At 39.5% G+C, this 109,515-nt stretch overlaps 2 protein-coding genes across 4 annotated transcripts; both read right to left on the reverse strand.

Annotated features, from left to right (window-relative positions):
* Positions 1 to 23,065: 23,065 nt before the first annotated feature.
* On the reverse strand, positions 23,066 to 31,315 carry C3H5orf24 (chromosome 3 C5orf24 homolog). Of its 2 annotated transcripts, none has more exons than XM_046000737.1 (2): positions 30,994 to 31,315; positions 23,066 to 24,325 (listed from the first exon to the last, which is right to left on the reverse strand). In XM_046000737.1, exon 2 carries the CDS (start codon positions 24,320 to 24,322, stop codon positions 23,756 to 23,758), a length of 567 nt encoding a protein of 188 aa, XP_045856693.1. In that variant the 5' UTR covers positions 24,323 to 24,325; positions 30,994 to 31,315; the 3' UTR covers positions 23,066 to 23,755. The 2 variants fall into 2 exon arrangements, with proteins under 2 accessions (XP_045856693.1, XP_045856692.1); XM_046000736.1 differs by lacking the exon at positions 30,994 to 31,315 and adding an exon at positions 30,576 to 30,715.
* Positions 31,316 to 37,267: 5,952 nt separating this feature from the next.
* DDX46 (DEAD-box helicase 46) lies at positions 37,268 to 104,654 on the reverse strand. Of its 2 annotated transcripts, XM_045999733.1 has the most exons (23): positions 104,494 to 104,654; positions 100,959 to 101,147; positions 98,852 to 98,995; positions 93,513 to 93,609; positions 90,122 to 90,287; positions 86,676 to 86,827; positions 85,644 to 85,757; positions 84,250 to 84,415; positions 83,408 to 83,528; positions 82,654 to 82,829; positions 81,598 to 81,719; positions 78,900 to 78,978; positions 77,068 to 77,150; positions 65,547 to 65,711; positions 64,672 to 64,834; positions 56,816 to 57,009; positions 54,318 to 54,455; positions 53,872 to 54,021; positions 49,707 to 49,880; positions 47,672 to 47,890; positions 47,218 to 47,362; positions 40,701 to 40,774; positions 37,268 to 38,678 (listed from the first exon to the last, which is right to left on the reverse strand). In XM_045999733.1, the coding sequence occupies exons 1-23, from the start codon at positions 104,508 to 104,510 to the stop codon at positions 38,631 to 38,633; spliced, it is 3,096 nt and encodes a 1,031-aa protein (XP_045855689.1). In that variant the 5' UTR covers positions 104,511 to 104,654; the 3' UTR covers positions 37,268 to 38,630. The 2 variants fall into 2 exon arrangements, with proteins under 2 accessions (XP_045855689.1, XP_045855690.1); XM_045999734.1 differs by lacking the exons at positions 93,513 to 93,609; positions 100,959 to 101,147; positions 104,494 to 104,654 and having other exon boundaries at positions 49,704 to 49,880; positions 98,852 to 98,984.
* Positions 104,655 to 109,515: the final 4,861 nt, after the last annotated feature.

Consider the following 109,515-nt stretch of genomic DNA (forward strand, 5'->3'; position numbering starts at 1 on the left):
AGCGGGCAGGGGCTACATCAGTGCGGAGTGCTGCTGTCAAACTTATTTGAAGAGGTTGCTAACACAAATAGATCTCAAAGGCCTTTACATCAAATCGCTGGTAGTTAAAGCAACGTGAAGAGGAATCTAGGGATTTTTTGGCCATATGGTGAATACCAACTCCAACATTTATGGGGATATATGGTCAGTCAGCAAATTATGTAACCTTTCTTAAATTCAGTTTCTTCATCTATATAACGAGATGAATTTATGTGAGTTTAAATGAGATGTAAAGTGATGAGCACAGTGCATAATGCCCAGTAAACACATCAGAGCGTTACCCATTATTTGGATCGTACAATTCTAGTGCAGTAACCACAGTCCCCTGGTGCCCATCAAAGAGAGTTAAACCAGAAAGATGTATCATCAATCTGACCTCACTGATTATTCTTCTATTCTAAATAAACCGCCAGGGTTTTGCTATGGTAAATTCTCAGATGCCTGTGGGTCCAGGAGACAAGGAACAAAATGGAGGAAACAGCCTACATTTCTAGGGCTGATCACTACAGTCATCATTTGGCTGAACTACCTCCCTTGCCCCTTACCCAGTAATAGCAAACCTTTCCTTTCTTTTTCTTTTTCTTTCTTTCTTCCTTCCTTTCTTTCTTTCTTTTTTAAGTAAAGTCTATGGAGCTCAAACTCACCACCCTGAAATTGAGCTTCATGCTCTACCAAGTGAGCCAGCCAGGCGCCCCAAACCTTGTCTGTTCTAACTTATTCTTTCTCATACCCTTCATACCTAATTTGAAGGTGCATAAAAGCCAACAGGACAGAGGATTAAGGGGTTTAGGATTTATAAAAAGGAGAGTTATTTGATTTGTCTGGACACTCTGGAGCGGATGCTGTTACTACTACTTTTTTATTATGTCCTTTCCCTCCCTGTGTTTGTGCTTTGGCTGTTTGTTTGGACAATACCCTTGCAGATGTTAGAATTGTTGTCTTTCCTTAAATACTGTGTATACACTCTCAAATGACAACTCGGAAAATGCTGTCAACAAGACAAAATTCACATTTGACTGTCTCACCACCAGATGGCACCTGGACTTATTTTCTTTTTTTTTTTTTTTTAGGATTGTATTTATTTATTTGACAGACAGAGATCACAAGTAGGCAGAGAAGCAGGCAGAGAGAGGAGGAAGCAGGCTCCCTGCTGAGCTGAGAGCCCAATGTGGGGCTCAATCCCAGGACCCTGAGATCATGACCCGAGCCAAAAGCAGAGGCTTTAACCCACTGAGTCACCCAGGCGCCCCTGGACTTATTTTCAACAAGAAAATTGCCTTCAGGTTTGTCTTGAAACTTTATTTTTGTTTCTGAGGGGGAAAACATTGATATCATCATCTTTAGCTGAAATGAACTCTGTGTACCACCATTTGGCCCAGGATTGTTCATTCGTATGAATGATAATTTGATAATAATTGGAATTGTTATGCATAACTACACACCCGCATGTTAGGTGTTTAGTTTGTCCCCTTGATGGATTTGCCTAATTTGTTTTGAATCTGATGAGTCATGAGAGCTTCTCTTTAATGGTGTCTCTGTCTGTCTCTCTCTCATGGGAAAAAAAAAAAAAAAAAACCACACACAACAGTATTTCCATTCCCTTAGATCACTGCAGTGGAGTATATTTTCCAAAGACTGCCACAATAATATCCTTCCTCCCACATGCTGTTCTACAAAGTAATTTTGCCCCTGCCCCATCGATAGATAGAATCAAATTCCTCTTCCCTTGAATCTGGATGGGCCTGTGATTCATAAGGAACCAAGAGGATGTAATAGTGCATGACGCCATTCTGTATAACTTCTGAGGCTATACAGCTTTACACTGCTTTGCTGGAAGATTTGCACTGAAGCTCCGAGCCACAAAGTAGGTGGTTGGACTGTCTAAAGCTGCCATGTTCTGCGGAAGTTCAAACCAGCTTGCTGAGAGAAGCCTAGACACTATGAAGAGAAATGCCCACCATCACTCACTGATCCCAGGCCCACTCGGTTCCACCTTTGGCTATCACTGGACTACTACTGCCTGAGAGATCACAGCCAGAAATTTTCTGACCCACAGATCAAGATCAAAGTATTGACCCACAAGATCCACAAGATCAAAATATTATTGTTATTATAAGTCATTAAGCTTGGGGTAATTTTTTTTTTAGAATAGATGACTGGATCATTTTATTTTGTAATTTAATAACTTTTAACCTGAAGATACCATGTGAATTAATTTAATAAATCAGTATGTTGGGCATATATTCATATACTTATTCTGCCAAGTTTCTTTCTCTTCTTTATGATTTTAATGTTATATTTTGATGGACTTCAGTTAACCCACTGTACTCATTATTATATAATCAATACTGAATATTCTGTGCAGTTATAACAAACTGATTAAACTGAGGTCCTTCAATAATTCAGTATCTTCCCAAGGACAGTTCATCCTCACAGGGCAGTCAGAGTAATGTATAGTAGTTAAGAAAACTGTAACAAAAACCCACAAGCTCTCTTTCCTAACTTTATCTATTCAGGATATATATCCTAAATTTCATTCCTAATCGAAATCATGCTTTAGTTTGATATATATGAGGTGCTCCCTAGTGTACTCACAAGTATGAACCATCATAGGAGCCCTCTGCATTTCAAACCTGAGTTCTAAGCCCTTGGCATTTGTGTTTTCACTCAGATGGTTTTCTCCCAAAGATACCATTCCAATTTGACTTAGGAGGAAACTAAAGCACAGGAAAAAAAAAATGGTTTGGGGTCACAGAGGGAGTTTCTGACAGAGCTAAGACTAGAATAACAATCTGAATTCAAGACCTTATACACTCTGGTATACAACCAGTAACTCATTTCAAATGCTAGCACACTGTTAATCAATACCTCTGTAATGGCTCATGTAAATAAATACTAGATTTAAATGAATTCATTGTATTCAACTAATGAGAAGGATCCTGTGGCGAAAGGTTGAAGATCTAGGAGAGAGGAAAAATTCTAAGAAAATAGAGAAGGGGATCTGGCGAGGGATAAACCTGAAACAGTAAGAGGAATACGACCTCCATTGTAATAGGAGGAAAGGGTGAAGGCAAATAAGCTATATTCTCTGTCAAGAAGGTGGTAGGCTGAGAGAGAGCCTGTGGTGGTATCTAAGTATCTTAAGAGCAGAGAATGGGAAACCAAAATAACCTAAATGAAGAGTGCCATGAGAGCTGACTAAGGATACAAAAGAACGTCCTGGTAGCACTGGGGATCAAGCTGTGGTTGGAAAGCAAGAATTTATAGTGGCAAATGGCACACGTGTTTTCTCCATTTAGCATTTAGCAGCCCAGGAGTAAATGGTAGCCAAAATTAGCCCAGAGTTAGTGTTCTGTCAAGCTTGAGTGATATACAGACCAGGAGCAAGTTAACTGAAGATAATGATAGTTGCTAATATCTTTTTTTTAAAGATTTTATTTATTTGTTTGACAGACAGAGATCACAAGTAGGCAGAGAGGCAGGCAGAGAGGAGGAAGCAGGCTCCCCGCTGAGCAGAGAGCCTGATGCAGGGCTCAATCCTAGGACCACGGGATCATGACCTGAGCCGAAGGCAAAGGCTTTAACCCACTGAGCCACCCAGGTGCCCCTAGTTGCTAATATGTTTATGAGCCTAGTTGAGTCCTGTTTTTACCGTTTTTTAAGTTATACTTTTTTTTAACTCCAGTATAGTTAACACACAGTGTTATATTAGTTTCTGGTGTACAATACAGTGATTCATGAGCATAGATGAGTCTTAACATTATCTTGAAAGGGAAATTTCAAGAGTTGGCCATTCCTTAGGTAGAAGAATACTTCATATAACCTAATAATTATTTATAATCAGTATATTAGTTACCGGGGCACCTGGGTGGCTCAGTGGGTTAAAGGCTCTGCCTTTGGCTCAGGTCATGATCCCAGGGTCCTGGAATCAAGCCCCACATCGGGCTCTCTGCTCAGCAGGGAACCTGCTTCCTCCTCTCTCTCTGCCTACTTGTGATCTCTGTCTGTCAAATAAATAAATAAAATCTTTAAAAAAAAATTTTTTTAAGTAAATTAGTTATCTATTGCTACATAACAAATTACATAAAACTGGGCTCTTAAAACAGTAATAATCAGGGGTGCCTGGGTGGCTCAGTTGGTTGGGCGACTGCCTTCCGCTTCAGTCATGATCCTAGTGTCCTGGGATCGAGTCCCACATAGGGCTCCTTGCTAAGTGGGGAGCCTGCTTCTCCCTCTCCCTCTACCTACTACTCTGCCTGCTTGTGTGTTCTCTGTCAAACAAATAAATAAAAATTTTTTTTAAAAAAAGTAATAGGAGCACCTGGGTATCTGAGTCGTTGTCTGTGTTCGGCTCAGGTCATGATCTGGGGGTCCTGGGATTGAGCCCCACATCGGGCTCCCTGCTCAGTGGGAAACCTGCTTCTCCCTCTCCTACTCCCCCTGCTTGTGTTCCCTCTTTTGCTGTGTCTCCCTCCATCAAATAAATAAAATCTTTTTAAAAAACTACCAATAGGGGCGCCTGGGTGGCTCAGTGGGTTAAAGCCTCTGCCTTCAGCTCAGGTCATGATCCCAGGATCCTGGGTTTGAGCCCCGCATCAGGCTCTCTGCTTGGCAGGGAGCCTGCTTCCTCCTCTCTCTCTGTCTGCCTCTCTGTCTGCCTCTCTGCCTGCCTCTCTGCCTGCTTGTGATCTCTGTCTGTCAAATAAATAAATAAAATCTTTAAAAAATAAATTAAAACAAAAAACTAACAGGGCGCCTGGGTGGCTCAGTGGTTTAAGCTGCTGCCTTCGGCTCAAGTCATGATCTCGGGATCCTGGGATCGAGTCCCGCATCGGGCTCTCTGCTTGGCAGGGAGCCTGCTTCCTTCTCACTCTCTCTGCCTACTTGTGATTTCTCTCTGTCAAATAAATAAATAAAATCTTTTTTAAAAAAATAAATAAATAAAACAAAAAACTACCAATAATCGGGGCTCCTGGGTGGCTCAGTGGGTTAAAGCCTCTGCCTTCGGCTCAGGTCATGATCCCAGGGTCCTGGGATCGAGTCCCGCATCGGGCTCTCTGCTCAGGAGGAAGCCTGCTTCCTCCTCTCTCTCTGCCTGCCTCTCTACTTATGATCTCTGTCTGTCAAATAAATAAATAAAATCTTTTTTTTTTAAGATGTTATTTATTTATCAGAGAGAGAGACACAGCAAGAGAGGGAACACAAGCAGGGGGAGTGAGAGAGGGAGAAGCAGGCTTCCCGCTGAGCAAGGAGCCTGATGTGGGGCTCCACCCCGGGACCCGGGGATCATGACCTGAGCCGAAGACAGACACTTAACGACTGAGCCACCCAGGTGCCCCAATAAATAAAATCTTTTTTAAAAAAAAGCATAAAAATCTATCCAAACCATTACCTAATGTTCAATTACCTGCTTACCTAATATGTTCTCCCTTCTCTTCTCAACTCATTGAATCTGATTTTGAGAAGTACTTGGGTTTACAGCATATTTGTGAAGATCTATTTAGAAAATACCAAATCCTCGTGGCTCAGGTGGTTGAGGGTTGAGGTTAAGACCTGCTTTCAGCTCAGGTCTTAATACCAGGGCCCTGGGGTTGAGTCCCACAGCAGACTCCCTGCTCTTCACGGAGCCTGCTTCTCCCTTTGCTTCTGCTTCCGCCTCTCTCTCTCTCATGAATAATTAAATAAAACTTTTAAAAAAAGAAAAAAGAAAAAAATACCAAATCCTCAAGCAATAAAGAAATCCTTAAACTGTGATTCACCTTATTGTGTTTGATAGTGTATCCAACATAGTATTTGGAGAAACTGGTTGACAAATCCTGCCTTCACAATATTAAAATTGACATCAAAATGATGACTATAAAAGAAAGGCCAACAGGCCATATATCTTCTGGTTTTTTGGTTTTTTTTTAATATTTTATTTATTTGACAGAGAGAGAGATCACAAGTAGGCAGAGAGGCAGGCAGAGAGAGGGGGAAGCAGGCTCCCCGCTGAGCAGAGAGCCCGATGTGGGGCTCGATGTGGGGCTCGAAGTGGGGCTCGATGTGGGGCTCGATGTGGGGCTCGATCCCAGGACCCTCAGATCATGACCTGAGCCAAAGGCAGAGGCTTAACCCACTGAGCCATCCAGGCACCCATATATATCTTTGGTTTTAAAAGCAGTCCATGGGGCGCCTGGGTGGCTCAGTGGTTTAAGCTGCTGCCTTTGGCTCAGGTCATGATTTCAGGGTCCTGGGATCGAGTCCTGCATCGGGCTCTCTGCTCGGCAGGGAGCCTGCTTCCCTCTCACTCTTTCTGCCTGCCTCTCTGCCTGCTTGTGATCTCTGTCAAATGAATAAATGAAATCTTAAAAAAAAAAAAAAAAAAGCAGTCCATGCAGGGGCACCTGGGTGACTAAGTTGTTTAAGCAACCAACTCTTGGTTTTGGCTCAGGTCATGATCTCAGGGTCCTGGGACCGAGCTCCATGTCAGGATCTGTGCTAAGTGTGGAGTCTGCTGGAGATTATCTCCTTCTGTTCTTCCCCTGCTCATGCTCTCATTCTCTAAAATAAAAATAAATAAAATCTTAAATTTAAAAAAAAAGCAGCCCATGCAAGTAAATAAAAATAAACAAGAGGGGCGCCTGGGTGGCTCAGTGGTTTAAGCCGCTGCCTTCGGCTCGGGTCATGATCTCAGGGTCCTGGAATCGAGTCCCACGTCCGGCTCTCTGCTCTGAAGGGAGCCTGCTTTCCTCTCGCTCTCTCTGCCTGCCTATCTGCCTACTTGTGATCTCTCTCTGTCAAATAAATAAATAAAAATCTTTAAAAAAATAAAAATAAACAAGAAATAAAATTAAATAAATAAAAACAGCACAGGCTATTTTTTTGTTTAAAGTAATCCCTACATCCAGTGTGGGGTTCAAACTCACAACCTGGAGATCAAGAGTATCACAGTTTCCCAAATGAGCTAGTCAGGCATCCCTGCAACTCTTGAGAAGAAAGATAAAATCATTTAAGGTTTGGAAATACCTTTTCAGCCAAGCCTCCCGAGTAAAAATAACTGTGCATCAGCGGATGCCCCTCTTCTTTCTCTGCTTCATCCCCACTCCAGATAACCTTCAAATAACCTGAAGTTGAAAGGATACCTCATGATATTGTTTGGTGTTCTGCTGATACAGATACCCACATGCCCAAAGGAATGGGCAAACTTTGCAGATCGAAAAATCCAGCATCTAGGGGCTCCTGGGTGGCTCCAGTCGGTTTAGTGTCTACTTTTGGCTCAGGTCATGATCTCAGGGTCCTGGGATTCAGCCCATGTGCCACCCCCCACCCCCACACAGCAGGTAGTCTGCTTCTCCCTCTCCCTCTGCTCCTACCCCCCCTTGCTAAATCTAATAAATAAACAAAATCTTTTTTAAAAATTCAGTATCTATCATCTATCAGCTATCATTTTATTAAGACACTTGCATATTAAAAGATGTTTGGGGATTTATAAAAACAAAAATTAAAATTATTGTATTAAAATATGCCAAGTGCTGGGGTTCCTGGCTGGCTCAGTTGGCTCTCGATCTCAGGGTTATGAGTTTGAGGCCCACATTGGGCATAGAGTTTAATTAAAAAATAAAATAAAAACAGGGGCGCCTGGGTGGCTCAGTGGATTAAGCCGCTGCCTTCGGCTCAGGTCATGATCTCAGGGTCCTGGGATAGAGCCCCGCATCCGGCTCTCTGCTCCGCAGGGAGCCTGCTTCCCTTCCTCTCTCTCTGCCTGCCTCTCTGCCTACTTGTGATCTCTCTGTCAAATAAATAAATAAAATCTTTAATAAATAAATAAATAAAATAAAATAAAAACAGATTCAATAAACAAATAAATAATTTAAAATGCCAAGTTCTGGATTAACTATTTTAGTTTGCTTAGATATCCCATCTAATTCATGTAATATTCCTGACATAGATACTATGCACATTTTTTGAATGAAAAAAATAAGAGTAGGGGCGCCTGGGTGGCTCAATGGGTTAAAGCCTCTGCCTTCAGCTCAGGTCATGATCCCAGGGTCCTGGGATCGAGTCCCGCGTTGGGCTCTCTGCTCAGCAGGGAGCCTGCTTCCACCTCTCTCTCTGCCTGCCTCTCTGCCTACTTGTGATCTCTGTCTGTCGAATAAATAAATGAAATCTTTAAAAAAAGAAAAAAGAGTAAATAATTTGCTTAAGGTCCCACATTAAATGGCAGAGTTTGAATTTGAACCCAAAGCCAGACTCTGTCAGTCTGCCAAATTGCCCAGATGCATTATTCTCATTTACTTCTCAGGACAGCCCCATTTCTGAGGCTTGGAAAGATGAGCAACAACTTGAGAATGGTCGGACACCAGTGAGAGACTGTGCAGGTCCTTCTCTAAATCCCACATGTCTTGCTACCAATATAGAAAGGAGCACGTAGTATAAATATTAAATTACGAAGAAGAACCAAATAGACAACTGAAATAGGTGGCGAGTGCCCAGGACACTTGACCAGGGCCCAACAGAACTATAGGAAACCAGGGTTTAAACATGTCACAAAGGCTGAATCAACAATATCTAGTTTCATGCAAGCACAATGTAACAAAAGTGCTACTTTGTCAAATGCCAAGAAAAGAACCAGTCTTGATCCAAATGTCTCTGCTTCCATTGGAAGGCTGCAAAGCTGCTGTGGGGGGAACAAATCTCAGGCCGGATGTAGCATTTCAAACTAGGGCTATTTTGAATCATTTGCTTTCTTTCCTTATCCCATCTTTCTTTAAATATTCTTTGTTTCAAAAAAAAATTAACATCATAAAGTCATTGTAAGGATTCTTTCAAGCAGTTAAATATTTTGTAAAATAGCAATTTCAGAAAATACACCCTAAAATTCAAAACAGAGCACTGAGCTTCCCCAAAGTGCCTCAAAAGAGCTTTTGCTGAGTGTGGAACATCCTGTAATACCAAAACACAAGGAAGCTGGCAAAGAACACTAGGGTTATGTCAAAATGAATAAAGAGCCAAACTAGCTTCCACCAGCCAAAGATGGAACAGTTTGAGTATGAGACTGGATAACTGCAATAGAAAGAGAGACATCACATATGTTAAAATCAAGTAATTTCAATAGATAGAGATATAGCACATACATTAAAAATTTTTAATTAATTGCCTTTGAAAGATGCTAGAGAACCCAACTCATTCTGAAAACTGGTAGGAAAAGGAAAGAATCGGGCATTTATGTGCCTTTCCTGCACAAAGATTTTATCAGGGTCACTAATTATTTGATGAAGGAAAGTTTTTCTGTATAGAATTATGTGAGCTAGTGGATAAACAAGAGAATTAAAAATTGCCATTTTGCAGCCCTTAATGAAGTAATTAAGCTAGATTAAGATCAGCAAAAGCTACCATCATGGTTAATTTTATGTGTCATCTTGACTGGGCTAAAGGATGCCTAGAGAACTGGTAAAATATTATCTCTGGGCATGTCTGTAAGGGTGTTTCTGGAAGAGACTGGCACTGGAATTAGCAGACAGAGTAAAGAAGATCGCCCTCACCAATGCAAGTGGGCATCATCCAATCTGTTGAGGGTCTTCATAAAACAAAAATGTGCAGGTACAGCAAATCTGCTTTTTCACTCGAGGTGGGACATTCGTCTTCTCTTGTCCTCAGACGTTGGTGCTTTTAGTGCTCAAACTTTCAGGCTTGAACTGGGACTTAAATCATTGGTCACCTATTCTTGGGCATTTCAACTGGGACTTACACCATTGGCTCCCCTGGTTCTCAGGCTTTGGACTCATTTTTATTATTTTTATTTGGACTCAAATTTTATCACCAATTTTTTCTGGTTCTCTGGCTTGCAGATGGCAGATCATGGGATTTCTAGGCCTCCTGGATCTCATGAGCCATTCCTATAAAAATCACCCACTGTCCTTCCTTCCTTTCTTTCTTGCTTGCTTTTTTCTTTCTCTCTCTCCCTTTCCCCTTCCTTCCTTCCTTCCTTTTCTTCCTGTCTTTCTTCGGTTCTATTTCTCTGGAGAACCTTGACTGATATAGCTACCAAAACCATTCACTAAATGAAAAGCTGAAGAGGAATTTTAAACTGGATGAATCAGGCAAAGAACACCTGAACTCATAGAACAATTTTAACATCACAGTAAAAGACAAGTAATTATTATGGGAAAACTAATATGATGCAATAGGAAATACAAAACACCACCTAAACTGACCAAAACATCAAAATGGAATCTCATCACACCTCTAGATCTCATTACCAGTTTACAGAAAATACAGAGGTTAGAGAATTTAAAATAATACCATGTGGATACAATCAACAATAACCAAAAGTTAGGAGAAAGTGACCTAGCTTCAACAAATAAATTACAAGGGGGAAAAAGAGAAGTGGAATCCATAAGAGAAACTTAAGAGACATATCAATTGAATGCAGGTGGGGGCCTTGTTTTGATGTTGATTCAAACATTTATGTGGGGGTCCCTGGGTGGCTCAGATGGTTAAGCATCTGCCTTTAGCTCAGGTCATGATCTGGGGTCCTGGGATCAAGCCCTGCACCCAACTCCCTGCTGAGCAAGGAGCCTGTTTCTTCCTCTCCTCTACCCCTCTCCCTTTCTCTTTCTGTGATTTCTCTCTGTCCTGTCTCCTCAAATAAATAAATAAAATATTTTTTAAAAATTTATGTGGTGAAAATTCTTAAGAAAATATTAGCAAACAAATTCAGCAAAATATAAAGGGAGTTATACACTATGACCAACTGGAGTTTTTCTCAGAAATGCAAGACTAGTTTAATATTAAAAAAATCTATTAATGTGGGGCACCTGGGTAGCTCAGTGGGTTAAGCCTCTGCCTTCGGCTCAGGTCATGATCCCAGGGTCCTGGGATTGAGTGCATCATCGGGCTCTCTGCTCAGCAGGGAGCCTGCTTCCCGCCCCCACTCCCTCGCCCCTGCCTGCCTCTCTGCCTACTTGTGATCTGTCAAATAAATAAATAAAATCTTTTTTAAAAAATCTACTAATGTAATCCACACCACATTTGTAGAATAAAGTAGGATAAACCAGTTATAGGGTAATGGAGAATAAATCAGATGATCAATAAATGCAGAAAAAGCATTTTACAAAATCAATAGCCCATTCATGATTTTTTTTTCTTAATTCTCAAAAAACTAAGAACAAAAGGGAACTTCCTCAACCTATAAAAGGCCAAATGTTTTATGTACCATAAACACAGAGCTGACATATACTTAATGATGAAGACTGAATGTTTTTTCCCCCAACATCAAGAACAAGGCAAAAATGTCCTTTTAGACTATTTCTATTTAGTAATATATCGAAGGTTCTAGCCAGTGCGGCCAGCAATAAAAAGAAATTCAAAGTGTATAGTTTGGAAGAAAAGAACAACTATCTTTTTTCACAGATAACATGATCTCATATGCAGAAAATCCTATGGAAGCTACCCAAAAAACTATCAGAAATAAGTGAGTTTAGCAAGGTTATAAGATAAAGATCAATATACAAAAATGGATTTTATTTCTATATACTAGCAAGGGAAACTAAGTGAAATAAAGAAAACAATACCGTTTACAATATCATCAAGAACAATAATACAGGTGACTCCATTGGTTGAGCATCTACCTTCAGCTCAGATCTCCGAGTCCTGGGATTGAGCCCTGCATCTGGGTCCCTGTGCATAGGGGAGTTTGCTCCTTCCTCTCCCTCTGCCCCTTCCCGAGCTTTTACTCACTCTTTCTCTCTCTCTCAAATAGTCTTAAAAAAAAAATAACATTGCCAGGAATAAATTCAACACAAGTAGGTTAAGTTCTGTACACTGTTGGTGAGTGTGTAAATTGATGGAGACACAATGGAAAATAGTACAGGGGTTCCTCAAAAAATTAAAATTAGAATTAGAATCACTAATATTTTTATTTTTGTTTAATTTTTTAAGATTTTTTTTAAGATTATTTATTTATTTATTTATTTGACAGACAGAGATCACAAGCAGGCAGAGAGAGAGGAGGAAGCAGGCTCCCTGCTGAGCAGAGAGCCCGATGTGGGGTTCGATCCCAGGACCCTGGGATCATGACCCAAGCTGAAGGCAGAGGCTTTAACCCACCGAGCCACCCAGGTGCCCCAATATTTTTATTTTTGTAAGTGATGGTCTGTGGAGAACATGGGGGTGCATATATCTTTCTGTATATAGTGGTTCTAAGGATCCAATGATTCTATTTTTACGTAATTACCAAAAGAAAATGGTAACACTAATACAGAAAGATAAATGCATCCCCATAGCCCATTACTTATAAAAGTAAAAATATGGAAGCAACCCAAGTAGGTTGAACAGTGGATGAACAGATTAAGAAAATGTGGTGCATGCATAAACACACACACACACACGAGTATTATTCAACCACAAAAAAGGAAATCTTGCCATTTGTGACAAGATGGATGGATCCTGAGGGCATCACGCTACGTGAACCAAGTCAGACAGGGGAATCCAAATACTGTATGATTTCACTTATATATGGGATCTGAAACAAAAAAACAAAACAAATGTACAGATACAGAGACTTGTTGGTTGTCAGAGACAGGCAGAAGGTGGGCAAAATGGGTGAAAAGGACCAGCTACAAAATATATAAATCATAGGCATATAATATACAACATGACCACTATAGTTAATACCATACTGCATATTTGAAACTTGCTAAGAGAGATCTTAAAAGTTCTCACCACAAGGCGCACCAGGGCGGCTCAGTCGGTTAAGCTTCTGCCTTCAGCTCAGGTTGTTATCTCAGGGTACTGGGATTAAGCCCTCTGTTGGGCTCTCTGCTCAGCGGGGAGTAGGCTTCTCCCTCTACTGCTCCCCCTGCTTGTGCTGTCAGGTAAATAAATAAAATCTTAAAAAAAAAGTTTTCACCATAAGGAAAACAGTACAGCTATGTACGGTGATGGATGTTAACAGATTTATTGTAGAGATCATTTTGCAATATATACAAATATTGAATCATATTGTACACCTGAAACTAATATAAGGTATTATGTATATCAATTACACCTCAGTTTAAAAAGAAAAAAGGGAGGCCTCAGTGGCTCAGTCAGTTGAGCATCTGCCTTCAGCTCAGGTAGTGATCCCAGCGTGCTGGGATCGAGTCCCACATCAGGCTCCTTGCTCAGCAGCGAGCCTGCTTCTCCCTCTGCCTACTTGTGCTCTCTCTCTCTCTGACAAATGAATAAAGTCTTTTAAAAACAAAAAATAACATAAAAACAATGAGAAAAAGTAGTTCCTTTATGCCTCGCACCTTCCATCAGCTATAAAAACCAGTATTTGCTATCATCCACAAAGGGCTAGATCCTGAGCTGTTTTAGAAAAAAACGTTTTGATGTAGGCAGAGGCCATCTTAGTTGTCACATGTGGATTGGATATGCTCCATCTAACCACTTCCCTCATGCAAACACTCACACGTTCCTTTAAAGATTTTATTTATTTATTTGACAGAGAGAGATCACAAGTAGGCAGAGAGGCAGGCAGAGAGAGGAGGAAGCAGGCTCCCTGCTGAGCAGAGAGCCCAATGTGGGACTCGATCCCAGGACCCTGAGATCATGACCTGAGCTGAAGGCAGAGGCTTAACCCACTGAGCCACCCAGGCGCTCTCACACGTTCCTTTAGTCACAACTATGTCAAAACTCATTTTAATTTTTCTTAAAATTTTAGTTTGTTTTGTTTTTTTAATTTATTTGATAGACAGATAAATTTCTTTATTGGATAGACAGATTTATTTATTTGATAGGCAGAGAAGGAGGCAGATAGAGAGAGGAGGAAGCAGGTTCCCCACTGAACAGGGAGCCCGATGTGGGACTTGATCCCAGGACTCCCGGATCATGACCCGAGTTGAAGGTAGAGGCTTTAACCCACTGAGCCACCCAGGCGCCCCAAGATTTTAGTTTTAAGTAACTCTACACCCTCTACACCCAGCATGGGGTTTGAACCTACAAGCCGGAGATCGAGTCACATGATCTACAAAGTAAGCCAACCAAGTGCCCCCCACTACTTGTCATTTTTGATTTCTCTTTTCCCCTCAATACTGACACCAGGTTTTAACAACTACGTGTCTCAGATCACAATCTCTCCCCTCTCCCTTCCCCACTGCCCAAATCTAATCTTAGTATCTCACCCAAGTGAGACTTGACCACTGTGCCTGCCTCTAATCTCTCCTCCCTCCAAGCCAACCTAAACTACAAATGTAAGTTATTCCCTTACTTAAAACCTTCCAATGGCTCACCATTGTCCTCAAAATAGAAACTCTTTAAATTGATTTTCTGGGCCTTCTATAATCAAGTCCATTTCATCTCTCCTTCTCAACCCTTATTCACCACTACTACTCACCATACAGCTATTCGTTATTGAAGAATATATGCTCTCCAGGCTTTGTGTGTTTTCATCCTGTTGTCTCAATACTCTCCCCTCTTCCTTATATCAATCTGTCTCATCTTTCAGTGCTTAGCTTAAATGTCATTTCAAGTATTCTTATAGCCTTCTCCTCCATTTACTCCAGAAATAGCACTAATTATATTGTATAATTGTCTGTTTACTTGGCTGATCCTTTCATTAGACTACAAACCATTAGTCTAGTGCACTCTATTAAAGTGTTTGACCCAAAGATGGCACTCAAATCTTTAATGAATAACGTTTGTTTAAAAAAATGACATCTAATAATGATTTAAATTAGCTTCAAAAAACCTCAGGTTGGTTTCACGTAATCTGTAGCATTTTGCTTCCTCATTCTACTCCAACTTTAGCTCCCAAGACTTACCTATAGGGCTGTGGTAAAGATAGCCACTAAAATCCATTCTCTCCCTCCATAACTGATAGTGGCTGGCCAAGAATGAACTAAATTTCCCAATGCCTCTTGCAGCCATAAGCAGTCATGTGACCAGTCTTTAGTCAAAGAACTGTAAGAAATGACACAACTTACTTAAAGGGCCTGAACTTCCAAAGCCCCTTCCTTTAGGCCAACCACAAGAAAAACAGAATAATCTTGGAAACATGTTTTGAAAATGGCAAAAGTCACTTGGAGACCAGGTCTTTGAAAAACTGCACAAGACATTTATATGGTGAGAAAAACTCTACTTCTATCAGAGCCATTGCATTTCAGGGTCTCTGTTACAACTATCATTACTGTAGGGGCACCTGGCTGGCTCAGTTGGAAGAACACATGACTCCTGATCTTAGGGTTGTTAGTCCAAGCCCTATGACGGGTATAGAGATTACCTTAAAAAAAAAAATCTTTAAAAAAGTAAATAAAATCTTAAAAAAAAAAACAACCCTATCATTACTGTAAATCCTAATACATGGGATATACAGATGGGCAGAAGAAATGAGAAACTTCAGATATTCAGAAATACATTAACCTAATAAAGAGATTAAAATTTCCAGTATCAAAAGCAGCATTATTATGAACCAAGGGTCATGTAAATATAGAAACTAGGATTCTTTCAAAACTAATTAAAAGTATATCCCTGGAAGAGATTGATAGGTTATTTAGAGTATATATATCGAGTATATATCGAGTATTGAGGCAAATTAACACGTAAATTTTAGCAAGTAAAACCAATACAAAAATGACAAAGGGGGGGTGCACCTGAGTGGCTCAGTGGGTTGAGACTCTGCCTTTGGCTCAGGTCATAATCTCGGGGTCCTGAGATTGAGCCTCGCATTGGGTTCTCTTCTCAATGGGGAGCCTGCTTCCCCCTCTCTCTCTGCCTGCCTCTCTGCCTACTTGTGATCTGTCAAATAAATAAAATCTAAAAAAAAAAAAAAAACCAAAAAACTGACAAGGGGAAAGAAAGAACTGTTGTGAGGGCTGGCCCAAGGATAAAGGGATAGATGATAGACAATATATATCATGTACCAACTTCTTAGCAGTCACTAACCAGTACCAAGCAGCTCAAAGACAAAATGGGCTAGCTGTACAAAAACATGCCTCGCTCATATGGCAATAAACACCTAACAGAAAGGACTAAAGATTCTAAGAGTAATGAAAAAGATAAATTACTCGGGCACCTGGGTGGCTCAGTTGATTAAGCAACCACCTTCAGCTCAGGTCATGATCCCAGGGTCCTGGGATCAAGCCCTGGATCGGGCTCCCTGCTCCCCCAGAAGCTTGCTTCTCTCTCTCCTTCTGCCTGCCACTCCCCCTGATTGGCTGTCAGATAAAGAAATAAAATCTTTTTCTTTTTTTTTTTAATGCCTTTTTTTTCTTTCAAACAGCATTCTTTTTTTTAAGATTTTATTTATTTAGGGGCGCCTGCATGGCGCAGTGGGTTAAAGCCTCTGCCTTCGGCTCAGGTCATGATCCCAGGGTCCTGGAATGGAGCCAGCATCGGGCTCTCTGCTCAGCAGGGGTGCTGCTTCCTCCTCTCTCTCCGCCTGCCTCTCTACTTCTGATCTTTCTATCAAATAAATAAATAAAATCTTTAAAAAAAAAAGATTTTACTTATTTATTTGACAGACAGAGATCACAAGCAGAGAAAGAGGAAGGAAAGCAGGCTCCCTGCCGAGCAGAGAGCCCAACGCGGGGCTCGATCCCACGACCCCAGGATCATGACCTGAGCCACCCAGGTGTCCCAAGAAATAAAACCTTAAAAAGATAAAAGAAAAAAAAACAAATTCAAGAAAAACAAAAGTATAATTTTTCTGTCACTCTCTTTGCTAAGAAGCTACTTTGGAGCATCTGAGATCTCAGAAGAGAAGAGCTACTGGCATGAAGACAAAATGAATATATTAGTTTTTCAAAGCAACATTTATTTTATCTCAGGGTCAGTACAAAAATACCTACTACTAAAAGAAGAACCATTTAAAAAATTTTCCAATGGTGGGTAGAAGATTGTGGTTAAGAGCCCCCGCTGGCTACTATTTACTGGGTGTATAATTCTGGGTAAATTATTTAACTTCCATGGGATTCAAGTTTTCTTACCACTAACAGGGGTGTCCCAATTCCTTTGACACCATTCAACAAAACAGCAGTAATTTGACAGAAGCATGCAAAGTGTTTTATTACTTATACCAAGTAAGTAATAAAAGCCATTATCACTGTACCCTATTACACTTTGACTCCAATGGGGGTTTTGTGCTTTGATTTTTAGAAAGGAGTTAAGTTTGACATTAATTCTGAAGCCACCAGAAGTTCCTTTAAGGGTGACTTTTTTTTTTTAAGATTTATTTATTTATTTGACACAGAGAGATCACAAGTAGGCAGAGAAGCAGGCAGATAGAGAAGGGGAAGCAGGCTCCCCACTGAGCAGAGAGCCCAATGCGGGGCTCAGTCCCAGGACCCTGAGATTGTGACCTGAGCCGAAGGCAGAGACTTAACCCACTGAGCCACCCAGGCACCCCAAGGGTGACTCTTTAAAATGGTATCACCAAAGAGGCCACATTGTAGTGTATTCTGTTTGCCAACAGCTTACCCCATTTCACCTCTGTCTCTTTACCTCTGCTACTCTAATGCTTTTATAGAAATCAGGCATTAAAATTCCCATACACTTCACGAGATACTTGTGAGGCACATCTTTAATTTTTTTTAAAGAATTTATTTGTCAGAGAGAGAACAAGCAGGGGGAGAGGCAGGCAGAGGCAGCAGCAGACTCCTGGCCGAGCAGAAGCCTGACACGGGACTCAATCCCAGGACCCTGGCATCATGACCTGAGCTGAAGGGAGATGTTTAACGGAATGAGCCACCCAGGCATGACACAATCTTGAAATAGGACTGTCCGATATTAAGGATGAAACCTTCATAAGCTCAGAACAAAGAAATCTGAGTGCTAAGAAAGGAAAGGGTATGGTGGCAGTAGACCAACTTTCATTCTCGTAGGACATCGTTAGCAAAAGTGTAACATTCTATGTGTTCGTCCAAAATTCATGCTTCTATATTGTTTTAAAATTTATTAAATTCCAATTGATGTACATTTTCCCAAAGGTTGATTCGTGACTGACTCTCACACACCATTGGTGACTAGTGGGATCAAAACACAAGTTTGTTAGTTTAATATTCAAGGCATAAATTCTACATGGTAAATGGAGACTGCCTTCTCTTCAAACCATAAATCTTCAACTGGCTGGCTGTCAAACCAAAGGGGACACTGATTTGCTTTCTGACAATTGTCAGAGAATGAGAATTTTGGAAACTGTAATTACAGTGAACAAATACGTTTTTCCTATAAATCTCTATATAAAGACCTACAGAAAATGTGGTAAAGACATTGTAAATAATCCTTTGAGCCACAGCGAATGATCCAGTACCATTATGGTGTAGATCTCTTCCCAGATTAGGAACAGTTTCCCTAACCAACAGCACATTCTCATGGAGAAGTCCAAGTGCTTCAACAATTTGAGGAAAGCACACATAAAAATGTTTTTAAGCATAATTTGAAGAATATTTAAAACAATTCAAAAGCAAGAAAAAGCCATTTACTCAGGTTTTGAAATTCAACATCAAATTTCATGTTTTCTACTCCAATTTATCTTTCTAAATGAGGGATCAACAAACTTTCCCATAAAGGAATAATTAGTAAATAATTTATGCCTTGCTGGTCTTATGCCAAAACTTCTCAGCTCTGCCACTGTATTACAAAAGCAGCCATATACAACCTTTGTCTGAGAATGGCTATTCTGTAAAACTATATTTACAAGAACAGGCAGTGGGCCTTAGTTTGCAACCTCTCATCTAGGTGATCTGCAGGTTTTGGAGAAAAAAAAAGTAATTGTATGTTCAAAAAATTAGGAGAAAGTGTTTTCTTTTTATAGCTCCAATATTTAACAAAGTATGCACTTACAGTTCTCCCTAGGGTTAACATCAAAACAGAGGTGCCTGGATGGTGCCTCAGTCAGTTAAGTGACCGACTCTTGATAATGGCTTAGGTCATGATCTCATAGTCATGAAATGAGCCCCACACTGGGCATGGAGCTACCTGAGATTCTCTTTCTCCCTCTTCCTCTGCCCTTCCCTGCCACACCCCCTCCCTCCTCCTGCAAGCTCTTTGTACCAAAAAACAAAAACAAATCCACATTAAAACAATAAATGAGCCATGTTTAACACCTGAAAATTTTTGGAAATATTTTATTTGAGAGAGAGAAAAAGCACAAATTGGGGGTGGGGGTCGGCAGGAGAGAAAGAACAGAGGGAGAGGGAAAAATGGACTCTAGGCCAAGCGCAGAGGCTGACAGGGCGCTCAACCCATGACCCTGAGATCATGACCTGAACCAAAACCATGCGTCTGACACTTAATTGACTAAGCCACCCAGGTACCCCACATTCGAAAACTTTTTTAAAGATTTATTTATTTGAGAGAGATAGAAAGAGCGCACACACACAAGCAGGGGGAGGAGCAATAGGAGAGAAGAGAAAGAAAATCTTGAGCTGACTCCATGTGGAGAGTGGAGCTGGACACAGGGCTCGATCCCAGGACCAAGATCATGACCTGAGCAGAAACCAAGAGTCGGACACTCAACCAAGTGAGTTGCCGAGGCATCCCACTATCTGAATTTTTTAAACTAAGAAGATCAAACACACTTAAAATTTAAATATAACCCTATGGCAGAACTAGTAGCCTGCTGCATCTTAATAATGCGAAGAAAAAGCAAACAACATGAGATCTGTTTATAAGTTGGGATTTTAAATTTCAGATATATAAATATTACTATTTGAGAAAAACAAAAGTATAGAGGGACAGATTTCAGAAAGCACAGCCAAGAAAATATGAGATCCTGTCATGATAAGAGTTTACTTACCATCCGTCCACTTCACAAATATTGTGCTAAGAAAATAAAGCAGTAAACATAATTGGTTTTAAAGTAATGACTTTATTAATAAATATACATCCATATGATGATGTAGATACAAATCATGAACACTACTCCATTCCCATACACATAATTGCACACGAGTAGCTCAAGTTCATGGACATAAAAACATACACAGTATCTATTTGGACTTTTTACAGCAGAGGACAGCGTGCTTATATCAGTTAATTGGTAATTATTTTCTCTGTAATTATCTGTGGAAAAAGGAAACTGTGAAACTTAAAGAATCAAAGTGGTCTGATTACTATAAATCACACACTTGATTTACTATAGCATTAAATTTTCCAAAAATTAAATACATTGTATGTAAGAGTACAGGTTTACCTACTTTGGAGGAGGGGGAGGGAAAAGCAAAGGAAAGATTCAGATACATCCTAGAGTTTAATAGCATATAGCTAAGCCATAATAAAAACAAAAATATAATAGCATCTCAATACTTTAGGTCCAAGGAAAAGTTCTGAACTGTTGTGAATTTTTATATTATGAAGGGATAAAATTTTACTGCATATAGAGACAATGACTGACAGAGCAGCAGGAATTGCCAACATCCCCTGAATTATTTTTTAAAGCTTCTTAGAATATAAAGGAGAAGGTTTTTTTTTTTTTTACTTTAGCTCATACACTGGTTTTTCTTACACTGGCTGGATCACCTTTAACCTAATAAACAGATCCAGATAATTGTTTTTTTCCTCCTTAACTCAAAGAAACTCTATTACATCATGAAAATATACATGTAAATTCACACAAACATCAGTTTGGAATGAAGATTACTTTTATTACTTTAACAGATATTTTCTTTTAAAAAGTAAATAAAAAATATAAAGAATATTTTAGTCTAATTGAACACTGATTTTAAAAATGTCCCCAAATATTAAAAATTAATCAGATACTTTTCTTCCAATACATTGTGCCAGTATTTTTTTAATATCCAGTGCAAAACTCCAAAGATAGTATCAAAATCATCCCATACTAAAGATTAGTTATGCAAGGTTATATCTGTCAAAAAATGAAAATTTCATCTGTATTAGCTGCTTATTCGTTAATATGATAATAAATAAGGCATGTTAAAATAGTTTTCAAAGAAAATAGTAAAGCAAACTTACTTGGATAGCAGATCATTTTCTGACCAACAGTTTTAATATAGAATAGTGAAACCTATTTTGTGAAGAACAGAATTATACAATATAAAATTAGCAATTTACCTTTCAAGGAATAATCACACAGTTAGAGGAAAAGGCCAGTTTTCCCCAACTGATTATATTAAAGTATAGGCAACTGTTTAACATGCTATTTCAGTGTTTATCATGACAAGAGACAGTGTTACAAAAGATGCACAATGTAGTCTTTATAGAGAAGTAAAAATATTTTATATTTTAAGACTTCATGTTATCACTTAGATGTCTTTCTCTTCAGCATGGCACCAATAAACTGTTCACAAGGAGAAAAGGAAGTGGAATCAGGAGATGCTCACCACCATACAGATCTAATACTCCAGGTAAATGCTTATATGAACAGAAAATTCAGCTTTCTAAACAATGTTAACCATTCACAACTGTAGCCATTTGCCCCCTTTTTTTCCTGGGACATAGCTCCTGATATTAATAAACACTGTTATGAACAGAATTCCTTTAGCTGATTTCACCATTTCATTAACATGTATACAAAATTCATTATACAATAATACACCTGCTTTATCTTCTGACACACAGCACAGCACCACTGAGTAGATGTGCTGGAGGATGGGGAAAGAGGAAGGGCAATGAATGAATGAAGCAAAGGCAAGAGAAAAAGAAGGGTATGTACAACAAAATCAGGAATGAAAATAAACTGAAAGGGAATTGTCAAACAGACATAGTATAAAACAAAAGTCAACCAAATCCTTGACAGTGATCTATATTACCCTACCATAGAACATTTAATGAAACAACTGTTTTCAGGAACTCAAAAGAGGATTTTTAGTCACCATGTGCTGAACAACTTGAGAAACAGCTAAATGACAGATATATATCAAAAGTGGATAAACATATGAATAAAGATGTAAGCATTTGCGTGTGTCAGAAGTTATACTGTTCTGAGTAAATTATTCAAAGTTTTATATTTTAAGCTTCTGCAAAGAGAAACCCTTGTAGCAATTTAGCTGCCAGAATGTTACAACCGATTATATAGTCATCCAATATTGTTCTCTATGGTTTGTGCAAAGCTAAAATTGTTGAGGTCACTGTCTTAGATGCCAGTGGAAACACAGTCCCCACATACAATGTAACACCTCTTACTGTAAAGAGCAGCGTAAGTCCAGCTCATTGTGTCAGGTATCACTGGAACACCTGAAGGCTTGCTGCTTTTTTCCTGATGAAAAGGTACGAAACATGACATCCATTTGCAATTAGAGTTTGCATTAACTGAGAGCAAGCCCAAGTAACACAATGTGCGCCCTTTTAAAATTTTAATTATTTAAAAAGTTTTTGGGTCCTGCAAATCTACACTAGAATCTCAAAGGCATTTAAAATTCCACAATTTGAGTGGAATTTTCTTGTTTTCAAATCCAAAGTTTGTAATAGTTTATTTAGAAAAAACTCAGAATAAATAAAATGTGTATTAACAAAGACTATCACTTTCAGAAAGGGGAGAAGAGTGATTTCTCTCTGTCCCTATCATACACACCTACGCAATACTTTTTCTTTTCTACCTTCTAAAGCAAACATTGCTGGAAAAGATTTTCTTTTGGATGAAGTGGTCCCACTGGAGCCACAATTAGATTTTTAATTAAACTAATCAACATATTTCTACATGATTCATGCATAGATGGATTCCTATATATTTCTAAATATTTGGGTTCTGACAGACAATTGCATTTTGTTTGTAAGTTTTAGACTCTACCATTCAACTTGTGTCCTTTGGTAGATATAAACCTGAAACCACAGTAAGTGCTAATGCAATGGGACAATTTCTCAGGAAAAAACTAAAAAATTTTTGAATAAATGAACAACATTAATAGATGTTTTAAGTATAATGCTTTAAAACTAAATATTTAAAGGCAAAATGTAGTGACTACAGCTACATGCAGACCTTAAGAATGTTTCTTTTTCTATTATATTAAGTATGCTATTCTCAGAATGCATATTTCACCAGAAATGTAATGTGCAGTTTTTCTTAAAAAGTTTAATTTTTCTGTAAATATGAATTGTTTGTAGTGTTTGGTATATATGCTCTCAGACAATTAAAAGATACACAACGTATCAATGTTGAAAGGCAAACACAAGAATTCTTTTAGGAATAATGGTTAAATCAATTAATACCATGTAAATCAATAAAATAAAATAAATAAGCTTCTGCTGCTTAAACCTAGAACATTAAAAGATTGTTAACATCTGAAGTCTATGGAAATGCCAAAGCATACAAATATGTGTCCTGTCTCATGAAAATAAATGTTACAAAAACTCACAGCCATTACCTCAAGTAATCCTGAATCATTAGTTTGCTTTGTTCCATCAGTTAAAAATACCTTGGATATTATCTTTATTATATTGTAGGCTTACTTCACAAACTAATAGGTATAATGGTTTCAGTTGTTTAGCACATAAAGCATCTACTTAGAATGGCCCAAAAGGAGTTAATGAAATATGAGACACAACCAGAACTCTAAAGGAAAAGCAAAAATGACTTAGGTATTACACTTGAACCTATATACAAATACAATGCCACTGCTCATGCCCTGAGTGCATCTGTCAGCATATGGCAGTTTCTGAGCAAAAGCAGGAAAACAAATCAAACAGGAAAACAAATTTGGAAAGCCCAGGCCATAAAATCATCTATGTCAAAATAAAACCAAGAAGCTTTGGGATTATTCACAATATTCCTTCTCAACCTGGCCCTCCTTTCCTGCCTCATTCACTCATTGGGTGGCTTGACTTCGCTGCTGGTTTCCTCTACCCCATGAACTGCTCTGCCATGTATCATAGGGTAAGGAAAAGCAGCAGTGCCACAGCCATAACCAAGATCAGCAAGACGGGATAGAGCTTTAATGCTACCTGGAGGTCTCCCTGGGCTGACTTTGTATCCCGCAGCTTTAGTTGTACCCAGAGGTCTGCCTGGACTTGTTTTAAATCCAGCTGCTTTGGTGGTTCCCAGGGGTCGGCCTGTGCTGGTACGGTATCCTGCGGATTTGGTGGTTCCTGAAGGTCGGCCACGTTTACCAGATCGGTTGAGATTTTTCTTTTTCTTTAGTTCATCTTTTATCTCTAGACTTCTGCCACTTGTAGTCTGCAAGTGTGTTTCATTTAATGGGTCTTGCCTCTGACAAGCCATTGGTTTGTGGCTGACTGTGTGGCTATATTTGCTTTGCTGGGAGGAATATATGTCAAACTGATCAGCAGCTCTCATGGCATCTTCATTGAGGCAGGAAGGCTTGCCAGGCCCACAGAAAGCCGGATTACTGCTGGCAACAGGATGCATCATTTTCTACCAAAAATAAAATACAGATATGCATAAATACACATATACAAATATATACCTGTATGACAGTATTCAGTGGGAAAATAGTCTGTCTTCCAAAACGGATGCAGGCTACCTAAAATTAGACTGACAGGCAGGGCTCCAGACCACTTATAAACAAACACACATTAGCAGATTCAAAGATACTTGTTTTCCTCAACTTAATCAAGTGTATGGACATAAGTCACACAAGATAACTCAACTATATTACGCATTAGTAGCCATAATGTTCTCTGCTTAGGAACTGGAAAAGTGGCTAACTAGGGAATAAATCTGTTACATTTTATAGGTTCTTTTTTCCTAGATTATGAAACCCTGAAACAGTAACAACAAAAACAAGAACTCTTATTAACTGTATTTTTTTTAAATTTGCCCAACATTCTTAGAATATCTTTTTTTGGCCCTTTATTTCTCACATATACACTTCTGATCTAGCCACAGTTGCCACAAGGTGGACACTTCTTCCTTATAATTTATTATTGATATAGAACCCTCAGTGTAGGGGCGCTTGAGTAGCTCCGTCAGTTAAGCAACTTACTCTTAGGCGGAGGTCATAATCTCATGGGTCTAGAGACAGAGGGCCTGCTTCAGGCACCGCGCTCAGCAGGGAGTCGGTCTTAAGATTCTTTCCCTCTACCCTCCCCTCCCCCACTCGCGCATGCGCTCTCGATCTCTTGCTTGCTCAAATAAACAAACCTTAAAAAAAAAAGGATCCTCAGTGTATGCTACACTTTACAAATCACGGAATGTGCCAAGCAAAGAACACAATCTCTCAAGATACTCCCTTTAAATTAACTAATCTATTAAAAAAAAAAACACCTAATCCCAAAAAACAAAAAACAAACTTTTAACCCAAACTATCCAAACAGAGGAAGTATGAATAGGAATGGTGAACAAAGGTTTCCATTAGCTAAAATGAATCAACACTTATACAACTGAGAATTACACTACAAAACTATGGGTAACAATCAACAAAAATACTTCCTATTTTAAAGGTGTGAATATCAAGACAAAAAGCTGCTTGCGCAATTTCTTCCTGATAATATGTGTGGATCTTCTTCCCTTAAAAGAGCCCTGTGACTAATTAACAACTAGTCCAGTCTCTGTCTAGTCTGTGAAAACATCCCTGTGATTTTTTTCTCTTTATATAAAGTATATATTATGACCGGTACTGTAACAGGCCAGCCCTAAACAGCCATATCATTTAGACGCACAGAAAAAAAAATTTTTTTTTTTAAGGTTTTATTTATTTATCTGACAGAGAGAGAGAGAGCATGAGCTGGGGGAGAGGCAGAGAAGGGGAAGGAAAGGCAGACTCCGCACTGAGTAGGGAGACCAACGAGGGGCTCAATCCCAGGACCCTGATTCCGGACTTGATCCCAGGATCCCGGGATCATGACCCAAACCAAGGGGAGACATTTAACGGACAGCCACCCAGGCGCCCCAGAAAATGGGTGGAGTGAACTAAAATATTATATTCCAATAAGGTAAAAAAAAAAAAAATAAGGGTTCCAATTCAGATTTAGAAAAGAGTCACAGGTGTACAGTAAGATCTAGCCCATTGGGCACCTGGGTGGCTCAGCTGGTTAAGGGACTACCTTCAAGGCTCAGGTCATGATCCCAGAGTCACAGGATCAAGTCCTGCAACAGGCTCCTAGCTCCACAGGAAATCTGCTTCTCTCTGACCTTCTCCCCTCTCATGCTTTCTCTCTCTCTCTCAAATGGATAAATAAAAAATAAAAATTAAAAAAAAAAAAAAAAGATCTAGCCCATAAGCTGTTAATGTTTGCCTATACCATACATGTAAAAATCGCACCAAAACCTCAGTTATAAAGGCAAAAGGAAATGGGAATCAAGTCACAGAACTGAAAATCAACAGATACAGAGCTACTCACCAGCTGGCTTAAAGTCCTTTTTTTTTTTTTTTTAAAGATTTTATTTATTTGACAGAGAGAGAGATCACAAGTAGGCAGTAGGCAGAGAGGCAGGCAGAGAGGGGGAAGCAGGCACCCTGCTGAGCAGAGAGCCAGATGTGGGGCTTGATCCCAGCACCCTGAGATCATGACCTGGGCTGAAGGCAGAGGTTTAACCCTCTGAGTCACCCACGCGCCCCAGAGCTGGCTTAAAGTCTTAACTATAAAAGAAGAATATCCACAATGAGAAGCCATTTGTTTACAGCAGAAGCCTTATAGACTTGAGAACACAAAACAAATTAAATGAATTACACAAATATTAAAAGGAGTAATTCTTTGCTTAATCCCAAAGATACAATTAGAAATAGGTTATTATCACTTCACCAGCTCAAATTCTAATTTCAGCTCAGAAATAAAAACAGATCAAGATGTGTTCCAAATGTAGTAATATTAGCTGAAAATTGAGTTTTTGAACATTTCCTATGTGTCACGTAATAAGGTTGGCATTTTGCACAGTATCTGATTTAATCCACACAACTCTATGAGGAACATACTATTATTAGCCCTATTTTACAGAAATGGGAGGGATTTTTATCAATTTGCCAAGGTCACACATTAGGAAATGGTAAAGCCAAACAGGAATTCAGGTAATCTGACATCAGTACCAACAATTCCAGCATAATATGACTACATCAGGGTTTCTCAATAATAGCACTATCATTTGAGTCAGATAATTCTTGGGGGGGGGGGGTGTCCTGTGTATTTTAAGATGCTTAGGAGCACCCCTAGCCTCTACCCACTAGATGTCAGTAGCTACACTTTCTTCTTCTCCCTCCCAATTTGACAACCTAAAGTTTCTCCATACATTGCCAAATATTCTGGGGCTGGGGGGGGGGGGGGGGTGGAGTAAAAATTCATCCCTCACCATGCTCACCATGAGAATGACCCAGCTATACGAAAATGAAAACCCAAGACCCACTTTAAAATATTCCTGTTTTGGGGCACGTGGGTGACTCAGTGGGTTAAGTGTCTGCCTTAGCTCAAGTCATGATGCTTGACTCCCAGATGGAGTCCCACATAGGGCTCCCAGCTCAGCAGGGAGTGTGCTTCTCCCTCTGCTTCTCACCTCACTCTCACGCTCTTTCTGTCTCAAATAAAAATAAAATCTTTAAAAATAAAATAAAATAGGGGCACCTGGGTGGCTCAGTCATTAAGCATCTGCCTTTGGCTTGGGTCATGATCCCGGAGTGGGGATCATGATCGCTGCATCAGGCTCCCTGCTTGGTGGGAGGCCTGCTCCTCCGTCTCCCACTCCTTGTATTCCCTCTCTGTGTTATCTCTCTGTCAAATAAAATCTTTAAAAAATAAATTAATTAAACAAAATATTTTTTTTTTAAGATTTTACTTATTTATTTTGACAGAGATCACAAGTAGGCAGAGAGGCAGGCAGAGAGACAGGGGGAAACAGGCTTCCTGCTGAGCAGAGCCGGATGTTGGGCTTGATCCCAGGACCCTGAGATCACCACCCCAGCCGAAGGCAGAGGCTTACCCCACTGAGCCACCCAGGCGCCCCATATTCTTGTTTTTTATTCACCTCTTTCGCTCATACTTCTCCAAATATCCACAAAATCTTTCTGTTGATAACATCTACAGTCAAACAGATTTATTTTCCAAACTGAAGAAAAGCTAACGTTGGAATTTGTGAAGGGACCAACCACATTCCTTTCCCCTTGAAGTTATAAACTAATTGAGACATATAAACAGGAATTTCACAGGAATCAAAATACTAGTTTATTGCCAATAAAGTTGGACTAGAGACCACATGCAAAAACAAAGATAAACACAGACCTCTGAGAAGATTTTAAGAGAAAAAGTGACCCCCTTTTCAATTTTATCATTCAGAAATCACCCTGCTGAACGGAAAGCTCTAGCAAAAAGAGGTAGAAAGGTACAAGTTCCCTTCTATAACCAGCACTGACAGTAAAGGAAGAAAATGTTTCTTCCTACAGTCTATTTCAGTGCTTTACATTTTATGCCTTTTAAGTTCCTATCATTAATTTACCAAAACCTTTCCTCTGGATCTTACTTCCCTTAACTTTACTTCCTCTGAATTTAGCAGAACACTCACCACATATTAGCACTCAGGATACAGAGCCAGCTTAGAAAGATGTGGCCATGTATCTTCTACTCAGATACCAACAAACACTGAAAAAAAAAAAAAAACACAAAAAAACCCCAAACAACAAAAAAACGCCCACACTATTTAAAAAGTAGACCTGTAATTAAAAAAAAAGAAAAGAAAAGCACCCCTCACCAATTCCTTTAATCTTCTCCAGGAATTCAGGCATTTGGTTTGTATTATGTTAATTTAGTTCTGACATGGCTCACATTTATTGAGAGCCAAGTCCATGCAAAACACTGTTCTTAGCACTAGAACACAAAACAGGAGTACAGTTGTTTATTCCAATGGAAAAACAGTGAGGCACTGACTTAAGGAACACTTCTTTTTTTTTTTTTTTTAAGATTTTATTTATTTATTTGACAGAGAGCGAGATCACAAGTAGGCAGAGAGGCAGGCAGAGAGAGAGGAGGAAGCAGGCTCCCTGCGGAGCAGAGAACCCGACGTGGGGCTCGATCCCAGGACCCTGAGATCATGACCTGAGCCGAAGGCGGCGGCTCAATCCACTGAGCCACCCAGGTGCCCCTTAAGGAACACTTCTAAGGGCAAGTCTTCTACATGTTCTATGTTTTCCTTCCCCACTACAGTAAAAAAAATCAGTACAGTATTGCGCTTACTCAATAACTGATTAAGACGCTAGAAAAGAGGGGCACCTGGGTAGCTCATTTCACTAGGGTCCAGATCTCAGGATCTTGAGATAAAACCAGGTGTGGGGCTTCAAGCTGGGTGTGGGGCCTGCTTTTAAGTTTCTTTCTCCCTCTGCCCCTCCCCATTCTGCTCACCCACACCCCGAGCTCTCCATTTCTCTTAAAAAAAAAAAAAGTTGGAAAAGAAATTAATCTACTATGACAGTTACTGATGTAGTTAACTAAAAAGGAAACAGAGTTAAAACCCACCCTTTCTCCTTTGAAGTTCACCTTTTCAGATGGGAATCAACAGCATTAGATCCTTTTGTGCATCATCATCTACACACACATACACAAGATATATATGTTTGTAAGCAGTATTTATATATACAAGCATTAATTAATCCTACACTTATTATAACGTCTCCTACTTCAGGGCTTGGCGGCATACTGTTCTTTCTTCTAAGAGTCTTCCCATAACACAGTACAGAGTTCAATGAAAGTATGCAGGCCACATTTTAGAGAGAATGAATTCATTTCTATAAAGTTTGGACTGAACGAAAGCCAAGAGTTACATAACTGAACGTGTAGCCTATCAAAGGTTAATTACCTTTAAAAATAGTTCACTGAATATAAGGGAGTCAACTAAGAACTTCTATCTATTTCAACTATGACTAAATTAGAATTTTTAAAGCACACACTGGAACGGCTGGGAGGCTGAGTCGGTTGAGAAACTGCTGATTTCCGCTTGGGTCGTGGGACTGAGCCCCAGCGTCCGGCTCCAAACTCAGCGGGGAGTCCGCTTCTGATTCTCGCTCCCTCTGCCCCTCCCCCGCCCCCTAAAATAAATAAATCTTTAAGGGGGGGAAAAAAAGCACACATTAAAACTTGCTATCTTTGATGCTGTTTTGTGTTTAAACTCGGAAGTCTCTGGGTGAGCCATTCTTTACGAAATAATTATTTTCCCTTTTCTTGAATGTGGTACTCATTACTGCCAACATAAAGAACTATGGCTATTTTTATTAACTTCACAAAGCACTCCTGAAGCTTTCTAAACACGGAGAAAATCTTCCTTTCAAGATATCCAAGTTGTGGTCTCTTCCAAAGATCAAACAATTCTCAGATTTATTTCAGGTCATTTGGGTTGTAACGATAATATAGAATCATATGTGTTTTTATAATTCTAAATAAAAGTCCATTTGTGACCCACGTTACTCAGAAAATCTATTCAGCAACAGCCAAAATAAATGCCAAAAGCCATGCAGCCTGTCCCACCACACAAAGTTTTGATACGACAGATCATAAATAACGGCCTTCTTTGTCTTCTCTCTACCCCTTAATTGTGCCCCCACGGCGCAGTTTCCCCCGTACCAGAATCCTTTTTTAACAAGAGGCGTTTGAAAATGTATTAGCTGTTATAACCAAAAGCAATTATTAATGCATTAACATTAACAACTTTGCAGAAGATACACGCCCACACCAGAGAAAGAGTCGCGTACCCTCCAACAACCAAAATTCATAGCCCGCTATCCTTGCACTTGGGAGTTCTACAAACGGCAAAAGTCCACAGGCCACTCCATCGAGACGTCCATCTCAAAGCCGGCAGGCTTTAATTTAACGACGGACAGGGAAGACTGCTAATTTTGACCTCTCAAAGAAAGAAAGGGTGACCCCTCCCCCCCGCCGGAGGCAGTTCCCCCCAATAATGGCTCCACGCCGAGGGACGAGCAGGCTACGTCCGGGGCCCCTCCTCTCGCTGCGGGCTGGGCCAGAGCCCCTCCTCAGACGAGGGTCGGAGACCTCTTCGCACCCGCAGGCTGGGCGCCGGTTCTCGCTGCCTCTTCACCTTCTCCACGAGCTCCCGCCGCCCCAACTCTGCTCTGAGCCAGACTGACAAACCCCCGCGCACCCACCTACCTCAGCTGCTGGTAGCCCGGCCCCTCAGCGAGCCCAAGGGTTGCCCATCAGCTGGGAACCTGACGCCGAGGCCGCTCCCTTCCCAGACCGTCGCCTCTGCACTGCACGAAGAGCACAAGTCAGAGAGGCAGGCAGCGAGGGTGGTGGCGGCGAAGTGGACGCTGGCTCCCAGCTCTCGCCGCGGCCACCGCTCAGGGTCCTGCCCCCAACGCAAGAGGAAGAGGCCGCCACAGCCCAGAACTGCGAGGAGAGGCGTGCGCGAGCTCGCAAGGGCCGCGCACGCACACGCACACGCACATCGCGAGACCCAATCTCCCGCCGACGGCCAGCACGCAAGCCTAGGGAGGGTAGCCGGCAGAGCCAGGCTGCGCTTGCGCGTCGTGGAGACGGCTCGGGGGCGGGGCTTAGGCCCGCGAGGCTCAGGCTGTGATGCAGATAGTGCGGGTCGAGGGGTTATAACTTGCTTACAGGATTGATGTTTCACCCCAATTTTGTGATGTTGGAATTCCTACTTGACCCCATTACTTAGATTACAGGAGTCAGGATTTGAATCCAGCTGTGTGATTCCAGAAAGTGTGCTTTTAATCGCTGTTGGCAAAGATTAATGCCTAATGTGTCAGATGCTTTCCAAAACATGTTGAAAGGACTTAGCTTCTGCCCTTTACTGGTTATGGATAGGTGGAGTGAGACCTCCACCTGCTAACAAAATGGGTAAAATTCAAATAATAATAATGCTACTGGACCCTCAACTCTAGGATCATGTAATAATGAAAAGCTGCATTTTGTGGGACATGTTATAATTTTTTACAGTTTTTACACTCATGACCTCAGAACTGCCATATTCTTCATTACACCATCACAAGGACTGGGACTAGAAGTAGTTTGCTTACAAAATCACCCCCTTTATATAGTTATTGTGAAATTTCTAGCCTATCAGTCATCACATACAAGCCACTTAAAGGGGCTGGTTTCCCCAGTTCTTCACGCTGTGAATTCGAATATGCTAGAAAGGATAGGATCCAGAATTAGGAAGACTACCAAGGAGAAGACCCTTTACTAGGTAGTGCTAAGAGGCTAGGGGTGGTGTTTCTCCTTTTTGCCTTTGCAGTGAAGACTGTTTGAGGAGGTAATTCTGAGCACTGAGTTCTGCTTTGAGCACAGCACTTGTTCAGGCACTGCTGCCTGTAGAAAAGACAGGAGCAACAGGAAAACCAAATACAGTACATTAAACAAGCGAGTCCATTCATTTTCTGGCAGGCATAGTTCCCTAACTACAATTCTAAATATTCTGACTCATTACTTCTATGAAATAATACAAAAGAGAACTGATTAGACCAGTACTATTCATACATAAAAGGAAAATACCAATGTAGAAGACAGCTAAAATACGTACAGATTGGAGGACATATTAAGTACTCTTCCAAAAAAAACATTAAAACAGGTTTTCTCAAGTCCTCTTTTTTATTCTTGAACTGGCATTTGAAAATGCACTCTAGCACTCCCATACCATGACTATTCCAGATCCGTAACTGTATTTTGGTCTGAAATGGCATTTGTACATAAAACCACTTAAGAAACAGAAACTTTTGTCCTAATGAGGTCCGATGATTTGCAAGTCCAATGGAGAGGTAGCCAGAATAACAGATGAAGTCAGACATTGCTTGGTTTGAATGCCTCTCTGCCATTTGTCTCCTATGGTACCTTGGGCAAGTCACTGTTCTTTCCAGAAGTTCCCTGTGTGAAATGAAGACAATGTCCTCCTTGCAGGGATAAGAAATTAAACGAGCTAATGGGTAAAGATAGAGACAGATTTAAATCTAGGTCTACTACTTATTAGCTATATGATTTTGGACAAGCAACTACTCAATTCAACATATATTTACTGAATGCAAAGTCCTGGGGATACAGGACTAACAGGGTCCCTGACCTCAGGGAGTTTAGAGTCTGGTGAGGTAGACAAAAATGCAAGCTGATAGTCAGAATATAATGTTAAATGCAGTAATTTGTTGTTTTCTCATAATCATCTCAGGTTGGCCTTAATGAGGTGCTACAGTACACACAGATAAAATGTAACAACTAGTCCTGAATGTAGAGGCTTTTTCAAGAGCAAAGCCATTTATCATCACTTAAGGAGCAACAAGAGCATACTTTGAAATGTCACACTCGGACTTATCAACCAATGTTTCTTCTTCAAAAGTATATACCCTTGAAATACAATATAAACTTGATCCAACATTCTTCATTCCTTTTCCAACAGCTTCAGCCTGGCTCTGGGCAGGCCAGATCAGATAGACAGATGACCAGCTTATAAGATTTTTGAATGATAAATGGTGGCTGTACACATGCAAAAGGAAGGCCATAACAGGAAATATTTGTCTAGAGCCAGGAGCTGGCTGTCTCCAGAGACCTTTGAACTGTGGCAATAAATGTTCCTAAATACTTTCACTTGAACTGAAAGATACACGAAGAAAAAATGAATGTTACTTTCTTGACGTTAGTTTATCAGTAGCCATGGACTGTCCTCACTAGGTATACAGCTTATAGCAAAATTGAAAGTAAGAGCAATAAGGAAAGAGAGCATGAAAAAACCCATACTCATTGTAATGGTAATAGTACTGATACTTACTGGATGCTTACCATAAGCCAGGCACTATCTTTATGTGTTTTAAATGTTCTATTTCACCTCATCCTCACAACAACCTGAAGAAAGATATTATCACACCTATTTACATATAAAAAAGCAAACATTTTAAAGCATTTAAGGAACCTGCCTCAAGTTGTTCAGGTACCCCAATATAGTAAATGTATTTATAATTATGTGTGTGAACTGTTTTACCAATGTTGTAACCAATATATTTAAACACAACATGTCGTGAAACAACATATTATAAAAGCTACTAAAAAATTTTTTAAAGGATGGGGCGCCTGGGTGGCTCAGTCAGATGGGTGTCTGGCTCTTGATCTCAGGATCCTGGGATTGGCTCTGTGCTCAGCGGGGAGTCAGCTTGAGGATTCTCCCCCTCTCTCTTTGTCCCTCCCCCAGCTCACAAGCACTCTCTCTGAAATAAATATATTTAAAAAAACAACTTAAAGGATGAGATTTTAAAAGTAACACAAATAGCTCTAGTATTTTCTTCTTGCTTTCCAAATGGCTTACTATACATGTGCCCCACTTTGGAGACCACCACGTTAGATCACAGGCAGTCAAAATCCAAGAACAAAAGTGAAGATTTTATCAGTAGTTTTCAAACTTGAACATGTATCACAGAATCATTACCACCCCAGACACACTTAAATATCAGCACTAGACCCCTAAAATTTTAGAGGAACTTGTGTTCTCCTTGAAACTCCCAGGCGTTCATTCCCCTGCTCTTTCCATCAAGCTTTCCAAATCGGTGATGTGGGCCCTGGGCTGGCTTGGAAGATAAAAAAAGACTCTTTTTGCAAAGTCAAAATACAGTTCTAGGGGTCTCAGCTTTCAAAAGACTTCCACAGGCAAAAGCACAGAGTAAATAATGCCTTCAAGAATACTTGAACTGCGGGGGTGGGGGGGAGGAATACTTGAACTGCAGGACCCAGGCACCTGAGCACCCACTAGGAATTCAGAAATAAAGGCCACAGACACATTAAATCCAAGGCTGCTAAGAAATGCCTGGAGTTGATAAGCTGCTAGAAATCCATCTACTACCAAGTGCAAGTTAAAATGATACGCTTCTTCTGTGGACAAAAAAGCCCATCTTTCATACTGAATACTCACAATTTTTTTATTCCATAATAGGTAAAACTGTGAAAAGGGTCTCATATTCAAAACATGAACGATCACATTATTTTCATATATTAAAAATGGTTAGGGGGGCACCTGGGTGGCTCAGAGGGTTAAAGCCTCTGCCTTCGGCTTGGGTCATGATCCCAGGGCCTGGGATCGAGCCCCACATCGGGCGCTCTGCTCAGCGCAGAGCCTGCTTTCTCCTCTCTCTCTGCCTGCCTCTCTGCCTACTTGTGATCTCTGTCAAATAAATAGATAAAATCTTTAAAAAAATGGTTAGGAATTTTTTCATTCTGAAACTCTAGCTTTTACAGTAATCCTAATAATATCTGAAAGGGTAACTCTGAGCTCCAGATTTCCAAAGGACTGTTAAAACTTTATTTTTTTATTTCATACTTTTTTCCTCCCCAAGGTTAATGCAAAGTTAGAATTTATTTTGAAAGCCTAGACCTTCAAAATCATGAACTTCTATAAACTGAAGCCATATCTGAAGAAGAGTAAAGTCAAGAAAAATAATCAAAAGTAAATTCCTCAGGGTACCTACCTAGCTGGCTTAGTCCGTGGAGCACACAACTCTTGATCTCAGGGTTGTGAATTCGAGCCCCACACTGGGTGAAGAGATTATTTTAAAATAAAATCTTAAAAAAAAAAGAAAAAAAAGTAAATTCCTCTCCAGTCATGTGATTTGACAGTATGCACTTACAAGTACACAAATACCAGCTTAGTCAGAAGACACTATAAAGGTGAGATCACGGATATTGTAGGGATTTTGCAAAGAAAACGTTTGTTTACAATTTTTCTCTGTATTTCTACTTGGATTCCTGCCTGAGGAAAATTATACGTTGATACAGGAGGGTAAAAAAAAAATGACCTTCAAATAGCTGTAATTGAAAACACCAGGGGATCTTTAACTAGGGAGGGAAAGGTAGCCATCTTTAGCTCTGAAGAACTTGCCTAACATTAAGCAGTAAGATGCTGATCATATTCCCAAGCCAAAGAGCCCACTCAAGGGAGATCTTATTAAGGTTTTCTGATGATTATATCACCGAAAATGAATAAAAAGACATCCCCTCCACTCCTCCACACATATTCATTCACTCTTTTGTCTTTATATTTACATACCCATCTTAACTTCACCTTTTTGTGCCAGAAGCAGAAGGCACAAAAAAATACCAGCATATTTCAATTCTTAAAACTATGTACCAAACTGAAGAACTAGTAGCTCCAGATTGCAAGCCAAGAGGAAGCGTCTGATCTCAAGGATCACCCTGGGCTGGCTACTTAGAAGTCTTGCCTACTATAAGAGCTTTGCATCCATCATCAATAAAGTAACAAAAATAGAACATTTTAGTAAACAAAGTGTAGCTTTTTATCTTAGAATTCAACTACCATTTTCCCCCCAGTTCCTGTCTTAAGCACTATGTTATCTGTTAGTAAATGACCTCAGCGGATAGTTTTATAAAGGAAAGGAAGGCACCACAGGGAAAAGAGTTCACACATAGCTAAGTTACAACTGTGGAGGTTTTGCTTTCTAGTCTGTGATCCTTACAGTGCTAATATACTATTTAGAAACATCCCATAGCTGGCTTTATAGGATTTATAAATCCCAGGTACTTAAGAGCTGGTTCTACTCAAACAACTTCACATGTCCAGGCTGCCTGCCTCAGAGGAAGGACTGCGGTCTCAGGTGCACTGTGACTCCCAGCTGACCACCATCTGTACACCAATGAGGCTGGTAAGACATGAAACATATCAAATAATAAAGTCTCTACAATGACTTGGAAAGAACTTAGCCATCATTGTTAAATTCTGTATTTCCATTTTGTAAAACGAGTGCACTGTAACAAAATGCCAACTAGCACATGAACTATTATTTCACATATTGCCTGTATTTTATATATTATATATATAGATAGATAGATAATGCAAACAAAATCTAAGACTAAGAGCCTTCTTCAGGAAGATATTTTTGGATAGAACTGTATATTCTGAGCCATAGGGCTGCCAGAATTTTTAATAAAGATACAGAGTACAATACTTCTTTCACAGACCTACCAATGTAAATAAAATTAGAGCAACAGCATAAAACATTTCAGCAGAGATAATTTTTGGAAATTGTAGGTTGAATTAACTTTATTTTATAAGGAATTTAGAAAACATGAGCAGATATTGATACTGCATTAAAAAACAATTTAGTCTGTACATCATTCTGATTTTAAAAATCAAAGAGTCAGTGTGACACTAAAAAATGTTTTAACAGAGAAATGTGTTTCACTTTAGGACAAAATATTATCAGTGTTTTATTACAACAAGATATACAAACATAAAGGTAGTAATGCTAAAATGATGTAAAACTCTGAATCTCAAAGTGATCCAGGAGGCTGAAGGGAGCACCAATTGTACCAATGTGAGACTGCCACATTATTCTATCCAAAAAAAAAAAAAAACACTAGGTAATAAAAATACAAATAAATAAAAGGAAAGGAAAAGTAACCCAAGATGACCGCATTTCAGAGTAAATGATTTATTTGGTTCTCCTGTTACCATGTGTCTTGTTTGTTTTCTTCTTCTAAGAAAGAAAGTAGATATGAAAGGAATCTAAGAATATCCATCTTAGTTTTTCAATAAGCATAACTATACTGAAGAAATGATTGATACTCCTTGTCATTTTAACCACTTAATGTACTCAGTATGATTTTAGTATGTTTTATTTTCTTCTTTCTAAAAAACTCTAAAGTCAAGAATATTCAGAAACTTCTGTCTCTCTTAATTTAAGACATATCTATTTAATTCCTGGCTATTTTCTTTTTTTCAAGAGGTGACAACAATACAAAGTTCTAATATACCAGGAATCTTGAAAAGAATATTGGGTGATCCAATTACAACATTTTAAGTTAGAATATTCAGGAAATATATCTGAGGGGTCAAAAATATAATTTATGACTCCCATGAGTTAAATTTCACTGAGAGATGCTTAAATTTAAGTCTACAACACAGGTACCATTATGCTGGAAATTTTTTAAGAAAGAAAATTCATAACCTACTCAATAATCCTGGAGAAAATGTGGATTAAAATTACTGTGTTTTTATGTACAGATGTATAAACAAACACTTTTGGGGGGGAAAAGGAAACAATATTTCTAGGCTACAAATCACTTTCTTTTTGGAAGATTAAAAAAGATTTAGTAGCTAGACACAGAGCTGGAGGTTGTGAGGGTAAACCTAAGAGGAGGAAATACTAAAACTCTTTGCAGTGTAAAGAAATGCAAAAAACTCTTATACTACAAATATTTAATTTTACAAAACGAAAGAGCAGTCCAACTATTGCCCATTTATGATGATAAAATTGAAACAAAAACTGAAACATTTTATAAAAATTCTATTATAACATTCTTAAGTCCAGTTCATATTGTTCCATGGAGTCAAGTAAGATTTAAGCTGGGGGCAGGGGCACGGACACAAAATTAGAGAATTTTACCTTTTTTTGAGAAGATGATCACAATTTCATTTCAAGAGGATAAGGTGAAGAGCCCCTTAGTGACTTGTATACTTTATTACTGTCAATAGAAAGTCCAAATATTTCCATTTTTTAACTTCTGGAATATTAGCCAGGTATTTAAAATATTGATATTTAAAGTTTACGTTAAAGGACATAATACACGGAAAACAGGCCTGCTTTAAATACAGTTTGATAATTCTGGTGGTTACTGAAAGAAGATTTCTTTAGCAAATACTGGTTTCATATATTTAAAAAAAAAAATCAGCAAGACAGAATTTTAAAAATCTTAATTTACAATACATTGTAAACTGAAGACAACAACTGCAACATGTGTCACAGACCAGCACAAGTAAAAAGTTTTTTCCGGATGTATTATAAGACTTTGTATCTTCCTTTATTTGTTGGTTGGTATGAATTTTGCTAAAAGAGAAAAAAGGTGCATAATCAGAAAAAGCAAAGGAAGAAAAAATACATGTCAAAGACATTTCCTTTCCAAACTTACAGCATTATCAGATATTTTGAACAGAAAATGTTAGTATTATACTGAGGAAGAAAAAACTCTTCAATAACCAATCATCTGTGTTCATGTGACTACTCTTAGACAGCAGTTTTGAACCAACTAATGGTGGTGGCATCAAGGTTCTTTATCACTTCTTGTTGAAAGAATCTTAAAAGCCCTTGAATCAAAGGTTGTTTTCCAAAAAAAGAAAAAATTTTCTTCTTCCTTCCTATTTTGTGTAGCTTCTATTCTTTAAACCTTTTATCACCCCAAAGAAAGTTCTGTAAGGGGAATTGTAGAAAAGGCCTCCAAAACACATTCGTGGAGAAAGGACAAAGTGTCCTTTCAAAGGGCCTTCACCCAGTGTGTATGTTATAGGGAGCTTACAAACTTCAACTGGCACAAAAGACACAGAGATGGGGGCAACTGGGTGGCTCAGCTGGTTAAGCATCTGGACTTTTGATTTCATCTCAGGATCAAGCCCTGAGGCCAGCTTCACACTCAGCTGGGAGTTTGCTTCTCTCCCTTTGCACCTCCTCTGCCTCATATGCATGCTCTCCAAAGTAAATAAATAAATCTTAAAAAAAAAAAAAAAAGACACAGGGATATGTTCACCTTCTTTGGGAAGGTGATCTAGAAGAGGATGCCTTTTCCATGGCATAACCTCTTTGGAAAATTATTTGGCAAAACTTACGTAAACCTAACTACATCTACACTACAACTAGCAATTCAACTCCAAGGTATATACCCAAGAGAAAAGCATACTGATAATACAAAAGAGACATGAAAGAATTCTCAGAGAAGGGCAGCCTGGGTGACTCAGTTGGTTAAGCATCTGACTCTTGGTTTTGGCTCCAGTCATGATCTCAGGGTTGTGAGATCCAAGCTCAATGTCATTTCACACTCAGTGTGGAGTCTGCTTAAGACTGCCTCTCCTTTCCCCTCTGCCCCGGGCCCCCACGCTGTCTCTCTCTCAAATAAAAAAAAGGGAAAGAAAAAGGAATGCTCAGAGAAGTGTTAGTCATAAAAACAAAAAAGTAAAATAGTCCCAAAGTCCAATACATAAATTGTGGGTATATTCACAAATTAAATACTACACAGCCATGAAAGACAATTAATTACTGCTACATGCAACAACATGGATTTCCTCCAAGTAATGTTGAGCCAAAGAAATTAGATATGAAAGAATACACAGCAATCAAATCCACTTAAATGGAGTTCAAAAATAGGTGCAACTGGGCGCCTGGGTGGCTCAGTGGGTTAGGCCGCTGCCTTCGGCTCAGGTCATGATCTCAGGGTCCTGGGATCGAGTCCCGCATCGGGCTCTCTGCTCAGCAGGGAGCCTGCTTCCCTCTCTCTCTCTCTGCCTGCCTCTCTATCTACTTGTGATCTCTCTCTGTCAAATAAATAAATAAAATCTTAAAAAAAAAAATCTAGGGGCGCCTGGGTGGCTCAGTGGATTAAGCCGCTGCCTTCGGCTCAGGTCATGATCTCAGGGTCCTGGGATCAAGCCCCGCATCGGGCTCTCTGCTCTGCAGGGAGACTGCTTCCTCCTCTCTCTCTGCCTGCCTCTCTGCCTACTTGTGATCTCTCTCTCTGTCAAATAAATAAATAAAATCTTTAAAAAAAAAAAAAAAAAAAAAAAAATCTAAACAAAAAAAATTATAAAAAAAAATTGGTGCAACTAATCTACCATGTTAAAAGTCAGAATACTATTACATTTGGGGGAGATGAATAGTGACAGGAGTGGTATTTGGGTGACTTCTCGAATGCTGGTATTGTACTATGTTTCTTGATCTGGACAGAGATGACATCAGTGTGCTTCCTTTGTGAGAATTCACCAAGCTATATGTTTATGACTTGGGTACTTTTCGGAATTTATATTATAGTTCAATAAAATATTTACTAAAACAAATAAGTAAGTCTTTGAGGTTTTCACTCACCAGCCGAATCAGTTCTTCTTTTATAAGCCTGGTGATTTCTGCCTTTGCTTTCTGCACAGCCAGTTCATTGGCACCTGGTGAATGAGAGGAAAGCGATATTTGTATTACTAGAATTACACTGGATGTTTATCCATGTCATGGAGATCCAATAGGAAATATTGTAGATCACTTCTTTTTAAAAAGATTTTATTTATTTATTTGACAGAGAGAGACACAGCAAGAGAGGGCACACAAGCAGGAAGAGTGGGAGAGGGAGAAGCAGACCTCTCACTAAGCAGGGAGCCTAATGCAGGGTTCAATCCCAGAACCCTGGGATCATGACCTGAGCTGAAGGCAGGCAGACACTTAACGACTGAGCCACCGAGGTGCCCCTATAGATGACTTTTAAAAACACTGTACTGCCTGCCAATATAGCCTTTCAGAACCTGGTGGAACATCATCCACATTATATAATGGCTGCTTATTATTCTGATTCCTTTTAGAGTTTCAAATATAACCAATGAGATCACATTACATGTGGTGTTAAGAGTTCTTGGTGGCAGGGGAGGAGAGTGGGGTGCCTGGAGTTAAGTGTACAACTCTTGTTTCGATTCAGGTCATGATCGCAGGGTCATGAGCTCAAGCTTCTCATCCTACTCCACACTCAGCAGGGAGTCTGTTTGAGATCTTCTCTTGCTCTCCCTCTGCCCCTCCTGCTCGTGCTCTCTCCCCCAAATTAATAAATAAATCTTAAGAGAAAAAAAAAAGAAGAGTTCTTGGTATGATTAAAAAGAGCAAAGAAAATATGATTAATACTTTGTCCAAAAGAGACTAAGAAAAAAAGTCGAAGAGAAATATAAACTCCTTGGTTCATTTATTTAATAAATACTTATTGGACAATTATTATATTCCCTAAGGTAGAGGACTACCCAAGTTAAAGGAGAAGTGATGCCATGGAATATTTTATGAAGGGAATCCCATGTGCAATGGTACAAATTAGGAAAGGCATGCTTAGGGGTGCCTGGGTGGCTCAGCCGGTTAAGTGTCTGCTTCAGCTCAGGTCATGATCCCAGGGTCCTAGGATCAAGCCCCTCATCAGGCTCCCTGCTTAGTGGGGAGCCTGCTTCTCTCTCTCTCTCTCCCTCCTTCTCTCTCTCTTAAATAAATAAGTTAGGGGGAAAAAAGGGCATGCTGGGGCACCTCGGTGGCTCAGTGGGTTAAGCCTCTGCCTTCAGCTCAGGTCATGATCTCAGGGTCCTGGGATCGAGCCCCACATCGGGCTCTCTGCTCAGCAGGGAGCCTGCTTCCTCCTCTCTCTCTGCCTGCTTCTCTGCCTACTTGTGATCTCTGTCTGTCAAAGAAATAAATAAAATCTTTAAAAAAGAAAAAAAAAGGGCATGCTTAATTACTGAGAGGTATACTGTGGTTGGGAAAGAGTGCAAAAGAACACAGCAAGATAGCCTAGAGGATGAGGGAGTCTGGAGACATTCATTCATTCAGTTATTTTAATTCAAGAAATATGAAGTTCCCACCATGTGTGATATAGACTGAGAGATTCATTACACAAAGAACTCATTCATGCTCTTTATGATCTTGCAGACTGTTAGAAAAACAAACTTATAAAGATACTATAACAGAATGAGAAGGTAGGAAGCTGTCTATCAGAATGACTTCTAAATAACATTCCTTACAAAAACCTCTCTCTCAGTTCTCCAGGCAGAGTTAAATGGCTAAGAGTTGAGAAGCAAATAAAGTAAGAATAAAGCAAATACTAAATCCAAGAGGAAAAACAGGTATTATCAGCACTGATGGTAGCTGAAATTCAATTCTGAGACTGCTGTACTTCAAGTGCTCATGTGACATCTAGCTGGAAATGTCAGTTAAGGCCAGTGGAAATATGGACCAGAAGTAAAGGAGACCTGGAGATGAGAGAGCCATGAAGGGTAGCGTGGAGGGATCTAAAGCCAAGGGACAATGTCAGGGAGCAGGTAAGTCTAGATAGGTAGCACACACCAAAAATAAATAAATAAATAAAATAATAATAAATAAACAAAAGCTAAAAAAGAGGGCCAGCTGGGTGGCTCAGTCGATTAAGGATCTGACTCTTGGTTTCAGTTCAGGTCATGATCTGAGGGTCATGAGATCAAGCTCCACGTCAGGTTCTGCGCTGACTGTGCAGCCTCCTTAAGACTCTCTCTCTCCCTCTGCCCCACAACTCCCCTCCCTGGCCAAATATTCAAAATAAACAAAGAAAAGAAAATAAAAATTAAAAAAATAAAAGATAGGTAGCACAGTGTACACTGATAAAAATGAAAGAGCTGTACCAACAGACTAGAAATTAAGCACTAGGAGTGAAATGTTAAACAATATGAAAACTAGAGATGCAATGTAGAAAACTATGTATTTATCATTTTATGTAAGAAAAAGAAATCAGGAAAACAAGCCATGGAATTCCCCTTATTAGACAGAAATGACCTTTTCTGATCCCAAAGAGAGTAAAGGAAGGGAGGAGAGGAAGAAAGGAAAGAGATGAAGAAGGAAAAGGAAGAGGAGAGGAGAAATAGTAAGGGGAAGAAGAAGAAACAGTTTAACAATAGGAAGGAAAGAGCCAGGAGTATGGCTGTGAAGTTATAGCAACATATCTAATCTAAATCCTACACCTCCACCAGCCAGCAACCACACATTTTAAAGCTGTGGGTGCTGGAAGAGAAGAGAGCTGGATGAAAGTAAACAAAAGGGTAGAATCAAGAGCAAAGCCAGACTAAAAATTACAACCAAAATGAAATTCAGGAGGAAAATATGCTACTCGGCATGAGTTGGTGTGAAGCTTGTTGATATTCTGTGCTGTTTTATTTTTTATTTTTTTATTTTTTTTAAAGATTTTATTTATTTATTTGACAGAGATCACAAGTAGGCAGAGAGGCAGGCAGAGACAGAGAGGGGAAAGCAGGCTCCCTGCTGAGCAGAGAGCCCGATGCGGGACTCGATCCCAGGACCCTGAGATCATGACCTGAGCCGAAGGCAGAGGCTTAAGCCACTGAGCCACCCAGGCGCCCCTTCTGTGCTGTTTTAAAAAGAAAGAAAATGACACTCTCACCTAAATCCAAGTAGAAGAATAATTTTCCTATTTTAGTTAGAGCCTGACCATTTGGACCAGTTTAAAGTTTTGACTTATAAACCCTCTTTAGGTAATAGGTTACATATGTTTATAAGCTGCCATGGAAAAGAGGCATTTCCTTTCATTGGTCCTAAAACAACTCTGGCTGCTTTTAAGGGATTCTCCACTAGTAAAAAGAGAGGGTCACAAAACAGGCTATAAATTATACAGGATGGCTAGGCACATAAGTCCTTCCTGTTCTCCTTCCCGCTGCCTGGTGGGAGGCCTGAAACTGCTGACCCACACAGAGCCTCCAAGGAACCAGGCAGTAGGGTCCCTCCAATTACAGAACTAGAAACAGATGACACTAGGCTCCTTCTAACACCTGTTTCATCCTATTAGAGTTCAGGTGATTTGGCTGGAGTTTCCAAAACTAAAATCTTTTTTTTTTTTTTTTTTTTTTATTTGACAGAGAGAGATCAGAAGTAGGCAGAGAGGTAGGCAGAGAGAGAGGAGGAACCAAGGCTCCCCAAAACTAAAATCTTTTAAAAAACTAATTATCTATGAAAATCTCAAAGCTTTGGATCATTTTAATTACTAATGTCCAGTTCTTAACCATCACTATAGCTCTAGAATTCTAAAGATTCATTTTCGACAAGATTACCTTATTACATAGAGTTTGGAAAAGACTGGATTAGGTTATAAAAATTAGATGTTATTTCCCAAGTACAAGTTGACAGTGGAGAGAAATGACCAGAAGCATTCTACGTGGATGGAAAAGTCAAGCCGAAGCTGTGGGCTTCTCATTTCACTTAGCAGTAGAGGAGATTATGTTCTGATAAATTTCTATGTAAGATGAACCTTGACATATTACTTATACTATACTAAACACAATTACCTTTAAATTCAAGAATTACACAGAGGATCCTTTTTCAAAGCAAACAATCTTATCTCTGATTTACGTCTTTATAAGGCAGGCATTTAAAAGTATTAGTTTTGCTTAAATGACACCCATGATATTAAAGCTGAAAATAAAAGGATGATTGCATGTATACCAGGGTTTTATCATCAGATTCCACTGGAAGACACTGTGTCTCCAACCTGTATGGTCTAAAGAACAACGGAGTAGGGGAGACCTGTAAAGTTCCAGGTGCAGAAAGATGTCAGTGTAACTTTCTCTCCTTAAAGCACTAGGTGACAGCTATCCTCATTTTAGTACACAATAAGGAAAAGTACCAGATGATTTAGAAACACACAGCCACTGGTAGAACAAAAGTCTTTTGGGACACATAAAAGGATGCATTTAAAAACCTGACTTAGTAAAAGTCACAATCACAAAAAAAAAAAACCCCAAAACCCATGCAATTTGCTTAGCTCTAGCTCTACATCCTTTGTATACCATTTTAAAATATGCATGAATCTTAAATATGCATGCATTTTAAAATATGCATGAAATAACGGCAGAATGGCAATAACAGGGAACATATAAAGGCTGCATTCAAGTTTCCCTACTGCCACAATTCATCATTAACTTTAAAAGGTCCTATAGTGGGTCGCCTGGGTGGCTCAGTGGGTTAAAGCCTCTGCCTTCGACTCAGGTCATGATCCCAGAGTCCTGGGATCAAGCCCGGCATTGGGCTCTCTGCTCAGCGAGGAGCCTGCTTCCTCCTCTCTCTCTGCCTGCCTCTCCACCTACTTGTGATCTCTGTCAAATAAATAAATAAATAAATCTCAAAAAAAAAAAAAAAAAATCAAATATGAATTCCTTTACAAAATTAAATAAGATTTACAAATTTCAGCCACACTGGTCATATTGTGAGTGCTCCACAGCCATTACAGAGCTTTCCCTTGGACAGTGCAGCTTTTAAGAAATCAAATAGAGAATAGGCCTGTCAAGTAATACTTTGTATCCTGAAGACAAACGACTATGGGGCCTAATCAGATGCATTATTCAAAAAATTTATTAAGTGTTTACCATCTGCTCTAAGAACAGAGCAGATGATAAAGTCACTACATCCACAGAACTCAAATTGCTAGGGGTGGGGGGAACACAGACAAGTAAAAATATACTACAATTTCTGTGATGAGTACTGTGAAGAAAAATAAACAGGTAAAGAGCTAGGATGAGGTAAGGCTTCTTTTCTCAGAAGTGATGTGTGCACCTCAAAGTAACTAGGCTAGTGCCTGAGATAACACACAAGGTGAGAAAGGGTCCTCTGGAACCATCAAAGCCCTTTAAAGCCCTAAGTATGCAGACTTTGAGCTTACGGAACACACAGAATGAACCTCTCCACAGCTCCAAAACCAGGATGCAACAAATATTTAGTTCATTAAATAGATGAATTGGATCTGACTGGTCTACACTTGTAAGTCTACTACAAAACTATTCAGATTAAATATAAATGAAGGGACGCAAGTGGTCCTACTATGCAGTGGGAGAATACATTAGGGGAGGGGCACCTGGGTGGCTCAGTGGGTTAAAGCCTCTGCCTTTGGCTCAGGTCATGATTCCAGGGTTCTGGGATCAAGCCCCGCATCAGGCTCTCTGCTCAGCAGGGAGCCTGCTTCCCCCTCTCTCTCTGCCTGCCTCTCTGCCTACTTGTGATCACTGTCTGTCAAATAAATAAATAAAATCTTTAAAAAAAAAAAAATACATTAGGAGAAAAATAAAAATGGAAACTCTTTCAAACTCATTCATGAATGTGTGAAATAAAGTTAAAACCAAATCTGACTGGGGTGCATGGGTGGCTCACTAAGTTAAGCACCCAACTCTTAGTTTAGGTTCAGGTCATGAGATCTAATCCTGGGTAAGGCTCCATGCTCAGCAAAGAGTGTGCTTGAGATTCTCTCCCCTTCCCTCTCCCTCTGCTACTCTCCCTGCTTGTGTGCACCCCCACCCCACACAATCTCTCAAATAAATAAAATCTAAAAACAAAACAGAACACACAAAAAAACCCAAATCTGATCACTCTATATGATACTTGTATACTTTGTGCTATGGTATCATCTGTCCTCATTTTTTTTTAAAGATATGCAAGAGCTTTTATGGGCATAATTTCACAGGGACTACTTGCTTGGATAAAGATTCATTACGTGAGCTAATATACTGATTTACTTTCTAACATAAACTCTGGCCAGATTGTTCTACTTATTAGAAGCATAAACACATCAGTCCTTAAAATACATGTTTTCTTTTAGAGTGATTCTCTAATTTGACTGAATTATCAAGACTGGAAAAGAGATCCATATACAGATCACTGACCTCTCTATATGTACTCAATTTCTAAATAAAGACCTTAAATAATATATGAAATTATTTTTTTCTTGTAAGTGTTCCTTATTTTTACTCTCTTTAGAACTGACCTTATATTCTCTCCATGCCTGTTACATCTATATCAACTCTGACCTAACTCAAGACTGCAATAGAACAGTAATACATACTTTCAATTGCCAAGTAAATTTTCCGCTCTCCTTCCTTAGGTTCTTTGCCAGGTGGGAAATATGTTCCTCTGATTGTAATTGCAGCCTCAGAATATTCACTGATTCTCTGCAGAGCTTCCTTAGAGGTAACTTTCCACCTAGCAGTCTATGAAAGAAAGAGTGGGGGAAAAATACCACTTTACAACAGGACAAAAACCTGGTGTATTGACAAAGAATAGGCAAGTTAAATAATACTATGATCAATATCAATATAATTAACACCTTCACATAAAATCATTAGATCCTAATGTAACTAGAATATATTTATATAAATAAAATTTCTATTGTTGTCTCCCTCATCTAAATAAAAAGTGAAGTAGCTATTAAAATGTTCATGGGTTTTAAAGAAGGTATTTTTGCTACTCAAGAAGAGTTTTTACTCCATGATTTAAAAAGGTTGAAAACTATTACTTGCCTGTGGGAAGTCATTGATCTCTAATTCTTCCTCATATCTCTTAAAAGATTCATTCTGTCCACCATCCTGTCTCTCCTCTTCTTGTTTCTCCAAAGGCACATAATTGAGCTTGGCATTAATCTTTTCAGCAAGTTGCTCTGCAATGGTTTTGGCAGACACAGTGGGAGCCAGGATGGTGCCACCTCTGAGAATTGCATTGGTAGCCTGTTGCATCACATCCTGTAGTTAAAGAAGACCTACAGTCAAATCTCAAATGAGGGCAGAGATAAGATCAGGATCCTACCACAAATTATTCTCTGGAAAGCCACTAACTAGAAGCATCTTTCTATTGCAGAGTCCTACTCACGTGCAATTTAGCAGTATATATTAATAGTTTAATATATCTATCTCCCTTACACTGATGAGAAAAATAAAGAATATTCAACTTTATTATTAAAAATTCTACTGGATCATAATTAGGTAACTCTTGATATCAAATACAGTAAAATGTTTCTAAAATCATTTATATAACTCTGTGGCTCCTTAGAGTTTCCTCTAAATTAGCATCTTTGTCCACTACCACTGAACTCTCCTCCCGCCACAACCCAAACCCATGTCCAATAAAATGACAATAAATGAATGACTTGCTTTTTTACTTTATTTTGTACTTACACCTTTTAATTTGAACTTAATTTTACTATATGCCTAATGTGGGCAGAACTCTGTAGGTAATACATGACTCAAACCTCAAGCTTTTGTAACAATGAGAAGGCATGGCTATTTGCTTTCACCAGTAAAGAGTTATTAGCAATAATAATCCCAGAGAATATTAGATTAGGCACTATAATCCCTGTTTTCAGAAGAAGTAAGGCGTGAGTACAGCAGACATTTCACAGTAACTCACTGGCTAAACACCTGATCTTAGCCAAGCAGCAGAGAAGAGATTCTCGCTGGCTCAACAAAACAAACAGAAACCTGAGATTCTAAGCCTCGTCTGCAGCTGCCTCATTAAGTCAGTCCACTAGCATCTGGCTTGGGTGTTACAGTCCTAAAGCTACCTAGCCTACTGGACAGAGGGCTCTATAGCTCCACAAACTCTCAAAAGCTTCAAAACACTGTTAAAATACACAAACTATTCTTTGGGAATGCTATGAAAGTTTACTCTTAGTTAAAAATTAAGTTGATAATTTTTAAAAATTAGGGGCGCCTGGGTGGCTTAGTGGGTTAAGCCTCTGCCTTCAGCTCAGGTCATGATCTCGGTGTCCTAGGATTGAGCCCCATGTTGGGCTCTCTGCTCAGCGGGGAGCCTGCTTCCCCGCAGCCTTCCCACCCCCGCTCCCTCTGCCTGCCTCTCTGCGTACTTGTGATCACTCTCTCTCTGTCAAATAAATAAATAAAAATCTAAAAAAAAGAAAAAATTAATTAAAAAAAGCTCTCAAGAGAAAGATGGCATGTGAAATATTTAACACATTTTCCACTGGTTAAGCCCATGTTAGTTTGAGTTATGTAACCAGGTATTTCGCTTCTGAGGAATTGTTTGTGTGCCCAATAAATCATCCAATAAAAGCAGATCAAGAAAGAAAAAGCAGAGTGCCTGGGTGGCTCAGTCAGTTAAGTAACTGCCGTTGGCTCAGGTCGTGATCCCAGGGTCCTAGAATTGAGCCCCACATCGGGCTCTCTGCTGAATGGGGAGTCTGCTTCCCCTGTGTACCTTCCCCTGCTTGTGCTCTCTCTTTCTCTCTCAAATAAATAAGTAAAATCTTAAAAAAAAAAAAAAAAGGAAAAAGAAACGGAGTTATTTCCTTAAGATTTTGGTAAGCTCAATCAGAATATTACTTTAAAAAACAATCAGCACCTAACATCCTTCAGTTAGGAGTTCCAAAATAGGCATTAGGACTTCAGTTAACCATTTAAGAAGCATCATCCAAATGCAGTAATTGAAGAATCCTGTATTCAGATTAAGTTAAATTCCCACTAACTCAATATCTAGAACAAATGGTTTACTTGCACTGACATAAAAAGTAATGACTAAAACTTGGAACAAATTACTTAATACCTGAGACTCAATGCCCAAATTCTTCTGAGCATTGATTCTAAGAGCCAATCTCTTAGCAATTTCTAATTTCTCAGCATTTCCTGCAGTTGGAGCAGGAACACTGGATGTTCCAGGAGCAGCCATATCTTTAACTCTCTTCTTTGAATTAAACATACTTTCAATTTGTTCATCAATCTAAATAAGAAAAAAAAAAGATTAATAAAAATTGGATTAAAAATACCAATTTAGATATATCCACAGAAACTAATAAAGAATATTTCTATCAAATGACTAGAATTAGACACTTATATTTATGTTAATTCAACCACACAGACCAACAGGAAAACAGACCAGCTACTTGTTGAGGGTAGCACATTTTAAAAAATCAGTTACCTAGTTACCTATGGCAGGAGAAACGAAAAAGATTAAGAGAAAGAAAACAGAGAATACAATGCCACATAAACCAAGTGAGCACACTCCTAAGTGGTCCAGAAAATACATTCCAGTTTAGCAATTGAGGAACATGTGCTGTCAAGACACAGCACCCAACATGTTGCAGCTGAGAAGTCAGTATGACTTGAGGCTAAATTAAACTGCAATGGCAGAGGCTGGAAAAAGGGCAGTATAACTCAAGGCCAGTAGGCCACTAAAAATACAGTCAACAGTTCTCAGGGAGAATGGTTCATGTTCCCAAGGCGGGGGTCTCCAAATCCTTCCCAACTTCTAAATGTAAATGGATTTGCCTTAAAAACTGGGTAACAGAAGGGCACCTGGGGGGCTTAGTTGGTTAAGTGTCGGCCTTCAGCTCCGGTCATGATCCTAGGGTCCTGGGGTGGAGCTGCACGAAAGGCTCCCTTGCTCAACGGGGAGTCGGCTTCTCCCTCTTCCTCTGCCCCCTCCCCACTCATGGTCTCTCTCTCCCCCAAATAAATAAAAACTTAAAAAAAGAATTGGGTAACAGAATCAGAAAATAAGGCTTTACTATTTAATTCCTTTGAAACCAAAAAAGGAAAAAAAGTAAGGTTGGTTTTCTCACCAAAGCAAGAAAAAAGGGTGACTGCCTCAGCTCTTCCAGGAGCCATTTAAGTCCAACTGTAACTGTGTCATCCTGACTAGACACATCTACCTTATAAGCTATTTGCATTTCCTTTTAAAGATGCCTTCTGCCCAACAATGACTATTGATAATACCCACTAAAGAGACACAAAACCGTTTATATACCTAAATTAAGCTAATAAGGCCTTATGTGCTAAAACTCAAACCAAGGGAAGAGCAAGGGTAAGGTTTTTAAAAATTAATTAGGTGGGGCACCTGGGTGGCTCAGTCAGTTGAAGCATCTGACTCGTGATTTCAGCTCAGGTCAAGGTTGTGAGACTCAGCCCTGCGAAGGGCTCCACTCTCAGTGCTGATTCTCTCTCTCCCTCCTTCTGCCCTTCCTACTCATGCTTACTTGTCTCGCTCACAAATTAATAAGAAAAAAAACTAACCAGAGAGATTCAATGAGATTCAAAACAATGTTCAAGGTAACAAAAAAACCTGAGGTGGTTTTTTGGGGAGCCTGGGTGGCTTCAGTAGGTTAAAGCATACGACTCCTGATTTCTGCTCGGGTCATGATCTCAGTGTTGTGAGACTGAGCCCTGAGTCCGTCTCCATGCTGGGTGTGCATCCCGCTTAAGATTCTCTCTCCCCCTCTGCCCCTACCCACCCTAAAAAAGAAAATAAAACTGGGAGGTGATTTCAAAGCAGGGCCATCAATTCTTTAATATTTTTCTTCTTAAATGGTGGAGCCTCTCCTTGAGGGTGGGCTGACATATTTCTAAGAGACAGAATAAAGTAGTAGTGCCAGTGTGTGACTTTAGACATTAGTCATAAAAGGCCTTAAGGCTTCCTCTTTGCTCACTCCTTCAGCTCAATCACTTTGGGAAAAGCCAACCGCCATGTTTTGAGGACACACAGGCAGAGGAAAGAAAAGAGGTATCCTGCCAACAGCACAGTGAGTGAGCCATCTTAAAAGAACATGATCCTGTATCAGCCAAGCCTTCAGACTGCCATGCCCTGGGACACCAGCTTTACTGCAACCTCAGTGATACCCTAAGCCAGAACTACCAGGCTAAACTAAACTGTTCCTGATCTCCTACCCCAAAAGAAATATGAGATAATAAATGTTTGTTGTCTTACCTACAAGGTTTTAGATTGATTTGTTACACCATAAGCAAAAACTGTAACACTGACTTAATTAAATTTTAAGTCAGTATGGTATACTAGAAAGAAACGGTGTAGGGTTAATGAGAGATGTGGGGTCTGGCGCTGTCTGAGCTTAACAGGCAATGTGGCTGTGGGCCAAATACTTTTTCTGAGCAGCAAATTCCTCAAACAAGATCAGAATGAATTCCGATTCTAAAATTATGTCCTGAGCTTAGGTTTAATCGAAAAAAACAAAACAAAAACAAAACTTCTATGATCAATGATCAAATGCATTAGAGGATTTCTGAGTTAAAGTTAAACAAGCTTCTTGAATTGAGGATTTTATACATACTTTGATATGCTAATAACATTACTAGTGGTATACATTAGGGAAAGTTTCCAAAAATTATTTTATAATGAAAACATGCTCTTCTAAAGTTACAGCTTCTTTGGGTTCCAATGGATACTCTGTGAAACCACGAATATGCTGAGTTCTCAGGGCCCCTCTTCACTGGGTCACAAATAATGCCATTAGCTAAGACCATGACATCTGAAGTAAGATTGGAATGGGTACAGGACCCAGCTCATTCCATTAATTGTTATGTAAATCTGAAAAGATTATTTCTAAGTCTCAGTCTCTTCAATTATAAAATAGGAATACTCTTTTGAGTATCTACCTTGTCTGGATAATGTGCAGAACTAAATGAAGTATTCCCTGTAAAGCATCTGACACCATGCATGGCACTTAGTAACACTCAAAAATGCCAACTATTAATGCTTTTTGTTTAAGTAAGCTCTACTATACCCAACATGGGTGGGGCTTACATCCAGGACCCAAAGATGAAAACTCACATGCTCAACCAACTGAGCCCCGCCAGGTGTCCTGCTGACTACTATTAATGACAATATTCTATAACGATTAAGTTTAACAAAATAAAAATATTAGTACTAATATTATAAAAGACATGGGGAGCCAGGGACTTTTCACATCACTACAGGGGATGCAGACTAGTAATCACTTTGCAGGAGGACAATCTAACAATAACAATGTTTCAGAACCAAATTCGATCACCTTTTAGCCTAGCAATTCCATTTACACATTCAACTTCAACTTAATCTGATGAATGTGCAAAATTAAATGCACAAGGATAAGCAATAAAGAACAGTTTATGATTAAATATATTTCAAATATGAATATACAGAAACAACCCACATATTGAAAATTAGGGGTTTGATTAAACTGTGGAACATCCATATAATGAATTATTATGTAACCATTAAGAATAATGTAAAGGGGCGCCTGGGTGGCTCAGTGGGTTAAAGTCTCTGCCTTCAGCTCAGGTCATGATCCCAGGATTCTGGGATTGAGCCCTGCACTGGGCTCTCAGCTCAGCAGGGAGCCTGCATCCCTTCCTCTCTCTCTGCTTGCCTCTCTGCCTACTTGTGATCTCTGTCAAATGAATAATAAATAAAAATCTTAAAAAAAAAAAAAAAAAAAAAAGAATAATGTAAGAATGAGGGGTGCCTGGGTGGCTCAGTCAGTTCAGCATCTAACTCTTCATTTTGGCTCAGGTCATGATCTCAAGGTCATGGGAGTAAGCGCTGGTAGGGTCTGTGCTCAGCAGGGAGTGTGCATGATATACTCTCCCACCCCTCCCTCCACTTGGCATGTGGGCGCGCTCTCTCTCAAATAAACAGAAATAAATCTTTAAAAATTCACTTTAAAAAAATGCAAGAACGAATTTACTAAAACAAGAAGATTTTAACCTAAGACTATTGTTGTAAAGAAGGTTTATAAAGCAGTATGGCCTCATTTTTATGAAGTTACATAAAGATGGGTAGGGCATATGAGAATATATACAGAGACAGGGAAAGGGTGGGGAAGGGCACATACCAAAAAGGTTTGCAAGAACTGGCTATCTCAACAAGAGATAAGAATGGTACGGACGAAAGCAACAATGCTTCGACTGGCAAGAATGAGGCTTAGAAAAAGGATACTTACATCAACTGCAGCATCCTCATCATCTGAATCTTGCAGACCAAGAGCCGCTTTTTGCAACTTTTTCCTTTCATTAGCCAAAGCTTGTTCTGTTTCATCAAACTTGAATCCCTTACCAGAGAACCCACTACTCTTTTTAATTATTTTCCCTTCCTTTCAAGGAAAAATAAAAAAAGGTTAGTTTCATACTAAAAAGCTTAAGTGTTCAAGAACTTAGGTGTAATTATTTTCCAAGGTCGTACAGGTCAATGTAACAAAAACAGTTCATCTAGCACAAGAACAACAAAAAAGAACTCTACGTAATACTGAGCTGAAGCAAGAGAGGATTTTTTTTTCACTCCTTTTCCCCCACCTAAAGAGATAAAATAATCCTATCAAGGTTTACAAGTATTAAATATTCAATACAATAATGAGCTGCATAAAAACAATGGGAGTTAAAAAAAACTCACAGCTTTCTGCTGATCTTTGAAATCACTCCAAAGTTTCTCCAGATCAGGAGGTACTGCAGTTCCTGATAATTCAAGAGCTTTAATTATGTCACCGGCATAGCGAGCTTGATCTTCTGTGATAAAAGTATATGCATAACCCTAAAAAATGATAAGAAAGTGGAACTATTAGGCACTAACAACATGACTCTTACTCAGATCACAAGATAAAATTTGAAGCACCTAATATATCCTCATAAGACTAACTTCATTACTAAAGAATTTTTAAAAAAGGAGAGTCCTACTAAATTCTTTAATGCTACAAGTGAAATATCTAAGTTTAATATTTAAAAATAAGCAAAACCAAGGGCGCCTGGGTGGCTCAGTGGGTTTGGCCTCTGCCTTTAGCTCGGGTCATGATCTCGGGGTCCTGGGATTGAGCCCCGAATCGGGCTCTCTGCTCAGCAGGGAGCCTCCTTCCCCTTCTCTCTCTGCCTACTTGTGATCTCTCTGTGAAGTAAATAAATAAAATCTTAAAAAAAAATTCTGTAGGAAGGTGCTTTCTTTAAAAAAAAAAAATAAGCAAAACCAGAAAATGTGATTTCTTCAAGTATATAGAATTATGATTTTAGATAAATGCACAAATGCACTGTCATAGGAATTTTAATACAGTACATTATTCCCCACCCCCTTTTTTTTTAAAGATTTTATTTATTTATTTGACAGACGGAGATCACAAGTAGGCAGAGAGGCAGGCAGAGAGAAAGGGAAGCAGGCTCCCTGCGGGCTCAATCCCAGCATCCCTGGGATCCTGACCTGAGACGAAGGCAGAGGCTTTAACCCACTGAGCCACCCAGGCACACCTCCTCTACATAGTTTTTAAGACCAATAAAAGATTTTTAAAAATTTATGTGTGCATATATGTATTTGTGTGTATGTATGCACATACATATACATGCACAACTCTAGCCTTTTTCTTGCCTGAACCACAAAGCTCCTGGAGGGACACCTGGGTGGCTTAGTCCATTAAGTGTCTGTCTTCAGTTCAGGTCATGATCCCAAGGTCCTAAGATTGAGTTCTGCATTAAGCTCCTTGCTCAGCGGGGAGCCTGCTTTTCCCTCTACCTGCCACTCCCCCTGTTCATAATCTCTCTGACAAATAAATAAAATCTTAAAAAAAAAAAGCTTCTGGAGACATGTGAAACCTATGGCTTTAGAGAATCCCAGGGAGATGATGTAGCTGACTTCATCTTTTTATAATATGCATATGTGTGTATACAAGTATATGTATACACAACACATATATATATACACACACATATGTACAAAAAAATATATACACACACACACATATACAAAAATGAAGTTAGTTACAGCAATTCTTTAAGGTTTGTATGCACACACACACACATACAGCACACCCCCCATATGACAGAGACTGGATGTAGACCAAAAAGGCTACAATTTTTACTATGTGCCCCTATACACACTTTCCCAAATCTATAGAATAACTCAGGTTAAAAGAATAAGAGCCATCACTACTTATTAGCTGTGCAAGCTTGGGCAAGTGACTTAACTTTCATGTGCCTTAGTTTTTCTCATCTATTAACTGGGCTAATATTATTTACCTCAAAGGGAAATTGTGAGGATAAGGTGAAACAATATGAAAAGCACTGAAAACAGCACTTGGAACTCCATAAGAACTACTAAATATAGCCTATTGTTATTAACATTATTGCTTCACTATGTAGAAATGTCCAGGGTTATATCATCATCAATGCTTCCAACAAGAAAATATTTTGCTGCCTTCAAGAAGAATGACTTAGACTTAAAAAAAAAAAAAAGAATGACTTAGACTATATATTCTGAGCACCAGACTACAGGCGAGTTTAAAAAACAATATACATAGTAAATGGAGTGGGACAGGGGAGTAATGAGAAAAAAGGGTGACAGTTTTGGGAAAGAGTGTATTTTGTGGTCCTACATGGTAAAAATATTAATGAAAGGGGCGCCTGGGTGGCTTAGCTGGTTAAGCATCTGCCTTCAGCTCAGGTCATGATGCCAGGGTCCTGGGATCTAGTCCTGCATTGGGCTCCAGGCTCAGCAGGGAGTCTGCTTCTCCCTCTCCCTCTGACCTTCCTTTCCCTGCTCATGCTCGCTCTTTCTCTCTCAAATGAAGAAATGTTGTAAAAAATTTAAAAAAAAAATAATGAAAGATCCCAAATTATATACATGTATGTATATACCTACACAGAAATTTTTAGGTAGGGTAAAATTTAAAAAACCCTGAAAGAGGAGATAAACAATTAATACTATCTGCATAAATAGAACAGCTGGTTGGTTATCTGACAATTTTAATACTATATACAGGAATGATAAATATCAACTAGTCCCCATACTCTGATGATTGATCATTTTCAAAATGTCTTCATAACTCTTATTATTTACTGCTTAAAAATCCTACCCAAAAAAACCCCTATATTTTATTATAATGTTAATCAACTTTAAAAAATTCTTTTTACTTTATTGCCTGCTCTTCCAGTCCGTCCTGCTCTGTGCACATAATCCTCATAATGGTTGGGGCAGCTGTAATTTACTACAAGAATCAGATGTTTCACGTCCAGACCCCGAGCAGCAACAGAAGTAGCTACGAGAAGTTTGCAGGTCCCATTCTTAAAGTCATTTATGATGCTATCTCTGTCATACTGATCAATGCCTGCAAGTAAATTAAAAAAAGAAGCTATAAAACCACATACTGCAATTAAATTTTTCATTTCCTCAGAAACAGAAATAAGTAAAACACAGAGCAAAGAATAAATCCAATGTACACTAACCACACGTCTGCCAACAACAGTATAAAAAATAAAACACTAAAGGCAAGATCAAAGGCTATTGCTATTAATTCATTTATGAATCTTCCAAATCTGCCCTTGTATGGTTCCCTTTCTTGTGTATAAGAAGAATATATGTATTCTGTATATATGCAGAAACCCCAACTCAGATTCATTTACCTATACCTGTTTGGGAGATAAAAGGCAGGTACACTCAGCCTACATTAACAGAATTCATGTCTTTCTCTTTCTCTTATGGGTCAATTAGAGTCTTGCCAATCATTGTTTTTCTGAGCACCAGAAGCAGCATCACATGGGACACTGTTAGAAATGTTAATTAATGTTACCTAAAATTTAAATGTACTCTTCAAAGACTGAATTAAAGAAAGTATTTGGAGCTAATGTTAAAGCAAGTGGAACCTAACACTGAACCCAAAAGTCTTATAAGAAAAAGTAATGGAATCAGTATCGATATAAATTAAATTTAAAAGGTACGAAAGCTTTTTAGACTGACGTATCCCAACTACTTAATTCAACTGCGTGTACCTTATTCCATGAAGTGAATATAATATGCTAAGTGAAATATATGGGATACCCGTCCAACAATTAACCCTCTTCCTTTCATTTAGTTTTTTTTTTTCCCAAGGATTTTATTTATTTGACAGAGAGAAAGATCACAAGTAGACAGAGAGGCAAGCAGAGAAGAGGGGGGAAGCAGGCACCCCGCTGAGCAGAGAGCCTAATGCGGGACCATCCCAGGACCCTGAGATTATGACCTGAGCTGAAGGCAGAGGCTTAAGCCACTGAGCCACCCAGGCGCCCCAACCCTCTTCCTTTTAAACATAACCCCAAGCTCATTCAAATAACCACCCAACACATGATCATGTATATCAAACCAGAGTTGAGCCTAATTCTCAGTAGTAGCATGTGAATGAATCCCCCTGAGTTTCTGCGCTAAGGCTGCCTCTACCGTCTTAAAATTAATAAAGATTAAACCCAGAGAGGTTTACTTTACATAAGTCGTCTCTATCTATATTTAATGTGTTAGAAACTATAACTGGGGCAGCGGGGTGGCTCAGTCAGTTAAGTATCTGGGTTCAGCTCAGTTCAAGATCTCAGAGTCCTAGGATCAAGCCCCGTGTCAGGCTCCACTCTCAGCAGAGTGAATTTGCTTATCCCTCTCCGTCTGACCCCCTCAACCACTCGTACTCTTTGTCTCTCTTAAATAAATCAGTAAAATCTTTAAAAAAAAAAAAAAAAAGAAAGAAAGAAAAAGCAAGAAACCAGAATGGAGAAAAATTTTTAAGTAGTTACTACCTTATTTAAAAATTTAAAAAAAGCAATTACATATTACAATTGAAAATATTTTTGTGAAAACAACCGTTCCAATATAGTAGAGTAATTTATTAAGATGCTTCACAATTTTGTAAATCTCTTTAATGTCTGGCTTAGTAGAGGACAGTTGCATGTTGTATCTTTTGCATCCAATCTGGTGTAATATAACATGCCATGAAGCCTTTAGAAAACTACTCTATGCACTCCTAATGGAATGAAAGTGGAAAAGGCAAAGCACATAATGAGATTATTACACAAATACTTGTCATCTCATGAACCTCTGAAATTCTCAGAGACCCTCAGGAGTACAATACCTTAAGAACCATTAGTCATTCTGTTTGCTTACGAATGATTTAGGCATAAGCATGTGATGCAATTCTGACAAAAGAGACAAGAGAAGGACAGACAAGGGATTATGGAGGAAAATGTCCTTACTTACAGAAAAAACACATTTCTGGGGTGCTTGGGTGGCTCAGGGGGTTAAGTATTTGCCTTTGGCTCAAGTCATGATCTCAGTGTTCTGAGATCAAGTCCTGCACCGGGCTCCCTGCACAGCAGGGAGTCTGCTTGTTCCTCTGCCCCTTCCCCCATTCATGCTACTCTCCCTCTCTCTCAAGTCAATAAATAAAATCTTACAAAAAAAGAAAAAGAGGGCGCCTGGGTGGCTCAGTGGGTTAAGCCGCTGCCTTCGGCTCAGGTCATGATCTCAGGGTCCTGGGATCGAGTCCCGCACCGGGCTCTCTGCTTGGCAGGGAGCCTGCTTCCCTCTCTCTCTCTCTCTCTCTGCCTGCCTCTCTATCTACTTGTGATCTCTCTCTATCAAATAAATAAATAAAATCTTTAAAAAAAAAAAAAAAAAGAAAAAGAAAGGGGCGCCTGGGTGGCTCAGTGGGTTAAAGCCTCTGCCTTCAGCTCAGGTCGTGATCCCAGTGTCCTGGGATCAAGCCCCACATTGGGCTCTCTGCTCGGCAGGGAGCCTGCTTCCCCCTCTCTCTCTGCCTGCCTCTCTGCCTACTTGTGATCTCTGTCTGTCAAATAAATAAATAAAATCTTTAAAAAAGAAAAAGAAAAAATACACATTTCCCTCAATGAAGGAAAAACTATTTATTGGGCCAACCCTCCTGCAGATAACAAAAGATAACAACTATGAATTCTAAATAAAATCTTAAAAAAAAAAAGGAAACAAAAAATATATAAATTGGACTTCAAAATTTAAACTTCTGTGCATCAAAGGACTACCCAGAGGGTGAAAGGACATCTACAGAATGTGAGAAAATATATATCTGATAAGGGACTGCTATCTAGAATATATAAAGAAATCCTACAACCCAGCAATGGAAAAAAAAAAAAAAAGCTTGTTAAAAATGGGCAAAAGCGGGGCACCTGGATCTCGGTCTGTCAAATAAATAAATAAAATCTTTAAAAAATAATAATAATAAATAAATAAATAAGTTATTTTTAAAAAATGGGCAAAAGCCTAGAATATTTCTCCAAAGAGGATGTACAAATGCCAAATAAGCACCTATAAAGATGTTCAATATTAGTCATTAGAAAAATGGAAATCAAAACCACAATGACATACTACTTCACATTCACTAGCAGAGCTATTATTAAAACAAGAGAAAATAACAAGCTGCGCCTGGGTGGCTCAGTGGGTTAAAGCCTCTGCCTTTGGCTCAGGTCATGATCCCAGGGTTCTGGGATTGAGCCCACGTTGGGCTCCCTACTTGGTGGGAAGCTGGCTTCCCTCTCCTTCTGTTGCTCCCCCTTCTTGTGCTCTCTAGCTCTCTCTCTCTCTGTGTCAAATGAATAAATAAAATAAAAAAGATTTTTTTAAAAAAGATTTTATTTATTCATTTGACAGACAGATCACAAGTAGGCAGAGAGGCAGGCAGGCGGGGGGGGGGGGGGGAGTAGGCTCCCTGCCAAGCAGAGAGCCCGATGCAGGGCTCGATCCTAGGACCCTGAGATCCATGACTGGATCCGAAAGCAGAGGCTTAACCCACTGAGCCACCAGGCACCCCAAATAAATAAAATCTTTAATAAAAGAAAAAAAGGGAAAACAACGAGTGCTGGACAGGCTGTGGATAAACTGGAACCTTACAGCACTGCTGGTAAGAATACAAAATGGAGCAACAGCTATAAAAAATAGTATGGTGGTTTCTCAAAAAGTTAAAAATAGACTTACCATATGACCCAGCAATTCCACTTGCAGCTATACACCCGAAAGAAAAGAAAACAGGAACTCCAACAGATACATGTACACCAGTGTTCAAAGTAGCATTATTCCAGAAGCCAAAAGGCAGAACAACCCAAGTGTTCATCCACAGATGAATGAAAAAAGTAAATGTGGTATATGCATGCAATGGACCGTTACTCAGCATTAACAAAAAGGAAATTCTTCTAACGAGATACTTAAAAATACACTCAAAATGGGTTAAAGACTTAAATGTGCGAACTGAAACCATAAAAATCCTAGAAGAGAGCACAGGCTCTCTGATACCAGGCAAACCAACATTCTCGTAGATACATCTCTTGAGGTAAGTGAAATAAAAACACAATTGAGCCTGGCTAGCTCAGTCAATGGAATGTGCAACTCTTGATCTTGGGATTGTAAATTCAAGCCCCGCACTGGCAAAGAGATTACTTAAAAATAAAATCTTTAAAAAAATAATAATAGAACAAGGAAGAGCACCTGGGTGACTCAGTCAGTTAAGCATCATCAAAAAGAATGAAACGTATTTGCCAACAAAGTGGATGGAATAGAGGGTATTATGCTAAGCAAAATAAGTCAGAGAAAGACAAATACCATATGCTCTTACTCATATGAGGAATTTAAGAAACAAAACAGATGAGCATAGGGGAAGGGAGGTCAGAGAGGGAGGGGAGATGAAGTCAGAGAAGGAGACAAGATGAAGTCAGAGAGGGAGACAAACCATAAGAGACTTTTAATCATAGGAAACAAACTGAGGAATACTGGAGGGGAGGGGAGGGGAGAGAGGAGATGGGGTAACTGGGTGACAGACATTAAAGAGGGCATGTGATGTAAGGAGCACTGGGTAATAAGACTGAAACTAATAATACATTATATGTTAATTAATTGAATTGAAATTTTTAAAAAACTGGCAGAAGACATGAACAGACACTTGTTCAAAGACATCTAGATGGTCAAGAGACAAATGGAAAGATGCTCAACACTACTCATCAGGGAAATGCAAATAAAAACTATAATGAGATATCACTTCACACGTGTTAGAAAGGCTAAAATCAACAACACAAGAAACAACAAGTGTCGGTAAGGATGTGGAGAAAAAGGAATCCTCAAGCACTCTTGGTAGGAATGCAAATTGGTGTAGCCACTGTGGGAAGACTGTATAGAAGTTCCCCCAAAACTTAAAAATAGAACTACCCTATAATCCAGTAACAGCACAACTGGGTATTTACCCAAGGAATACAAAAACACTCATTCCAAAGGACATATGCACTCCTAGGTTTATAGCACTATTATTTAAAATACAGAAGCAAGGGAACCTGGGTGATTCAGTCACTGAGCGAGCGTCTGCCTTAAGCTCAGATCATGATCCCAGGTCCCAGGATTGAGCCCTGTGTTGGGCTCCCTGCTCTGTGGGAAGCCTGTTCCCTTTCTCCCACTCCCCCTGCTTGTGTTCCCTCTTTCACTGTCTCCCTCTGTCAAAACAAACAAACAAACAAATAAATATGCAAGTAAATTAATAAATAATTTCAGAAATAAACAAATAATCAAATTAAAATATGGAAGCAGCCCAAGTATCCATCAATAGATGAATGGATAAAGATGTAGGGTGTGGGGTGCCTGGGTGGCTCAGTGGGTTAGGCCTCTGCCTTCGGCCCAGGTCATGGTCCAAGGGTCCTGGGATCGAGCCCCACATCAGGCTCTCTGCTCAGCAGGGAGCATGCTCCCCTTCCTCTCTCTCTGCCCGCCTCTCTGCCTACTTGTGATCTCTGTCTGTCAGAGATAATAAAATCTCTTAAAATAAAATCTTAAAAAAAAAAAAAAAGATGTAGGGTATATGTATGCATATACAAGAAACAGACTCTTTTTTTTTTTTAAATATTTTATTTATTTGACAGAGAGAAATCACAACTAGGCAGAGAGGCAGGCAGAGAGAGAGGAGGAAGCAGGCTCCTTGCAGAGCAGAAAGCCCCATGTGGGGCTCGATCCCAGGACCCTGGGATCATGACCTGAGCCGAAGGCAGAGGCTTTAACCCACTGAGCCACCCAGGTGCCCCAAGAAACAGACTCTTAACTAGAGCACAAACTAAGAGTTACCCCTGGAGATGTGGGGGGTGAAATAGGTGATGGGAATTAAGGGTACACTTACAATAAGCACTAAGTGATGTGTAGAATTACTAAATCACTGTATTATACAACTAGTGAAAGTAATACAGACTGTGTTAACTATACTAGAATTAAAATACTTACTAAAAAAATAAGAAATTCTGGGGGCACCTGGGTGGCTCAGTCAGTTAAGTATCTGCCTTCGGTTCAGGTCATGATCCCAGGGTCCTGAGATCAAGCCCCACATTGGGCTCCCTGCTCAGCAGGGAGTCTGCTTCTCCCTCTCCCTCTGTCTGCCTCTCTGCCTACTTGTGCACTCTCTCTCTCTCTGTCAAATAAATAAGAAAATCATAAAAAAAAAAAAAAAGAAAAAAGAAATTCTGATACATGATAAAACATCAATAAGCCACACGGGAAATTATGTCACTGATTTATATACTTAAAAATAGTTAAAACAATGGACTCTGAAAAACAACCTGAGGGTTTTGAAGGGTCAGGGGTGGGAGGTTGGGGGAACAGGTGGTGGGTAATAGGGAGGGCACGTTTTGCATGGAGCACTGGGTGTTGTGCAAAAACAATGAATACTGTTATGCTGAAAAAAATAAATAAAATGGGAAAAAAAATAGTTAAAACAGTAAATTTTACATAATGTATATTTTATCCCAGTAACAAAAAAAGGGGAAAACATGAGGTATTTCCAAACATTAAAAGTTAACCAAATATATACCATCAAAGTATCTAAAAGCCCTTTCAATTACCCACAATGACATATGGTATGGTAGACTGTATTTTCCAAAGATGATAGCAGAAGTATGGCCTATTCTATATACTCTTCTGCATAGGGAATGACCCTCGTATCAAGAATTGGGAGTCTATGCCTCTATCCCCTTGAATCTCAGCCAGTCCTGGGACTATTTTGACCTATAGAATATTGTGAAAATGAAGTTCTGCCAATTCCCAGTACCATCCTTAACTGGCCTTATCAGCTCTTGGTCCTTGCCTTCCAGCCAGGTAGTCCCACAGAGAGGTCTGCAAAAGGAAGCACCATCACCCCTGGCCAAGTGCCTTACTGAGCTCCGTCAAGAGCCAGGGCCAACAGGCCAGCCACCTAAGTTAAGGCAATTTGGAAATGGACCCCTAGTCCCAATTAAGTCACCCCAGTAGATACAACATGAAACAGAAACTAGATAGTATGTGCTGAACTCCACCCGAAGTACAGATTTCTAAATAAATGACACTTGCCACTAAATTTTGGGGTGGTTGATTACAAAACCACTGACCGCCAGAACACTTAGTGTTCTAAGTCCCACATACATTTAACAACGGAAATGTTACATCAAAACCAAAATGCTGGGGCGCCTGGGTGGCTCAGTGGGTTAAAGCCTCTGCCTTTGGCTCCAATCATGATCCCAGGCTCCTGGGATCGAGCCCCGCATCGGGCTCTCTGCTCGGCAGGAAGCCTGCTTCCCCTCCTCTCTGCCTGCTTCTCTGCCTACTTGTGATCTCTGTCTGTCAAATATATAAATAAAATCTTTAAAAAAACAAAAAACAAAAACCAAAATGTTATTTTCTATTAAAGGTCTAATGCAAATCATGAAAATTCTAAGTAGCATGGCACAATGGAAAGGATTTAACATGAAACAGAAAATGTTAAGTTCAGTTTCTCTTTATCTGATTAATGGCTATATGGTTTGGTCAAACCAATGTCTTCTTTTCTTTATCTCTAAGATGGAACAATAATAATACTGAACCTCCCCATAGAGTTATGAATAAAAACTGAGATAGATGTTATGAAATCTGGCTCGAAATTACAGTACACGGTAAATATTATCATTCAGAACACAGCAGTGCTTGGCCAAATTAACTACCCAACAGATACTTCACTAAACATTACCTCCATGAAGAGACATGCAAGGATAAGATGCTCTCATTAAATCTTTCAGAAGACCATCAGCATGTTCCTGCTTATCCACAAATATAATGACAGATCCTGATTCTTGATAATGGCCAAGAAGCTCAAGTAACTTCAAGAATTTCTTTTCTTCTTCAATCACAATCTGAAAATATCAAGTTGTACCAAGTTAATGGGAATAAAAATGCAGATATATCTCTTAAGCAAAATATTCATTTTATTTGTGGCAAATGGCTAAATGAAAACATCTTGCTATATCTAGGAATGGGAAGTAAAATGTTGATTTTAACCAATTAACCAGTAAAACCAAAAAAAAATTTCTAACTTTGAGAGAAGGGGCTTGCAAATGTGAGCAAACCATCATCTAGTTCCCTCTGGCTCTTGACATCACATCCTATTAAGTAAAGAATAAAATAGGTATATGATATTTCCATCCACCAGTCCCATCTCTTCTAAAGGGAGGAACTACAAAGAGCATTTTAAACATGCTGTTCCGGCGTTGCTGGGTGGCTTGGTGGGTTGGGCCTTTGCCTTCAGCTCGGGTCATGGTCTAGGGGTTCTAGGATCAGGCACCGTGTCTGGCTCTCTGCTCAGCGGGGAGTCTGCTTCCCCACTCCTCTCTCTCTGCCTGCCTCTCTGCCTACTTGTGGTCTCTGTCTGTCAAATAAATAAAAATAAAATCTTAAAACATGCTATTCCAAGGAACTGCTTATTCAAGTTTATCAGATAAAATATTAATGGCTGAGCTGTATCCTATTTAAGATTAGATAATTACCTGCCTTCATCACAATGATCCCCAAAGGATCACATACTGCCTAAACATCCAGGAAACAGGGTTTCCTAAAGATTATACCCACCACTTGTTGTTCCACATCTGAGCAAACCACACTCCTGCCTCCAACTTGCACTTCTATGGGTTTACTCAAGATTCGGCGAGCCAAAGCCTCCATAGCTCTGGGAAAAGTAGCTGAAAACATAACTGTCTGTCGATCAGGACGGACATTATCCACAATGCGCATGACCTAAAAGCACATTGAAAATAAATACGGTGAGAACAGTCTCCAAAAATCGTATGATGTTAAAACCAAATAGAACGGGCACATGGGGGCACCTGGGTGGCTCAGTCGATAAGCATCTGCCTTTGGCTTAGGTCGTAATTCCAGGGTACTGGGATTGAGCCCCACATCCGGCTCCCTGCTCAGCAGGAAGCCTACTTCTCCCTCTCCTACTCAGCCTACTTGTGTTCTCCCTCTCGCTGTGTCTCTTCTCTGTCAAATAAATAAATAAAATCTTAGAAAAGAGAACAGAAAAGAAAAGGGGCACCTACGTTGCTCAGTCAGTTAAGCATCTGCCTTCAGCTCAGGTCATGATCTCGGGGTCCTGGGATCAAGCCCTGCATCAGGATCCCTGCTCGGTGGGGAGTCTGCCTCTCTCTTTCGAATAAAATCTTTAAAAACAAACAAACACAAAAAAGGCGGCACCTAGGTAGCTCAGTTAAGTGTCTGCCTTGGGCTCATGTCATGATCCTGGGGTCCTGGGATGGAGTCCCATATCAGGCTCCCTGCTCAGCAGGGAGCCTGCCTGCTTCTCCTTCTCCCTCTGCTCCCTCACTGGTGCTCTCTATCTCAAACAAATAAAAACTTTTAAAAAATAAATAAAAATAACCCCTGACACACACACAAGAAGGAAATTTTGAGAACATTTATTCAGTGACTTTTAAAATTGTTACCTTCAAATAACTGATTTTAACCCATAACTTTCTTTATTCTGTTTCCCCCCTCCTAAGAATGGGAACTACAGTTATTCACATATTTAGGGCAAAGATGGAAGAGCCATCTGTCACCTCTCTCTCTCAATGATCTAACACCAACAAATTCAGTATTCTCAATCTTAAAACTTTATCTGGGATACAACTATTCTCCCTTGGTATCACTGTCTTCTGTCAGTTACTCAACATAATTTTGTTTAGCTACTATATTGTAAGGCATTTGCTCTAGGTGCTTGCAATATGCAGTAAAAACAGACAAAACCTTGTCTTCATGGAGTTTGTATTCGAAGGAAGGTGGACAGATAAATACATTATGTGTCAAAGATTGATATAAGCAACAGAACACAGAACTGACATACTGTTGAGGGGGTAGGATATAGGTACCTCTAGGAATCTTGTGATGCCTGGTATAAACAAGAAAAATAGAATGAATGATTAATGATGGTTTCAAGGCAGACAGTGGTGAGAAACTGGAAATTGGAATGGATAAAGGTCTTGCCAGGAATACACAGAATTCTAGGACCACAATTTCCCTCCAATCGATGATGTGAAATCTGTGAAAGGAGCAGTCCTACCCAAGGCTCTTGGAAATCCTGGGTTCCTTCCCTAAACCTCAACATCTCTTATCTGGATTATTCCAACTATCTCTCTTCCAACTCCTACCCCTCTTGGCTGAATTTTTAAATCATAAATGAAATTTTAGGGGCGCCTGGGTACCTCAGTAATTAAGCATCTGCCTTTGACTTAGGTCATGATCCCAGAGTTCTGGGATCGAGCCCCACATCAGGCTCCCTGCTCAGCTGGGAGCCTGCTTCTCCTTTACCTCTCCCCTGGCTTGTGTTCCCTCTCTTGCTGTCTCTCCCTCTGTCAAATAAATAAATCTTTAAAAAAAAAAATCTTTAAAAAAATAAAAATAAATGAGATTTTATCAAATGCCTTTCCACATTTAAGGTAATGGTATGGTTTTTTCCTCTCTTCTAATAATAGGGTGGATTATACTTTCTGATTTTTCTTCTTTAAGAAAAGATTTATTTTAGGGGCGCCTGGGTGGCTCAGTGGGTTAAGGCCTCTGCCTTCCGCTCAGGTCATGATCCCAGGGTCCTGGGATCGAGCCCCGCATCGGGCTCTCTGCTCGGCAGGGAGCCTGCTTCCTCCTCTCTCTCTCTGCCTGCCTCTCTGCCTACTTGTAATTTCTGTCTTTCAAATTAATAAATAAAATCTTTAAAAAAAAAAAAAGAAAAGATTTATTTTATTTTGAAGATTTTATTTATGAGAGAGAAAAAGCGTAAGCACCGGAAGGGGATGCAAGCACTGGAAGGGGATGCGGGAGGGAAAAGGAGACTCCCCACTGTGCAGGATGCTGGATGGACACAGGGCTTGATTTCCCAGGGCCCTTGGACCATGACCTGAGCAGAAGGCAGACGCTTAGCTAACTGAGCCACCCAGGTGACCCAATTTTATTTTAGAGATAGAGAGTGTGTGCAAGTAAGGGAAGGGACAGAAGCAAAGAATTTTCAAGCAGACTCCCCACTGAGTACAGAGCCCACTGCAGGGCTTGATCTCAGGACCTGTGAGATCAGGACCTGAGCCAAAACCAAGAGTCAGTGATTAACCAACAGAGACACCCAGGTAACTCTTAGTTGATTTTTCTAACATTAAACTAGCCTTTCCATTTAAACAATACTAACTTCAATGTGATTTATTATTATTTTAAGCATTACTATATTTGGCTCCCTAATACAATTTTTAGGGGTTCTGCATCATTGTACATTAAACTATACCTTTTTTGATTGAGATACCGATCTTATATTGGTCTATAAAATGAAACTGCCACTAAGAAAAGTCTGATGGTTTCTTAAAAAGTTAAACATAAATTACCACACAATTCAGAAATCCTACCTCTTAGTAGAAATGAAGACATATTTCCACTTGTAAGCAAATATTCACAGCAGCATCATTCGTAACAGCCAAAAAGTGGAAATACTCCAAAATACTAATCAACAGTTCACGGATAAACAAAATATGATATACATCCATATGACAGAATACTAACCACTCAGCAATGAAAGACATGCTATAAGATGGACAAACCTCAAATACATTATGCTGAGTAAAGTAAGTTAGATGTGTAATACATGAATTTTGTATGAAACGTCCAGAAAAGACAAATCTATAAAGATAGAACGTAGATCAGCAACTGCCTCAGACTGGGGTGAATACTGGAAATGAGTAAAAATAGGCATGAGGCATCCTTCTGGTGATGGAAATGTTCTAAAACTGGATCTAAAAAAAATAAAACTGGATTGTGGTGACAGCTGCACAAATGCATATTACACTAAAAACCCTTGTATTATACACTTAAAACAGGTGAATTTTTATGGTATATAATGAGGACTGAGAACCCTTTTAAAAATAAAAGATTACAGGGGTGCCTGGGTGGCTCAGTGGGTTAAAGCCTGTGCCTTTGGCTCGGGTCATGATCCTAGGGTTCTGGGATCGAGTCCCGTGTTGGCCTCTCTCTGCCTGCCTCTCTGCCTGCTTATGATGTCTGTCTGTCAAATAAAATAAAATCTTAAAAAAAAAAAAAAAGATTACAATGAGTATTCATCCTTTTTCATACTTTGAAATGATTAGGAATATAGTTATTCCTTGAATATTTGGTAGAACTAGCTAGTAACATAGAACATAGGCTTCCTTGTGCGAAAATTAAAAGCTGATTTCTTTAATTAATGTAAGACTATTGCAGTGTTCTTATTTTTGAGTCTGTTTAATTTAAAGCTTTCAAATGTACTGGCATACAAAGAAAGATAAAGCAAGAAGGGAGAGGTGTCTGGGTGACTCAGTTGTTTAAGCATCCAACTCTTGATTTTGGCTCAGGTCATGATCTCAGGGTTTTAAGATCATGAGACTGAGCCCTGAACCAGGCTCTGTGCTCAGCAGGGAGTCTGCTTAGGATTATCTTTCCCTCTCCCTCTGCCCCTCTTCTCACTCACAGGCACACACTCTCTCTCTAATCATATGCACACTCTCTCTAATCAATAAAATCTTTAAAAAAATAAAAGCATGAGTTTTATGGTATGTAAATACACCTTTATTTGCCAGTAAAACAAAACAAAAAGCAATAAACTGTTTTAAGATGGTAATAGATTAATCAACCTCAAGAAAGCAGAATCCCATGCTAGCAGTGAGGAAAAATTGAGAACAAAGCTGCTCTTCCCACATGGAGATGAAAGCTGGGGTGCCAAAATAAGAAGGAGAATTGATACAAAGTCTGTTTAAGAAACATTAAAAAAAAAAAAGGCAATCAAATCACCGGACCTCCACCCAATTGCTACTCAGCCAGGCAATGGACCTTTCTCTCATCCTAGCCAACCCTAAAGGTTTAGCTTCTGGAGAGAATAAAACAAGAGCATGACTGGATGAACCAAGGATAACATCCTAAGAGGAAAAGCATTAAGTAAACACATAAATGCTTGATGCTGAGGCTCCCACCTCTCCCTCAGGGCCTCTTTCCCAAGACAAAACGGGAGACAGACCTTCCTATTCCAGGCAGAAGACTGGCCATTATTTCTCCAGGGACAGACAAGCAGAAGATACTCCCCAACCAAAAGAAAGACCCAACCAGATCACAACACTGAAACTCAGAGTTAGTAAGTCCTGCTCTGGCACGGAGAGCTTTGAATTTTAAGCTGTCCTTTCTCCCTTTAACATAAGTAGAAAACTACAGATTCCCAGACATCTACAGAATGCAGAAACCAAAGCAAAAAGAAAATCAACTCAGAGGACACAAATCCTATATAGGTAGAAGGCAATCTTTAAAAATGTGTCATTCAGGGGCACTTGGGTGGGTCAGTCATTAAGCATCTGCCTTCGGCTCAGGCCATAAATCAGGATCCTGGGATGGAGCCCAGCATGGGGCTCCCTGCTCAGCAGGAAGCCTGCTTCTCCCTCTCCTACTCCCCCTGCTTGTGTTCCCTCTCTCACTGTCTCTCTCAATCTGTCAAATAAATTTTTAAAAATCTTAAAAATTTTTTTTCTTAAATGAGTCATTTAGGGGTACTTGGGTGGCTCAGTCGTTAAGCGTCTGCCTTCAGCTCGGGTCATGATCCTGGGGTCCTGGGATTGAGCCCCACATTGGGCTCCCTGCTTGGCGTGAAGCCTGCTTCTCTCTCTCCCACTCCCCCTGCTTGTGTTCCCTCTCTCAGTGTGTCTCTCTCTGTCAAATAAATAAATAAAAATCTCAAAAAAAAAAAAGTCATTTAAATGAAAACTTGCCATTTGCAACGACATGGATGAACCTACAGGGTATAATGCTAAGCAAAATAAGTCAGTCAGGGGCGCCTGGGTGGCTCAGTGGGTTAAAGCCTCTGCCTTCAGTTCAGGTCATGATCCCGGGGTTCCGGGATGGAGCCCCGCATCGGGCTCTCTGCTCAGCAGGGAGCCTGCTTCCTCCTCTCTCTCTCTGCCTGCCCCTCTGCCTACTTGTCATCTCTCTGTCAAATAAATAAATAGAATCTAAAAAAAAAAGAAAAGTCAGACAAAAACAAATACCATATGATTTCCTTATATGTGAAATTTAAGAAACCAAAGAATAAAAAAAGACAAAAAAAAGAAAAAAAAGCAGACTGGTGGTCAACAGAGGGGAGGCAGATGTAGGGATGGATGAAATAGGTGAAGAGGATTAAGAGTACACTTATCAGGATGAGTACTAAGTAATATTGTACTCAATATTATACATCTGAAATTAATATAATACCATATACTAATTATTCCTGAATAAAAACAATTTTTTAAAAATTAATCACTTAAGTGCTCGCTTTAGCAACACCTTTACTAAAAAAAGTTGAAAAGATACAGAGATTGGTATGGCCCTTTAATGTAAGAATGACACAGAAATTCGTGAAGTCTTCTATTTTAAAAAAATAATAATTTAAGAAAAAATCTATTCTTGGGTTACAGAACTATGGGGACCTAACAAGGTGAGAAACAAAGGGGAACTCTTTGTTGGTCCCAGAATGATGGATCCCAGGACAGGAGCTGTATGCCAAGCAGGGAAAACAACAAACCATGACTGGAACAGGTCAGCAGGCTCTGAAAACTCCTGAAGGAAGATGAAACAAACAGAAAACTTGACGTGTTTCAACTACTTGATAGATTTATGTAACTAATAGAGTTTGGCAATTATTTAGGTTTTTTTTTTTTTAAAGATTTTATTTATTTATTTGACAGACAGAGATCACAAGTAGGCAGAGAGGCAGGCAGAGAGAGAGAGGAGGAAGCAAGCTCCCTGCTCAGCAGAGAGCCCGATGCGGGGCTCGATCCAAGGACCCTGGGATTATGACCTGAGCCAAAGGCAGAGGCTTTAACCCACTGAGCCACCCAGGTGCCCCTGGCATTTAATTAGTTTTAAATATATAGAAATCCAGTCAACAAACATAAAAAGACAATTATCGCTAGAGAAAACAAAAAGGTATAGAAGAAACTTAAAATAATCAGTTTAATACACTGCCCAGCTCTGAATAACATTAGATTGCCATAATGTTATATACTGATTCAATTAAAATAGCAACATAAATCTACTGAAAAAATAAAGGATGAAAATGATGCAAGAATGTGACAGGAGGAAGGGAAACAGAAATTACATTCCCCCATGGGAAGTCATTAATATAAAAAATAGAAAAATAAAAAGGAGAAATAAAAGCACACTATTTAGAGAAGTAGAATACCAAAATAATCAGCTAAGAGATTAAAGAGAAAGTAGAGAAGGGGTACCATTAAACCTATGTGCATGTGTAACCATTAAGACTAAAAATGTAGGGCACCTGGGTGGCTCAGTGGGTTAAAGCCTCTGCCTTCGGCTCAGGTTATGATCCCAGGGTCCTGGGATCAAGCCCCGCATCGGGCTCTCTGCTCAGCAGGGAGCTGCTTCCCCCTACCCAGCAACTCTCTGCCTGCCTCTCTGCCTATTTGTGATCTCTGTCAAATAAATTAAAATCTTTAAAAACAAAAATTTTTTTTGGACTAGATCATAAAAACTTGGGGCATGGGGGGGGGGGGCGGGAGGGCTAGTCAAGTGTAATTACATCCCTTAATCTGTTTCCTCTAATATAAAGTATTACATTAGATTTAAAAGTAAGTTTTCAAAAATCCGTCTTTTATCACTACCTCAATTTCCTTAGGTAGCAGCCATGTTATTCTTCAGTAACTGGTTATCCACCAGTACTTCATAGGTGCCCTCAAGAGAGAGGCTCAGAGATGCTAAGGTGTCTAACCATCTATCTAATTTTGGTGCCAATTTGAAGACAGCCTTCAAAGTTAAAGTAATCTCCTATGAGATAGTGAGTTCCTTAAGATGACTGATGCACGCATGGTGCTTTATAGTGTCCAACTGACAAGCATATTTACTCTATCATTTTACTATGTGATTGGTATTTTTAAGAAAGTGGAAAGCTCAGTGGGACGCCTTGGTGGCTTGGTTGGTTGGGCGTCTAACTCTTGGCTTCAGCTCAGGTCATGATCTTAGGGTCGTGGGATAGAGACCTGAGTCGGGCTCTGTGCTCAGCGGGGTGTCTGTTAGGGATTGTTTCCCTCTGCCCTTCTCCCTGTTCCCTCAAATAAATAAATCCTGAAAAAGAAAAAGAGAAAAAAGGAAAAAAGAAAAAAAACGAAAGTGAAAACCTAGAGTACATCTCTTCAGAATCTTGAGGTCCCTTCATTTTGTATTAAACACAGGCACGAATAAATTTAGGCCAATTAAAACATTCTTATCTTTGTTAATAAAAACAGAACACATAAGTAATGATTTTTTTATAAAGACGAGTATTATTTTTTACATACTTTCACCAAAGTACATATCCTCCATAGTGGCTAACTTAAGCTAAAGATTAATTTATCTAATCAATTTCTTCTCTTACTCTTTATTTTTACTAAATTAAAAAAGAACAAACCCAGAAACAATGGAGCAATTTCTCATGGAAAACTGCTTTTTAATATCCTGTCAAATATTACTTTTAATAGACTCTAATTTCAGATCAGGAACAAATGGATTCCTAATCTACTTTTCCATTATCTTTGGTTCCAAAAGGAGTTCTTCACATTGTGTTGTAGCCCTTAGGAAATGTCCACTAATAAGCACAAGTTTTTCTTCAGTAAGTTAAAAAAAAAAAAAAATCAACAAGGTTTAAAAAAGAGGGAAGCTCTTCTACTACCTGTGGTCTTCTTAAGAAATCCTATTATCAAAAAAAAAAAAAAAAAAAAAAAAAAATCCAATTATCCAGGGTCCCTCAGTGGCTCAGTTGGCTAGGCGTCTACCTTCAGCTCTCTCTCAAGTAAATAAAATCCTTTTCTTCCTTTTTTAAAGATTTTATGTATTTACCTAACAGAAAGACAAAGACAGCAAGAGAGAGAACACAAGCAGGGGGAGTGGGAAGAGCTTCCTGCTGAGCTGGGAACCCAATGCAAAGCTCCATCCTAGGACCCTCAGATCAAGACCTGAGCCAAATGCAAATGCTTAACAACTGAGTTACCCAGGCGCCCCAATAAATAAAATCTTTAAAAAAAAAAGGAAAGAAAAGAAATCCTGTTATCCGTCACACTAAAAACTCTTCTTTTGGCACTAAAAGAGTTAAGTTTAAAACAATACACAAAGATTTGACCGAATACCTTTCGGCCTGCCAGCCTGTTCACACATCAAAGAGGAAAGGTAGAGTCCTGTACCTTCTGCCCTTGTCATTGCACAACATGTACATTTACTGCATATTTATACTCAGAAAGATATATATTCAGTCACCATGATTTATTTCCCCATGTTATTTTCTTCAGTATGGAATGATGTCTGGAGGTATACTGCCTGCCCACTCCTCTCTAGACAGGAGACACTGTGCAGATGTGCATTCACTAGCACCAGCTTTGATTCACATGTGAGTGTCTTTACTTGCTTAATGCCCCAACAGTCCTCTGTGGCACTGATCCCAACCCAGCACTTTTTAATCTACACTACATCATTAACTTACTCTTAAAATTTCTTCTCTTCAACAGGTTTTAGTGAGCAACAAACTAACACTCAGCATTTCTCCCACAGGTACTTAGGGAGATGTAAGCACTAAGGGCAAGAGATGATTCACACTCTGCGTACCAACGGGAAATGTTTGATCTCTTTCTGGCAAAGCTTAATTGATCGACCAGAAAGGCCCCATCACCACACCCACCTTAAACACTACCATAAAGTCTAAGATTTCCTGGGAGTTGGAAAAACATTAAATGGATCTAATTCCATCCTCCAACTGATTCATCAATTCCCCCTGCTCTCTTTCCACATATGGACCACCCTGCCTCTACACCAAAAGACGTGGATGAAAAGAATATTCACTATCTGCCCTCCTCCCAACATCACCTGTTTCATCTCCAAATAATGTTTATCCAGACCTTTTCTCACATTATGCTCAGATACCGCTTCATTTAACTTCCCACGTGGGTCCCAGGTCTACACCTCAATGATTCTTTCAAGTGACAGACATTTTTCAAAGGGTTAAAGGATGCTATCAAGTTCTCTACTCCAACCTAAATATTCTTTAACTATTTCTCACATGGTCCTGTTTACTCTTATGCGCTCTTCTGTACCTCATTTAGATTGTGTTCCCTAAATCTAAACACACACACTTCTGGAGACTTACATGAATAAACTGAAAAGACTAAAGACGACTTAACTGTGCCCCCCCCCCTTTTTTTTTCCTTTATTTATTTAAGAGAGAGAGAGAGAGAGAGAATGAGAATGAGCACAGAGGGGAAAAGGTCAGAGGGAGAAGTAAACTCCTGGTGGAGCTGGGAGCCCGATGAGGGACTCGATCCCAGGAGTCCGGGATCATGACCTGAGCTGAAGGCAGTCGCTTAACCAACTGAGCCACCCCGGCATTAAGTGTCCCTTTCTAATATTCCATTTCAATTAACATAGTTTTGTGGTTTTTGTTTTTGTTTTTTTGCATCCATAGCACACTGATAACTCACATTCCTCATCTCATTAATAAAAATACTACCAGGGTGCCTGGGTGGCTCGGTAGGTTAAGCCTCTGCCTTCAGCTTAGGTAATGACCTCAGGGTCCTGGGATCGAGCCCTGCATTGGGCTCTCTGCTCGGCAGGAGCCTGCTTCCGCCCCTCCCAGCCCCAGCCAGCCTCTCTGCCTACTTGTGATCTCTGTCAAATAAATAAGTAAAATCTTTAAAAAAAATTTAATTAAAAAAATAGAAATACTATCCCTTAACATGTGTCCAAGTTTTTATCACTGAAATTTTGTATCTGATAAAGAGTGTGTATGAGGAATATGAAAATCTAAAGTAGAAAAATGCTCGGGCCTTCATTTTTACATTTGGAGAATGTAAACAGCAAGTGCTATATTGATCATGAGGTAATTGAAAGCATGAAGTAAAGGAATTTATTTGAAAGGACGAGGGCGCCTGGGCGGCTCAGTCGATTAAGCTTCTGCCTTCAGCTCAGGTCATGATCCCAGAGTCCTGGGATTGAGTCCCACATTTGGTGCCTTGCTCAGTGGGGAGCCTACTTCTCCCTTTCCCTGTATCCCTCCCCCAACTTGTGCTCACTCGCTCTCTCTCTCTCAAATAAATAAAATCTTAAAAATACATATTAAAGGGGCGCCTGGGTGGCTCAGTGGGTTAAAGCCTCTGCCTTCGGCTCAGGTCATGATCCCAGAGTCCTGGGATCGAGCCCCGCGTCGGGCTCTCTGCTCAGCAGGGAGCCTGCTTCCTCCTCTCTCTCTGCCTGCCTCTCTGCCTAGTTGTGATTTCTCTCTGTCAAATAAATAAAAAATATTAAAAAAAAAAATACATATTAAAAAACATCTAAGAAAAGGGACAATGAAAACCATAAAATATGAAAGCTTAAGCTTCTATTATCAGCACTTCAATTCTAATTTTACCAATGATGGTTTTAAAAGACTAATACAGAAAGCCTGCATAAATACCTTCTGAACCTATTATGAGGAATTCAAAACATAAATATTTAGGGGGTGCCTGGGTGGCTCAGTGGGTTAAAGCCTCTGCCTTCGGCTCAGGTCATGATCCCAGGGTTCTGGGATCGAGCCCCGCATCGGGCTCTCTGCTCAGCAGGGAGCCTGCTTCCTCCTCTCTCTCTCTCTGCCTGCCTCTCTACCTACTTGTGATCTCTGTCTGTCAAATAAATAAATAAAATCTTTAAAAAAAAAAAAAAAACTTACAAAACATAAATATCTATTTCTTTTTTTTTTTTTTTTTTTTTTAAAGATTTTTATTTTATTTATTTGACAGAGAGAGAGATCACAAGTAGGCAGAGAGGCAGGCAGAGAGAGGGGAAGGAAGCAGGCTCCCTGCTGAGCAGAGAGCCCGATGCGGGGCTCGATCCCAGGACCCTGAGATCATGACCTGAGCCGAAGGCAGCGGCTTAACCACTGAGCCACCCAGGCGCCCCATAAATATCTATTTCAATTCCATGTCCTCAACTTACTATATTACAGCACAACAAAATGTGTGTGAAAATTTCAGACACCATACGAACAACTCATTTTCATGGTAGTTACAAGGTTTATTTTACAGTTCAGAACACTATGACATTTAGTGATTACCTGTGGTTCAAAACCCATGTCAAACATTCTGTCTGCTTCATCTAAAACAACGTATGTCACTCTTCGAAGATTTGTGACCCGACCTAAGATGAGGAAAAAAGATAAAGACAAAACGAAAACTAAAAAATCAGTCATAATTCATTTTATGACTACCAAGAACTTAAAAAACTGTAAAGGGAACTAAAATGCCTGACTTAACCAGAGGGGTAAGTTAGGTATGTTTAAACAGTGAAACAAAATTTTGGTCTACAAGATCTTAATCTAATGGCAAGTACTTTCTGACAATGGGTATATGAGGCCCTTTATTTTGTCAAACTCGTCTCTTGCATACCATCATAGGGCCTGAAGGACCTGTAAAATTCAGAAAACAGCCCTCTCCAAAACACATCATAAAACTAAGACTGAGATGAAGCATCGAGCCACATCAGCCATTATCTGACAGCATCACCTAGGAAAAAACATATTAGAGATTACAGCGTATGTGTGGAAAGCAAGTTCCAGTGCTAACTATTTTAGATGTAGAAAACCTCCTTTTTATATTAATTTATAAACTACTTCCATATAGTTAGAAGCTTCTAATGGGCACGTCAAGATATTAATGAGAAGCTATTCAACATCATCAGGTAACTACAGTACTACATAAAAGCTATAATACCAATGTATTGCATATATACTTTTTCCTATACAAAGATATAAGTTCAATTTTATTAAACACTCCCACTGGTTTAAATAGTTGCAAAGCACTTCTTAGCCAGAAAAAACTAAATACATACACAGGAAAGCCTTTCTAAAGGATTAACACAAGCATTTCTATCAACTGAAGAATCAATCACCTGGCAAAAACATGTATAAAATAGTTATTCAATATAAATCAAAAGGACAGATAAAGGAAAAAGGTAAAATTAATCAAGATGAATGTCAGGAGACTTAATCAATGCAGCATTGAGAAAAAACAAGGGATTATTTTATCAGTATTCAACCCAAAACTTTTTGTATGCTGTACAGGCACAGAGATTTATTGAACAACTTCAATGTCACTTCACCAACATCATGGAGAATTAGAAATAAATGTATACAAAAATTCAAGCAGAATGCTATGAAAAACATGCATTACTTACAGTTTTTAATACTCTATTATGTATATACTGAATACTGCAATGGAAACCTTTGAAAGCATTTTCTTCAAAAAAATAAGAAATGAAGCCAAAATAAATGCTTTCTAATATTAAGTATTCCATACTAACATCTGCAGCCCCCATTAGATCTGCAAAGTTGGGAACAGCATTAAATGACCTACCTTGGATGGCTTACGTCTCGGAAGCCCAGTTCTATAAATCTTGAAGGGCCTTTCTCCACAGAAGTTAAATAATGTCAACAGTTTAGTAACAGTTTTGATAGGGAATAATTTAACAAAGTACAACATATGAGCTAAAAAACATGCAATATTTACAAAAGATAACATTTCTTGAAGCTGCAATACCTTAATTTACCCAGTATTGTAAGAAAATACTAGCTCCTGTAGAGGAAAAAGTCTAAAGTTTAGAATAATAATAAAAAGTCCACCCCTGCACCGCTGCTAAAAGCAAGGCTAGGCCAAAATTTGATTAAGAATCCATATTAAAGGCTAAAAAGATGAAATGGAGTTAGTTCTGAAAAAAAGTTGTGAATTAAACTGCAATAATCTTATAAGCTTGTTGCAATACAAATTTTAAGATATTACAGCTTTAAGAAGAAATATAAAAACACTTTGGTGATTTCATGTATCTGCTTTAACAAAAATGTACAGAATTCAAAAAAGAGAAATGAGAACAAAAAAAATACCCCTGACTTACCACTGTTAGCTGCTAACATGTCGATCATTCGACCAGGTGTGCAAACAATAATTTCAGCACCTCTTTTCAGCTCAGCAATCTAATGAAAAAGACGAAATTTTACAGTCTATTTATCACTGTTACTTATTTATTTGAACAGATCTGAAAATACTGCCCAGGGTCTTTGCACAGCTCCATAGGGTAAAGACAGTGAGGTCTGATTAGAAGGCTCCGAAGATTCCTGCTTAATTCTTTGGAATGCTGGAGCACTCCTAAAGGAAGAGGAAACAGCAACACGACCACATGGTACTGTAACTTTGAACTCAATGAGAACCAGAGCATTTACCAATTTTAATTTTTTTTTAAATATTTTATTTATTTGACAGAGAGAAATCACAACTAGGCAGAGAGGCAGGCAGAGAGAGAGGAGGAAGCAGGCTCCCCGCGGAGCAGAGAGCCCGATGCGGGGCTCGATCCCAGGACCCTGAGATCATGACCTGAGCCAAAGGCAGAGGTTTTAACCCACTGAGCCACCCAGGCGCCCCTACCAATTTTAATTTGACCCAATCCCTCAAAACTAAGAAAGGAACATGAGAGAGCAGTAATTAAACCAAGTATATAGATCAATTATTTCAAGTTAAGAGTTGTTTCCACTTGTGAATCATTATAAAAGTCACAACCAGTGTTTTTTTTTTTTTTTTTTTAAAGATTTATTTATTTGACAGAGATTACAAGTAGGCAGAGAGGCAGGCAGAGAGAGAGAGGAGGAAGCAGGCTCTCCGCTAAGCAGAGAGCCTGATGCGGGGCTCGATCCCAGGATCCTGGGATCATGACCTGAGCTGAAGGCAGAGGCTTTAACCCGCTGAGCCACCCAGGCGCCCCCTTTTTTTTTTAAAGATTTATTTATTTGACAGAGATTACAAGTAGGCAGAGAGGCAGGCAGAGAGAGAGAGGACACAACCAGTGTTTTAAAGCTGAAATAGAATGGAAAAACCAGAATGTGTTAGATATCATAAAACTTTTGTTTGACTTCTATATATAATATTCACATGTATCAAGTTAGTTTTTAAATATCATTTCTTACAATAAACTGTCATCAAAACAACTGAGGAAGATAAATTCAGAAAACATAAACTGTTTAACAAAAGCAACTATTCCTCAGAAAAGGTATTGTGGTTAAATAAGTTCAGAAAATGTCACTTAATTTATCCCATTTTTCTAGTATCACAAGACATATTTGTTATTAAAGACTAAGAAGTCCTACTGGAAAAAACCCTACATTAACCCTATAAAATGTGACATTTCCAAAATTTATTTGATCACAGAACCCATTTTTTTTCCCTCCTTCTAGTTAAAGCAAAATATCTAATGACTGTCGTTCTTCCGAAGACACTTGGAGAGGAGCACCTGGGTGACTCAGTTGGTTAAGCATCTGCCTTTGGCTGGGGTCAAAACCTCAGGGTCCTGGGATCAAGTCTTGCATCTGGATCCCTACTTAGTGGGGAGTCTGCTTCTCCCTCTCTTTCTGGCCCTCTCCACCCACCTCCCCTTGCTCATATTCTCTCTGAAATGAATAAATAAAAAATAAATTAAAAAAAAAAGACACTTGGAGAAATGCCAAAGTAAAGAGAATGAACAAAGGTATGATTAGGGGTGCCTGAGTGGCTCAGTGGGTTAAAGTCTCTGCCTTCCGCTCAGGTCATGATCCTAGGGTCCTGGGATCAAGCCTTGCATCGGGCTCTCTGCTCAGCAGGGAGCCTGCTTTTCCCTCTGTCTCTGTTTGCCTCTCTGCCTACCTGTGATCTCTGTCTGCCGAATAAGTAAATAATATATTTTTTAAAAAAGGTATGATTAAATAATTCTTGCTGAAATTATTTAAGGACACAGATAAAACTGATACTGCAGAAAACACTCATCACCACCTTGTAAAGATGTCATATGAATTAGAGAAAATAAATGCTGGTCTGGAATCAGAAGTCTAGAACAAACTAAGTCTTATTAACCTAAATACTTTAATCAACATATCTTTCTTGTCATTTCTTTACCAGTAGAATGGAAAAAAATTATCTGCCTTCCTTGAGCAGAGGAAGATGAAGAGGAACAGGAAAGCAAACATACAAAAATGACTCAAAATCCTGGGTACCTGGGTGGTACAGTCAGTTAAGTGTCCAACACTTGGTTTCCGCTCAGATCATGATCTCAGGCTGATGAGATGGAGCCCCATGGTGGGCTCCATGCTAAGCACAGAGTTTGCTTAAGACTCTTCCTCTCTCTTTCTGTCCCTCCCCTCCCATGCTCTCTCTAAAATAAATAAATATTTTTAAAAAGACTCAAGATCCTAAAATAAAGTATTAGCATAATTCATCCTCACTTTATTGTCACACCTCATATTTTTTTAAGATTTTGAAAGCAATCAACGTACACAGAGGGATGCTTGGGTGGCTTAGTTGGACAAGCACCTGACTCTTGATTTCGGCTCAGGTCATGATTTCAGGGATGTGAGATCAAGCACAGCACTGGGCAGCATGCTGGGCGTGGAACCTGCTGAACATTCTCTCTCCCCTTTCCCTCTGCCCTTCCCTGACTCCCTGACAAGAAAATACTAAAAACATAAATGTATAAAAGCAATGGGTATACAAAACACTAAAACAAATCACTTTCACATTATTAAATGATTTAAGAAAAGAATGGAAAAACTGAATGTTCCTTTTGTAACTACCTGTTCACTGATTCCTGTTCCTCCATAAACACACACCACTCTAAGTCCCAGGGTCTTCGAAAACTTCTTACATTCTTTAGTAATCTGTAAAGCCAGTTCTCGAGTTGGAGTCATGATGACAGCTGAAAAGATAAATATGTCAAAAGACTATCCACCGAAATTCTGGAGGCTATGCATTGAAGTGTTAAATTTAACCTCTGCAACAACACTCAAATTTCTCAGTCTAATTTTTGTTTTTGTTTTTATTTGTTTTACAGACCTTAGAAAATCCTATTTCAAAAGCTTTAGAACAGCAGACATTGTGGTGTAGGATAATTTTAAGTAGATTTTAAGAACATGCTATAGAAAGATAAATGAGAGTTAAATGCCTCACTCGACCATCAGGAAAATACCTGGTTGAGAAGAATGCAAATCATTCTCAACCGCAAATCACAGAGCAAAGATAATCAAGTGACTCACTGTGCTGCAGAGCCATACCTCGGTATCCGGAAACAACCATGGTCTGAGGGGCAGACAGAGTAGGAATATATTGTGCCCTCTTTTTCCAAGAGAGGAGCTGAACAAATTTCCAAAACCCTACTCAAATTTGCAAAACAGATCTCTGCCAAATGAATCAAGAAATGAATCTGTAGACCTAATCCTGAATGAAATTCTGGCACTATACAGCCTTTTAAGGCCAAAAATAAAAAAAGGAAATAAATTTCCCTACAATCTTCCATGTTGAGTTCACTGATCCATGATACTCGCTAAGCACAAACCTCAATATAAATAAACAGATAGATGCACGAGGAGTCTACCTGCCGAGTCTGAGTTTAAAAATTGAGCTGTGCCAGGAGAGGCTGTTTTTGTACTTCTGAGATGTCACTCCAGAGCTCTGAAGATTCTCACTCCACCTGCTGGTAAGGGGAAATCAGCCCCAAAGTGCCAAATTTATAAAGGAAATGTACATAAAGACATCTTTATTGTTACATGTAACATTACAAAGTATCAGGTCTTTCTGATTAACTGACAGCAAAGTTGTTACCTGAAAAAACAGTTTAATGAAAGGAATTGTACCTATTGGCCCCTCTCCTTCTTCTAATGACCTCTGATCCATGATGTGTCTAAACATGGGTAAGAGAAAAGCAATGGTCTTTCCACTTCCAGTCTTGGCAATACCAATCAAATCTCGTCCAGACATTATAGCAGGAATCGCCTGGGTTTGGATTGGAGTGGGCTTTTCATAGCCATGCCTTAAAAAGGAAACCAAAGTAAGACAAGGTAAAAAGTGAGATCTCTGGGTCTCTCAAAGTTCCATAACAAGGTTCTCCAAAATGTGGTATGTCTGTACAACGAAATATTATTTGCCAAAAAGAAGTGAAGTACTGAGGCATTCTATATCATGGATGAACACTGAAAATGTTATGCTAAGTCAAAAAGCCAGTCACGGAAGACTACATTAGTACAATCCCATTTACAGGAAATGTCCACGATAGACAAATCTAGAGAGAGTAGATTAGTGGCTGCTTAGGAGAGGAGAAGGAAGAAGTGTGACTACAAATGGATACAAGGCCTCTTTTTGGGAAAATGAAATGTTTTGAAATTAGATTATGGTGATGACTGTGTTAACTCCATAAGTATACAAAAAATCACTGAACTGTAAACTCAAAAAACAAACTTTACAACATGTAAATGCTATCTCAATAAAGCTGTTCAAGAAAAACATAGTAAGTTTTCCTATTAGAATAAAAATGTAACAGAGTTAATTGTATAAAAGAGCCATTCTAAATAGTAAGACACTGAAAAATGTAGATAATTGCTAACCACTTACTTTTTGAGAGAGTTTAAGATCTTCATGGAAATTCCACACTGGACCCAAGACTTAATTGGTTTGGGGCAACCTTTTCCCTTGACAGTAATGCCTTCCATTTCTAACCGAAATACATTGACCTCTATGAAACAAAACCCAGATTAAAAGCTGTTAAATATTTTTCCATTAATGCCTTCTACTTTTCAATCAGCCACAGTTAAATTTAAAAATCTTTAAAAAATCTTTTTTTTAGTGCTACTAAAGGTAATTCCACAGAAAAGCTACAGGACAAACTACTGAACAGCTCATGGAGACAGTTAATACAATTAGTCTACAACTAACTGGGGACAAAAAGGAATACTCTAATTTCTATAACTTGGCTTTTATCCTGTCTCATATCACATTAGTAAAAAACAATAGCTGACAGGTAAACACAAACAGTTTTTCTCCAAGCAAGAGTTGTTCAGATTATCCTTATTCAATACCAGAATTACAGTTTCATGTTGGTTCCTAACCCTCAAGTCCCAGAAGGAAAAGGCTAACAATACTTAATGTGGTAACTTCACGTGAAGAGTACTCTTAACCCTAAAAACTTCAACTACAAGAGCAAAACTAATTTTCGCTCATTTTAAAAAATACTTCCAAAACTACACGGACTCCTCACTGGTCTGAATCTTTGCAAATGTTCATACTCTCTAGAATGACTTCTGGCAGTCTAGCTTCCTTTCTCATTTCTTCAAGTAAGCCATGCAAATTCCTCCTCCCCATGCATCAACTCACAGACCGATCCATTATTTCTCCTAAGCAAAGCAATGCACATCCCCATTTCCAAAATAACCAATAAATCAAAGAAATAATTTTACCCTCTTGAGACATTTTTGCTAATTCTGGAACTTCAACATAAAAGTTTTTTCTGAATGGTTCATATTCAATTTTGCCATGGTCCACTGGTTCTAGAAGCTTTCTCTGTTTTGTCTGATATCCTGTAAGAGCTGTCTGAAGATCAACTTCTTCCTCTTCTGAAGAATACTATTAAAAAAAATATTAAAAACCTAAAACCATTACTACTTCCTCCTTATGCAAGGCAATATTCCTAGCTTTTAAAATTCTCCTCTGTTGGGACACCTGGGTGGCTTAGTTGGCTAAGCTGTCTGTCTTCAGCTCAGGTCGTGATCCCAGGGTTGCAGGATCTAGCCCCACATCCAGCTTCCCGCAGAGCAGGGAGTCTGTTTCTCCTTCTCCCTCTGTCCCTCCCTTCCATTTGTGCTCTCTCTCTTTCAAATAAATGAAAAATCTTTAAAATTAATTAATTACTTACAGTAAGATAAAATCTTTCTCTCTTAAAAATATAAATAAACAGATAAATAAATTCTTCCTCTCCTAGAAAATATTCCTTGGCTTTTACTTTCTTACATTCTTTATTCTGGGCCCTCACAGAACATCATAGCGACAACATACGGCTAAAAAACCAAAAATAATTCTAATATAGCTTTTTTTTTTAAAAGATTTTATTTATTTATTTGACAGACAAAGATCACAAGTAGGCAGAGAGGAAGGCAGAGACAGAGAGAGGGGGAAGGAGGCTCCCTGCTGAGCAGACAGCCCAATGTGGGGCTCGATCCCAGAACCCTGGGATCATGACCTGAGCGGAAGGTAGAGGCTAAACCCACTGAGCCACCCAGGCACCCAATTCTAATATAGTTTTGTTTTTTTGGTTTTTTTTTAAAGATTTTATTTATTTGACAGAGAGAGATCACAAGTAGGCAGAGAGGCAGGCAGAAAGAGTGAGAGGGAAGCAGGCTCCCTGCCAAGCAGAGAGCCCGATGCGGCACTCGATCCCAGGACCCTGAGATCATGACCTGAGCCGAAGGCAGCGGCTTAAACCACTGAGCCACCCAGGCGCCCCTCTAATATAGTTTTAAGGAAGTTTTGAAATAATTCCCTCACACAAATCTTTACAAGGCACGTTAGTAGGAAGAAATTCAATTAATTCTGTCACTTTATGTCTTCTCCTACCCTGTATGTCTGAGGTAAGTTCATGAGGGGCAGAGGGGAAGCAAAACGTGGGCATACAGAAAAACGTCAAAGATAGCAGAATGTTCTACCCACTGGATATGCAGCAACAGTACTGTTGAGAATAGCAAGAATGCCTCCTAACATTAGTTTCTATAACTGAAAAACACAACTCCACCAATGCTTTCTAATAAATCCTTCTAGAATAGTATCATGAACAAAGTCAAAATTAAAGAAAAATCACCTCCATGGCATCCTGGTCATTCTCCATCAGCTCACCTTTCTTCTTATCAGAATCTACCACCGCTTTTTTGGTTGTCACGACAGTGACAACTTTTGTGACTGTTGGCCCAGACTTCTAAAATTAAAGATGGATATATAAAGTATTTGCAAAAGTGAAAATCAAATTGTATGCAAATGAAACACAATAATAACTGCCACAATTTATAATCCAAATTAACTTAGTTACCACTAAAAAGTTAATTGACAAAAAAGACAAGTCTGCTTTCTCTTGATGAATTGGTTTAAATTTTAAAATGTAGCATAACTGCATTATATTAGTTTACTGCATATTTTATATAATACTGTGTAATTTAATATTTTACATAATATATAAAGTTATATAACATCTAATATTACAATATAGTTCATTTTAAAAATACTACTAAATGGTACTTTTTACTCACTGGACAAGCCAGACACGTTCAGGGAACTTACAATAAATCAATAAACAACGCAGAGAAGCTTCACATCTCTTAGGGAGCTTTTATTTTACAAGACGGGAAAAACAATAAAGATAATAAAAAAACTAAACTATATATTCTATGAAAAGGTAACAAACACCATTAGAAAAAAAAAAAAAGAAACACTATGGTGAGTGCTGTGAAGTTTGTAAACCTGGCGATTCTCAGACCTGTACTCCTGGGGCTAATAATACACTATATGTTAATTTAAAAATTAAAAAAAAAAAAAAAGAAAGAAACATGTCCTCAAGCACAAAAGATGAAACTGCAAAGGTCTGGAGAAGACCTACTGGGAAGTCAATAGTAAGCAAAGGTATCAAAGATGGTGGCATAAGAGTGACTTTTCAAAGAATGTTTACAGCTAAAACTCCTGAGCCTCTGTGGTACCAAGAAAAAGTACTAACATTTCTGAGATGGGGGGGAAACAACTTTCTAAAGTCAGGCAAGTCAGCAGTAAGTCACCATGATAAAAATTCAAATTATCCAATTAAGAATACTGGATAAATCTTCAAAATTAAGAGAAAATGGCTTACCTTTTCATTTCCCCCACCACCTTTCACACTTCTCATATTAAACTTCTTTACTTCCTCCTTTACTTCTTCCATGTAAGCATCTAATGGATCTAACTCCTCACCCTCCATTTCATTTCCTTCCTTTTCAGCCTCTGCAGGATCATCTTCATCATCTAAAATAGAAGAATCACTTTTCTGTTCACAGGTTTCCAAAAGAAGTACTTAATAATCATATCACAGCCCACCATTACCCGTTCCCTCCCTGCCTAAATGCCCTTCCTTCCAATCAACCCAGGCACACTGCATTGCAACTACACACACTTAAGTGTTTCTAGATCAAGTATGTATCAGTTTTAAGTAGTAATATTAATACATAAGGTAAACTGAAAAGAGGCAGGACTAAAAATTCCTAATGATAGATAGGTTTCTTTTCTTTCAATTACTTTTTATTTTTTAAAAGCTCTTATTTATTTCTTTGACAGAAAGAGCACAAGCAGGGAGAGCAGCAGGCAGAAGGAGAAACAGGATTTGAGCAGAGAACCCAATGCAGGGCTCCATTCCAGGACCTTGGGATCATGACCTAAGCCAAAGGCAGATGCTTAACCAACTCAGCCACCCAGGTGTCCCAGAAAAATTGCTTTCAGAGGAAAAACAAGCATTTTAAATTCAAGACAACCTAACTTTTTTTTTTTTTTTTTTCATATAACTAAGACATCATTTCCCCTTAAAGATACAATTCTTTCATCTATTTAAACCACTCTGTGAGGGGCACTTGGGTGGCTCAGTGGGTTAAAGCCTCTGCTTTCGGCTCAGGTCATGATTCCAGGGTCCTGGGATCGAGCCCTACATTGGGCTCTCTGCTCAGCAGGGAGCCTGCTTCCTCCTCTCTCTCTGTCTGCCTCTCTTCTGCCTGCTTGTGATCTGTCAAATAAATAAATAAAATCTTTAAAAAAAAAAAAAGTAAAGCATTTTACGAAACTTTCACAAAAAAAAAAATCACTGAATTTTCACAAAAAAACGGAGCAGAAGTCCACTTTTCTATAAAATGTCATACTATCTACTTCACTAAAACATCAAGGTCAAAAACAGATATGGCAGGAAAATATTTCTCTCCTAAGTTATGAAAAATCAGGAGGAACCTGAAAACATGCTCTTAATTTATCTTCATTACTAACATTCTTATTTGTCATATAATAATTAAAGAGCTGTTTACTGACTATGACCATAAGAACCCAACTCTCCAGTCTAAAGTAAAATCAGTAATCCTTATTGAACACTATACTACAATTCACATATTAACATAAATATTACAAGAGAGATTTAATATATCAATACGAATTCAGCAATTCCACTTCTAGGTATATATCCAAAAGAACCAGAAAAAGAGATATTTCCCACATTATTCATAGCAGTATTATTCACAACAGCCAAAAGGTGAAAAAAACCCACATATCCAACAGACAAATAAACACAATGTAGTATTATAAACAAAATGGACTCCTATTCAGCCATAAAAAAGGAATGAAATTCTGATATAAGCTACAACATGGAAGAACCTTGACATTATGCTAAGTGAAATAAGCCCAGATGCAAAAGGACAAAGACTATATGACTGAAATTATATAAGGTACCTGGAATAGGCAAATTGATAGTAGAATTGAGGGAAAGATGGGGAAATTTTACTGGGTACAGGGGGCACCTGGCTAGTTCAGTCAGTGAAGCATGAGACTCTTTATCTCAGAGTTGTGGGGTTCAAGTCTTACACTGGGTGTTGCAGTTACATAAAAGTTTTAAAAATAAAAAAAAAGAAAGGATGGAAGGAAAGAAGGAAGAAAGAAAGAAAAAGAAAAGAATAGAATAAAAGAAGTCTGGGGATGCCTGGGTGGCTGAGTCAGTTAAGTGGCTGCCATCGGTTCGGGTCATGATCCCAGTGTCCTGGGATCGAGTCCCACCTTGGGCTCCTTGCTGGGTGGGGAGCCTGCTTTTCCTTCCACCTGCGGCTTCCCCTCCTTGTGCATGCATACTCTCTGACAAGTAAATAAATAAAATATTTAAAAAAAAAAAAAAAAGAAAGAAAGAAAAAGAAATCTGTATTGGGTACAGACTTTCTGTTTGGAATGATGAAAAAGTTCTAGAAATGGATAGTAGTGATGGGTGATGAACACCATGAATTTATTTAATGCCACAGACCGGTACACTGAATAATGGTTAAAATGAGGGCCCTGGGGGCGCCTGGGTGGCTCAGTGGATTAAGCCTCTGCCTTCGGCTCAGGTCATGATCTCAGGGTCCTGGGATCGAGCCCCGCATCGGGCTCTCTGCTCCGCGGGGAGCCTGCTTCCTCCTCTCTCTCTGCCTGCCTCTCTGCCTACTTGTGATCTCTCTCTCTGTCAAATAAATAAATAAAAATCTTAAAAAAAAAAAAAATGAGGGCCCTGGATAGGTAAGTAGGTTGAGCATCTGACTCTTGGTTACAGGTCAGGTCATGATCTCAGGGTCCTGGGATCAAGCCCTGCATCAGGTTCCTCACTCAGCAGAGAGCCTGCCTGAGGATTCTCTATCCCTCTGCCACTCCCCGATTGTTCCCTCTCTCAAATGGATAGATCTTTAAAAAAATAAATCAGGGTGCCCGGGTGGCTCTGTTGGTTAAGCAACTAACTCTGGATTTCAGTTCAGATCATGCTTTCGTGGTTGTGGGATCAAGCCCTGAGTCCAGCCTCCTGCTGAGTCTGCTTCAGATTTGCTCTCCCTCTCTCTGCTTCTCCCCCAATTCATATGCATTCATGCTCTAGCTTTATCTTTATAATATATCTTTAAAAGATATCTTATTTAAATAAGATATCTTATTTAAAAAATATATAAAGATATATTTTAATATTTAATATTTAAAATATTTAATATTTTAATATATCTTTAAAAGATATATTAAAGGGGCACCTTTAATAAATGAGATTATATCTCAAATATAAGATATATGGGTGGCTCACTGGGTTAAGCCTCTGCCTTTGGCTCGGGTCATGATCTCAGGGTCCTGGGATCCGAGCCCCACATCAGGCTCTCTGCTCGGCACAGAGCCTGCTTTCCACCCTCTCTCTGCCTGCCTCTCTGCCTACTTGTGATCTCTCTCTCTCTCTCTGTGTGTCAAATAAATGGATAAAATCTTTAAAAAATATATATATATATTTAAAAAATGGTTGGGGCACCTGGGTGGCTCAGTCAGTTAAGCGTCTACCTTTGGCTCAGGTTAGGACTAAGCCCCACACGGGGACTCTGCTTCTCCTTCTCCCCCCGACCCCCCCGCCCCCCTCTCATGCTCGCTCTCTCACTAATAAAATCTTTAAAAAAAGGTTAAAAAGCTGTATTTTCCACAGTAAAAAATGGCCTAAAAATTCCCAGCATGAGACATTACTCATATTTCTAGAATATGCTACATGAATTATTATACAGACTATCTAACAAATGAATGTACCATCATCATCTTCTAAGCTCCATTTTTTCCCTTGTTTCATCTCTTCAATTTCTTTTTTCAGTTCCCCTATGTTTTCCATGGCCTTTTTACGTTGCTCTTCTCGCCATTTTTCTACTCTTTCTTTTCGCTTTCTCATTTCTTCTTCCAGCTTATTCTGATCAAAGTTCTTGGGGGGAAATGAGAGATACAGAAGGAAAGAAAGATCAACAACTTTATTCCAGCAATATTCCATATAAACTCTCAAATTATATAAAAAGGAAAACGAAAAACAGCTGTATTTACAAACTCAATTTACACCAGATTTAGATCAGTCATCTTTTTTTTTTTTGAGTGTTTATAGCAGCTTTATTTATTATAGCTTCCAAACCGATACAATTGCAGGGACACATCTTTCAAATATATCTACGAATATACCAGCAAACAATAAAAAGCATCTTCAACTAAGAAAGCAGACTTCAAACATGATTAATTAATCTCATTTTAACTTCAGGCAAGATGCAAACATGAATCCACTTTCTTCCTGAAATGAGAAACTAGATGAATTAATAAGCATAATTCCCCAGTTATTAGTTATTCTCAAGTTTAAATCCTCTACACTCCTCAAAGACTGCCTCCATGAAAAAGAAATTTTCTACTACAAATCAGTGAGTAAGTGGGGCACCTGGGTGGCTACTTGTGGGTTAAAGCCTCTGTCTCTGGCTCAGGTCGTATTCCCAGGTTCCTAGATCAAGCCCCGCATCAGGCTCTCTGCTCAGTGGGGAGCCTGCTTCCCTTCCTCTCTCTCCGCCTGCCTTTTTGCCTACTTGTGATCTCTGTCTGTCAAATAAATAAAATCTTAAAAAAAAAAAAATTAGTGAGTAAGTGAAAGCTATTTATCAACATGATTAAAAAGTTTTGGTCTTTTGGTCTTTAAGTCTAAGTTTCCTAGAAACAGCCATTCCAAAGACTTTATCAGGATGATTAATAATACTCTGAAAAAGAGGGGCGCCTGGTTGGCTCAGTGGGTTAAAGCCTCTGCCTTCAGCTCAGGTCGTGATCCCAGGGTCCTGTGATTGAGCTCCACATCGGGCTCTCTGCTTGGTGGGGAGCCTGCTTCCCTCTCTCTCTCTGCCTGCCTCTCTGCCTACTTGTGATCTCTGTCCATCAGATAAATAAATAAATAATACTCTGAAAAGGAGAAAGCAAACCACTTCCTTAGACCTAAGCAGGAACTCAATGATTAAACATCGTAAAAATAAGAAACTGACATATGCCGGGGTGTCTGGGTGGGTCAGCCTGTTAAATGTCTGACTTTGGCTCAGGTCATGATCTTAGGATGGTGGGATTGAGCTCTGATATGGGCTTTCTGATCAGTGGGGAGTATGCTTGTCCCTCTCCATCTGCCCCTCCCTCAGCTTGTACTCTGTCTCTCTCACGAATAAATAAAATCTTAAAAAAAAAATTTACATATGCTATCATTATAGATAGATACGGAAATACTACCTCAAAAAACAGTCAAAGAAAATACCACATCGGGCTCTCTGCTCCGCGGGGAGCCCGCTTCCTCCTCTCTCTCTGCCTGCCTCTCTGCCTACTTGTGATCTCTCTCTCTGTCAAATAAATAAATAAAATCTTAAAAAAAAAATAAAAAATAAATTAAAAAAAAGAAAATACCACAAAATTTTAATGGTGACCTGAAACTAATATAACACTGGATGTTAAATACCCTGGAATTAAAGTTAAAAACTTAATTAAAGGGGCACATGGGTGGCTCAGTCATTAAGCATCTGCCTTTGGTTCAGGTCATGATCCCAGGGTCCTGGAATTGAGCCCCACATCAGGCTCCCTCCTCAGCAGGAAGCCTGCTTCTCCCTCTCCCATTCTCCCTGCTTCTGTTACCTCTCTCGCTGTGTATGTCTCTCTCTCTGTCAAATAAATAAAATCTTAAAAAAAAAAAAAAAAACAATTAAAACAAAAACAAAACTTAGGGCACCTGGCTGGCTCACTCAGAAGAACATGCGACTCTTAATCTTAGGGTCATGAGATGAGTATAGACCCACCCTGGATGAAGAGATTACTTAAATATATATTAAACTTTAAGGAAAAAAAAAAAAAGGTATACCACTCTTTTGGAGGGCATTTTGATCCTATTTGTCAAAATGTTAAATACATATACCCACTGACAAAGCCATTTCATTGATACCAATTTACCCTATAGTACATTCACAAAATACATGTGTAAAAGGATTCACACACCACTGTTCATAATGAGGACTGAAAATAACCTAAATATCCATCAAAGGTGATTTTCTTACTTTGTTTCAACAAAACACCATGCAGGCATTAAAAACAATGAGCTATATCTATATATGCAGTTACAGAAAATCTCCAAGAAAACAACAAGGCACGCTATTTAAGTTGGATGTTGTGTATACTGCTGTGTTCTTCTTCAGACCTTATATATTGAAAAAATAGAGCATAATTTAAAAATGAACAAAAGCAGGGCACCTGGCTGGCTCAGTCAGTGGAACCTGCAAATCATGATCTGGGGGCTGAGTTTGAACCCTACATCAGGAGTAGAGATTACTTAATAAAAAATAAGTAAATAAATAAAATAAGGAACAAAAGCAAGGTACAGAATAACACATAGCATGATCACCTTTTGTTAAGTAAAAACAGATCATGTATACAGATATGCAGTATTTTTGAGAAATAACTCCTCTAAGAGGGACAGTTTTTACTTTATCTCTTTTTTGGTTTTAGTTTTTTACATATATCATTTAAAAATAAAAATAGGGGGGCGCCTGGGTGGCTCAGTAGCTTAAAGCCTCTGCCTTCAGCTCAGGTCACGATCTCAGGGTCCTGGGATTGAGCCCCGCATTGGGCTCTCTTGCTCAGCAGGGAGCCTGCTTCTTCCCTCTCTCTCTGCCTGCCTCTCTGCCTACTTGTGATATCTCTATCAAATAAATAAAATATTTTGAAAAAATAAAATAAAAATAGGGACGCCCGGGTGGCTCAGCTGGTTAATCATCTGCCTTTAGCTCAGGTCATAATCCCAATGTCATGGGATCAAGCCCGATCAGCCTCCCTGCTCAACAGAGTCTGCTTCTCCCTCTCCCTCTGCTGTTCCCTCTGCTTGTGCTATCTTACTCTTTCTCAAAAAAAGAAATAAAGTCCTTAAAAATAAATTAATAAAATAAAAATAAAAATATATAGGGGACCAGGCTGGCTTAGTCAGTATAGTAGCATGGGGCCCTTGATCTCAGGGTTGTGAGCTCAAGCCCCATGTTGGATATGGAGTCTACTTAAAAAGAAACAAATAAAATGAAATATATAGCAATAAAAATCCCCAACAGTTTGTGATCACAGAAACAAATATGATAATATACAATTATTTAGTTAGTAAACATACGCCAGCATCTTTTTCTTTTTCATCTTCCTTGTCATCTTTGTCTTTTTTCTTCTCTTTAGAACTTTCCCCACTATCTGTTTTCTCTTTGGACCTAGATCTACGAAAAAAGAGAGAAAGAAACATCATTTATTTGTGCTTGGAAACATTCACATCTAAAATACATTTAAAGGGGGTGCCTGGGTGGCTCAGTCAGTTAAGTATCTAACTCTGACTTTGGCTCAGGTTGTGATCTCAGAGTCATGGGATCGAGCTCCACCTCAGGCTCTGTGCTGAGCGCGGAGGCTGCTTAAGATTCTTTCCCTCTGTCCCTTCCCACACACCCCACTCACGAGGGCTCGCTCTCTCTCTCAAAAATAAAATAAATAAATAAAATGAAGTAAAATAAAATACATTTAAAGACTTACATTTTACTTTTTAGTTAAGAAACTTCCAAAAGTCAACTTAACTTTTATATTACCAAACACCTTGGAAATATGACAAATATTAAATCCTTTAACATTAATTACAAATATTAAATAGTTGGCAATCTAGCCAAGAAAAAGTAGACATATAAAAATGAAAAAAATTTAAATAGGAGAGGTAAAATTTAACACAGAGAAATTTACCAAAACATTAACATTCTCCAAGATAATTTTCAATTAACTCATTTAAAAATTAATAATGTTTAAGGGGCCTGGGTTGCTCAGTCGGTTAAGCATATGCCTTTGGCTCAGGTTACGATCACAGCGGCCGGGGATTAAGTCCTGCATCTGGCTCCTTGATCAGCACAAAGTCTGCTTCTCCCTCTCACTCTCCCTATACACTCTGCCTCTCTCTCTCAAATAAGTAAAATTGTAAAAAAATTTAAAAAATAATTAAAAAGTGGGGCGCCTGGGCGGCTCAGTGGTTTAAGCCTCTGCCTTCGGCTCAGGTCATGATCTCAGGGTCCTGGGATCAAGCCCCGCATCGGGCTCTCTGCTCAGTGGGGAGCCTGTTTCTCCCTCTCTCTCTGCCTACTTGTGACCTCTCTCTCTCTGTCAAATAAATAAATAAAATATTTTTAAAAATAATAATAATAATTAAAAAGTAAAAAATTACGTTTAAAACCCCAACAGGCCTTGCATTTCACCCCTATGTCTGGTATCTTGTAAGTAAAAAAAATTTCTTGGGCCGCCTAGGTGGCTCAGTTGGTTAAGCATCTGCCTTCAGCTCAGGTCACGATCTCAGTGTCCTGGGATCGAGGTCCGAATCGGGCTCCCTGTCCAGTGGGGAGTCTGCGTCTACCTCTCCCCTCTACCCCTCCCCTTGGTCATGATCGCTTGCTCTCTCTCTCAAATTGAGTAAATAAAAGTCTTAAAAAAAATACTTAAGTTGAATACAATCAATTCAGTCTTCTTTTTCCCCTTTTAAAGAAACTGGTGCTTTTTCAACCTTCCAGATTTGATGAAGATATCCACAGGTAAAGAATATATTCTCTAGTATAAACTTCTAAAAAGTTTACAATTATGCCATCGATTTGGTCTTTTATCTGCTTTTATACACAGAATGATGTAGGTCATCCTATTTCATTATATGGTAGCAAATGACCCTAGTAGCACTTATTATTATTATTATTATTTTTAAAGATTTTATTTATTTATTTGACAGACAGAGATCACAGGTAGGCAGAGAGGCAGGCAGAGAGAGAAGAAGGGAGGCAGGCTCCCTGCTGAGCAGAGAGCCTGATGCGGGGCTCGATCCCAGGACCCTGAGATCATGACCTGAGCCGAAAGCAGAGGCTTTAACCCACTGAGCCACCCAGGTGCCCCTATTATTTTTTTTTTAATGTAGGCTCCACACTAAGCTTGAACTCACAACCATGAGATCAAAACCTGATCAAGAGTCTGATGTTTTGGGATGCCTGTGTGGCTCAGTTGGTTAAGCCTCTGCCTTTGGCTCAGGTCATGGTCTCGGGGTTCTGGGATCGAGCCCTGCATTGGGCTCTCTGCTCAGCAGGTAGCCTGCTTCCCCTTCTCCCTCTGCCTGCCTCTCTGCCTACTTGTGCTCCCTCTCTGTCAAATAAATAAAATCTTTAAAAAAAAAAGTGTCTGACATCTAACCGACAGCCACCTAGGCATTCCTTCCACCCCAAGTACTACTTACTGAAAGACCTTTTCCCCACTAATTACACTGTCACTGCTGTCATTTGTTAAGTGACCATATATGTGGGGATCTTCTTCTGGGCTCTTTACGTGGTTCCACTGATCTATTTGTCTCTACACCAAAACCACACTTAATTTGGATGACTTTATGACAAGTTTCACTATCTGGTAAAGCAAGCCCTCCTATCTTGTTCTTCAAGACAGTTTATGCCCTTGCATTTCTAATTTTACAATCAGTTTGTGAAATACTTTTCTATATGCCAGGCGTTTTGTTTTTTTTTTAAAGATTTTATTTATTTATTTGACAGACAGAGATGACAAGTAGGCAGAGAGGCAGAGAGAGAGGGGGAAGCAGGATTGAGTCCTGAATGGGGCTCCCTGCTCAGCGGGGAGTCTGCTTCTCTCTCTGAGCCTCCCCACTTTCATGCTCTCTCTCGCAAATAAATAAACAAAATCTTAAAAAAAAAATAAAGAAGAGAGTAAAATCAATCAGTTTAATTCTTTATATTAATAAGATTCAAGGAGAGAAAAGTCATGGTTATCTAAGTAGATTTAGAGAAAAGCATTTTATTAGCTTCAAAACATATTCATGTTAAAAGTGCCTAGCAGGGGCGTCTGGGTGGCTCAGTGGGTTAAAGCCTCTGCCTTCGGCTCAGGTCATGATCCCAGGGTCCTGGGATCAAGCACCACATGCGGCTCTCTGCTCCGCGGGGAGCCTGCTTCCTCCTCTCTCTCTCTGCCTGCCTTTCTGCCTTCTTATGATCTCTCTCTGTCAAATAAATAAATAAAAATCTTAAAAAAAAAAAAAGTTTCTTCATTAAGTCTCTGTTCATCAAAAGTATCCTAACAGAGTAAAAAGACAGAGTAAAAGAATATATGGGCCATTCATATAAATGACAATCAACAACCACCAAGCGTATTTAATCTTTTTTTTTTTTTTTTAAAGATTTTATTTATTTGACAGAGAGAGATCACAAGTAGACAGGCAGGCAGAGAGAGAGAGAGAGGGAAGCAGGCTCGCTGCTGAGCAGAGCCCGATGCGGGACTCGATCCCAGGACCCTGAGATCATGACCTGAGCCGAAGGCAGCGGCTTAACCCACTGAGCCACCCAGGCGCCCCCACCAAGCGTATTTAAAAACAACAACAAAACCTCCCTCAAGTCAATTTTTAAAGAAACAACTCAACAGGAAAATAAGCAAAAGATTTTAACATATTTCAGAAAAGAAGAAATCCAAATGTCCAAAGAACATATGAAGTTCAACCTCACTGGTCATCAGAGAAATACAAATTAAAGCCACAATACTGGTATGTCTAACCAATTAACAAAAATTAATAGGACTGACTACCAAATACTGGGAAGAGTATGGAGCAACACAATGATACTGCTCATCGGAATACAATCAGTATACCTCCTCTGGAAAGCATTTGGGATTATTCAATAAAAATGAAGCTACACTGGGGTGGCTGGGTTGCTCAGTCAGTTGACCGAGTGACTCTTGACTTCAGCTCAGGTCAAGATCTCAGGTTTGTGATCACACCATGCTGGGCTCCACACTCACCAGGGCATCTACTGCAGATTCTCTCTCTCTGTCCCTCCCCCTGCTCGCATGCATTGCACTCACTCTCTCCCTCAAATAAACAAATCTTTAAAAAAAAAATAAAGCTATGTTTATTCTATAACCATATAATTTCACTCCTAGATACACACCCTAGGGAAACTCAAGCACATGTATACTAAGACACATGTATAAAAATGCTCAAAATACCCTAAAAGTCAAAAGAACCCAAATACTTACCTCAGTAGAACGGATAAATAGTTGTATACTTATACCACTGAATAGTATTCAGGAGTGAAAATGACCTACTGTTATAAGCAACATGGATGACTCTCAAACAATGATCAACAAAGATACAAAATATGGAACTCATTCAAGTAAAGCTAAAAAACATATAAATCTTAACTATTCTTTTTCCAGATGTGAACACAAGTATAAAACTCTAAAGAAAGACAAAGAAATTACAAGTACAAACGTCAGGGGTGATTTTATCTAGGGTAGTAGAGAGCTGGAATTATAGAAAGGACATTGAGGGCTTCTGGAGATACTGATATGTTTTATTTCTTTTCTTTTTCTTTTTTTTTTTTCAGGTTTTATTTATCTATTTTTCAGAGAGAGAGCACAAGCAGGAGCAGCAGCAGATAGAGCAGGCAAAGGGAGAAGCAGGCTCCCACTGAGGAAGGAGCCTGATGCTGAACTTGATCCCAGGACCCTGGAATCATGACCTCAGCCAAAGGCAGACGCTTAACTAACTGAGCCACCCAGGAGTCCTAGCATGTTGTATTTCTTATCCTTGGTGGTGGTTACATGGATATTGCTTTATAATTATTTAATAAACTACATGTTTACATTTCCTTCACTTTTCGAATTTATATTTTACTTTTAATTCAAAATAATCTCAATGGGCATTATTACACCGACCTTGGCAAAATAGAAGTAAAATTTATAAAATAAAATTAGTGACATGAGGAAAACACTCATGATTAATATGAATAATATTCAGAAAAAAATACAAATTCATATATCAACTATGTCACCACTTCAGAACACCCAAAGAATAAATCATTGAAAAGAGAAATATAAAGAGTAAACATGTTATGTCTAATAGATATACCTTGAAATTGAAGGGTACTGGCATCCTAAGGAAACATGTACATTTAACTTAACACAAGCAAAGTTCATACCTATCCTGAAGAGCAATTCAGCAATTCACATCATAAGTTATAGTTATCTGTCAACTAGTGTCAGAAATGCTAAGAACATCATTTCTTTTTTTTTTTAAGAACATCATTTCAAAGGAAAAACAGAGTTCCCCAAAAGTTGTTTATACAGTATATTCCTGACCATTAACAACAGGTATCAAATAAGAGAAGAGTGTATTATGAATGTTAAAACTAACTGAATCTATAATTTCCAACTGAATTACAAGTTAGGCCGCTGCCTTCAGCTCAGGTCATGATCCCAGGGTCCTGGATCAAGTCCTGCATCGGGCTCCTTGCTCAGCAGTGAGCCTGCATCTCTCTCCTCCTCTGCCTGCCACTCTACCTGCTCGTGCACTCTCTCTCTCTCTGACAAATAAATAAAGATTTTTTTTTAAAAAGGAAGGAAAAGGGAAGAGTCAGTTCCCAAACTGCATGAGATACAGTCCAATGATAACATTACCTATTCTCAGCTTTCTTGCTTTTATTGCCAGGACTGGAGGATCTGGATCGCCGGCCTCGGCTTCTACTCCTTGAGCGTCTCCTGTCACGACTTCGAGATCTTCTTCGCTCTCGACTTCTGTCTCTCTCTCTACTTCTGGAACGCCTGAAAGGAAGACACTTTTCTCTATGACCAAGTAGTGTCACTTTCAGATAATGGTTCTGTACTGTGTTGAAAGAAGCTTCTTAACTATTACCATTATTAAAGGCTGAGATTTCAATTAATCATCAAATCAGATAAAAAAGGAACAAGTAAAGTCAATTCTTAGAAGTGGTTAATAAAAAAGTGAGGATACTAATTCCAAAATGATATTTGTTGGAAAAAAACAGCAAATCTGTGATAATAAATGTCTTTCTGAAATCTACGGTCTACAGTAGAAAAATCTAAATTTCAAAGCTAAAACTTAAGTATAAGGATGGGTACAACAGGGCTACGGAAGAACACAGGTATGAAGACTAGGAGATAATTTCCATTCTAGAACTGACGGTGACATGACATAGGGCAGATCAACTCTCTGTGTCACAGTTTCCTCATCTATATAATATGGAGACTTCACTTAGATAATCTCAAAATGCTTCTTGCTCTAAAACCTTGTGATTCTACTTTCACTCCTAAAAGTCAAAGACCAAATCTTAAAAAAATCAGTTTCAGGGGTGCCTGGGTGGCTCAGTGGGTTAAGCCTCTGCCTACGGCTCGAGTCATGATCTCGGGGTCCTGGGATCGAGCCCCACTGGTCGAGCTCAGTAGGAAGCCTGCTTCCCCCATCTCTCTCTGCCTGCCTCTCTGCCTACTTGTGATCTCTGTCTGTCAAATAAATAAATAAAATCTTTAAAAAAAAAATACATTCTTGAACGAATTATATGAAACTGTTCCTGGGACCACATAATATGAAACTAAGTCAGCACTATCTACATTTTCATAGATGAGTATTCTCCCTGAGCACCATGTAATACTTCTGCAATTTCTTCTTCCCATGTTTGCAAAAGAGTTTTTTCTGTGATCAGTTCACAGCACCTGTACAGTCTTGTCTTCTTTCCTATTATAATAAGAAACTTATCAAATAACTTTTTGGTGTGGGGAAGATTATTTTTATTTATAATGTTTTCCACCTCTACAAAGGTTACATACAGCTGCTTGACTGGTGCCTAGGAATATGTAAGCAAGTAAAAGTAAAATAAAAATTAGGAGGTCCTTTTATTCAAAATAGGTTTTTTTTTAAGGAGTGTCAAACAGGGACACTTGACTGGCTCAGGTGGTAGAGTATGCAACTCTTGATCTTGAAGTCTTAAGTTCAAGCCCCAAGTTGCGTGCAAGACTAACTAAAAATAAAATGTTCAAGGGGCACCTGGGTGGCTCAGTGGGTTAAAGCCTCTGCCTTCAGCTCAGGTCATGATCCCAAGGTCCTGGGATCGAGCCCCGCATCAGGCTCTCTGCTCGGCAGGGAGCCTGCTTCCTCCTCTCTCTCTCTGCCTGCCTCTCTGCCTACTTGTGATCTCTGTCAAATAAATAAAATCTTTTAAAAAAAAATTAAATAAAATGTTCAAAATAAATAAATAAATAGAATCTTCTTTAGAAATTAAAAAAAGAAAAAAGAAAAAGAAAAAAAAAAGAAATTAAAAAAGGGGGGAGTTGGGAGGGTCCCTGATCAGCTCAGTCAGTAGGGCATGCAACTCTTGATCTCAGGGTTTTAAGTTTAAGCCCCATATTGGGTAGAGATTACTTAAAAATAAAAAGCTTTAAAAAATACTTTTTTTTAAAAGTGTCAAACACGAAGCAGGGCTTGCAGATGGCTCTGCCCTTTTCCTTTTCCTGCTGGCTTTAGTGTCTGGTCTGAACATAGTTGTCAGCTCTCTTGGGACAGAATTAGAACAGAACAGTCTTGATGACATATTACCTTTGAGACTCTTTGCTCCAGGCAAAGCACCTCTGGACCTGATCAAATGAGCTGGAGTCAAAGCAGAGTGCCCACCAAAGGCCATTAAATTCCAGTCCAAGTCATACTTTTGAACAAGCCCAATTTAGCTGAGAAGGCCCAATTTATCATTGAGTCTTTAGGAGACTGGCTTACCTCAGGCGCTTCCGGTCTCTTGACCGAGATCTTCTTTTATCTCTGCTACGAGACCTCTCTCTCCTTCTATCTCTATCTCTGCTTCTAGAACGTCTATCATCTCCACGTTTACTTCTTTTGTCTGAGGGTGAGCGACTTCTAGAACGACTTCCAGAGCGCCCCCTAGATGCTGATCGCTTCCGATAGTGGCTAGAAGGTTAAGTTCAAGATTAAGTTTAGCAAACACAAGTAGCTTCTATTATATTTTAATTAATCACATTTTCCTAAAAGATCTCAGCAAATTAAACACTGAAAGGCCTTTTTGTTCATCAACTCTTAAAATTAGGGGGAAGTAATGACCCCTACAGCTACAGTCCACATAGACCGGGAAAAACTATCTTGAAATGGAAGCAAGAACAGTAAAAAGAACGGACCAAACTTGCCTCAAGCAACTTGCATTCTGTTAAAGGAAGAAATGACCAACAAGTAAAGAAATAAATACACAATACATCACGTGGTACTATGGAGAGAAACTCATCAGAGTAAATCAAAGAGAAAGGGTGGCAGGTAGGAGGTTTGCTATTTTAAACTAGGTGATGAGAAAAAGTTACTAATAAACAAACACTTCAGAGGTCTGAAGAAAATCAAAGGAACCATGTAGATACATGGGGGAGAAACTTTACAGGCAACAAGCACAAGTGCAAAGTCGCTGAGGAAGACGCTTGATAGGTGTGTCTAAGGAACAGCTAGGAAGGCAGATGCGGCTAGGTCTGAATGACCAAGTACCATGAGATGAGATCAGCAATACAGTGGGGCAGGAAAACCTGGAGTGCTCTGTAGAGCCTTACAGGCCATTCTAAGGACTTTTTCTTTCACTCTGAGTTAAGTTAAGAAGTTACTGGAAGATTCTAAGTAGAGGAGTAGTGTTACCCCACTAATATTTTTATTTATTTTTTACTTACTTATTTTTTTCCTCACTAATATTTTTAAAGCATTAGTCTGGCTGCTGAGGGGAGAACAAACTGAAGGAAGGCAAATGCAGAAGCAGGGAAAAGAGGTAGAATGCTACAGCAATCATCCAAGTAAGAGAGTGGTGGATGGGATTAGAATATCAAGTGTAGAGTTTCTAGAAGTGTCAAAATCTAGGTATTTTGAAACTAGAAAGGACTGATTTAAGGATTAACTCGATGCCAAATGTGACAGCAAGGCAGAAGCCATGGGTGTCTCTGAGATACATGGCTGGACCTAGTAGAAAGATGAAGTTGATATTTACTAAGATGGGAAGCCTGAGGGAGAATCATATGTGGGGGGGGGGGGGGTGGAAGTCAGGATATTAGGCATTCACATGGAGATGTATATAGGTAGTTGAAATATCAGTCTAGAATTCATGAAAGGCTCCACAGTCATCAGTGTACAAAGGCTACTTAAAGCAATAAACATGGATAAGATGGCTAGGGAATGAGTGCCCCTCATTATCCAAGTACCTGAAATTCAATGTGTAGAAACCCAAACTCATTACCTTTGCCTCCCCAAACCATTTATTACTACAACTTCCAGTCAGTAGTCTCAAAATATGTTATCTTCAATACTTCCTCTTTCTACACAACCAGTAAAACACCAAGTATCACCAATTCCATCTCTGTAATTCTCTTCGTATTATATCAGCACCTCAGAGTTCCCACTGTCACTACTCCACATCAGAGCTATCTAGTTAGGGCATTTTAGAAGACTCCTGGTCTTCTTGTTTCTATTCCCTGTTCCCTGAAATCTGTTTCTCGTTGCTTCAGTGGTAATCTTCATAAAGCAGAGTTCTGACCATATTATATAAACATACCCAAACATTTCTTAGGCAAAATCTTCAAAGGCTCTCAAATTGTTAGCTTCAAGATTTTATTTATCTATTTATTTATTTATTTATTTGAGAGAGAGAAAGTACCAACAGGGGGAATAGCAGAGGGAGATGGAGAAGCAGGCTCCCTACTGAACAGAGAACCTGATGCAGGGCTCAGTCCCAGGACGCTAGGACCAGAGCCGAAGACAGATGCTTAACAGCCTGAGCCACTGAAGGGCCCCTCAAATTCTTTAAAACTAAATCTACAATCCACTGACATTCTGGACCCAATTCCCTTTTAGAACCTACCTCCTACCACTTATCTTCAGCCCTTCATGACATCTACATATGTAGGCAAACTGGGCTCTTTATTATTTCTCGAACACCTTCTCCATCCCATCTCTGAGCCTTCCATAAGTTCCTGAACCAACCTAGAGCACAAGCCATGCAGGCAGGGGAAAAGGCTAAAGAGCTGGAAGAAGCTTCCTTGTGAAGGGCCCTGAAGGATGTGCTAAAAACTCCGACTGTATCTTTGGAAGCAATAAGAACCAACAGGGATGAAAAGAGAGGAATGACATAATCTTTATTTCAGAAGTGTCACTGTGGCTGCAGTGTGAGAAACCTATTAGGAGTGCAAAGATCACAGGAAGATAATCAATCTGAGGCAAGTGTAGCAGTCTGAACACTAAATGATTAGGGCCTGGATTAAGTCAGAGAGCAGAAATGGAGACAGGGTGTAGAATCTTACTGGGTTTAGACCGTACGAGAGAAAAATTAATCAAATAAACTATCACTTCCAGGTTTCTGTTCTGGGTAGCCAGATGAATAGCAATGCCCTCCAGGAGATTTAAAAGACCTGCACAAGAATTCTCTGTAAATATACAACTATTCTTTATCTTTATCCATGTGATGGTACTCAGTTCATGGATTTGCTAAATTTCATCTAGTTCTACCCTTAAGCTTCGTCCATTTCCCTGAACATTAACTGTATCTCAATAAACTACTATTACTTATTATTTATAACACAGATAAAAAGATATTTCATTCACTGCTAAATACAAAGCAAATACTCATCTTTAAGATAATAACCTCAAGGTCCCAAACCCCGTTTAACAATCTAAAATTTTGAAGAGCTATCAGAATTCTAATAAGACCTCCCAATCCAGGTTTTAAAAGGACAGAAAATACATAACAAAGAAATATTATATCTACCTGAGAAATAAATCTCCATGCAACAAGTATTTATTGCGGCCCACTAAAAGCCTAGTCACGTTCAATGTTGTAGATGATGTAAAAATATTTAGCCTCCAGCTCCTTTCAACTGATTTGGGAAAATATAAGACACGCATAAGGGACTAAAACAGACAGCAACAAGCGCCAGAGAAAGGTGGCAAACGCGAACTGGTAAGAAATTCAACGGGGATCACTACTGACTGAGGATCACGGAGGGCTTCCTGGAAATGGCGGGATGTGGTGCCCAATCACTGACCTCCTGGGGCTGCAACGGGCGATGGCAATGTACAGAACCCTGCGAGCGTCACCGGCCCAAGTACAGTCACTCCCTCGGCCCAGGTCTCCCTGCCCCCCGGGTGGCCGCGGGCAGCGCTGGCCGCACGTGGGGCCGCACCGGTTCAGGCCTGGTCCCGCTGCCACCTCAACTCCCGCCTCTTTCCCCCAGTCCCAGGAAGCCTCCCGCCCGCTCGCCCGCTAGGCGCGCCGCCTCACCGTGACTCCCGGCCCATGCTGCCGGCCACGGGAAAAGCAGCGCCTTCGGAACAACGCGCAGAAGAACCGCACAAAAAAGGAGGTCACGCCGCCCTCAGCTAGCCTGGCGAAGAGCAGCACTACGGGGGAGCAGCAGCAGCGACAGCGGCTTCGGCCATCAAAGAGCGGCCAACGAAAACAGGAAGTGCTGGCGCCCGCGGCAAAGAGAAGGAGAAAGCCGGCGGACGCTGCTCTCTCCACAGCGCTCCCTCTGGGCTGGAGGCCGCATAGCGCCTGCCACGCCGAAAGACGCGACCTGGGCGGGGCTTTCCTTGCGGTGCGTTGAAAGTCTGCGTTTTGTGCAGTGGGGAAAGGCGCCTTGGCTTTGCGGGCCCTAAGAAGGTCTTTCTTGGGCGCCTGGGGGGCTCGGTTGGTTAAGCGTCTGCCTTCAGCTCAGGTCATGATCCCAGGGTCCTGGAATCAAGCCCCGCAGGGAGCCTGCTTCTCCCTCCCCCAAACTCCTGCATATGTGTTCCCTCTCTTGCTGTGTCTCTGTCAAACAAAATACTTTTTAAAAATTATTAAAAAAAAAAAAAAAAAGGTCTTTCCTGCAAGGGACATCGAGGCACCATATGCATTCCCACCCCTTAACCTGAGCTGAGTGATGCTACCAACATCTCCATTCACTCTCATTCATTTATATGTATGTTATATGTGTGGGGCATGTCTTACATCCCAGAAGCTTACAAGTTAGTGGGGGATATAGACATAAGTAAAAACACAAGCAAATGTAATACAAAAGAGATTACAGCATAGGAGAGGAGTTCAAAAAGGTTCCCTGAGCATGTGACCTTTGAGGTGAGATGTGAAGACTGAGTAGGAATTAAGTGGGTGGAGAAAAGGAAAAGCTAAAAATATATTCCCAAGATTATAGTGTTTCTCAACATGGTCTGAGCTTGGACACTGTAAAAACAACAACAACAACAACAACAAAAACATGATGGGAGGGTGCCTGGGTGGCTTAGTTGGTTAAGTGTCTGCCTTCGGCTCAGATCATGATCCGAGGGTCCTAGGATTGAATCCAACCCAGGTCTGGCTCTCCCCTCAGTTGGGAGTCAATTTCTCCCTCTGACCCTCCTCTCTCTCTCTCTCTCAAATAAAGGTTTTGATTTTATTTTTATTTTTAAGATTTTAAGTGTTTATCTGTGGGAGACAGAGAAAGGAGAGAGAGGAGGGTTAGAGGAGCAGCAGACACCCAGCTGATCAGGGAACCCCATGTGGGACTGGATCCCAGGACTCCAGGATCATGACCCCAGTGAAGGCAGTCACTTAACCAACTAGCCACCCAGGGTCCAATAAATAAAGTCTTTAAAAAAATTAAAATTACATGATGGGTTGCCTGGGTGGCTCAGATGGTTAAGCATCAGCCTCAGGCTCAGGTCAAGATCCCAGGGTCCTGGAATCCAGTCCCACATCAGGCTCCCTGCTCAGCCGGGAGCCTGCTTCTCCCTCTCCCACTCCCCCTGCTTGTGCCTTCTCTGCCAAATAAATAAAATCTCTCTCTTTCACTACACACACACACACACACGTGTACATGATGGGATATCTGGCTGGCTCAGTCTATAGAACATGCAGTTCTTGATCTTAGGGTTGTGAGTTCAAGTCCCAGGTCAGGTGTAGAGATTACCTTAAAATGAAATCTTAAAAAATATACATACTTGGATCCATGCGTTCCATACCGATATTCTGATTTACTTGGTCTGGAATGCTTCCTGTGCACTGGGAAGTCTTAAGCTTCTTGGGCAATATACTTAAGGTTGAGAATGACTCACCTAGGAGAACACCCTGAATTGTTAAGTATTGTTTTGACATAAAGCTATAATGTAGTGAAGGCAGAAGCTCTCATAGTTAACATTCCTCTGTACTATTCTAAATGCTTCTACCTAAGAAGGAAGAGTTCCAGATTGTGATTGTGGTGGTTGATGTAGGTATGTACACATTTTGGATGTACACATTTGTCAAAACTCAATGAACTATAAACTTTAGATTGGCACATTTTACTGCATATTAATTTGACCTCAAAACACTTGATAAAAAAAGAAGAAACCTAGTTACGACTCCACGACAAACTTCTGCTCTCCCTCTTCTGTGCCTTCCTGCCCATTGGTGACAGCAGTACGGTCCATCCCCAGGGTAAAAGAGGCCTGGGCTGATACCTGACAGAATGGACAGGAAGTATCAGAGTCATTCTACATCGCTTCTATGTGGACTAAAGGTAACAAGTATCGGTTTCAATCTAAGAGAAATAGGAAACCACTAGTGACTTAAACATGGAGACACTGAGAAGTGATCAGATTCTGGATATATTCCACAGGTAGCTCTCCAAACACCAAGTTAGATGTGAACTGTCATCTTTATGCCTCCCATCAGGCTTTGAACAGAGCTGCTGTGGGGATGCGGTGATCCTGTGGAAAAAGGCATGGAAGCAGGAAATTTGACAGGGGATGTAGAGAAAATCAGTAGATCTGGTGTAGTGATGTGATGTTTGAGCTGCCTACTAGATACCCAGGAGATAATGGCCATATAGGAGACACATGAATCTGGGGTTCAAGGGAGAAACAGAACTTGTCTGAGGGGGCTTGGGTCATGATCCCAGGATGCTGGGATTGAGTCGGGTTCCCTCTTTGTGGGGAGCCTACTTCTCCCTCTCTTCCCCATTCATGCTCTCTCTCAAATAAATAAAATCTTAAAAAAAAAAAAAACAAAACTTGTCTGAGAGGGGTCAAAAACATTTTATGGAATGGTTAAGAACGCAGTATTTGAAGTCATGAAATTGGATGAGGCCAAGCAAAACTTAATGTTACAGCAGGAACAGATTTTTAAAAAAATTTTTTTTTTAGATTTTTATTTATTTATTTATTTGACAGAAAGAGATCACAAGTAGACAGAGAGGCAGGCAGAGAGAGAAGCAGGCTCCCTGCTGAGCAGAGAGCCCAATGCGGGACTCGGACCCAGGACCCTGAGATCATGACCTGAGTCGAAGGCAGCGGCTTAACCCACTGAGCCACCCAGGCGCCCCAGGAACAGATTTTTTAAATACCGTACTTGAATTTCTTGATTTCAATTGAGAAAATGGAGACTCTGGAAACAAACACAAACTTAATCCTAGGTCACAAATCTTTTCGGAATCTTAACTGGAACCAGAACCCATGCATCTGATAACCAGGCCAGAGCTGTTTTCAAGGTAGTTCATTTCTAACTCCCACTTAAAAAATAAATAAATAAATAAATAAATAAATAAATAAATAAATAAATAAATATTTGAGAGAGAGAGAGACAGTGTGAGAGCAGAGAGAGGAGCAGGAGGAGGAGGGAGAATCTCAAGCAGACTCCCCCACTGAGCATGGAACCCTACCTGGAGCTGGATCTCATAACCTTGAGATCATGACTGGAGTAGAAAACCAGAGTCAGACACTTAACCAACTGAGCCACCCAGGTGCCTCCTAGAACTAACTCCCCTTTAAGAGAACACATTCATGTGACAATCCTGAAAGGTTTTTTTATCTTCACAACATGTTTATGTAAAGTTTGGAACAATTCTATGTCCCAGAAAAAGCTGTTTTTAACTATTAGGGCAGATAAAAGAAGTAATTATAGTCCAGTATGTCTCCAACACATCACTTTTAACAAAATGCCCTGACTTCCAAAGCAGATTTTGATTCTAATTAACCTAGTTCTCTTTCATAACCCTCTTGCTGTTTTTAGTACCAATGGTGATAGACGCTCATCCATTTATACAACTAATCAGCCTAAAAATCTACTAGTCAAAGATATCGCTTTTCAGTCTAGTTTTAACCCATGAACATTTCAAGTCCTTGAAATTTCTAAGTAAAAGATTATTCCCAAAACTGAGAAACTCCCATTTCTGTGCATTATTATTAAACATACTTTAAGGGGCGCCTGGGTGGCTCAGTGGGTTAAGCCGCTGCCTTCGGCTCAGGTCATGATCTCGGGGTCCTGGGATCGAGTCCCGCATCAGGCTCTCTGCTCAGCAGGGAGCCTGCTTCCCTCTCTCTCTGCCTGCCTCCCTCTCTCTCTCTCTGCCTGCCTATCTACTTGTGCTCTCTCTCTGTCAAATAAATAAGTAAAATCTTTAAAAAAAAAAAAAATAAACATACTTTATTAGAAAGATGCCAATTGGCTAAAAAAAAAAAGTGGCACCAAGAGACACAGATATATTACAGCTACCTCTTCTGACAAGATTTAATAATGATCTACAACTATGAAGGCTTCCCATGTGTCAACTGGCTAAATGAGGCCTTTTGTTCTTTTTAAAGAAACAAAAGGAAGGGCACCTGGGTGACTCAGTGGGTTAAGGCTCTGCCTTCAGCTCAGGTCATGATCTCAGGGTCCTGGGATTGAGTCCTGCATCCGGCTCTCTGCACAGTGGGGAGCCTGCTTCCCCCTCTCTCTCTGCCTGCCTCTCTGCCTGCTTGTGATCTCTTTCGGTTGAATAAATAAAGAAAAATCTTAGAAAAAAAAAAGAACAAAAAAAAAAAAAAAGAAATGAAAGGAAAAATAGAAGAAACAAAAGAAATAAACAGGGGCGCCTGGGTGGCTCAGTGGTTTAAACCACTGCCTTGGGCTCAGGTCATGATCTCGGGGTCCTGGGATCGAGTCCCGCATCGGGCTCTCTGCTCGGCAGGGAGCCTGCTTCCCTCTCACTCTCTCTGCCTGCCTCTCTGCCTACTTGTGATCTCTCTCTGTCAAAATAAATAAATAAATAATCTAAAAAAAAAAAAAAAAAAAGAAATAAACATGTGCAACTGAAGACCACTAGTGTCCTCCCAGGAACTGAGAGGGGAAATGACATTCAAGGGTGCTTTCTAATCCTCTAGATACTAGATTCATTAGGGAATCAGGAAGAATGTGTATTTATCATCTTATCCTAAGTCAGAGGAATACACTTAATTATACTTATTCTCTATTATTCTGGTTCAAAGTAAAATGACAAAAATAGAGACTTTGGGGGGCGCCTGGGTG

This window comes from Meles meles, chromosome 3 (assembly GCF_922984935.1).
Source record: "Meles meles chromosome 3, mMelMel3.1 paternal haplotype, whole genome shotgun sequence".
Taxonomy (NCBI): Eukaryota; Metazoa; Chordata; class Mammalia; order Carnivora; family Mustelidae; genus Meles; species Meles meles.

Coding starts and splice junctions, on each gene's coding strand:
- C3H5orf24 (XM_046000736.1), bottom strand. CDS start 30,596: ATGAATTTTGGTTGTTGGAGG. Junction 24,326..30,575: donor TGAATTTTGGTTGTTGGAGG/GTACGCGACTCT, acceptor TATTTTTGGTAG/AAAATGATGCATCCTGTTGC.
- DDX46 (XM_045999733.1), bottom strand. Junction 93,610..98,851: donor AGCAAGAAAGCTGAGAATAG/GTAATGTTATCA, acceptor CTTTTTTCGTAG/ATCTAGGTCCAAAGAGAAAA. Junction 38,679..40,700: donor AAGAAGAACTGATTCGGCTG/GTGAGTGAAAAC, acceptor TTTCTCTTTTAG/CAAAATTCATACCAACCAAC.